The following is a 144179-nucleotide window of genomic DNA, read 5'->3' on the forward strand; positions in this document are numbered from 1 at the left end:
CCCTGCTGGTAGTAGACTACCGTTGACATAGCTCTCAGAACTATAGAGGAACGCAAGTCCCCTCACCACGACAAGGTGAGTTCCGCGAGGGGGCGAAAAGTCACACCTATCAATATTCAAAATTGTTGCTTTATCCTATTTGTGCCTCAAACATACCACACAGTCATTTATTAAGAGTGAGTTAGAAATAAGCCGCCATACTATTGTCGATTGGGCAAATTTCTGTAGGGAAGTAATTTATGATGGACTAGTTACATATAAAGTTCGGATCGGTGGTGTGGGTGTTGAAGTGGTAATTAAATGTAGATATAATTGTCGAGCTATAATAGTTGTTTCTAAAAGCTAATACAAAAAATAAAAAATACAAAAATAGCTACCTATATAATATTACCTAATTAGTGATTAGGTACTGGATTATAAATAATGTTGATAATTATATTAACAGCGCTCGGGTTTTACAGTCACAGTACTAAAAATAACTGAAATACGCTCTATAAACGCTTATATATACCTAAAAATTCTTAAGATAAGTATTATAATATGTTTATGTATTATGTATATATATTATTTTAATATATTTATGCCTAAAGCCATTATAAAAAATACCATTAATGAAAAGTTATTTCGTTCACAATTTAAAAAAAAATGTACCTATGAATAGCAAAATATTCTAGACAAAAATGTATAAATACCATCTGTATAACCGATATAGAGTCATAATTGTTTAGAGTTCAGTAATTGTCAATTTTCCGAACTACTTGAAAACAGATTCTAATATGAATAAAAATGTAGGTTTTTACTATATTTCCTATGATTCAAATAAAATATAAATAAAAAAATGACAAAGTTTTTATTTTTTATTCTACTAAAAATAAGGTAGATTCATGAAAATACAAAATATTACATTATTTTAAGAAAATTACCAAAAAATGCGACAAAATTTGAAAAATTGCACTAAAAACTTAAAATACATAACATATTCAAAAAACAGAAGTATACAATTTCATATTTGGAGTCCACAATACATACGTTAACATTCTGTGGTATCTATAATGGAACATCCTAAAAATTAAAATATTTATATCTAAAGACCGGATTTATATGCATTTTAAATTGTAAAATATACATGCAAACATGCACTAAAAAAGTCAAAATATGCAAGAAAAAAAAATGCAAAACATGCAAAAAAAAGTTTCAATTTCAGTTCGTGTTTGACTCCCGACCGAGCAACACGTGTGTGTATATAGCATTATCGGCTTATCGCTACCCGTATTTTTATCTTCCGATAGAAGTGACCCAACTCTTCACTAAATCGGTAATATGCTTTCATTTATTAATAAGATAGATAATTTTTATATCTAATACAAATAAATATGAATTATTCGGCGTTCATTCGCAATGAATAATTCTCAGCCTAACACATCGCGTTTAAATTCGCAAAACATCACCAATAAACTATCTGTGATAGTTACATCATATGTATCTTGTAAAACGTTATATACCAGCTCAAGTTTACCCGAGATCACGGGCACCTCAAATAAACTAACAGCCACAGATAACATTACTCGCATACTACTGGAAAACTCCTGGATATCAACGAGAAACCTAATGAAAGTCACACGACATGTACTAATTCATTTCTACCTGAAAATATGGACTCCCAAAAAGATGATTCAATCATACTCTCTACATATCACCCTACTTCTGAGATAACCCCTAATATCAAGGAGACGCCTAATCAAGATAATGACACTTCAAAGCTAAACTTAAATTACACAAACATACCGGAACCACAATATCACCAAGTCATTAAAAAAAGACCAGCGCCCGAATCCACATGTCCCTCATCCCCACTATCACCCTTCTTTTATCACATCCTCTTCTTTTAATATGGAAACACATGATATCCCACAAGGACAAAATAAAACTACTAAAGAAAAAAAAATAACAAAAAAAAACCAAAATCCGATCTAGATCTTCTTCATCCACACGTAGCAATACAGATAAAATAGACGAACAACTTGAATTAGCATCTGAAACTTTTCTTCAAAATGAAGTTTTATCTATCAACAAAGACTCTCTCAAATACATACTCGAAAATTTCTCAAACAAAAACATAAATATTCATGATTTATGCAACCAAGTCGGATCAAATGCAAACAATATACAGAACTTAATCGAACAAATTAGACCCATATTAACAGACCGCAGCATAAAACACTCTAAGTAAACTAATAGAAAAAATAATAAATAAACGACTAATCTGGATCTTAGAATCAACCAAACTACTTACCAAAGAACAATGTGGCTTCAGAAGAAACTACTCAACATTAGATGCATTAACTTCATTACACACTGATATTTGCTCAGCGTTTAGACGTAATCATCACCTCATCACAATAGCCTTGGACATAACAAAAGCATACGACACTGTATTGAAAAAAAGAGTATTGACAATTCTCCATTTATGGAAAATAAACGGCAACCTCCTCAAATTCATAAAAAACGTCTTAGCAGACCGAATATTTAGTGTCAAAGTCAACGACAAGACCTCATCACCACACACCATTGAAAATGGACTTCCACAAGGGTCTGTACTTAGTGTTACTCTCTTCCTGGTAGCAATAAACAACATATGCAATAACCTATCTAAACCAGCCAAATTCATTCTCTTGGCCGACGACTGCACCATATATTGCAGTGGATCACAAATTATAACTACTACTCTTTTCCTCCAACAAACACTTGATTCTCTTGCCAGGTGGTCTTCTGAAATTGGTTTCAGTTTCTCTCCCACCAAAACACAGTGTATCGTTTTCAATAAAAAGAAGAAGGACCCTCTATCAATATTACATTTTATGAACACACAACTTCCTTTTGCAAATAGTATTCGAATTTTGGGCCTCATCTTTGACCACAAATTCACCTGGAGACCTCACTTAAAAAAATTAAAAACGGAATGCCAATCAAGAACTAAGACGTTAAAAATACTTGGGAATAATAACTGGGGTGCCGACACAAACAGCCTAATCACAGTCTACAAAGCCCTCATTCTATCAAAAATAGACTAAGGAGATATAATCTACAATTCGGCAAAAAAAAAGTGCTAAGTACCCTAGAACCTATACACAATCAAGGCATACATTTAGCCATAGGAGCCTTTAGGACAAGCCCAGTTGACAGTATACTCTACTACGCAGGAGAAGCTCCCCTCCATTTCAGACGCCAAAAACATATCATAAGATATGTAACTAAAATTAAAAATCTGCTTGATCACATCACCAACCATATTCTTCACAATCCATTACCTCCTAATCTATCACCCTCTAGAAGAACATTATTTTAAATTTTAAAATTATTAGTGAAAACCTATCGTTCGAAGCACAAATACTAAATAAAATTCAACCGTCTCACCCTCCCTGGTTCTGGTCGCCAATCATCAACACCAAACTGACTGAATACTGCAAACAAAACACTAGCAATTTAATTATACGAAACAAGTTTCTGGAAATAATACACCAACAATTCCCGGAACACATCCGAATTTACACCGATGCCTCCAAAAATACAAATGGTGTGGGTTTCTCCGTCATCACAAACCAGGAAAATCATATTTTCCAACTACCGCCTTCCACTAGTATATATACAGCCGAAACTTCCGCTATTTATGAAGCATTAAAAATTGTTTTATCTTCAAACCCGGAAAATTGCAGCATTATCATCAGTGACTCTCTGAGCGCCCTCTCATCAATATCAAACCCCTATTCAAAAAACGAGATCGTCCAACATATCCAGAAACTAATATCTGAAATAAATAGACCAACAAGCTTCATGTGGGTCCCCTCTCACATTGGGATACCCGGAAATGAGAAAGCTGACTCTATAGCCTATGAAGCCACCAAATCTCCTTCCTCCACAAAGATAAACACACTAACTTCATCCGAAAAAGTCAACACTATACATCATAAATTAATGGAAGAATGGCAAAAATTCTGGTGTAACCTACCCCTCTCTAACAAACTAAGAAACGTAAAATTATCTATTAAAAAATTAAAATATCCTCCCAACACCAAACGAAGAGATGAAGTAAATATTACTCGAGCTAAAATAGGCCACTCACATTTAACTCATGCTTATCTCATAAGAAAAGAACCAGCCCCAGTATGCGATACTTGCAATGAGACACTAACACTAGAACATATTATCATAAATTGCACCAAATACACGGAAGCCCGCAAGAAACTCAAAAACCCCACCTCACTCCATCAAGCACTCAATGAAGACAATACAGACGCAATTAATGTATTCTTCAACTGTATAACATAAGTCATAAATTGTAAACTATACTAAACATGTCAATATTTGTAAAAGTTATAATGTATACTTGTCTATTTTAATTTAATGCAGGCTAAAAACCTTCGTTGTTGAAGCCTTAATAAATATATAAAAAAAAAGTTTCAATTTTTATTCAATTTTATATTAATTTTGCACTACTGTCTAATGATGCACTAATGTCAGAATATGCAAAAATATGCAGTATAAAATTTTGATATTTAATCAATCAAGTATTGATTTGTGGACACTTATTTACTGCATGTATAATGTATATCGGTGCAGCACGTTTGGGCATTTTTACCTGTTTAGTATTCAAAATGGGGCTAGGTAAATTGAGTCCGAGATAAGTTTGGTGCATTTTGAAAGCGGTAAATTGAGTCCCGGGGAAAAATAGATAGTAGGTAAGTTGAGTCCCGGAAAAAAATAAGGCAGTAGGTAATTTGAGTCCCAGGGAAAAAACGATTTATATGCATTTAAAATTTAAAAATATGCACTATACAATTTTTATTTGTGATTTGTAGACATTCATTGACTGCATGTACCTATATGATTTTGAATATAGCAACATGCATTTTAATTGAATTTTTATTAATTATATAATTATTTATTAATTTTTTTTTTTTTTTTATGCAATAAAAATGCATGTTGCTATTTTCAAAATCATATACATGCAGCAGTATCGCGCGAGAAGCCGTACCTAATACAAATGTAATATATTATATTATATTAGTAATTCTGTTATATAAGTGAATCAAGTTCGTTCGTAAATTTCCAGTGTCTTAATTACCGTACAGCCGTCGCGTTATCGTGAACGCCGCACGGCCGCCGTTATCGCATACGTCGCGTAGCGGTGAGTGACCTTTGTCTCCGTGACAAACATGCCACAATCGCCGAATCCAAAAACTAAAACTATTATTAAAAATAAAAATATTAATAATAATAATACAAATAATAAAACCATTATACAGGATGCTCGCCTAAACTTATCGACAAATAATCCCAACGTGAGCCATTCACCCACACAAAATAATTTAAATAGTCCAAATAATGATGGCTGGACACATCAAGCCGAGAAAAGAAACCGCTCAAGTTCCTCAGAACCAAGCTCTCCAACTCAAAATACCAACAGACACAAAAAGCTATTTATTTCTAGAAATCGATTTGATGTTCTATCGAAAACTGAAGCAATCGAAGTTGACACAATAACACCAAACCCAGATCCTGATGTAAGCAACCCTGAAGAGCACACCTCACAGGTAAAAAGTACAAATCTACCCCCTCCCATAATAGTAAAAGGAATTAAAGACTTTGTAAGTCTACGCTTGGAACTCATAGACCTTGTGGGTCCTGAAAACATCACATTTAAGTCAAGCATTAACAACCTCAAAATCCTAACAAAAAACCCAGAAACCTACCGAGCAATCATCCGTTTCTTACAAGGTGCAGAAGCCGAATTCCACACCTATCAAATGCAAGAAGACAAAGCCTACCGCATAGTCATAAGAAATCTTCACCCAACAACAAACACAGCAGAAATTAGAACAGCTTTAGAAGAAATCGGTTTTCAAGTACGCCAAATCACAAATGTCCTACATAAAACAACAAAATTAAATCTTCCAATATTCTTTGTTGATCTCGAACCTTCAGAGTTAAATAAAGACATCTTCCACATAAACCACATACTTCATACTAAGGTAAAAATAGAAGAACCATATAAAAAACGTGACCTAGTACAATGTCAGAATTGCCAGGAATACGGTCATACAAAAACGTACTGTGCACATACACCAAGATGCGTTCGGTGTGCTGAACATCACATCACCTCAGAATGTTTAAAGCCTCGAAATCTACCCGCCAAATGCGCGCTATGTCAGGGCGAACACCCTGCAAACTATAAAGGATGCCAAATTCACAAGGAGCTTCAAAGACGTTGCAACCCAAACTCAAGAACCATCCAATCAACTTCAATCAACAACCAGTCCAATCCAAAAACCACAGTGAAGATTTCTTCGACTAAATCCAATCCCTCGCCCTCTCAAAATAGAACTTATGCAAATGTAACCTCGAATCAGGAACCTCCGAAATCTAACAACAGTAATCAATTAGACACAGGTACCTTATTATCTAAATTTATCAGTGACTTCCAAGCTATCATAAATCCATTGCTCTCCCTTCTTACAACAGTCCTTGCCAAACTTGCAGCCCAAAATGACAAATAATACCCAAACCTCCAAATCATTGCTCATACTCCTTTGGAATGCCAATGGTATTCATAATCATGTAGCCGAACTCTCACTTGTACTTCATGAAAAACGTATAGATATAGCTCTAATATCTGAAACACACCTCAATAACAGAACAAAAATACACATACCCGACTACACAATACTGAGATCAAACCACCCAGACGGTACCGCACACGGGGGAGCGGCGATAATCATTAGATCTACAATTCTCTTTCATAATGTCTCTCAAATTAGCGAACCCCACATACAATCTTTCACCATACAAATTACTCTAGACCATTCTCCTATCTCCATCTCGGCAGCATACTGTCCCCCTAACCAAATCATTACCACAATACTATTTGAGCAATTTTTCAACTCTCTCGGAAATTACTTTATTGTTGGTGGCGACCTTAATGCCAAACACACCCAATGGGGATGTCACTCAAACTCACCAAGAGGTAACTCTCTTAGACAAGTTATTACTACCAAAAATTACTTAATCATTTCACCCCAAGACCCCACATATTGGCCAACATCACCCCGAAAGCGACCAGATATCCTTGACATATTCGTCTCTAAAATACCGAACAGATTTAACACCATCATAGATAATCTAACGAATCCTCACTCAAACCACTCGCCAGTACTTCTCACTCTTGACACCTCTCCTCAAAAAAGATTAATGAATCCATCATTAATCAATGGAATAATTAACTGGGAAAAATTCCAATCGATACTCGCAAACGACATTAACCTGAACGTTAGTTTAAAATCTCCAAATCAACTTGAGGAATCAGTACAATATCTAACATCAACAATACAAAATGCAGCATGGTCCTCTTGTAAACCAAAAATAATTGATAATTACAATCAAAGTAATCCCTCTTTGCCTACCTATTTAAGATCTCTTATTGTCCAAAAACGTCGTGCCAGAGCAATCTGGCAGAGAACAAAATATCCCACCGATAAAACTAATTATAATCACCTATGCACATTACTCAAACGACAAATGGCGAAACAACGTTCAAAAGACTTCGCCAAACAAACTAGCCTCTTAACCGAAAAAGATGGCTCTCTGTGGAAAACCACTAGAAAAATCTTAATAATCAAAACAATGTCATTTCCAATCAAAAAAATAGACGGCAGTCTCACTATAAACGATAAAGAGAAAGCAGAAGTACACAGACATCACCTCTCCCAAGTCTTTAACCCAAACGATTCCACCATTCCTTCCATAGAAAACAGAGTAGGTACGCAATTTTCTAGATAGCCCACTCCCAATGATACTTCCACCCAAACCATTCACTCCAAATGAGATAAAATTATTCATACAAAAATTTCCACTAGGTAAATCACCTGGTCATGATTTGATAACAGCCGAAATAGCCCGCAGACTTCCAAACAAAGCTATAGTACACATCACTCATATTTTTAACGCAATACTCCGACTGTCATATTTCCCGATTCAATGGAAACTTGCCACAATTATTCTCTTCCCTAAACCAAATAAACCAATAGATAACCCCTCCTCATATAGGCCAATTAGTTTGTTACCTTTCTTTGCAAAACTTTTAGAAAAACTCATACTAAACAGAATCTACCCAATCATCAAAGAAAAGAAACTAATTCCTGACACGCAATTTGGATTTAGAGAACACCATTCAACCATCCATCAAATGCACCGACTAGCCGATACTATTGCCTATTCTCTGGAAAAGAAACTGTACACTTCTGCAGTATTTCTTGATGTTGCACAGGCCTTCGACAAGGTCTGGCATCCCGGTCTTCTTTATAAACTAAAATCGTTCCTACCCCCATCATACTACCTTTTTTTTTAAATCATACCTCAACGAACGTTACTTCTTTGTCAGGTCAGGAACCGAATACTCCAGTATATCCCCAATAAAAGCTGGTGTTCCTCAAGGCGCTGTTGTATCTCCAACTCTTTTTAATTTATACTCTGCAGACCAACCCACTAATCCGAATACACAAATAGCTGAATATGCCGACGACAAAGCAATATATGCCACCCACACCGATTCTGACATGGTTTCAACTACTCTCCAAAGACACCTAAATGATCTATTACACTGGTACTCCCTCTGGCGCGTCAAAATGAATGAAAACAAATCTGTACACACCACCTTTGCTCTTCGCCACAGACAACCTCCTCCGGTATATATAAACGGCAAACCAATACCAAACTCCGACACAGCCAAATATCTAGGTCTAACCTTTGACAAACGTCTAACATGGGCTAAACACATACACACAACAAAATTAAAATTAAATCAACGACTCTTCTCCCTCAGACCTATTCTCGGTAAATTCTCAAAATTATCCCTCAAAACAAAAATTCATATATATAATCTTCTTCTTAAGCCTATCTGGCTCTATGGCATACAGCTCTGGGGCACGGCAAAAATATCAAATACAAAAAAAATACAAGTGTTTCAATCAAAAATCCTCCGACTCATAACCAATGTCCCTCCTCCTTATATTTCAAACCACACACTTCATACAGATCTTCACATTCCTAAAGTCACTGATACAGCCAAGCTATACTACTCAAAATTTAGGAATCGCCTTCAAAATCACCCTAATTCCCATATAAAAAAGTTATTATCCATCTCCATCCCAGGAAATCCCACCAGGAGACTTAAACGACAATGGCCCCGTGGCCTCATAAAGTAAACATAATATGAATACACCTAAATAATTGTAAATTCAAGTCGAAGTACCTTCACTGGACGGTTTCTTCTCTCAAGACATTCAAGCAATTGCACTTAATTAAACATACATTATGCTTATTGTACTTTTTTTGTAGTATAGTTTGTATAAATTCTAGAATAAAAAAAAAAAAAAAAAAAAAAAAAAAAATATATACATGCAGTTAATGAATGCAGTCTACAAATCACAAATAAAAATTGTATAGTGCATATTTTTAAATTTAAAATGCATATAAATCGTTTTTCCGTGGGACTCAACTTACCTACTACCTATTTTTCCCCGGGACTCAATTTACCGAGTTAGGGTCATTTGGGACTCAATTTACCAACCCCGTTCAAAATCCACACAACGTTTGGGCACTCTATATCCCTAAAAAGATACCACGTTTGGGCACTAAAATGTAAAATGTATATACCTGTGTTTAAGAAGTATATAAAATATGTACACACATGCATAATATATATATAGAGACAAATTTATATTCATATATATCAAAATAATATAAGTAACAAGTTTTATAAAGTGTTGGTTACTATTTATTTTGTAAAATAATTAAAATAAAATAAGTACAACAATTTCACGTACTTCACTTAACATAACTAAATTTGTATAACAAGTATTAATATAATATAATATTATAATATTATTAATATAATATAATATAGTATTGGTATGCTTTCATTATTTTTCATAAAACAAAATTGTTCGTTATTATTAGCAATGATATCGTTTTGATTTGAAAACAGTTGATGCTTAGCCTCGCCTATTGATTTAGGATTTAGGAATAGTTATAATATTAGTTTTCGCCTAGCTTCATACATTGATTTTCTAAATAAACGCACACCCGAATGACTTATATTAACAGTAGTTTGATCTTTAAGTACTTTTCTGATTATTTTATTGGGTTTAGTAAATACATCATCAATGGCCTTTCGTTTAAATGTAGACATTATTTTTTGTCGATTAAAAATATTTTCAGAAGTGGCCGGATGATTGTGATCATTTTTTTTTGTGAAATTATTAAATCAAGTTTCTCACCAATGATTGCTGTCACGTTACATTTACGATTTGTACATCTGAAGTGAAAAGTTCGGTCCTTCAATTGTTTATTTTCACTTAGCTTATATTCCTGTATCAGAACACATACTCGTACGCGTCCATGTGAAATGGGCCGTCGCGCTTGATTAAAGGTATATACACTATATATTTATATTTTATACATCTATATAAATACATTATACATACCTATATACTTACTATATACTATATAGAGTACCTAAAAACTACAGTGTCCAAACGTGTTGTAATATCAGAATAAAATAGTGTCCAAACGTGTTGTGATTTTGTGCCCAAACGTGTCGCAATTTGGGATAAAATGCCCAAACGTGTAGTATATGATGTTGTAGATTACAACATGCATTTTATGCAAAATCCGGTCTTTATTTATATCTCTCTAAGGGTCTAAGGCCAAACTATACACATGGCAGTATGGCACATATTATATTTATTATAATCCATATTGTAAAGCTGAAAAGTTAATATAACTTCAGTAGAACAATTATTTTTTAACACTTTTCTAAAGGCTCCATTTAGGTTAAATTTATGTGCATGTTAGATTTATCATCTATGTTGACTAAAGTGGCCGGTTGAGGAGTATTGCCACCCATACCCCTCCATTCAGTCCATTCACATACCATAATTAAACTGACTTTTAAAGTCTCTGCAAACTATGTAGATTTTTCATTAAAACGACTATCAACTAACAAAATAAGAAATTCTAATGGCTCGATTAAGAAAATGTAAAGATTTTTGAAATGTGATAAAGCAATTTACCTTGCATCGGTTAAAGAATATACTAAAAATTTTCAACAATTTATTCCCACTATCAAAATTCACTAAAATTAATCAATGCAAAATAGTCATATGTTAATGTATTTAAACATTTTAAACAACATTCATTCTTTTGATTGGATCTTTGAAATACTTACATTAATTTTGTCATGCGTGCCTATAGTTATTTCAAGCCCATAAATTGATTTTGAATATTTTGATTTCACGACTAAATTAAATATGCATTTTATGAAGTTGTGTAATATGTGATATAATGGGTCGTGGGTTATTAATGGGAAGTATGCAAACAATAGTAATAATTTATTTTACTATTTACACAAAGACGAGCAGTGACCACGCAAGAAATGAAATAATTATTCAACCATAACTCTTTAAAAATAAAATTTTTGAGGGGCCTTAGTATAAATAATTATCTTTAATACTATCTATAATATTATGATTATGAAAATGATAAGATATAAATATAATTAATAAATGTATACTAATACATATGAATATATGATCTAACATTATAAACAATAGAAATTCAATGATGCAATAAAAAATTGTATAGTATTGCGCTAAAATTGCATTTGCTCGAAATTACGATTATGCACTTTTCTGATGTAATTAGTAGGTACATACCACGAAATGTATTATTATTATTTACGTAAAGATAACAACCAGTAACCACATTATTCTCACTAATTTGATATTTTGTAATTAAATCAATAATATAAACATTATTAATTATTTAAACTTAATCGATAGGTACCTACCAAAATTGTTTTTAATAACACAGCCGTGCTCTGTAGTACGACTAAACCTTCTTATGAATCTACATAATTAAAATAATTAGGCGTTTTCGCATAATGTTAAGCTGGGTTTACACGACGCGAATCTGATGCGCGAGGCTTGATGCGCGAGTCAAGATTCGACTTGTTTCGTCCCGTCTGAACTTGCCTCGCGTAATAAGCAAGGCAAGCGAGGATGCCTCGTGGCGAGCGGAGCGCTGTCGGTAATTTGACGCGAGTCAAAGAAGATTCGTCCATTTGTTTCGCGTCGTGTGAACTAGTTGTTTTCCTCACGCGTGTGCAGCGAATGCCATGCATCAAAATCAATGTATTGAGTTAATTGAACTTTACCGAGATTATGAAGTTTTGTGGAATGCAAAATTTAAAGATTACCACAATCGAAATAAAAAAGAAGATGCTTGGAAAGACATCAGTGCACAAATGAATATTCCCGTAGATATTCTAAAGGCAAAAATGAAGAGCCTGTCGGGAACGTTTAGGAGTGAAAAGTCAAGAGAAACTAAAAAAACTACTGGATCAGGTGAGTTTAAATTTAAAAAAAACCATACAATTACAACATACGTATTAATATTAATTTAATTATATTTAATATATTTTATTTACAGGTACTGACAACGTCTACGTGTCGAAATGGTTTGCATACAAATATTTTGATTTTCTATCAGATAAAAATACTCCGAGGGAAACAATAAACTCGATGAATGAAACACTGGGCTCGATGAGTGAAGTAAGTTATATTTTTAGAAATATATTACTTTAATATATATTTTGCCATGGTAACACGTCGTTGAAAATGAAATGGGACGCAATATGTAAACGTGTATTTTTAGCATGTTCAGATGTTCTTCGAGGAACATTTCGAATTGCTAACATAGATGTCATCGGTTGTTCACTTCTCCATCTTCCATTTACAATTTCCCCGTTGTTTTCGGTATCTAATGATCCTGGGGGTGTATATACTTCGCTTGAAGTGCGTGAGCGTAAAAAATTATGCAAATATATAGTTGTCATTGTTACTTTTGCTGCCACGTCGGGTTGCAATAGCATGGGTTTTCTTAACACACGAAAAACCGCACTCAATATTCCAAAAGCATTTTCCACTACCCTGCAAGCTCTGGAATGACGATAATTAAATATACGTTCAGGTGAACCATTATCTGGATTTCCCATGAATGGTGTCAATGTGTAATCATTCAACGCAAATGCTTTGTCACCCAATATCATATATGGTACTTTAACAGCATATGGAATTTGTAAAACACATGGGTTGGGAATATTTAAAACGCGGTTCTCCAGTTTTTTGTATAGCGTTGTATTTTTGAAAACCCCACCATCCGAGATCCTGCCTTGGCAGCCTACATCAACGTACATGAAATTGTAGTTTGCATCGACAAGGGCAAAAAGAACAATACTGAAACTGTTCTTATAGTTATAGAATTCGGAACCACTTTCGTTGGGAGCTTGTATTACTACATGTTTGCCATCCATAGCAGCAATAGCATGAGGGAATGACCATTTTGTTTTGAACTCGTTTGCCTTTTGCAGCCATTGTTCTGTGGAAGTTGGTATCTAAAATAAAAGAATGACCTTTTAGGGCAATATTTTAAAATTTTTAAGTTTTATGATTCCATGTTGTGATGATGTGTGTTATTATTTTAGATTCTGAGCGGAGCGATGAATGTATTGGTTTTACAATTATGTGTGTTTTTTTATTTATTAATTTTTTTTTGGACAAAATCGATTTTGGTTTTTGAGTTGTTTACGGACATTTTCAGTTTTCAATTATTTTAGGTTTTGTTTTATAATTGCCAATAAAATCTTATTTTCTGGGCCAAAAAATTTGAAAATTGAATAAAAGGGTCCTGGTATATTGAAAGAATAGCAGTTGAAAGATATTGAAAATGCATAGGCACGATTTTTTTTTTATATAAGCATTTAAAGTTCAAATTTTGACAAAATTTATCAAAATTATCAATCATTGTAATCAAAAAATTATAAAATGTTCAGTTTTTATAACTAAGGGTTGAAAATTTATAACAAAGATTGTCACATTTTAAATTGACTTTTTTCTGATACTTAATAAATATAGTTATAAAATAGTAACTTCTTAATTAATTTGTAAATAAAATTATAAAAATAAATATAATTGGCCCACAAAAATGATTAAAAATGTAATAACAAGTAATGATTTTGAATCAAATTAGTCACTATTAAAGCTAGGATTATAATGACCCAAAAACTTAAAAAATGACCTCAAAATAATCTAAAATTGACCTAAAAAAATGATCTTTAAATATTAAAAAAATGCATTAAAAATTATTTAAAGTATAATATTATGAAAAAATAGTAAAAAAAAATATGTTAATTTAGGACTTTCTTGAAATATTGAATACGATATTATTTCTGTTACAAATTCAAAACTTTTATCAAGAAAATAGGTACTATCCAACACTATCCTAGCGCTAGTCACTATATTTAGTTTATTTTTAGTTATTTTAATTATTACATAATTACATTTCAAAAAATATACTTATCAGTACTTATCACTCCGTTCAGAATTTAATAGTTTTATTACCTATGTTATGAATTTTTTATTATATATTATCATTTGAATATCAAAAGTTGATAGTAGCTTAACAAACATATATAAGGGTAAAATAAATTAAAATATTATACACTTTAAAAAAAAACGTTTTATGTTACTTTTTTGTGATCTAGAATCAACAGGAAGAAGAAATAGGAGCAACTGCGGAACCAACACTAGGTAATACCGATACTATATCATCTGATATTGTATCTCCCAATACCAGTGGTAAACAACAGGGTACAAAACAACGACGCTCGGTCAAAAAAAAAAAGGTTGATGAAGATGAAGATTCTCAGCTTATCAAAGAGTCTTTTGAAATTTTAAAATCGTCTGTTGACGTAATGAGTGACCCATATAACAGTTATGGACAGTACATTGGTAATGAGCTACGAAAATACGATGGCCATACATTAGCATTGGTTAAAAGGGCATTTTCAAATATTTTGTTCAATGCCGATATGGGGATGTTGTCATACACCAATACGGAGCCACAGTACTTTATGCCCGAGGCACCCCCTCAACGATATGGAAGCTCAAGCTCGGCAGAATATAGTATATCACATGGGTCACCCTGGACCACAAGTACACAGCACTCCGTGTATGACTCAAACCTTGGGTCCTCCCAAACTCCGACTCCATCCTCGCAACCAACTGTTTCCCAGTTGCTTCCATCAACAACTGATGAAACACCGCAAGACCAGAACAACCCAGAAACGAGCAATTTATTATTTAAGATGTAATTATTAAAATTTGAAAACATAATTTTACATTTTTTTTTTTATTAACTATTTAGTTATTTGAAGTTTGTTTTTTTTTTTTGAACACTACCCAGAAAGAGGCAATTTATTATTTAAGATGTAATTATTAAAATTTGAAAACATAATTTTACATTTTTTTTTTATTAACTATTAAGTTACATAAAGTTAATTTATTTTTTTGAACACTTTAATTTTAAAATAAAGAAATAATTAAATATGTAAACATACATACCTTAATATATTCTTGAAGTGACTCATTTATTGCATCACATACTTCTGGGATTATTCCAGATATTGTGCTCTTTGAAATCCTGAATAGATATTGCAGACTTGTAAATGAATCACCTGTGGCAAGGAATCTCATTGTGAGAGCCAACCTTTCTCTTGCAGTTATTGCTTCTCTCATGTTAGTATCCATTCTTGTGATTTTTGGACAGACCAGTGAAGCAAGATATTCGAAATCCTCCAATGTCATACGAGTAAAATTTTTAATTATGTCATCAACAAGTTCGACTTGCATATCTTTCATAAGTCGATTACCATACTGCAACCGTTGATGAAACAAATTTCTGCACCACCAACGTCGTTTACTTTGCATTTTTTTCTTTTTTTTTAAATCTTGCATTGCAATAATAGCAAACGACGCAGCTGCAACTGGAGGTACTGGCGCCATCGTTGCCTCACATAAACTGATGGCTCACCCTGAATCACCTAGCTTCGCGAATCTGATACGCATCGTGTAAACAGTTAAAAGAATCAACTTCCTCGCGAGGCAGCCTCGTAAATCTTGCCTCACGCATCAGATTCGCGTCGTGTAAACCCGGCTTATGTACAGTGACAGAGGCGTACTCAGGAGTTTTCAATTGGGGGGGGGGGGTTTGAACATTTTGTTTTTATCACTGGGACTTAGTCACCTTCTTTTTAAAAATATTCTTACATACCTATCTAATCTTACAGTTCTTAACAGATAATGCATGCAATCGTTGTATATTGCATGTTGACATACGATTTAAAATAGATATATTTTGTTTATTTTTTTAGAAAATTGCTCCTGTGAGTTATATTATATATAGGAGAGGTGGCCACAGTGAGACACTAAAAATTACTTTTTAAATTTTGTTTTTGTTTGAAGTGATAATCCTTCAACAGCGTTATGGTTTTATTCTAAATATTATTGAGCATTAAAATACATATTAATACAATCTAAAATTTAACGAAATTTCAACCCAGAGAAATTTTTTTTTTGAATGTCATAGTGTCTCACTGTGACCCAGCCTTGTATTCAATGAGACACGTCACGGTGCACTGTGGTACATAATATAAAACCTTTTAAATTTGTAATTTATCTTTTATATTTAAAATTTTCATTTCACAACATTTATATAATATGATAAAACAATTAAAGAGAATTTTTTTAACAAATTTTAAAATTATTAATTGTGTTTTTGTACAATTGAAAAAATGTAGGTGTTCATTTTGTTTATTTCAATAGTTTTATGTTTAAGTTTTAAAAATTAAATAAAAATCATAACCTAATATCACTTTATCATGATCACAATTTATTTCAACAGTCTTGTTTTAGAGTTAACTGATGTTAGGTACAACGAGACAACAGTATATTTATTTGTCTCACTGTATAGGTACCGATCTATTATTTTGCAGATTTTTTATTATTCTCGTATGAATATTTATGATAAACAATTGTGCATATAACTAAATTGTGCACAAGAAAAATTTAATTTATACATACCTTAAAATACGTAACTTTGAATAAAATTCGATACCAAAATTGAAAAAAACGAAGCTCACATTTTTCACGTTTTGATAACAAAAAATAACAATATTATGAAAAGATGATAGTATCATTTTTGACCTGAACTTACTAATTGCACGGATATAGATACTAGTATCTATATCTGTGAGTGACTAATAGTTAACCATTATGTTTATTATGATTTTATGAATCTTCTGGATTTTCCATCTGATGGTTAAATATTAAATTAGTCGACTTATATTTAATGGATCACTGTGCCCAGTGTCTCACTGTGGCCACCTCTCCCCTAAACACAAGACTACATAGGTTAGTGATGTCATGGGGGAGGTTCAACCCCCCCCCCCCCTTGAGTACGCCCCTGTACAGTGAGAACTTTAAGCATATTAAAATTAATGCAAATATTTTTAGCAAATTGAAAAAGGTGGGTAAGTGGCCCAAGTGGGTATCGCTCTGATGCACAAAAGGTGTTTAGAGGTGTCATTAAGACATTATAGGAATACTGCAGTATCTAGGTTGGACTGATTTTTTTTTTTGTTGAAAAAATTGCATTTCAAAACGTTAAAAAAAGCTGATAAGTCGTGGATGTTGCTCTGCTGTACAGTAGGTTACAACTTTACAAGTGGGTTACTGTAATGGATGGAATTAAATTTTAATCCAATGATATTATATCATTGTATACGAAAAACGATTTTGAACGGAGACAGCTAGGTTTATCTGTCTAGGATAAACTATAGATTATTAAAAATTTTCAAATCTTAGATTTAAAAAGAAAATTTTTTATGAATTTCTAGCTTAAAATAATTTGCGAATTTTTGTGATTTTCACGTATGTCGTCAAAATTCAAACTTTGAATGCTTGTAAAAAAAAAAATTGTGGACATGTATTTCTTTTATTTTTCAACTGCTATTGTAAAAATAAGTTAGGAGCCTTGATTTAAATTTTCAAATCTTAGATATAAAAGGAAATTTTTTCATGAATTTCTAGTATAAAATAATTTTCGAATTTACGTGATTTTTACGAAATATATTATTATACCAAAGTGGTAGGTTTTATGACCGTTTAATTTCTAATGTATTTGAATACATATGAACCGTTCAAAACATTTTTGTTTCTGTAAGTAACAACTGTACTTTTTATCCACGAGTCTTGGAAATTAAATCCGCTGTATAAATATTGTACTTACCTACGTTATTTCATTTGATATGATTTTTACATTATTTTAACCGAGCTTGCCAAATTACCACTTATCTTTGGAAGATTATCATTAAGATAGATGAAAATCAGAAATTATACAAATTAAAATTTAATAAAATTCATCTAATGATTTGTCTTAATTGTTTAGGTGATATCGTAAGTGTTTTATTCCACTAAAATTACTTAAGAATTAGACTTAACTCAAACAAGGACAATAGTATTCATTATATCTATCACTGAAAAACAGTGAAACTTATTTTTTAAACTATAGTCTAACTGAATTTTAATATACAATATTATAAATTAAATTTATTAATTATAAAATATTTCGGGGGGGTTGAACCCCTAACTCTCCCCCCCCCCCATATAAGGCCTTGAGAAGTATAGAGGTTACCGTATTGATACATAGCGACGTGCGTAACTGCCTGGTGTATATACATATTATTTACATCGTGCCATTTGTGGACGCAAATAATCTTACGTCTCCTCAGGCCCGTAGACAGTAGCCAGACCAAATTTTCAAGTGGAGCAAACCAAATTATAGGAGGGCCGGGGTATTATACAAAAAAATTGTTTTATAAAAATAACGCCTACCTAAAGACCTTTCTAATATTTTTAGTATTTTTAAGGGACCAACGATTGGGAGGGCAACGTCACCTCATCTTGCGCCTACTCCTCCTTTCGTAACTACGCGTGCCTGCGTTTACTGCTGCGTTATCGTCGTCGTCGGAATTTCTTAAAATAAAAACACTATTTTCGATTTCGTAATTTCACGTACAGATGTACACCGTACAGCATTGACAATAGAGAACTGTGAATAGTGTTTTTAGCAGTGACTTGATAGTAAAAAAAGTCTAAAATAATAAAATATAATACAATAACAAATAAAATATTATTTATCTATATAATCATTAAATAATGCTACCTACCTATTGTTATGCTACTAAATAGTAAAATTAAGAAATATGCGCTTAAAATTAAAAAATAACCTAGAAAATATGCAAAAATATGCACTATAAATGAACGATACGATCATCCAAATGACTGGCAACAATCTCATTACGTAATATATATTATGACCGTGGAGGATGTTCGTAAATATGGAATTTTCTTGTGTACCACTGTACCAAATGTAGGATTAAAAAATATGATAGATTGATAGTTATAGTACCTATATTAGATAACAAATATTTGTGCAAGCATTTTATGTAGGTAATAGACCTCCGTGCTAGCTGGGGAACACCCCCAGACCCCTCTGTGTTAGCGAAAAGTGCATACCGAACGTGAAGACAAAGTCGTTCGAATTTCGAATTATTGAAGTCATGGCTGTAGTCATCGATCAAAATTCATAAGTCGTAGGAGGTGATGAGCATTTGGGATAAGGCATGGGGGTGACGATACCTAGCACGGAGAGCTAATATTCAAGACGGGAACGTTCAAAATTCGAGTCTCATGGTTTAGAAATCTCTCATAGAATCTGAACAGCACAGCATCGATAATCTATAATATATGCTCCAGTCTTGTCCCGTTATGAAAGTTGAAACGCAAAGCGTTAAGCCGAATTTGAATACTAGCAAGTCAGTCGCGTTAAGTGAAAATACAATGACGTTGTACACAGTATATTACGATGAGCGATCGTAAGTGCAACTCGCCCACTTACTGCATACCTACTATAGGTTATATTATTTTACTATGAAAATTTTAAAATTTTCAATTTTAGCCTCATTGCCTGATGGAAAATATGGAGAATAAAAAACAACCCCCAAATACGTTGGAACTGTCCAATCAATAAATATCCGGGATAAATTATGTACTTTTAGTTATATATAATTTTATAATCCTCCAGCAACTATTAGGGTAAAAGCAAAAATACACAAAAAATTATTTGTTGCATGAGGTAGGTAATTTTTTTATATTGTAACATACTTCAATTAACAACTGACATTTTTAATAAAAGTTTTTCATTGCTTTAAATATCCCATGTAATGTAAACTTAGATAACATTTTTTATACAATAATTAATTATTGGTATATTTTATAGCAAACAAAGTGAAAATAAGCATTGACTCTGTACCATTTTTACGGGTATAATTATTTACTATATTTTATACATTTTTACATAACTATTTCATTATTAAATACATACAATTATTTAGTTCCAGCTATAACCATCTGCTTAGTGCATCAAATGGATGGATTCCACCCAAATTATTGATGAGAATCAGATTGAGTATTATGTTCATACGTCATCTCTGATATAATTTGATTGGAAAGCGTATTTTATAGTATATTAATGCAATAATAAACATTTAAGTATAAGAAAATAATTAAAACGTTAAATTAACCAATTTGATTATTTATTTTTATACCGAATAACAGTCATAATATAATATCATTCCAGTGACATAGGAACTCAATGGATTTTAAAATATTTTAATAATTTATTGATGATAAAAATGGACTGGAAAATAATTTTGCTATATATTTTTTTTTCATATTTTCCTTGCAAGATGACGAAAAATTCTAACATTATTTTTAATTTGAGAAAACAAGCAGGTGACGTCACTCTAATACATACCTTGTATGTTTTGAGAGTAACAATTAAGCGTAGTGTATATAATTGGAGGTAATTTAATATATTAAACAAAACAATTTTACTTAGGTATATGATGTTTATAGGTGTTGATTGAATCTTTTTCTTCAATTTCTAAGTCACTGTGGTAGTAGGATAGATGATTATTTAATACCAATGAAATATTGGTTATAATTTTGTTTAAAGAAAACAAATTATTAATATACATAGTACATACATAATATTTAAGTATATTATTATTATATATAAATAAATAAAATTATATATTTAAAAATAAAAATCAAGTTTTTCTGAAATTGTTCAATACATCTTTCATCAAAAAGACAGATTCTTTTATGTCAGCTTTTGTTTTAAGACCTGAAACAAATATAAATTTAACAGATTAATTTTTAATTTATATCAGAGTAAAACATTATCATATTAGGCAAAACATAATAAAATAATATATTATCACACAAACAGGTTATTTCATTTTATATAAATACCTTTTTTTCCTATTAAATTAAAATACAGAATTATGAGTTTTGACGATAACTATCAAATATAAATCTTTAAAAGGCTGCTTATAATTTTAATTTCATACATTCAAGAAAAATAGTTATTTTCATTAATAATTATTAGAAGTTGTAATAAGTTAAGTAGTGCATCACTATTTTATATTTTTAAGATCTATTGTATCTTTACTCCACTTGTATATGATAAAGATGATGAAGATGATCATAAATAAAATTAATAATTTAGTACTAAATAATAATTATTTATGTACTAATGTTAAATATTTTGGTTCAAATTATGAAATTAAAAATATACGTAGGCAATTAAAATATAAAAGTCAATAGCACTCTTATTATCAAACATAAGCGTGAAAAATATGGCCAATATAAAATGGTAGTAAATTTATTAAAAATTACTAAAAAAATAAAAATGTATAAAATTACAACCCAAATTAATATTTTACAGTATTCACTATTCAATAAATTATCATACGAGATAAGAAGAAAATTTGGTGATATAACGTTTGTAATATATTATATTAAATATAATGACTTGATAAATGGGCTAAATTTAATTTAATTAAAATTAAATTAAATTAAAATATAATTAATTAAAATTAAATTAAATTCTCCTGAATTGCTGTCTATGGTAGGGTTTAATACAACAAGTCAACATTTGAGAAAAGTAAATTTATTTCATATAAAAATTAATTTTTATACACATTTTTATATTCGATTTTATCTGATATTGTATTATTTTGTGATTACTGATTATTCTAATTGTAAATTAATCTTTTCATTGATTCATTTATATTTATCTTTCAATTTATATGATAATAGTATAAATAAAATATATAAATAAAAAAATGTTCTTGTCATTTGTATGCTATTACTAAAAAATATTGCAAAAACCTTATGTAAAAATTATAAGAAGTAACAAAAATATATGTTTATGTTAACATTTATAAAGCACTTTAAAGTGCCATTTCCATGAAAGTTTTGTAAAAATTAATGAATAAATTTTTTACATGTTTGTTGGATATTAATTATTGGTTTTCAAAAAAAAAAAAAAAAAAACTTATAATTAAGACTGTAGTATTTGTTAATTATTCTACAATTCAGAAAAAGCTATTCATATGTTTTATTCATCAAAGTTTCTAAATATAAAATATTATGTTCATATTATTTTAAGCACTTTAGATCTTTATTGTTATTTTCTCAGTTTTGGAGCTAATCTTGGTAATTTTTATTCAAAGCAGATTTTTTAAATCTAAAATTTAATATTTCATTGGAGTCATAAACTAATAAATAATAATCAATATAAAAACTTTTTTATTACTGTTATAAGTAATACTTAGCTTATAAGTTTTTTCTTAAAATATATGAAGTTCCTTAACTAAAGTAACATAATATAGACAGTTATTTGAAAGTTTTTAAGAATATATTACCTGTTAAAACTACATTTCCATTTACGAACATTAAAAATACCGCTCGAGGTTTGACCATCCGATAAATTAACGCAGGAAATACTTCTGGCTCAAAGCTAAACAAACAAATATATCAATTTATTTATTGGATATTCTTAAAGTATGTCAGTATAAAATATTAAAACATATTTTTTTAAATTCAGATTTAATTACATTGTTAATAATATTTTTTAATTGTAATATGAAATATAAAAATAAATAATAATAAATACACTACCTATATTTAGGACTTAATTATTCAAAAAAATTTTAAAAAATTAATTCAACTTTAATATATAACAGATAATAAATATATTATGTTTAAGATGAAATTTTTAAATTGTATATTAAGTTAGGTTTATACAAATTAGTAGAAAAACAAAACATTTGTAATAAAAATTTAAGTACCTGGTAAACTGTGAGTGAGCAGTATTTAATTCTTCCAACATTATTGGGAAACCAACATCCCATGTACAAACAATATTGTGCACTGTATAGTCACAAAATTGTACCTAAATAATCAATTGGTTAGGTTATCAAATAACAATATAAGAAGATATATAATATAAAACCAACATTGTGTCCCAGTCTCTCTAAAATTTTTGCTATTTTTCGACATCCTAAATTTCCAGTTAGGTCATCCTTAGCGCCTTGCATGATCATTTTGCCTGATGGAAATAACAAGCTGGTGACATTAGGTGTACGAAGACGCATAATTAATCCATTAAATCGCTGTGGGTTATACTCAGAATTACTAGTCCACATGACGATTCTTACCAAGTCCAGAGGACATCCCATATTTGCACCACAAACAATATTTCTGCAATAATATAAAAGTATAACTTAATAGTTAAAATGTATTTGAGCAGTGAATAATTTACTTAATCTACTAATTATATTCATAAAATACAACTCACTGAATTTGAATAGATTGACCACCTTTGTTGCATCGAATGAATTGAGGTATATGCATAACAATAGTTTTATGAGGATTTGCATTATTACCATCTTCATTGCTTAGTTTTGGTTTTTTTTTTATTGGTTCAAAATTATCATCATCAAGTCCATAAAAAAAATGTTTATTTTCTAACTCTCCTATAACTTCTGGTGTTAAAACTACTTCTTCAGCATCTTCTAATTTTTTAACAAATTTTGATTCTGGCCCTATTAATTTTTCATTTGTATTTTCTTTCTCACTATATACTGGACCTAGAACTTCTTCTTGACTAACATCATCAATAACATTACCAAGTACTTCCTCTTGTATACTACCTAATGCTTCTTCTTCGCCAGCAATGTGTTCTCCATATTCTTCATACTCATCTTCTTTGTCATAAAGAGTTTTATAAAGCATAGCGTGTAAACTAAACATGACGTGTTGTTCGAAAACCAACGGATCAAATTGAAGAATTGAACGTGTCAAACCTGTGAACGAAACAATCCGGATCGTGAAATAATAAAAAGTTGTTCATTCGTTCAATTTCGTTCTCGTTCGGATTGCATTGCTACCAACTCAAAATTCTTAATAATGAGTGATCCGAACTTATTATTAATTACTCATTAGGTAATCGGTAATCACATTTCACTTGGGGTGATACCACGGACTAAGATTTATCAGCTTAGTCCACGGCCATAATGATATCTATATATATATATATATATATATTTATATATATATATATATTTATATATATATATATATTTATATATATATCATATGTATATATGGCCGTGGCTTAGTCCGTGGGTGATACGGTGCTATCACCAGCATAGCGCGCACGTCGCGCGTTGACCGCGGTCACAGTGTTCTACCGTACCTTTTATATTGTATTCGTTATGTTTTGAGTTTTATGTAATTTCTTTGCTTTACGTCGTATTCGCGCGTCAGGTTGTCCCCCGTGAATTATTTGGTGTACTCCGCGCCCCACCGCTCGCGCACGCTGCGACAATCGCTCTCGATACAGTCTTTTTCCCTACGGTCTACGCGCACTGCGCAGTGGCAGTACGCCAGTACGCGCACGATCGCCGATCGATACGCCGCACCTAACTTTACTCGATGCTGTGCATTTAATCACCGTTTTGTGTTTATTTTGTTATAAATATACCGGTGATTCAACGCCTTAAAGTAAACCACACGTACGTTGTTCGATCATTTTATTTGTCTTATCTTCTGAACAGAGTAATAAAAGTTGGTCGTTAGTGAGAGACGGTTTTACCTCCACTAACGCCACACACTCTATACTCTGTCTCACGAAAGAACGGGACCGTGTCTCGACCAAAATCGGTCATTCTTGCGCATCCCCACGCCGCACCGCGCCACAGCACTACAACGACGACGACGGTCGTCGCTGGTGGTTGCCGGCGGTCGTGGTGAGGAGTAAACGGTGAGCTCTTTCTACATGCGCGAAACGGTCCCGTTCTTTCGTGAGACATACTATATGATATTTTCAAACCGCGATTTAGTTTATCTCATGACAAAATAAATAGGTATGTCAGCAACTTAGTGATACGCACAAAATGGCGTACGTCGTTCGCCTATTATCAATTATTATTGTATCAATACCACGGACTAAGATATATCTTAGTCCGTGACACGGACTACTACACTGGACTGGAAACGTCATGGGAGGCGGGTGACGGGGTAACGGGACGCTTAGTGTCCGCGAGAGAGGTGTAGAGAGAGGAATAAGTACGTGAACTAATCTAGCGCTACCTGGTTTACCACAGGCTTACTATACTTTCAAACGAATATATAATATAGGATGATACGACCACAGATTAAATAAATAATGATACGACAAACGTATTAAACTATAACTTATATATAACTAATTAATAACTGCATTATTATTTATTATTTATTTTTAATATTATAAAATAATAGTTTCATACACTTCAAATTACTTCTACTGTAAAAAGTTCTCTTCTATAGGTGTGAGATGGTTCTTGGTATTGAATATTATGAGAGGGTACTTGTTTAGAGTCTATTTGATTGAATAACGAGGGTATAGCCCCCTTCTTCAATGAAAACACTTTTTTCTGTCCAAATTCCTTTAAAATTAATAAGTTTTAATACCAAATTCCTTTATTATAATATGATATACTTATTCATTTTAACTTTTACTTCAATCACGTCTGATGGTATTGGATATGTAGTACAAATATCTAAAAAATGTTCTAAACAAACATACTTCAGGTCTTTTACCTGATTACTTATTGAACTACATATTGCCGTTTCCCAAGATGATTTATTATCATTTGTGACACTGAAAAGTGTCACTTTAATATCGCGATTCTGGCTGTTACACCCAGCAACTGAACACTTACGCATTTTAAAGCTTAATTATTAATAAGGCAACATTTTTAAAAAATTAGGGTAATTTGTCAGTATAATTTGTTTATGGTGATGACTGATAAATTATCTTTATCTTTAGAATTCGAAATGTTCGGATGTAACATAATATACGATGCGTAATAATATGTTAGTCAGTGATTTTCATAATATAATATAATATATATTATGTATAAATGTAGGTCTATTTGGCGGGAATTCAATATTTGGTTAGTGGTTTATCATTGAAGTATAGATGGCGCCAGATTAGCTCATGTACTATTTCCCCTTACTACACCTCTCTTGCGGACACTATTATAGTTATATTTATATTTATATTATTATACACTATAGCCCGGCGGTAAACGTCTCGTTTCCAGTCCAGTGTAGTAGTCCGTGGTCCGTGATCAGTACTAAAGTATCGCGCTATTACGTTATCACGAGTAGTATTTAGTCCAATGAGAAGAGGCGAACGTCAGCAGCCATATTTGCGCGGAAATAGTTGCAAACTAGCATATTATTGCTGACATACCTATTTAATTTATTATGGTTTATCTATAGTCTTGTGGCGACCCCATAGACATATAAATATATTTTCAAAATTAAATTTACAATTTGTAGTAAATGGTTGCTTAATGGTGATTGATATAAAATGTGATTTGATATGGCAGTGTTCGGAACACCACGTTTGGCACGTTTATTCACTTTTACTTTTAATTATTAATGTTGATTTTATTTGTCTTAATATAATTAATTTATAGCTATTTTAATTAGTGTTATTGTTTTCATTTTTTGTACCTTATCTACTTTTTTGGGTAACCTGTAAAAAACCTGACAATTCGTCACGTTAACACTAAAGTTTTGTTCGTGATCACAAAAACAATAATGATAATTGATTTTATATAAAATAAAGTATATTTAATTTGATCTATGTCAATCATAGTATTTTTAATATTTAGTTGATAACTCAGCATCATTTTAATGATCAATATACCAACATCCAAGTTCTTACATTATACCATTGATTGTAAATATTATAAATCAATTGTATTTATAATCAATCATTATAGTTATTTTACACTTATTTTACCTTTTTTTGAATTTAAATACTAACATTAATTCAACGTATTACAACAATAATTGGAGTTGACTATATATATATTCCATTTTTGATGGATAACATACTTTTAATTTTAGATTCTGAACGAAGTGATGAATGTATTGATTTTACAATGATGTGTGTGTTTTTTTTTTGTGTCTGTGTACAGCATAACTAGTCGAAATAATGCTTCGATTTCAAACCTTGGGGGTGGTTTCTGATGTAAAAGTGAATATCCTTGGTGCATTATAGAGGTCAAAAGTAAACATTTTCCAACAGTTTTCAAAAAAATCGAGAAAAACAAAAAAAAATGACAGAAAAACGGGAATTTTTACGCAAAATCAGTTTTCGACCAAATCGATTTTTTATATGGTTGTAATTCAAAAAAATAATCACATTTAATACTTGAAATTTTCACCAAATGTTTATGTTAGTGTTCTCTATATACAGTTTAATTTTCAAAAATTTTTGACTTTTTTTGAGTTATTTATAGACCACTGAAATTTACACTTTTTTTGAGAATTTTTTTTTGAAGTGTCGGTAAAAAAATGTTGGACGACCAAAAAAACTTGAAAATTTAATACAAGGTTCCTTATGAGTTTTTATTATTGTAGCTAAAAAAAATTAAAAATCGTAAGTCACAATTTTTTTTTAATAAGCTTTTATAGTTCAAAATTTTACGAAATCTGTCGAAAACGCGAAAATTTGCAAGTAATTTTGAAGCTGAAAAATCATAAAATTTTTTGTGTTCATAACTAAAGATTAAAAATACATCACTAAGTTTTCCATAAGTTTTACTTCAAGTAGCTATAGAGAAAACTCGAAGCGTCATTATAGGAAAAATTTTAATTGCGTTTGAATTTTAAATTTTTACGAAATAGCGTAACGATAACGATTTATCCTGAAACGATTTTAAATATTTGTTATTATTCAAAAAGTATGAGTCCTAGATACTTGAAAATTTTACCAGTTATTAAGATTGGCATTTTCATTACATGATTTAATTTTCAAAATATTTTGACTTTTTTTGAGATATTTATAGACAACTGAAATTTTCAATATTTCTGAAAATTTTTTTGGAAGGGTCGATAAAATTTTTTTGGCCCTATCAAAATACTTGAAAATTGAATACAAAGTTCCTCATAAGTTATTCTTATAGTAATCAAAAAATTATAAAAATACATAGGCACAATTTTTTTTATAAGCATTTAAAATTCAAATTTTTACTAAATACATAAAAATTACGGCAATGTTCAAATTATCTTAGATAGAAATTCATAAAAGTTTTTCTTTTTAAATCTAAGATTTGTGAATTTAATACAAGGCTCCTATCATATTTTTACAATAGCAGTTGAAAAATAAAAGAAATATATTGTCACAAATTTTTTTTATAAGATTTTACAGTTCAAATTTTGACTAAATACATAAAAATTACGGCAATGTTCAAATTATCTTAGATAGAAATTCATAAAAGTTTTTCTTTTTAATTCTAAGATTTGAGAATTTAATACAAGGCTCATAATATATTTTTACAATAGCAGTTGAAAAATAAAATAAATGTATAGCCACAATTTTTTTTTTTACATGTATTCAAATTTTAATTTTGACAACATACGTAAAAATCACAAAAATTCGTAAATTATTTTATCCTAGAAATTCATAAAAAATTTTCCTTTTATACCTAAGATTTGAAAATTTATACAAGGCTCCTAAAATAGTTTTACAATAGCATTTGAAAAATAAAAGAAATATATAGTCACACATTTTTTTTATAAGCATTTATAGTTCAAATTTTGACTAAATACATAAAAATTACGGCAATGTTCAAATCATCTTAGATCGAAATTCATAAAAAATTTTCCTTTTATACCTAAGATTTGAAAATTTAATACAAGGCTCCTAAAATATTTTTACAATAGCAGTTGAAAAATACAAGAAATGTATAGTCACATTTTTTTTTACAAGCATTTAAATTTAAATTTTGACAACATATACGTAAAAATCACGTAAATTCGCAAATTATTATAAGCTAGAAATCCATAAAAAATTTTCTTTTTAAATGTAAGATTTGAAAATTTAATGAAAGATTCCTTACAAAATTTTTCAATCTTTATCACAAAAAAAATGTCCACCGGAATTTCAAATTAAATTTTTATTAGCATTTGAATTTCAAATATTGACAAAAATTCGTCAAAACCATGAATATTTGCAAATTATTTTGTAGTTCAAAATTCATATAATATTATTTGTATTTATATCTAAGGTTATAAAATTTAACACCAAGTTTTCCACAAGTTTTGCTTCAAATAGCTATAGAGAAAATTTGAAGCGTCATTATAGGAAAAATGTTTTAGCGTTCAAGTTTTAAATTTTTATGAAATCGCGTAATGATAACGATTTATCTTCAAACCAGGTATTCGTATATATAAGGTATTATGAATTATGATAACTACATTAATTGATTAACCATGTCTTATGCAAAATGCGTCTTAATTGAAAAATAAAATATTTGTTTCAAAATAGAATATATGACAATATTTAAATATAATATATCCTAGACCAGTCATGCCCAACCCGCGGCCCGCGGGCCACATGTGGCCCGCCAAGGTATTCCATGTGGCCCGTTACAAATTATTAAAATAAAACAAAATATAACAGCTTTTCTATTAATTTCAATGAAAAAGTAACTTATTGACCATTTTTCGTTAAAAATTCGGTAATCATCATTGTATTTGCGCTTTTTTCTGTCGGACATTTTAAAATAGAAATTTTATGATTTAAAATCGATATCACCCGTGCACTATAAAGAGCGTACTGATCAAGTTAATGTGTACCTACAACGTGTACCTCAATTTGTAATCTGTGCTATAGTCAATAAAAAAGATAAGAAAATCAGTCCAACATGTACCTCCATATTATATTGCAACCTACGATGTGTAACTAAATTATATTAAGATTGAGATCATGAGTACTTTTATATTTGGTGGCCCGCTCGATTACAAATGTTTACCAAAGTGGCCCGCCGAGGAAAAAAGGTTGGGCATCACTGTCCTAGACTGACAAATCATCTTCGTTCAGAATCGTTTTTCGTATACAATGATACCTATCATTGCATTCAAATTTAATCCCATCCATTACAGTAACCTACTGTACAGCAGAGCGACATCCACGACTTACCCGCTTTTTTAAACTTCAAAATTACTTGCAAATTTTCGCATTTTTGACAGATTTCGTAAAAAATTGAACTATAAACGCTTATAAAAAAAATTGTGACTAGGTAACGACTTTTTTTTACTGAGTACCTATATTTAATATTTATGCAAACATACTTAAATTAATATTCTAGTATGGATTTGTATATTATTTACTTATATTAGTATGAGTGTACTACAGTACTTATTTTCCGAGTAACACAACAATATAAAAATAATTATAGATTTATTGACATAACTTTTTACAAAATTCTTTATTCATCTAAACAATATAATCCCACAAAATAACAACACGAGAAAGCATAATTTATTATTTAATAAAAAGACTTCTGGTGAGCAGTTAAAAAACATTTGAACCTCTTTATTCTCATAACTAGATAATATTCAATTAATTCAATAACCATTTCAAAATTTGATTATGAGTTATGACTATTATCACAAAACATTTAAAATCTATAAAATATTCCAATTCGTTCAAGTTTGCTAAATGAACGCAATGGTACCTATGATATTATGACTGATATGACTAGATCTTTATTTTACACAATAGTCGTTATGTTTATAATACGTTCATCATTCAATGAACGAGAATTGTATGATAAGATTGGATCTTTGTTTAATGCGCTATGTTTGTAATATGTTCGTCAGGCGACGAGGTGGCCGAGTGGTCTACCGCGTCGGCTGTGGCTCAGCCGGATCGGGTTCGATCCTCGACCATCGGGCGGCATTTTTCTTCGGGCAAGTCACGGTGTCCGGAGATCAAGTGCCACCATCCCCCACTCCAGGGCATGACAGAAACCTACGTTTGCCGCGGGATAATTAAAAAAAAAAAATTATTATTATCTTTAGTGTAAACTTTGTTCGCCCACATCACCCTGATCAGAATCATAAAATTCTTCATCATCACTTAAATCCAGGTTTTTTATCGAAGAACACTCATTATTTAAAAAAGTATTGACTTTTTTCAAAATATTTTTTTACATAGTTTCAAGTTGTTAAAAAACAAACGTTTTATGTGAATATGCAATATGTCATATTATGATAATTATTTTTATAAATAATTTGTAACGTCACAGAATTTCAGGCCTTATTATTATTAAACCACTGGGTATACCTAATACCTAGAATATCAGTACACCTGTCGGTCAGTGACCGTCCCAATAATATAATAGCGCGCCCGCGCTTACCACTATGTTATGCAATAACTAGTGAATAACTGATCCCCGACCTCCCCGCCTGCAACAGTGTTCACCATCATCACCGCAGCATGCCGCCATCGGCTGCCGTCGGCGCCTCTGTCGCGTCCGTCGGTACGATCGCCGCAGTGCAATTATCTTAATTACCCGTATTATTATAAAGTCCAGCAATACGCCTACCCTGACCTTCCCCACTACGACATCAATTGCGACAACAACGGCCAGCGACCGGACACCGTTCGCCAGCCATCTTCACTTTTTAAACCAACGTTTTCTCGACAAGACGTAACGAACACCACCGGTCCACTCATTTTGCGGTCCGATCAACCTCGTGGTCAACAGTGTCGATTTCTAGTTTTTTGTATTTTCATCCATATTCGTAACATACGAGATGATGGGCTAAGCGACGACGTCGGGCCCGATGTCGGGCGAAGCCGCTGTTTTTCCAGTGACCGACGCCGATGGGCCATGTCGACCACGTGTCTTGGGGGTCGGCGGCCAACTGGCCAGCCTATCACAGCCGTCGGTCATCCACACTATCGTCATCCAGCCACAGCTCAAGACATCATCATCATCATCATTTGCGTAACGTACAAAAATATTCCCCCGAAACCCCCTTTTTATTCTGTTAAACTGATAATATGTTATTATTATGTACTGCACTATATATATATATATATATATATATATATATATATATATATATATATATTCTTTTTTTTTTCTTTCTCTTTGCTTTCCGTTCCCATCGTCCTACGTGATATGACAGACGGTTGGCGACCCAAACAAATATTATCTAAAAAGTGAAAATATCAACATTCCACCGAATCTCGTGGGCCGAGTGGATTCACTGTCTCCCCAGATTATCCGTACTCCGATAGTTGCCATGTGCCTCCCTTTATTACACAAAACTGTATGCCTTCAAATATATTCTAAAACCGTGTATGCCAAATTGTATATACTACTACATTGTATTGCTGTGAGCGAGAGCCACTATTATTATTATACTTAACTTATATATTATATTCCCAATATAAATATATCCCCATAATTATCCTAAAACTTTACGTTTATTATTTTATTAATATTAATTTTTTTGTTTGTTTCCCCCTTTTAAATAAATCTTTGGCGTTCATTCGCCACTGCGTGTATCAAAGCCTGTGAGTTCCACCGACTTGACCCTCGGGTCTCACGCGGTGCGGCTCGCAGGTCACGAGGAAAGTGTTCCCCTTTCCTCGTGGGTGGTTTTTTGTGACGTATAAAATCATGAAATCTCACAAATTGTCTAATAATTATTAATTAATATATTTTAAATTTCAGATTTTTTTTTTTATAAAATTAATTTGTACAAAATTGAATTTATTTTAAATCTGTGGTTTAGGAAAAAAATTAACTTACCGTGCCAATAAAATTAATTAACTCGTTAAGTTAGAAGCTACTTGAATTTATCATCGGTAACTAATATACATATATTTTTTTAGAAAATCAAAGAAAAACAGAAAGCATATGAAGAAAGTGGTGTCATAGTTCTATTTAAATAAAACCCATTTGGTATACTTATAATTACACCAATCATGAAAAGAGCTCACCAGTTAAATTTTGCAAAAGAAATTATATTTGTTGATAGCACCAGTGCATGTGATCCATTAAATCATGCCATAACTTTTATAATGTGTCCAAGTGTAGCTGGGGCTATACCTTTAGCAATAATAGTTACCAAAGGTCAAACTTATGAATCTTATTGTCAAGGATTTTCATTATTAAAAGAAGCTCTTCCTGAAAGCTTTTGTGGACAGGGATTTCCTAATATTTTTATTACAGACCAAAGTTCAGTAGAAATTAATGCAATTAACTATATTTGGCCGAATAGTTCTACATTACTTTGTGTATTTCATGTTCTTCAGGCTGTTTGGCGTTGGTTATGGGATTCGAAACATAATATATCATTGGAAAAACGTAAAATACTTATGAAAGAGTTTTGAACTATCTTGTACTCTGAATCAATTGTTGATGCAGAACATGCATATTTAAAGTCAATTGGAGAAAATCTTGACTATCCAAATTGGATAAACTATGTACAAAATTATTGGAGTTATAGACAAAAATGGTGTTTATGTTTTAGAGATCATACATCAAGAGGTCATGTTACAAATAATTATTGTGAGGTTGCTGTAAGACTGTTTAAAGATCATGTTTTATGCAGGGTAAAGGTTTATGATGTTTTAGATCTAATTGATTTAACATGTACTGCCTTAGAAAGCTATTATAAACATAGATTAAGAGAATTTTCAGATAATAGAAATGCATCGTCCAGATTATTTCTACAAAAAATGATTAAAAAAAGCGGGTAAGTCGTGGATGTCGCTCTGCTGTACAGTAGGTTACTGTAATTGATCGGATTAAATTTGAATGCAATGATGGGTATATCATTGTATACGAAAAACGATTCTGAACGGAGATGATTTGTCAGTCTAGGATTTATTATAGATTATTAAAAATTTTCAAATCTTTGATTTAAAAGAAAATTTTGTATAAATTTCTAGCTTAAAATAATTTGCGAATTTTCGTGATTTTTACGTATGTTGTCAAAATTAAAATTTGAATGCATGTGAAAAAAATTGTGCCTATATATTTCTTTTATTTTTCAACTGCTATTGTAAAAATATATTATGAGCCTTGTATTAAATTCTCAAATCTTAGAATTAAAAAGAAAAACTTTTATGAATTTCTATCTAAGATAATTTGAACATTGCCGTAATTTTTTCGCATTAAGTCAATATTTGAACTTCAAATGCTAATAAAAAAAAATTGTGCCTATGTATTTTCATAATTTTTTAATTGCTATAAGAATAACGTATGAGGAACTTTGTATTAAATTTTCGAGTATTTTGATAGGGCCAAAAAAATTTTATCGACCCTTCAAAAAAAATTTTCAGAAATATTGAAAATTTCAGTTGTCTATAAATATCTCAAAAAAAGTCAAAATATTTTGAAAATTAAATCATATAAAGAAAATGCCAATCTAAATTACTGATAAAATTTTCACGTATCTACGACTTATACTTTTTGAATAGTAACAAATATTTAAAATCGTTTCAGGATAAATCGTTATCGTTACGCTATTTCGTTAAAATTTAAAATTCAAACGCACCTCAAATTTTTCCTATAATGACGCTTCGAGATTTCTCTATAGCTACTTGAAGGAAAACTTAGTGTTGTATTTTTAACCCTTAGTTATAAACACAAAAAATTGTATGATTTTTCAACATACAAATTACTTGCAAATTTTCGCGTTTTCGACAGATTTCGTAAAAATTTGAACTATAAACGCTTATAAAAAAAAATTGTGCCTATGTATTCTTATAATTTTTTAATCACTATAAGAATAACGTATGAGGAACTTTGTATTAAATTTTCAAGTATTTTGATAGGGCCAAAAAATTTTCAGACAAATTGAAAATTTCAGTTGTCTATAAGTAACTCAATTGATAATTAAACTGTATATAGATATCACTAACATAAACATTTGGTGAAAATTCCAAGTATTTACAGTGATCAGTTTTCGAATTACAACCATATAAAAAAATCGATTTGGTCGAAAACTGATTTTGCGTAAAAATTCCTATTTTTCTGTCATTTTTTTTTTGTTTTTCTCGATTTTTTTCAAAACTGTTGGAAAATGTTTACTTTTCACCTCTATAATGCACCAAGGATCTTCACTTTTACATCCGAAACCACCCCCAAGGTTTGAAATCGAAGCATTATTTCGACTAGTTATGCTGTACACAGACACAAAAAAAAACACACACATCATTGTAAAATCAATACATTCATCACTTTGTTCAGAATCTAAAACTATTTATTTAAAAAAAGAAATGATTATTCAAGAAAGTGAAGATGAGTTTTTAGTACCGAGTGAAGAAGAAAGTGGTTTAATGTATTATGTGGACACAAGTAGTGGGATTGTTCTTGTTCAGCTGCGCTTACTGGAAAATTTTGTAAACATCAATGTGCTGTTTATAAATATTTTGGTGTTAAGTCTGAATATTGTCCGGTTATAACTCCCACATATCGTTTCATCATAGCTAAAATTGCCTATGGAGATGAAGTTGTAGATGAATCCTTTTATGAACCTTTCATAAAAGAAAATAACGGCCCAATTAATAATATTGAAATTAAAACTATTGAAAATAATGTGATATGTAATCAAAACGGTGATACTAAAGAAAATAAACATAGCACATCTAGAATTTAAAATAATGATAATGAAGATAAAAGAATGATGTTTGAATGATTATGAATAATTGTCATAAAAATTTTGGTTCATCTTAAAAAAATTAGAACTGAAGGACAATGGGAAACTTTTTTACACACTGCTAGTCAACAGGTTCCATTGAGAAAAAGAGATAGTGCTATGATCAAAGTTCAGCTAACGTCAATCGCAAGGAGGTCTGCAAAAGTTAGGTACTAAAGGAAGTAAACAATTATTAGCTGGTCGTCCTCCATTAGGAGAAAAGACTACAGTGAAAAAAAAACGAAACCTAGGATTGAACATAAACTTGAACCAAACAAATGCTAAAAGTCATGTGCCTTTTTAAAGTTTTAATATTCAATAATTCAATATTAGTACATTTTACACTTAATATATGTATATTTTTTTAAAGGTGGAAGACTAGAATTTTTAATTCATATTTTATGTTTCTTTTTTTAAGGTACTCGCAGGATAAATAACTAAACTATTATTAATGTTATTATATTTTTTTATTTTTACTGACTTGACCGTAGTACAAAATTGTAATTTAAATTATTTGTTGATATGAATAACAATTATTTATTTTAAGTAATAGGTAGAAAACTTGAATTTTTAATTCATATTTTAAAATATATTTTTTTTTTGATAGGTATGAATAACAATTACTTATTTTAAAAGTTTTATTATTCTATATTAATATATTTTACACTATTAATATTTAATATAATATGTATATTTTTTTTTACAGGTACTTATAGGATAAAGATTTAACCATTACATGTATATATTTTAGACTTTGAACGAAGTGATGAATGCATTGATTTTACAATATGTGTTTTTTTTTTATTATTTTTAGTTACCATAACCAACATATTATTTTGTTTGAAACAATGTTTTATCCTGAAATAAAAATTTGATATTAAATTTAAAATTGGTATCTTTATTATATATTAATATTATGCCTATTAAATATTTTAATAATTAATTAATAAATTTATTAATTTTTCTTTTCAAAACAGAATTTGATAACTGATAACAGATAGTTGATATCTCCGCAGAATAAATCAATGTTATCTCATTGGGATTAGAGCCAATCGTTATTCGATCCATTTTCGGACGCATATAGAATCCCGGAAAATAATCGTACATAACGTAGAATTATAGACTGTAAATACTCTGACCGTATTTTCACAGACCGTAGAAATCTAGAATTTAATAAACCGTATTATTCCAGACTGTATTTCGGCGGAAAAATAAATACTCATACCGTATAGTTACCGACCGTAGTATTACGGAATTTTTTTTTCGTGAACCGTATAATTCCCGAATTCGATAATTTTCATACCGTATTTTTCCTGACTGTAAAAATCCGGAAATTCACAAACCGTATAATCCCAGACCGTATAATTTCCAAATTCGATAATTTTCATACCATTTTTTTACTGATTGTAAAATACCGTATAATACCAGACCATTGGATTGGCAGTGGCGTATTTGAGGGGGGCATAGGGGCATTTGTCCCCCCCCCCCGAGGGTCAAGACTTCTTATATTTTTACTGGTTTAAAAAAAAAATAACTATTGTATTCAAATTTCCTTATGTTTGTATTTTGCCCCCCCCCCCTGAAAAATTATCCCATATACGCCACTGCGGATTGAATACAACGCCCATGCATTCCCGTTCAAGACCTACATGCCAAAGGGGGAGAACCCGTTTGGGCGCAGTATAAATAATTTACCTGAAAATTGTTAACACGTTTGGGCGCATATAATGAAAAGGGCGTCGCCCGTTACCGCACAAAAGCGCAAAATACGCATGGGACAAAACCGCACACAGATTTTAAAATACTGGATATCCTATTGCCGCACACGTTTATTTTGGACGATTATCGTCACTTATCGACAATTATCTGTAACGACATTATTAAGCTTTATCTGTAAAAGATTGTATTCGCAGTGTAAAAATGTGTAGTGTGTTTTTAGTCGTCTTTCAATCTTTGAATTATTCCACGTGACATTTAAAATAAAATCAATAGGTACAATATGTTTAAACTTTTTACTAATAACCGTGGTAATAGTTCTATTCATTTCAACAACCATAACTTTCGTTATTTTAGAAATAATAAAAGTTCAGGTGATATTGTTTGGTGGTGTGTGCAAAAAACATGTAATGTAACTATTATCACCAACAATGAAAAAATGGTTTTAATTCGCAGTAATATTAAAGATCACCAACACGATGAGGACAATGATGAACAAATTAATTTACTACTATTACTAATACTACTACAAATATTATGACTAAAACGTATTTTTAACTATTTAAATTTTTATATTTAATAAATTTATGCGGTATCGTACCATTTGTTGTATGCGGATTTAGGCTATACCTACCTTTTTATAAATCTGTGCGGTATCGTACTATTTTTGTGTGCGGTATTGGGTTATGCATTTTGTGCGGTATTGGGTCATGTTTGTGCGGTAATGGAAAGCGCCGAATGAAAACACCTTTGGGCACAATAGGTATTGCCATAGGCGTGCGCACGGGTGATGCAGCCTATGCCCCACCTACGGAAACTTGAAAACTATTTTTTTATTCAAGTATGTTATTGCCTTATTGGCATGGTGGCAAAAATAGTAGTGAATACTGAATAGTGATAAATTGTAAAATAGGAATGTATCACCTGCACGCCTATGGTTATTGTAACTAGTAATCGAAAGTATATTAAAAATTAATCTAATCTAATAAGTACTTAATCGGTTGATTTGTAGACCATAATACTATTGGAAAATACCACACCAAATAAAGCTATAGATATTTATCTACTAGTACAGATACCGAGGATGCCGTTTTTTTATTTTTGGAAGACACTATGAGCCAACCTCCTCGCGATGTATTCTGGGTAATGCTAATAGGCTCAGATTTAGTTAAATATGTTAATATATGAAAAGAAATAAATGCGCCCAAACGTACTTTTATAAAGGGAAATATTACGCCCAAACGTGTTATGGATTTACGCCCTAAAGTGTTCTGTTTTGGGTAAATGCGCCCAAACGTATTTCCCCCACGCCAAAGTGCCAGTAAGTCAATCAGGTCCATGGCCATAAGTCATAAGTACACCATTGAATAATTATTTATTCTAATCAATCAAAAGCATATTTGTTAGTTGTACCTAGTTAAAATTACTTACATAATTTTAGTGTATAGAATATTAAATAATTATGAAACAGTATAATACATTCATGGTGAGCCTATTTAATATCATTATTATTCAATACATAAAAAAAATAAATCGATACTATATGCGTCGAACACCTATTGTGTAATTTATACACTATAATTATTATAGTATAATATAATATTATGCATATGAGTTTTTTTCAATAAAAAAAAACATGACCGTATTTGTACCTTACAGTGTAACTCTTCTACTAACTCACCTATACAATATAACTCAACACTCATAATATATTATCATTACAAATATTTTTTCAAATACACTCCACCTAAAGCAATGGTTATTGGGGTCAAAATTAATCAAAAAGTAGTTTTTTCATTTAACTGTATATTATTGTAGGAACCTATATTTTCGATTTGATAAAATACACATACAAATTAATTGGTAATTCAACATACAACTACCTACTACAAATATATTTGGAATTGTTTTACAAAGATTATTATGATTTATTAATATTTAATAATCGTATATATTAAATCGGAAACCACCCCTGAAGTTTGAAATTGAAGCATTATTTCGACTAGTTATGCTGTACACAGACACAAAAGAAACACACACATCATTGTAAAATCAATACATTCATCACTCCGTTCAGAATCTAATAAGTATAAAATAATTAAATAAATATAATGTTTAAAATGTAAAATACATGTGCGAATGTATATACCATATACTATAATATATAATATATATAATATATATACTATAATGCAATAATATTATGATAATATAAATTGGGTCTGACTTTTATATTATAATGGACATAATATTATATATAATCATAAGCGTGCGCAAACTTCATCGGCAGAGTATGTAAACCAAAAATGGGCCCCCAACAATAAAATTGGACCTTTCCCACTAAAAAAATTAAAAAAAAGTGCAGTTATAACCTTCAATTTAACTTTTTATAAAAACATTAATATTAATTATAGTGTTAGGTATCTAAAAGTTCGAGTCTACGTTTTATCAGCATAAGGGTTTTGAACTAGTTTATAACTTGTTTGGTATATATTACTAACTTTCCAAGGCCATTTTTTGAAAATTTAAAATTTATTTATATTGAATTAGGTACCTATATATCTTCTTAAAACCGTTAAGGAGTCTATGAATGGACCCTTTCTCGGAGTCACAGGCCACAGGGTATGCAATGGTATATCCTATGAATCCCGGAAAAAAAGACCAAGGAAAATTTAGATTACGGAAAAAGGAACAATTTTTTTTTTAATTTTAAATACAGGGTATCCCACAAAAATCTGACATTCTGAAAATAATTTTTGTTCTAATCAATACATAGACATTTGTGCTATATTTTTGGTATACATTTTTTATTTTTTATAAAAAACTTAAAAATTGATAATAAAAATTTCCGAAACATCCAATATAGCCAATTTGTAAATCTTATTTTGAGAAAAATTGTTCTTTTTTCGTGTTTTTTTTTCTCACATGAAACACATGAATTGTACACTCACCTTTGCATTGTTTTATATAAAAGCTTGAAATTTCCCCCATATATTTATATAGGCGCTCTCTATACACAGTTAAATTTTCAAAGTATTTGGACTTTTTTTAGCTATACTTATAGACAATTTAAATTTTCAAATTTTCTAAGTATTTATTTTTTTGAAATTTGTCCGCTCAAAAATGTATATACAAGTTTTCTTATAAATGGTTCTATACAGAGAAAAAAAAATCAAAATCGGAAGTCACAATTTTTTTTTTATAAACGCTTAAAGTTCAAAATATTACGAAATATGTCAAAATCGCGAAAATGTGACTTATGTTGTCCATAAGTTATGCTTGGAATAATTATAAAAAATGTTGAGGGTTATTCAGTTAAAAAAATTTAGAGTGTTTAAAGTTTTAATTTTCACGAAATCAATATATTCACGCGTAAAAAAACGATTTTCTATCAAAGAAATTTTGATTTTTGTTATAAATTATGATTAAAAAGGTATCTTCAACCCGTCCTAACTAAAAATAAAAGACATGTCATAAAATAAAATATATAACAATTTTTAAATATAATATATCCTATACTGACAAATCATCTTCGCTCAGAATCGTTTTTTGGATACAATGATAGATACCTATCCATTCAAATTTAACTCACACATTATAGTAACCTACTCTAGTCCGAGGTCCACCCGTGATGTACAACAGAGCGAGTTTCCGGTTGCTTTTATAGTTTTATGTTTTTTGTGTTGTAGAAAATTTTTGATAGATGGTTTTCAGTTTTTTATCTTTTCAATAGTTGCATAAATACTTTTGGTATTTACAGGACAACGTTGATCGTGGTCAGATAGTACTATATATTAATATATCCGCAACCAGATTTTTAAATTTGGTGGGGCTAATTTTTTATTTGATATCAAACCTGGAGCCCGTGGTGGATTCAACTTAGTTCTGGTAAAATATTTGGGGGGCTTAGCCCCACCACCGTACCAACACAATATTTTTCTAACAAAATACGGTCTGGAACTATACAGTTTGTGAATTTCTGGAGTTTTGCAGTCGGTGAAAATACGGTTTTAAAATTTTAAAATTCCGGAATTGTATGTTCTGGGAATATACGGTCCGCATATTACTTTTTTATGCTAGAATACGGTCTAAGTAAATACGTTCCGGATCTCTACAGTCGGTAAAAATACAGTTTACGTATTTTATTTTCCTGAAAAATACGGTCTGTAGCATTACGGTCGGCTATTTGTTTTTTTCCGGATTTCTACGGTGTATGCAATTCCACATTAATTCCGGAATTATACAGTCGGTAATATTATTTTCTGGATTTATACGGCCTTCCGTATTTTCATTGGGTTCAATGTACACTTTGCTTATATGCCAGCCGGATCGGGTTCGATCCTCGACCATCGGGTGGCATTTTTCTCCGGGCAAGTCACGGTGTCTGGAGATCAAGTGCCACCATCCCCCACTCCGGGACATGGCAGAAACGCCAGAAACCTACGGGTGCCGCCTTAGTTGCCGCGGGATAATTAAAAAAAAAAAATACGTTCGTCGTTCAACGAACGAAATGAACGAATCATATGAACGGGTCTTTTCAATGACCCGATCCAAACGAACCGAATTGTTCAATTGACCCGTATTTCCCATCTTTAATCTTCATTAATTATTAGTATTAGGTTATAACTTATAACTATAACCATTGATTATAAATAGTATTTATAATCAATAATGATATAACTTAAAGACAATTTCAATACCCAGGTCACAAACGCGTTAGCTTTATTTTACATCATTACTGTGTAAAATATTAATTTTGGTAATAAGATGACATTTTTGACGTGCAGATGTCGCCACACGTATGAGCCAGTGTGTACTAAGCTCAAAGCTGGACTGTGGACTATGTAGACAATTTTTTTTCTCTCTCTGTGGCCTCGGTTCTTCGTCGCTCACCGTCACCAGTCACCACCGCTGCCGACGACGCGCGACGTCTCTCCGAACAGTCCGAACCACCGTGACAAGATTTTCACTTTATCTGATGGTACGATCTTGATGGGGAAATACGATCTTTTGAGTCTCTATACGATCCCCCACCAGAATCATTGATAGGGTGGGAAATATACGATCTTTATAGAATAATTCAAAAGTAAACAATGATTATATCAATGTACCTATTTATAGATATTTTAAATATTTTAATTCTTCGAATTTATAAAGTATAGTAACTAGTAAGTTATCAGCGATTAGAGTGGGTAATATACGATCTTTATAGAATAATTCAAAAGTAAACCATGATAATATCAATGTACATATAGATATTTTAAAATTTGTATTCTTCGAATTTAATATTTATAAAGTATATTTATCTGTGCTGTATTGCGTATTCGCGTGTGTAGTGTTCCAGTGTCCGATTTATACTGTCAATTTTACATTTTGTCAGTACTCACTACTCAGTATAAGTATTAGATTTAGTCGAGAATTGTTTTTATTGCTTTCATTTATTCATCAAGTTGTTCACATTTGAGTTTTTAACAATGAATAGTGAAAATGAAGACGATCCAGAGAGAGTAAGAACGCCTGAAAGCGTCAAACGTCGCAGAGGGGAAAGTAGCAAAAAGGCCAAAATGCTTGAACATAAAAAACAAAAATTTAGAAGTGAATGGTTACAAGATTCCAAATTTTCTAATTGGTTGATTCCGGTGCCAAATAATCAAAGTGCAAAGTATAATCAATAATCAAATATGTAAAGTGCAAATTGTGTTTGTCAGAAATTGCTGCTGAATTGTCAGTAATAAAAAAGCATTCTACCACAAAAATACACATTCGTAATGCGCGTTCATCGGTTGTCTTCAGCAACCTCTTATGAAAAGCTTTATAAATAATCCATCAAAATTAAATGAACTACAGAAAATTAAGAAAGCTGAATTACTACTATGTGGCGTTTTAAGTGAACACAACTTATCCTTTAATGTTATAGACCACATAACTGCAGTATGTAAGGTAGCTTTTGACGATTCAAAAATTGCAATTGGTATAAATCTTGGTCGTACCAAAGCCACATCCATTGTGAAAAATGTTATTGGCAAAAGTCATAGTGAGGAAATAGCCAACATTTTAAAATCAACCTATTTTAGTGTCATATAGATGAAAGCACAGATGTTGGGTGTGTAAAATGCGTGAAATTTTTTGATGTATCTAATGATAAGTTTCAAACCAAGTTCTTCAAACTTATACAACTATTTACTGATTCTAAAAGTGCAAATGAAGGTGCAACTGCTGAGAAGATATTTGATGAACTTCTTAAAGCTTTTAATGAATCAGAAATTCCATTGGATAACATAATTGGTAAGCTAAAAATGAAAATATTTTTATATAATTAAATACACTTATAAAACTGAAAATTACAATTTTTATTTTTTTTAAATGTACCAAAATAGATATTTTATAATTTTGTTATAAAAATTATAAAAATTATTATATATTTGTAATTTAATTAACGATTATTTGTTTTGTGTAGGATTTGCATCTGATGGTTGTAACTCTATGATGGGTGAATGGAATTCAGTTTCATCAAGGTTTAAAGAACATATGCCAGGTAAATAATGTATATGTATATAATACATACCTACATAAACATACTAACATTATGCTTATCATATGTGTTATATCATTTTATGTACCTATGCATTTATAATATTATGCACCTAAATGAATATAATATGATACATAAGCTTACATAGGTGATTTTTTGTCAAATAAATATATGTGTGTATATACAGAAATGTATATGTCATTCCTTGCACCTATGTTCGAGTGCAGCTTGCAAAACATTATCCAGGGCATGTGAAGACTTGGCTCGAGATATTTTCAACTACTTCAAGTTTAGCAGCAAAAGAATAAGTCAGTTCAGAGAATTTCAAGAGTTCTGCAATATTTCACCTCATCAAATTTTACGACCGTCTCAGACACGTTGGTTGTCATTGTCTATGGTGGTAAATAGAATTGTTGAACAGTATAATCCGTTAAAACTTTATTTTTCTGCTAACTGGCAATTAGAAAGGTTAAAATCTGCTGAAGACATTTTTAAAGCCTTACATGATCCTTCTATATTTATTTATTTGAAATTTCTACAATGGGTCTTGCCAAAATTTGTAAATCTAAATAAATTGTACCAAAGTGATCGACCAGTTTTATGTACACTTCATAATAAAATGAGTGAATTATACAAAGATTTATTGTACTGTTATATGAGACCATGTAACAACCCTACCCCAATAAATCCTTCAAATAATGCTTTTTTTCTACCTATAAAAGATGTATACTTAGGAGTTGAAGTTGCAAATTTATTAAATAAACCAGAAATATTGCAAAATGAAGTTATGGTAGAAGATATTAAAAAAAGATGCAGGGACTTTTTTATAGTTAGTTGTTGCCAAATCAAAATGAGGTTTGACTTCGATAATCCGGTACTTAAGTCTTTAGATGATTTAAACCCCAAAAAAGTTTTTAGTAATAATTGCCCGAACTCATTTATATTATTTATCCAATTATTTCCTAGATTAATTAATAAATATAATATTCAGGAAATTGATGATGGTTGGCGAAAATTTAATACTGTTGAATTAAAACCTGAATATATTATTAAACTGAAAGCACTTAATGTTGAGGAGTTTTGGGTAAATCTTAAAAATAAAGAAGTTGATAATGAATACCCATTTCGTGTTTTATCTAATTTTGTTCTTACTGTTTTATCTTTGCCACAATCAAACGTTTCTTGTGAACGTATGTTTTCCAAAATTAATTTAATAAAAACAAAACAACATAATCGTTTACAGACGCCTACATTGAATGGTCTTCTTATGGCTAGTCAATGTATGCAAGAAACTACTTGTTGTAAATTTGAACCTTCGCAAAATATGTATAATTTAATGACAAGTAGCAATTTATATAGTAATTTGAATAGTAACGATAATGACGATGATGATGAGATAATTTTTATTGACATCTGATTTTTAAAATGCTTGGTATGCAATGTTATAAATGATGTTTATGTTAGGTTTGTTTATTTTATGGATAACCGATATTTAAAAATTGTTAATACTTCATTTGTTTATTTATATTTTTAATTTGAGTTTGAAGTTACCTATGTTTATTTTGTATATATAATTAATTATAATAATATAATTTTGTATTTGATTTTTATTTGATTTGAAAATAATGTCGTCGTTCCCAGTTATGTTATTATTTTGTTTTGTATTTATAATTAATTACTTATTAATCATGATAATATAATTATGTTTTTATTAATTTTGTATTTGATTTTAAAATAATTACGTCGTTCTTGGTTTTGTTATATTGTAATAAATAATAAATTTCAAATATAGATAAGGTTTATCTGACTTGTTCTTATTATCACGGTTTGATAGCGAGGACCGTCGGTCCGTTCCAAATTTTTTATACGATCATTTTGAAGCTCCTATACGACCTTCTCCTTTTGAAATACTGGCAACACTGCTTTATCACTTTCCGATTGTGATGTGTTTGAAATACTACTAATATAACTAATACACACACACACACACTTATATATATTTATACAATATTATAATCTCGTTGCGTGTCTGCATCCTTCTCTTCTCAACTACCAAAGTCCCTAACATATTCGTACACATTCACACAAACCCCGAACTCTTACTCGCACGATCATTCGCCTCACTACCGCTATCTATCTATATATATATATATATATATATACATTATTATATATAATTTTTTACTAGGAAAATTATTTCGTTTTTTGTTATTATTATTAGTAGTGGAAGTAATATATTATCATCATCATCATAATCATCATAATAATTTATTATTATTATTATCATTATTTTAATTATTGTTGTTGTTTTACACGCCAATACACGGTTTTCGTCGAAACCAGTGCCGTTTCGAATTCACTAGTTCGAGTTTGATTGCTTCTCGTGTCTCGCCGAACCATGGTTTAAAACTCGTAGGGTCCACTCGTGAATTATAGTACGCGCGCGCCTGTTCCGTGTAGTTTATACGCGCAGATGGACCACGTCTCGTATAGAGTGGAGACGACGCAGCAGGACAATACTAACAACAACAACAAAAACGAAGACGACGGCGACGGTAAGCCCGACAATTGAGTCTTAAGCTTCAGTAAACGGAAATCAAACGATTGTGTGCGGTCATGGCTTTATCGTTGCTCTACAATGGGTTTTAAACAATATTAAAAAATTACTTTTCTACCTATGTAGTAAAATTTGTTACTATGATATTAGTTGTTTATTATTTTTGTTTCGATGAAAATAAAACCATCCATGCATTTGATTTGAGCTTTCACATACTATTCATCCAGTTCAAGCCTTATTTAGATGTATGTGTATTTTATAGCCTTAACACTAGATTTGTACACTTGGCTATTTCTCATCAATCGATATGATATATTTCTTTTGACAATACTGTGATTATACTTGACAAGTAGTGACTCAGATCTTGCCTGCTAGATCATTGGCTTATTTTTTTGGTCATTAATAAATAAAACATTATAATTAAATCTCTCATTTTAGTAGGCGTTAGTTGATTTTAATTTAACATGTAGGTAAATCAAGTATTACATCAGTTTTGTATTTTATACATTACCTAGGTTATTACCTGCTTACTTATAAATTCTTATTGTGCTCACCTAAGATTAATCAACTTTATTTAAATTAAATCTGTATTGTTGATTTTACCTACTTAATACCTATATGTATGATTACCATCATTTAAATTAAAAAGTCAATAGTAACATTTTGGGATGGATCGAGAGCATTCATATTGTCCATCTGATTTTTAAAATTATTCAAGGAACATCGAAAGACGTCAGATTACTAATCTGATTATCCATCAAATTTATTAAAGAATTCGCGAATAATAAGTAATTATCATTATTAATATAATTATAACCCTTTATTTTGAACCTTTACAATGAAAATGAATCAGCAGAGCTCTTCGAAAATAACTTCAACAATACACTGTCTAATCCACTGTTTTGATTATTTCATAAATCTAAATATTATTTAACAATATATCTATAATCTTTATCTATCTCGATATCTATATATCTATTAACTTTCTTAGTAGATTTAAAAAGTAACTCAACATTATTCCTTCTATAGAATATAAATAATACAACTTAAGAATGAAAATATATCTTGGACTTAATTGATAACTTCTCCACTGTTAAATATTATAAAAAGGAGCGTTTTAGATTTTGAATATAATATTCTAAACTAGTAATTTTATTCAAGGAAATAATTTGTAAATTGCAATTTATAGTTAAAAATCTAATTCTACACTTATATACTTACTAGGGTAGGGTTATTAGTAGGGTTCAAAAGTTGTTGCACTCCATGTTTTTTTTGGAGAGAGGTTTATTAGATTTATTATTAAGTAAGCTTTAAATAAAACATATTTTTGCATATTTAGCGATTTTGTAATTTTAAGAGCATATTTTTCAATTTAACATAGGTATTTGATGATTATATGTTTTAATTTGACATTAAAAATAAAACAATACTTTATGGGTACCAACCTAATATATATTTAATTAATTTACCCTTAGAATTTTTACCAGGTACTTATTATTGTATCATGTTTTATAAAATTCCATAAAATTTTCTGGGAATTTTCCATTTTCATCAATAAATACGTGTTTAGTAAAATACCTAATAAAATATGAAAATATTTGTATTTATAAAAATTGAGAATAAAAATGAATAGAAGTGCATAGGTATTTGTACTATTATAGGTACATCTCGAGGTACATGCATATTTAGTATTTTTTACGTGCATTAAGTTCTGAACCCTACTTATTAAGTGCCTAATAAATTATCAAATTTTCACCAGCGATTTATCAAATCTAACCTTCAAATTATTAATAAATTCTAAATTTTATATATATATATTTTTAATCAAAGTAAATGTAAATAAACCTATATCTTGCTTCATTGCCTAATTAGTTTCTTATTTATTTTGTTGTTTTTAATACCTACCTACTTATTTTATGTATGCCACCATCAAAATATGTGGAAATGAAAAGGCACTCGGTATGACATTTTGGAGCATAGCCAATATCTCATTCTGAATTCTTGTAGTCTTAAATATATCTTAGACTGATCAATGATATCTTTATATTAAACAGATTGAAAGTAGTTAGAGTGACTAAAGGTGATAATTTTCATTTAACAATTAAAATTGTGGCTCTAAGAATCTTATAATCTTAAATTATTTTTACGTTAAATATTTCTATTTACTTAAGATAATACTTTAAAAAAAAAAATAGTAATATTTGTTATTATACTTCATTATTTCATAATTGTGTTTAATAATACTATATTTTTAAATTTAAAAATGTCAATAAATTTCAGCTGATAATAAAATATTTTGAAGGTAATACTTTAAAAAATATTAATATAATAAAATATATATGTTACCAGTGCTGACGTTAATTAAGGAATAACTAGTCAAAAACAATATTTCCGATAAAATTAGACAACAAATGATATTGATTGGAAATAATGTTAATGACCATTATTTTCAGGCAATGATGCATTTAGAACTATTTACTAGGTAATGACAATAATCCCGAGCAATTTTAGACGTAATTCATAAAAATTTTGAATCAACTATTTGTTTGTTGAATTAGAAATGACCTTGTATTGTAAAATCGGTTTATAAATGTTGACAAATTGAAAAATTATCAACATTAGACATTAAGGTAATTCCCTAGTCATAGTAGTAAATAATATGTTAACAAAATATTCGATTTTTACAACATTGTCTATGTTGTCAGTAGAGCTGTATTAAGGGGGAGGGGCTAAGGGGGCATTTGCCCCTGGGCGCTACAGTTTACTAAAATCAAGGGATGTCTCAAGCTTGATAAATCGCTGTTGGTGACTTCTCAACTTATACTTATACGCCAAAAAGCTTAACACGGCCCTGGTTGTCAGTTTATACCTCTAGGCATTTATGTTATTACCTAATTTTTATCATTGGTGATACCATTTTTATTATTTTTTCTGCCGTTCCGACTATTTAATTAAATTAAATATTTATCTTATTTTTTTTTTCATATGGCACTATGTCCGGTAGTAGGCATGAAGGCCTAGTTCGGACGCCTATTTGGCAGAATTTTTATTTGGGCACCCGTAGGTTTCTGCCATGCCCCGGAGTGGGGGATGGTGGCACTTGTTCTACGGACACCGTGACTTGCCCGGAAAAAAATGTCGCCCGATGGTCAAGGATCGAATCAGGTCTGGCTGAGCCACAGCCAACGCGTTAGACCGCTCGGCCACCTCATCCCCATTTATCTTATAAGTTATAACAGTCCCTGATTTTATGACTTGTTTATTTTTTTGGTTTTGAAATTAAATACAAATTAAATTACTTGTTTATAATAATAATTTATATAATTTAATAATTTTAGGAAGAATTAAGATTTGAATCAAAGATGGTATTTATTTTATAATGGATAGTCCTAGTTCAACAACTGGTGGTCGTCGAAGGCTTCCCACTACACATTATGCTGAAGACCAAGCATTTGACCAAATAGCAAAAGAAGTAAGTAAATTGATAGTATTGTATTTTAAAACTTTTAATTTTAAACTATTTTTGCACCTTTTAGTTTTAATTTAGAATGTTTATTTTTATAATTTTATTTTTAATTATTTAAGGTAAGGATGTATATTATTATAATTATAATGCTAAAAGTCATCTCATAGTTTGATACTGTTATTAATTTTATCAACTTTATGTGCATTTAGATAATGCACCTATTCTAATGTTATAATATACGTTAAACAGAAATACAGAATATAATATAAATTGTGTATTATACATTAGATTAAAATACTATCACTACCTGCAACTGTTGGTTCTATTGTATGCATAGCAATTTTGTGTTATTTTGTGTTATTTTACAATATTTTAATTTTTTAGAGAGTTATAAGTACATATACTCTATTCAAAATAAGACCGTGACCCGGCGGCGACCAGTTTTTGTCGGGTGGCGGTCAGACTCCATTCATGAGCATCGATCACGTAACCGAGGCTCTGGTGGCTCCTATAGAACAAAAGCCACGCCCATGCGCACAACTCGGCCGCCTGGTCACGGTCTTATTTTGAATAGAGTATAGATACTGTGTAATTTATGAATGATCATAACTCGCCAAAATATCATTATTATAGTTTGAATTTATATATTTTTACATATCATTACTGAGTAGGTATATTTTGTAGTCTTATGAAAGGCTAGGTTGTGCAAGTAAAAAATATTTATAATTCATTCATAGACTAGATTTTTCTCTTACTTATTTAAGAATATTTCATGAGTAGGGCCCAGATTTATATGCAATGAAAATCTATAAAATATGCAGATTCATATCATAAATATGCAAAATTGTTTTTTTTTTTTACAAATAAATAAACTTTACAGTTTTGAGTAAAATATTACCCAATCTAAATATATGTGTAAAAAAGTTTATTTAAAAAAATGCAAATAAATTTTTTTAATGTCATACACAGGAGTTAAAGTGGGGGGGGGGACGCAGGAGGACTCGGTCCCCTTACCTCTGACGGCGGTTAAAAAGCGTCCCCTTTAACAAATTAGGATTTTATACATTAGACATTATACATAAAATTATATATGGAACGCTTAAAACTTTTTGGAAACATTAGTCCCCTCTGGAATTTTTTCCCACTTTAACCTCTGGTCATACAGTATGTGTACATATACTGTTGTCTAATTTAGTCGCGTAATTATAAATTTACCTATAAAATATCCAATATTTTTTGTTATTTGTCAATAACTTATTGATGTACATTATTATTGGTTATTTATAATCAACAGTAGGTATTTGTATAGATGTAAATGTGACTATTTTAATGAACAAAGATAGAATTATAATGATAATTATTGTAGGATATGCAAAATTGATGCAACTATTGAAAAATATACAATTAAAATGTATTTTCATTCAAATATGCAAAAATATGTAAAAAAAATTAACCATATAATCTACACATTATGAAATGTTGACATTTATAATCAAAATTATTCTTGGTGAATTGTAGAAGAATATGCATATAAATCCAAGCCCTAATCATGGGTTATGGAACTAAAGCACTAGGTGGAGACAACATTTTTGAGTGTGATTTTCTCTTAAGTTACTGTTTTCTTAATAAGGCGACTAATATTATAAGCAGAGAAAGTTTGGATACTTGTGATCTTAACCATAACATATTTTCCAATTTTTTTACAACATGTTTGGGCATCAAAAATTATATATGTATTGTAAGAGGTATACAATATGATTATGTTATAATTATGTACTCTCATTATTTCAGAAAGTATAAATGTTACTTGTTATTAAAAATCAACATTATTAAAAGTATATATATTTTTAAATATTTTTTACTCTTAACATTTTTTAATTTTGTTACTTTTTTGAATGACAAAATACAGTTTTAATTTTATATTCCAAAGCATAATATTATTTTAAGTATTTTAATACATAAAAATCAAATTTAGGACGTGTAGTTTATGTAACTAAAGTATTTAAAGTTTAGATGAGCAATGTGGAGTGGTATGTGATCACCCTGCAAAATGTTAGTCCACTTCTCCGCTCATCTAAACTTTAAATACTTTAGCTTTTCGTTTCTCAACCTTTTTAGTGTTGTAACTCCCAAAATAGTATAAAATATGGTGATAACTTTGCAACCCTCCCTATTGAATTAGATACAAATTTGAACAGTAAAAATATCCTATCATTAACCAAACAAAAAATACTATTTTGAACAACAATTTATAAATACCACGTGTAGTAATTTAAACTTGTCATAGATAAATTTTATGTTATATTTAAACTAGTGTTTTTTTATTTTAGGACCAATGTGATCCCTAGTGATCACGACCCCCTCGGTTGAGAAACACTGATTTAGCTACTTAAACTAATTTGTATATATCAGTAGGCTTAGATAGCTATTCTAGCTAGGAATGCTTTAATTAATAATAATAAAAAAAAAGCTACTTATACTACTCATCCTAAATTTGATTTTTATCAAAATACTTAAAAAAATATTCTGATTTCAAAAATGAAATTAAAACTGTATGTTAAATTAAAAAAAGTAAAAACTTAAAAAATTATAAGATGAGTGTCCTTCATTAAGTAGGACGACCAGAAAAAAAAAAATAGGGGACTTGATCTTTTTTTAATTTAACTGTCATTTATTTTGAATTAAATTACTAAATATTTAATGTCTTAATGGTAACTGTAACTTATAAAAATAATAAAATAATCTTTTTTGAATATTTGAATACAATTTAAAAATTATAAATATTTTTTGTTATTTATTAGTATTAACTACTGTCCATGAATAATATAAAGGCAAATATTCTTCAGATAAATATGCTTTAAAAGTTTTCTATCTCCCAACAAAACATTATGAATGCTGGGCGCTATATTAATTTTTATGATCTTAAAATAGTTTTTTTGTTGATCATATTTTTGAGGTAGTTAAAAAAAAATTGTTTACAAATCAACCAAGTTAGAGAAAATAATGTTTTTTAATTTCTAAGAATAATAGTTAATAGTTATGTTATCTAGGAAACACACAAATCCCATGCTTTAATCAATCTCAATTGAAACGCTGATCTTTTTGTGACAATCTGTGAATATCTTATTATTATTGGAGCTTTTAAAAAAAAAAATTTCAGAGCATTTCAACCTTGATTGTTAATTTAAAAAATAAATTATTTTATTACACACTTTTTTTATTAACTGTTCAAATTGACATCCGTTATTTGTTACTATGACTTGAAGTTTTTTAATCCAAGCATTCTTAACATTTTCTAATGTCTCAAGTAAGAAATTTTGGGACATACTGTATATATTTTGTAAATTTAATGCACATAAAAATAAAATTTGTCGTTAATTGTAGGCATCAAATTTTAATTACTTTATCTCCTAATCCTGAAGAGAATGCAGTTAATTATTATGAGCATTTTACAGCTGTAAATTTTAAAGTGGTTAAACTTCCTTCAAAATTAAAATATAAATACAATGCCTAAGAGATGCCAAGATAATAATCTTATATTTAAATTTTTTAATAGGTCAATTCTTTCTAATTTTAAAAATAACAGATTAAAATTTATTATTGTGGACTTAAAATTTGTTATGTTGTACATTTTTAAGATTTAAGCAACAAAATATCTTAATTGATTAAAAATTGTTTTCACTAATACTTATTTAGGTTTGCATCTTTACTGTATTTTATTGATTTTAGAAGTTTACAAACTGTGTAGTATACAAAATGCTATCTGGTGGTTTGTAAGGCCAAATAGTGGTTTGGTTAATACATTTATTTTTAATTTATCAATATTTGTTGTAGAAAATAGCGTATTCAGGTTGTGGCTATGGATGCATCATCCACATTAGTCGGAATCGCCAAAGCTATGAGTATGAAATTTAGACATTAGTTTTGTTTTGTGATGTAGACCCCCCCCCTTAGATAAGATATTTTAAAATTCAACTCCTACAAAGGTTAAAAAGGATGAAAACGAAAAAAATCACCTAGCCGGAACCACTGAAGCTACGAGTATGAAATTTAGTCAATAGTTTAATTTTATTATGCAAAAAAATCCCTAAGAAGAGATTTTTTTAAATTCAACCCCTACAGGAGTTAAAAGGGATGAAAATGGGTTCAGCTAGTAAGTTATATATATATATATATAAATGGATTTCTGTCTGTTTATCCTTTATGTATTCCAATTCCAATTGGTGGACCGATTACGACGAAATTTGTTATGGTTATAATTACAGTATTCATCCAAGCGTGGTTATTGGAAAAATGGATAAATTATGCACACATTGTAGAGCATTCAAATTTAAGAATGAGGCATCAGGTATGTGCTGTGTTGGAGGAGAAGTAAAATTTCCAGAATTACATACCATTCCAATTGCTGGACCGATTTCAACAAAATTAATTGGTAAAGAGATTTATTAGACCTATTAGCAGAATATATGCTAAGTTAAAAAGTGATAGGCTCAAGTACCATTCAATTGAATGTTTGAATTGTAAGACTTTTCTCGGTAATACGAATAAATTTACATCATGATAAACTAAATTGAATATTGAATATCGTTATAAGATTATTGTTTGGTATATTTTAACTGTTATGTATCTATATGTATAAAAATATACTGCTAGCATAATCACAAGAAACGAATTTAACTCACAGTTTGAGACGTAATATTATAAGAGGTAGAATTTTATAGGCATATTTGATTTCAAAATTTCTCCGATTAGAATGTTATCTTACAATTTGTCTTCGAAATATTAAAATATACTGATTATTGTTAGCCAATTTCTGGTCGTTACCCATATTGTTTATTGTTATATATAAACTGATAAAAAAAAATTAAACGTAACACAAAAAACTGCCCACTGGCGAAGCCTGGTTATTATTCAGCTAGTCATTAAGAGGAGGCGTGATACTCATATGTGTTGTCTTAGTCTTACAAGTGTGTAACATACCAATTTTTATGCTCAGCAGATCACGTTTAGCTATACGTTAGTTTGAAAATTGGAGTGGATTGACCTTTTATACAATTTAAAGACAAGAATATTATTTCGACGACCAAACTAACTTTTTGCTATATTTTAATTTTGAAGCGAGTTATAAGTATTTTAAGATGTACAAAAAATTTACTATTTTAAAATACTTATAATTCGCTTCAAAATTAAAATATAATAAAATGCCCATGGTCGTCTAAATAATATTCTTGCCTTTAAATTTTATAAAAGGTCAATCCACTCTAATTTTCAAACTAATGGAGCTAAACGTGATCTGCTGAGTGTAAAATTTGGTATGTTATGCACTTGTAAGACGGAGACAACATATATGTACCTATGTATCACGTCCTCTTAATATCATTTTTCCTGAAAATATGTACCCCTCTCCATCCTTCCCGTCGTATTAGAAAAAAACTTAGAGGTATAGTTTATAATATTTCTTTAACAGAAGTTTTAAAAAATAATAATGACCCAAGTTTTTTTGACGAGGTTGGGGGCAAAATATTTTTGCTCCTGAAATTCCAAAAAAATATGAAATAATATTTTTTTTGTAAATTATAATTATATTGTACTATTTTTTGTACATTATTACTGTTATCTTGGATCTATGAAAATACGTAGATAATTCATAATTGTCAACACATATCTTACGCATCGATACTTTTGCGCTAACTTCAAACTTTCATGTGTATTTTTTCACTGAAATTTCATAATTTTTTAATGTAAAAAAATAGGCGTATTAAAAACTTATATTATTATATTTTACCATCTTATTACTTTGTTTATTTGAAATTTAAATATTAAACACAATTTTGTACCATCTGGTACGTAATAAGCATACGTGATGAGTGGAATTTTGGGAGGCTTTGGTTTAGATTAGTTATTATTATTCGCGATTTTTGATGATACATAAATTTAGGGTGTTATATAACTAACTATATAACAATGATAAGTTATAATTGCTAAAACTTAATACCTACCTAACTACTTGTTTTACAATATTATATACGATGTATTTAAATTTATTAAATATATCTTTAAAAATATTAGGCCATAAAATATCACATTTTTCGTATAACATAATAAATTATTAACCATATTATAACGTTATCAGTTTATCACTTATCATGCATCAAATTTACTTCATCCGAGCACCTAGACCTGTAAGTGTAATATTTAGCTTCTGGTGCCCAACCGGTTTCCAGAGTTCGCTACGTACACCTAGTACGGTTATATTTTATATGCCGTATTGCTTCTTAATTTTTCATTACATACAATACTATGTTATATCAACAGGTGTGCGTCTGTGTACGTGTTTGTGTTATGTAGTTCGCATTCTTTTAGTTATATCTTTGTCGTTATTTTAGATGCGTTTTAAAATAATTTAAAATAGTTTTTATTTATTTATTTAAAAATAGACTATAGCATGATATTTAAAATACGTGGTAAACTAAGTCTCGTTTATCCGTTTATGTGTATTAAGCCAACTTTTTGAAGCATTCATATTCAAAGTAATACAAATCTATATCTGGTATTTAAACATTTATACTCCATCATCGCAAAGTTTAAAATATACTTAACTTTATAGGTTTATATCTAATATAAAATATAAATTATATTTAATAGATTTTAGTGTTGACTTTTTAATATTAATAAAATGTATTATGTTATAGTGTTAGTTTTCAATAATTACCTAAAAAGTACAACAAAATATATAAAATTGTTTTTACACTAAATTTCTGAATGTCAATTATAAAATGTTTTACTGCAGATAAACATATTAAACTGCATATCTTTTTTTTTATGTTTTAAAATAATTCACCAATATTTTAACATTTTATAAGTGGTATATTTTGGTTCCTAGTTTCTTCAAACTATATGTATATTAAACTTGTCAAGTTAAACATTAGCTTCATTATAGAATATTAAAACAATCAATACTAATCTAAATTTTTTGAAATCATTTATTCTGATCACTTTATGTATGTTTCGTATGTTTTAAGTAATTAAAAATATTGGTACTTGTGTTTGTATGCGGTGATCTAAGTATGAAAATCAGTGTTAATAGTCGACAAAAATAAATAATTTATAGATGTTATAATAAACATTTTTTATATTTAATATAAATAAATATTAAACTAGGTACCTATAATAATAATTAAATATCATATATTTTACCATTATCTTACAGATCATTGGATATTATCTTTGTATAATTTTAATTCGTATTATTATCCTAACAAGCCTCATATATTAAAATATCTCTAACTTTTACGTTTATAATATTGTCTTTGAACCTTTACACATTAATTCAAAATCACGTGATTTCTTATGAAGATTATCATACGTTATATCTTTATTTTATCTAAAATTTGTTTTAAACAAATATATTGAAATTGCAGGTAACAAAATAAAAATTAAAAAACTTAATTTTACTATTCTTAAAAAAACAACAGAATTGTACAATTTAATGTAAAAATATAAATACTTAAAATACTAAAATTGTAACAAAAAAAAATTTTTTTATGAACGTCTCACCAGCGTGTGTTCTCTGTCTCGCGAAAGACACGTTTGAGATCAACTGTTCGGTGTTCCTATTTTGTTAAATGAACTTTAATGATAGAGTAAGCTGATCTATTATCAAACTTAATGGTAAACACATATTATATTACCTATCTCATGATTTTCTACGTTGTATTAATTTTCAAGCGAGTTATAAGTAAGTACCTAAAGTATTAAAATTTAAAAATTCTCATAGGTTAATAATTTTAAAATAATTATAGTTTCGTACTCTAAAAAATTCATCCTTACTAGCTGTATATTGAACATTAGTTGAGGATATATCACAATTTTATAGTATAATATATGTGGTGACTTTTTCGAGAAATTCTCTGATCGTTCTCACAATAACTATTTTTCGTTTGTTTTTATGAAAAATTACTTTTAGTGTAGACTTGTCCATTATCAATTATTATTACTCATTACTAGTTTTTTTTTTTTTGTTCAAAAAAAAACCCCTCCTAACGATGTATATAATATATATATATGTAATAAACCGATAAGATATCAAATCAATATAAGGTATGTGACTGTGTACCTGCATGAGAACTTGAAATACTATTATTTTTTATTTCTTCGTATAAGTGTTCGTACCTATACATTTCTAACCCGATAAAAAATATTTCAAAGAAATAACTTTTGATGTTTAAAATACTGAGTTCTTATTTTTAATTTTTTAATTTTTGTCAATATACGTTATACAAACATATAGGTATAATAGGTATATACATACTTATATACAAGTCGACATACATATGTTAACATATATGTAGTTAAATATGTACGTCATACACTCATACATATCTACATATCGCTATGCATTTCTCAGAAATACATTTTATTTTATACACTTTGTTTAAAATGTATGTTTGTATTGCTTTTTATTATGTATACAGTACTTAGCTTTGTATACAGTTGTTGTTTAATAGAACTTATCGCGAACTTAAATTTATCAATCATCTTGATTCACAAGATAAACCGTTTTTATTTCAAAATATTTGCATAATTCAATTTGTTTTGTCGATTATAAGTCTATAATATTATAAAATAAAGAATGTCGTTATAACAAAAAAAAATTAATATCATTTTTATTTTATCTCGTGATAAATAAATTCAGTAAGAATTATCTGTAAGCATATGAAAGTAACTTAGGTATAGTATTTAGTATATTTTATGTTTTTTTTTCATTTTTTTTTCATTTTTAATCATTTTTAATCATGATAATTGTTTATTCATTAATTTATTTGACTACAACAATATGAACGTCAATTTAATGTACTATAATATACAATGGATTTTTTTGTTTTTTTTTTCTACATCCAATACCTTTTAAAAAACCCGTTACGTTTTTAATAATTTACTGTACCTGTATACCTATAGAGTAATTGTGCATATGTTATGAATTTTACTCGTATGTATAAGCCGTTAAAATTAATTGTTATGATGTAATACATATTGCTTAGGTATGTTTGATTACGTTTATTTTAATTCTGACTCGTTTCGACGCTAATGGTGGCCTAAGTGAAAAAATTCCAAACACATTAGTACTATAAGTAGTATATATTTTATCTTGTTAATATAACAATTAATAAGAAATATAGTTCATATAATTTGTTTTGAAAATAAGATTACTTATTTATGTAGGCATACTAAGAGTAGGTACAACTACAACTTTACTGTTCTTCAAATGCGTATTGCTACGTTGTTTATAACAACTGTGTATTTGAATTCAAATTATTTATTCAATTAAATTATTGTAAGCTACATACAGTTTAACCAAATATTTATTTTAACAAGTTACAATTATAAAAATGTCTATCTAAAGCTCAAAAAGTTTTTTATGGCAATAAATGTAGGTATATATTGCATTCTTACTTACGAATTAAAGTACTTAAACTGAAAGTTAGTAGGTATAAAATAAGTATAGACTCTCTCCCTATTATTATAGTCTTGGTAGCTACCTATAAAAATTAGATTGAAAAATATACTACGAAGATAACTTTTCAGCGAGTTGCCTTATTTTCAGAAGCAATAATTTCCAAATTTTGAACAGAAAATAGTGATGGTGGATTGGTGGTTACCTAGTTTGTGTTAAATTATACTTTAATCTTGAATAAATATGTTATAAACTTATAACCATTAAATATAAACTGTATCTCGATCAGTTATTAATTTTCATTTATTTTGAATGGCGTTGCAGTGACTTACTTGTATACGATTAATATTACTTTTACTTGTGGGCTGTGGTTTACTGCTACCTACTATTATCTATGAGTAATGTACCTGCTAAAGGTTTTTCCTTTCGTATATTTGACTATTCAATTATCGGATGTGAGACGCGTCATTATTTCGAGGCATAGGTATTATACTATTTATGTGTTTAAAGTTATAAATATTCGTTGTGCATACAATTTATCATTTAGTTACCTACGTAAAAAGTAACTCATAACTTAAGAATACTTTGAACTTTGAAATTCAAGATATGACTTATTTTTTTAGTTTGTCTAAATTAGAATTTTTAATTTTTTCTGACTCGCGAACGTATAAAATCTATTATAGTCACGTACTAACACAATTTATAAGCGATCCACTTAACCATCATACATAATAAATTTGTATTATGCAAAAATATAAAAGTACAATATTTCTTTGGTATTTATCCTAGTTACATTCATATGCACGAAATTAAGAGGACGCCACACCCATATTTTTTAGTTACAGTAAATCAATATAAATATAGACCATACAGTATGCCTTGGAGGCTTGGAATGAATTAATAATTTCAAATTTTAAAAAATATTTATTATTTAGCTGCCGTATTAAATTGTTCTTGTATATTAAACTTAAAAAACTGCACATTGTTGCATCGATAAGTAAATATAGTTTGTATTCATCCGTATATTATTTATCGGTAAATATACGGTGTACACTATGCTATTTAATTACTTATGTTCTTAATAAACTAATATAATAATGTACCAATAAAAATCTATAATAAAACTAAATGACTAATATGCTCAAGTGCTCAACGTATTAAAGGTGCACTAAGTGTGAGACCAAGACCACTGCAAACAGCTGATGTCTTGAATAAATTATTATATTTTGATGCATGTTGTATTATTTTAATATACGTGTTTAAATATTTGATATATATTAATTGTTTAAATACATAGTTGACATAGCCGAGCTTCTGATTTTTGAATTTAATGAATTGTTATTTGGTATCTATAACATAACCATATATACGTGTATAAAAATGTTACGATAGGTACTAGTACTACGATAGTGAATGTATATTTGTGAGTAAATCACATTCTGCCAGTGGTAATTAAGTTTATGACATCACCAACTGGTTTTTCTACTAATAGCTAATACCTAACCAATAAATTGTTTGAATATTTATTAGATTTTTCTGTTTTGTAGTCTGTAAACGTACATAATAGGAAACAATTGGTATACAAATATTAAGGTCACAAAAATATCTTTGAAAATTATTTATGGTAGATAAAATTATTGTTATATTAGAAGTAGTAGTAGTAGTAATAGCAGTACCTAGTAATAGTAGTAGTATTAGTATTGGTAGTAGTACTATTGTAGTAGTAATAGTATATTACCAATATTAAAGATAACATTGATCTGTTTCACTTTGAATTTTTCCCTATCGAACAAATATTAAATATTAAATATACCTATATAAAAATATATATATAAATGTAGCTTTTGATATTACCTACTTAATCTATTCGTTTAAATTGGAATAAAAAAAATGCAGTGCTTTTATTTTTAATATTATTATAATGCATAGGTATCCTTATGTATCTAACTATACTTAAAACGATTAGGTACTGAGCACTGGTAAAGGGGTAACCAACTAACATTTATTGATAAGAATAATAAATTATACTATTTTATTGACGGTCGAGAAGAACATGAACACGGATATTAAGTAGATATAATAATAGTTAAATATTATTACTTTATTAAAACTTTCAATTGCCCATAACTTATTATATTTTAGAAAACCAATATCAATATTAACTCACCTCACACCAAAATAAAGATCATACTTATGGTATGATATAGATATATCTGTTATCTATAGCTGTATAATTCAAGGTATTTCTTATATATTTTTTTAAAGTTTGAAGTGTATCATCGACTAAATATTCTTTCATTTTGTTGAAGTTCGAAATCTGGCAACCCAATTATTAGTTATAAAATGTAAAATACAATTAAAATGTACAATATTTTAATGGTCAGTTAACTATAAACACCTTTACTAAAATAAGTGAATTCTTTTCTTTTAATAGGATGTTAACTAACTATCTCCACTATACACATATATACATATTTATTTTCTCTCTGATGGACGCACGCAACATAAGTACCAAATTGCGTTTTGGCTGAACATTAGCTTTGATATAAAAGTTATTCGAATATCGATCTATTATAAAACTTAAAGTTAAAAACATTGCCTTTGTTTGTACTCTGGTATTTTTATGGTATTTTAAATTGTATGCACTATGCAAGTTTTGCGAGTAATACTCATATTTCTTATATTACATTTTTTATCATGTACAATTTTCCGTGCATAGTTACATGTATATTTTATCTTTTTAGGTCCTATAACCTTCGATCTCTTGTGATGACGAATAAAATTATACGTAATAAGTTAATTATTTGGAAGGACTAGGTACATAAATTGGGAAAATATGAAACATGAAAAAAATCTAGAATTGTTATTTTAATAAACTGTACATCAAGGAAATGATATAATAAAGGAAGGATATTTTCAAAGATTAATATTATAGTCTCAGAATGATATTTTTCTATATAGAACAGTAAAATTATAATGCGAAATCGTATTTTTCGGGAATAGTAGAATAAATTAATATATTTTTTTTAAATATTTTACCTCGTGAACATTTTCCGGTAAACAACCGTCCTGTCCTATCCAGTCCTATATGCTTTATTTTTTCTATTAATATAATGTTCGATTAATACGGATCCGCGTGGATAATGTACTCAAAAATGTTGTACAGATTTATACAGTCCTAAGCGATATTTTCCTAATTTATACTATTACTGTAAAATACGGTTCCGCGTTATTATTTTACTGTTTTGTATTTTCCTTTGTTAATTCTGCTGTTTAGAAAAATATCATTCCATTATTATACCATTCTTTTAAAGTATCTTTCACTAAAAGAAATCTAGTCCGAATAATTATCTACCTGAAAAGTACGGTTCCATATGAATATTTTCATCATTTATATGTGCTTCCAATTTTCGATGTACCATCATATATGTCGTGAAACTTTTGACTTTATTTTATTTTCAGCAAAATCGTTTTTGCGAAAAATCCAATAAAAACAAAATACGTTTCTGTTTTATAGCATCTAAAAAAAAAAAAAAAAAATGTTTATCTGGCTTTGGCTATATCTTCATTCTTCTACCTTTACTCATTTATCCTATTTTATAATATCAATTATGTGGTAAGCTATACAATATATTAAGTATACTTGTATTATGTTAGTACTTATATTTTGTTTTGATGGAGTACTTAAATGAACTTACTATGATATCACGGAATAATAATTATATTTAATATTATTATTGTTTTTTTTTTTTGCTCTTAATTAAAATTAAAATTTTAATTTATACTTAATTGTTAGTTTATTATTTATTTAGCTAAAGATACATCAAATTGAGAATTTAACATGAATATTACGCATGTATATATAAATCAAACTCAGGATAGTTTAAATGATCAACCATTAGATACTAAATTACTTGTCAATGTGCCTATTGAACTTAATACATCTAATTCTACGTTTGCATCAAATAAAGAGTCCTCATCACTCATTAACTCTGACAGTATTAATGACGATAGGGATGCGGTGGTGAATATCTTAAACAACGAGACTCCATATGAATATTCTAATGTTCTTCAATCGTCTCAATTGATACTAGATAATAATGAATCATATTCTTGTCACATATGTGTTAATAATAATGCCGCTCTAAATTCAGTATGTGACACTATTAATACTGATGCAATTCGTTCAGTATGCTGCAATGCTAATACAAATTATACTTATTCTTCGTCAAATGATGAGGAACGTTATTGTGGATATTCTATTGCTGATATCAATGATTTCGATGAGCTATCAGATAATATTTTAAATGATCGTCTAACTAGTCCACTTAGGGAAAAAATAAGGGTACAAACTAATGGCTCTAGTCATGACTATAATTCCAATGGTGATTCTGAAGCTGGAGGAATTGTAACTTTTCTGGACAAGCGTAATAATAAAGTACGTATTAGTATAATTATGATTAACTTGCTGGTTACTTGGATAGTAAATTCTAATATTGATGTTAGACTTTAAAACTAGTTATTTTATTTTACGTTTACATTTTGTTCGTTTTTTATGTTTACTAACAGTGTATAAGTACTGCACATATATTTTAGGAAGTACGTGATGTGATATTCATATAGTTAAACTGTTTATCGCAAATATTTAAAATATTAAAGATTTTTTAATTTAAATATTTTTATTTTGTTTCAGGCGGAAGCTCGTCTAGCTGCAAGACGTCAAGCTCGTGCTGAAGCTAGAGAAATTCGTATGCGAGAGATTGAACGGCAACAAAAAGAAGCCGAAGAAAATGCAGACAAAGCTTTTGACATGCATGCAGCAGGCAAGTAAAAAATAAACTTTCATATCATTCTCTGTATGTATGCTGTTCTTATTAGGCATAGGGTATTTTCTAACTCACGTTAGGTATACCAGATTTTGTAGGTATCTATGCTACTTTTAACAGTACATTTAATGTTGCTGAACGAATATTGTTACTAAATAGTAAATACTACAAATATAGGCACAATTCATTGTCTTTATTCTAAACTATACTCCTATTCTTAAATGTTTTCCAAATTTTGTTTAATGGATGTTACATAATCCAAAATCAATGAAATACGTTGTTCTACCCTTAACACACCGAAAAAAATATTCAGCCTGTTCCAAAATCTAAGAAAGATTCTTCTAAGAAAACTAGTTTAATATTTGCTTTCAGTTAAAAAATTTGACCAAGTAGTCAACAAGTATTGGATGTCATCGAAAACTTTTTTGAGCAAATATTTTGTATTTTACTCATTGCATATAGTTCAATTACAGGGAGACAATTTTCCAGAGCCATATATTGAAAAAACTTTCTCATTCATGGACAATTTTTATTTGATTTGTCAAATAGTTACCCAAATTAGAACTTATATTATACGATACAGAGAATAGCCTTTGTGCGTGTTTTTAATCGTGTACGTTAGATATGACTTAGGTTTGGATTTCGGAAAATATTAGCAACAATCTAACCTAACCAAACAAAACAGTTTGCATTTTGTCCCATCGGACAAATCGTATTGCGACGGAACAGCATGGTCATAATAGACATCGCATTCGCCGTATTCATTTAGGACACTTAAATACATCATAAAGTATCATAAATAGCATAAGTAAACATAACATTATTCATAATAAGTAACATAACATTATTCATAATAGTAACATAAAATAAAACAATTTTCATAATATCATAAAATATCAAGGCAACATAATTAATAACATAATACATAATTAAATCATAAATATCATAAAGAATGACAAATTTTTTTTTTTTAAAGATTATAATGATCCAAAACAAAGACAAAAAAATGATTTTTTAATTTAATTTAACATCTTAGTCCTTGGTTGTAAAATTACATAATTAAATACCTTCGCGCCTTTTGTCGTATTAATCAATTACTCTAAAGACAGGTTTATTCGATTCACGTGGTTCACACGCCTTTTCTATTGTCCAAAGCATTTAATTACCAATATGAATTTATTGAAGAGCGCTACGCCGTACTTTGTGTGTGTCCATAGTGTTGCCAAACGCCAAAGTGACGTTGGGGTTGAATTTGAATATGCTAGTTTTGGTAAGATGTGACTTAGCTTCGCCTACGGACTCCTTTAAGTTAATAGAAGGTTCCTCTTAAGTTTTGTTTTAGTCATTTCGTAATATTTAAGATACGTAACTATACACTTATTTTATAAGCATCTGAAGTTCAATTTTGTCAAAATGTGTCAAATTCTCTAAAAATTGCAAATTATTTTGTAGTTAAATATTTAGGAAATGTATAGCTAACCTTGAAAATTTAATGTAAAGTTCTTCATAATTAGTTCATACTTACTTAAATCAATAATTCTCAAAAATATATTTGCACAAATTTTCTTCATTAACATTTATATAATTCAAATAAATGTAATAATCAGGGTTCTTAATAAGTTCATGCCCTAAAAAATGACTAAATAAATATTCTTTTATGCACTAAAAACTGGAAAAATATGCATTAACAATCTTTAACTATTCACAAAAAAAATGTATAAACATTTTTTGATATACTAAGAATTATAAAATGTAGTAAAAATTTAACTTATAAAACTCTGCAGTTTCATACAAAAATAAAAATAAATTTATAAAATACTAAGATTTTGTAAACATGTTTGGAAAAATAAATAAGAATTAATTCAAGTGTTTATTAATTTAATTTTTTTTAAACTTTTATGAAAAATGATTTTGCTTAATTCACATGAATTTACATTATTAATATGGCTAGTAACTCCAAAAACTATATGCCTTGACACCCAAAATATGCAGTATTAAATATTAAATTTTTATTGTCATTGTTATGAAACGGATTTGTATCTCACTTAGCATGTACATGTTTTTTGATGTAGCAAAAAAACATAGAAATGCATGAACTTACGAGCCCTGGTAATAATGTGTCACTAAAGTAAATTAAAGAATATTAAAGAGGAGATAAATGAAAATAATTTTTAATTTAGATTATTATATGCAATTCTATAAGTATTTAACTAACTAATTTTTAAGGTTATTCATTTTTATTTATTTGAGTACCACTTTATACTCTATTACATATTGTTTGGTTTGTGATAAGTGACACTTCAAAGTTTTATGATTAAGTTCCTGTAATTAAATTATTATTTGATTAAGATATAAAATACTTTGTTTAAATATTTAGGTATGTTGAACAATATTTATTATATTATTTAAATTTATCTTTTAGATGGATCTATAGCAAATCGAGTATCACGAGTAGCTGCTAGTACCAGTCCTAGAGCAGCCAGTTCGGTACATAATACTAACAGTTACCAATCTAGTCGACGTAATTCAGTTGATTCTCTTGATGAATCTACTCCTAACTTTCGAGATTTTAGGGTATGACTGAGTTGTGTGATTCTAAATATTTCAAGAAATAATTAATAATCAAATTTTTAGATGGAATTAAAAGACTTAGAAGAAAAGTTTCGAAAAGCTATGGTACAAAATGCTCAACTTGACAATGAAAAGGCAGCTGTCACATATATGGTAGAATTGTATAAAGACAAGTACACCGATATTGAAGAAGAACTTATGCATATAAAAGTATTTAGAATTATTTTAAAGTTATTAAGCATTTTTTTTTTTAAATATTGTTTGTTTAACTTATTTTTAGCGAGAACATAAAGAAAGTTGTAGGGAAAACGAAAAATTAAAACGTTTATTGGCTACTCAAAAACTAGAATCTATAACACTTCAACAAGAACTAGAAGAACGTGATAAACTTATTGAGGTAAATTAACATTATAATCTAATGTTTGATTAAATTTTTTTTTTTTGCCTACATTATTAGTTTTTCCTTCATTATTTTACTAATAATATTTTAATAACCAAAATTCTTTTGGTAAATTTTTTTTATAAGATTTATATTCTTAGTTAAAAATTGGGTAATTTTTACTATACTGCAGTATTATTTCGTCACTACCAGTGAAATTTATTCAATGTTAACAAATATTAATTTAAAGTTACTTGTAATTAACTTTGAACAATGAAAAAAATTATCAAATCAGTATTACAACAAACAATTATTACTAACCACAACCAAAATAATATGATTAATTTGGTTCAAGCAATTTAAAGAATAAATAATTATAATAATTATAATTTTAGGAAAAAGGATTAGTAATCATCAGCACAGAACAAGAATGTTGGAGTGAGAGTGACCAATGCAATACTAAAATAAAACGTGCTTTAGTTTCTGTCGAAAATGCTCAATTGTTACAAGACGCAGGAGAAGGCTGTTTAGGTATGTATATAAATATTAAATTAGATATATTATTAGTTTTTTTCACTCTCTTATTTAATTGGTCAAAGTATTTAAATGTGGTTATTTGTATTGAGATGTAATACCTACAAAATATAGGTCAAATACTCTAGTCAGTTAAACTTATTTATAACAAGGTCTCGGAACTTCAGAAGTTGTAGGAGTTAGCAGATCAAGCTAGAAATCCATTCTAAATAATAACAAGTTTAAAAATCGAAAAATTGAAAATGTTTATTTTTAAGAAAAAATTCATATTTTTTAATGTTAACTAAAAAAAAAAATTGTTGTTTTTATGTTATGATTTATGTTGTATTATAATGAATTACACAACTTGAACTTAATAAATATTTAAAATATGTATTTTTATCAATACAATTTTGATACCAGTTATATTTTTTAGTCTGCTAATTAAGATCTCAACTTGCAACCAGTTTTCCACTTATAAAATCTTTATATTTCATTTATTTAATAAAACAATCTTTAATTCAGTAATATTCAATAATAAAACAATGCTAATAAATGTTAAAATGTTAATACATATTTTATAGTTTTATTTTTTCTTATTTTGTAATTATAGAAAAAAATCTACTTTTTTGGTCTATTTTAGCTCTGATATACAATACATGATACTAATAATTCTAATTTTATTTTAAAAAATATTGAGTAACTACTTAAAAAAACTATTTAGAAATTAGCAATATGGTATTACTCTGCATACGATACATATACAATGATACACTAAATTATTAATAATTTCTGCTTCAATATTTGTGGCCATTAGCATTAAATTTAATATAATACTAAAAAATACTTAAATATACATATAAAAATGAATAATTATAGTTATTAGTTTTGAAATCTTATAATAATTGGAAAAGTTGTGTTGCTTTGAAAAAATGTATGGTGCTTACTTCTTTGTCTGGATTATGACCAAGATTTGTTTCAATATCATAGCTTAAGTTCAGTTCTTCTCTTGTATATATATTCTTTTTTAAATCATTTATTGATATAATTTTTTTGTGATTATTTAGATGTACGACTCAAAAAGTTTACTGAAGAACGCAACAGCTATATAAATGAAATTAACCAGCTCAAATTAGAGTTGCAAGAGGCCAAACGTCATAGTGATAACCATTACAATGGTACAGACTCAGACGATTTAGAAGATGCCCAAAGTAAGAGTGTCAAAGTGTTAATAGTAATTTAAAAAGTAATAGTAATATATTTTAATGATTCAATTTTTTTATTTTTTTTATAGAAGAAACTAATAAAGTTCTTAGTGATTATAAATTCAAGTGGCAAAAGGCTGAACAAGATATTTCTACATTACAAGCAAATGTAAATTAATTAATTAGTACTCATTATTTTATTTACTATGTTAATTTTATCTGACATTGATTAACATAATAATATTTAATTTCAGGTTGCTAGACTTGAGAGTCAAGTTATTAGATATAAAACAGCTTCTGAAGCATCTGAAAAAGCTGAAGATGAACTAAAATTGGAAAAACGAAAACTACAGCGTGAGGTATTAAATTTTGTTTGCGAAATATTTTACATTAAAACCTTTAAATTAAACATATAATGTATAGTATGATAATATTTATTTTATTAATAAATAGTGATAAATATATTTAATTTAACATTTTACTTAACCTCAACCTTTAATAAATACATAATATAGTAGCTAAATAAATAATAATAATTTATAGTATTTTTTTTTACTTAATGGACATTTTATTTTGTTTTAGCTTCGAGAAGCTCAAGCCAAAGTTGAAGAATTGGAGACATCCAATATGCATTTGTTAAAACGCTTTGATAAATTAAAGAATGCCAAATCTAGTTTATTAAAAGATTTATAATAGACTATGTTATTCTCTACCGAACAAAATTAAAAGTAATCTGAAAGTACTAGAAAAGCAACCATTCATATAATTTATTAATTTTATTTATTTTATTAGATGCGACTTGCTGTAGAATAATTATACATTCATCATCAGTGTCACATCGCACAATTGATAATGGGAAGATGTGCAAAACAGGACAAGAAACATAAAATAATTTACAATATAATTAATTAGTATATAATTTTTAAATAATTAAATTTATATTAATAAATATTTAATAACAAAATACTAATAATTATAGAAAAATATAATTACTGTGTAAAAATTGTTTTATTTTAATTGAAATTACAATCTAACATTATCATTTTATAACTGTTTTATTTTATATTAAGTATATTTAATTATCATTTTATTTTGAAATAATAAAATTCTTTATTTTTGTTGAATTTACTATTGTTCCAAAGCTATCAACCAATCATCCAACTTTTATTGATGGTAAAATATGTTTTTATTATTAATTCTTCTATATAAGTTGAACCTTATTAAATCAATGTAAGTTGCTCACTTTATGTATAATTTATTATTGAATATTTTGTGTAGCATATGTTCTATAGATAATCAACTGTAAATTTTAAATTTACTTTTCCTAAACATGAATTTTTATAAACATCATTACTAGAGCCCGGATTTATATACATTTGCATGTTCGTACTAAGTGTGCACAGGTCTATGGGGGTTTAAAATATGGTTCATATCACACCGAATATAAATACCAAATTTTATATTGCATATTTTGCATATTTTGAGGGTTTTTGCATATTTGTTCATAAATGCATATGTCATGCATATTTAATAGGTTTTTAATAAATAAATAATTTTAATTTACAATAAATTTTGAAATTATCTCAATGTATGAGAATATGAGATCGGAGCACGAATAGATATGATCGGTATTAACCATAGACCTTATTACTAGTATATAGACCTTATACTAAACATACGTAGTACGTACACGACTCGGGTCCCGGCATGCCATGTTGTTATCATTCTATAAATAATCACATCATGTATTCGCGTATCGTTATAGTCGGAAATTCCCGGCCGATCGTACGTCAATGTATTTGTCCGCGGTAGTGAATGTTCATACCGTTTTTAAAAAAAAGACAAAATGCCAAAAACTTAAATTTTCAAAAATGTTATTTTAAATGATTTATATTTTTTTTTAAGTTTTCTATTAGTTTTTTAAGAGTAACTTCAAATGATCTAAAATATTTATTTTATATCATATGTATATATTTTATTATAATATTTATTTTATTTATAAATGATTTGAAATAAAGATCAGTGGATATAATCATTTTTTTTTTGTTTTTGATAAAATATTAGAATTTTCTTTGGTGTAAAAGTGTGGTTTTTTTTAAAAAAAAAACCACATTTTATAAGTGTAACATAATGCATATAATTGCATATTTAGCCACTTTTTCTTTGCATATTTGACACTTTTTTAATGCATATAAATCCGGGCTCTAAATTCATTACATTATAAAAACATATAATCTAATAATCAACATATAATCAATACTATGTATACTTGAACATCTTGATTAACAAAATTTGTATGTATATTGTGTTTATTTTATTAAAATTATTTTAATTACTCTATAGTAGTATGAATTTGTAAATAGGTATCACGTCATGTGTTAACAAAACTTGTCTATTTGCTTCTCTTAACAAGATAAAATTACCAATGATTTATTTATTTTATGCTAAAAAAAGAAACCATTTGACTTCTTTTTAAAATATTCTCTTTAATGTTCCTATCTAATACTGAGATAAGGTAATAAAATATTTTAAAGTTAAAGTTTGCAATTTTGTAGATTTATTTTACTATATGAGTTTTTAAACAGAAAATAAAACAAGGTAATTTTATTTTGTTTTTCATTTATTTACTTTCCAAGTAAAATTAATCAACTATCATACTCGGTTTCATGTAATACTAAACTCGGGCTAAAATGTGTTGCTTAGGTACATTTGATTTTTCAAGTGTCACTTAAAATTAGCTTAAATTAACACTTAAGCAATTTTTTGTCATGGCAAACAAAAACCGATCTATCTAGGTATTTGACGGTCTAAGTTGCTGTGTGAGTCTATTATTATATGAGACATAATATGTTCTATGTAGTTAAAGCTATGAAGTATAATATATAAAAATTATAACATAACATGTTGTATTTATTAAAAGTAATATTAACAAAAATCATTTAGCTTAGTTTATTATTTAATTTTTTATCATCATTTACAATTAAAATTAAAATTGTTATTTAAAAATATGTATTTACTACATTAAAATATAATAAAAACATTAACTTCTCCAAAATGATGGTAACGCCTTTTACTACTTATTACATTTGATTTAAAGGACTACTAACTGACAAATGTTTTTGTTAACAAACATAGATAGTTACCAAGTTTATTTGTATTAATACTTAACAATGAGCGTATGTTACCATCTCAAAGTTGTGTAGTGATAGTGATTTGTCTGAAGTGATTGCGATTGACTTTAAACAACAATTGGCACAATTTATCTGTAAATCCTAAAGTCAATGATATCACTAAGACAGTAAGACGGAATTAGTAATGCTAAAAAGAAAATACCCCCTACACATTGCCTGTTCTATAACATTTCGTGTTCAACCTTCCCACACCCTCCAATCGGGTACATGTCCAGTCCTGTATTATCTAAGTCCGTGTGTGAAAGACATAAGCGACAGAATGAAATAGGAAAAAAAGTCATATCTTTCACAAATGCCAAAACCGTATCGTATGAAAGCGCCAAAATCCTAGGCGTAGGCCTAATAGATATTAAATTTAAAACTATTTCGTCATGTACATTATTGACAATTTGTTCGATGAAATTAAACGATTTATCAAAATTGTGTATACCTTTTTGGCGCTTATGCCTTACAGTTTTTGGCGTAATTGAATTGGTAATCGTTCAAAAAGTCCGGTATGGAAATAGTTGGACAAAAAGTCCGGATTCATTTTTTGATTGCCGGACAAAAAGTCCGAAAATACAAAATTGTCTAATTTGTCATAATTGTGTAATTATAATATTTTATATATATATATTTATTTTTTATTTTTTTATTCTTATTATTTCTTATACCTACTGCCTAGTTTACACGTTGCGCAGTACTTGTCATTAGTGCTTGTCACTCGCACTATGACTAGCTACTTATTGTCATTTGTAAATAGAACGGCGTTCTATTCACTCGCACTCCCGGTTTTACTAATACTAAGCACTATTTTTTCTGTTCACACGCAATGTGTGAGTGCGAGTGACAAGTACTAATGACAAGTACTACGCAGCGTGTAAACCCGGCATACAACAGCAATCCACTGGATTATGATCTTTAGATAACATATTATAAAACATCGATAATAATTATAATGATAATGAAAATAATGATTTAAAATGAATTATATGTTTTAAAAAATTGTCAATACAAAAATTGATCCAAATATAATAACAATAATATTTAAAAAAAAAAAGTTATACGTCTTAAAAATCTAGTCTACAGTAATAATAATATAATAATAATATTTTTTTTTTAAAAGGTACCTATACGATATATTTACAGATAGGTATAAATTAACAATTTGATCTACGCATTACGTTTGCCAATACAATAATAATTTAATCTACATTATTACGTTTTCTTAAGCAATGACCTACCTTATTTAAAAATGCTGCTATTGTTAACTCGTTATTAACAATCATCGAACATAAATATTGTAATTTTACATTTTTTTCTGATCCATGTTTATTTTTTCTTACTGGTTCCATATTATGTAAAGATATTTTAGCTTTATCTACCCCCACTTCCTCCCGAAATTTATTAATCAGCTTCCAGATTGTTGGATGCCTATGCCCGATTAAATGCGCAAACCTATTGTTCCAGCTTTCACAAATATATTATTTGTACGGTGTCTGAAGTGTAATGTAGCCAATAATCAAAAATAAGAAGAAATAAGAAAATATAAAAAAAAGTAGGTACAATGATATCATAATAATGTAATAAAAGTATTACAATTACATTTTTTAAATAAATAATAATTATATATGAACTGACTATATACCTAACCTACATGGCTACATAATGATATAATATAATATAAGGTACATTATAATTATAATTATAAATGAAAATTGAATAAACAATTTTGTATTATCAGGACTTTTTGTCCGACAATCAAAAAATGAATCCGGACTTTTTGTCCAACTGCTATTTCCATGCCGGACTTTTCATCCGGGAATCAATTAAGTGATATGTAATTTTTGTATCTTTGGCGGCACTATGACATCTTTCTTAATTTGACGAACAAAAAGATCAGGTAGCTAAAAATCCGTGGGCCACACAAATATTTATATATAGGTGTTACAATTTTCATTAATAGATAACTAAATTGTTCATTAATTTAGACAAATGGATAGTGATACACGTTTGCGTACATTTAACTTTTTTGTGACTCGTTAGCGTACAAATGTAGGTATAACAATACACAAAATCTTGAATACCTACTTACAATAAATGACCCAAATGTCGTTTGCGTTCATAAACTATAAAAAAATTCATTCGAAATTTGAATATTGATGGTACTACATGAAAAAAAAATGACAAGCACTAGCAATAGTCGTGCAAGCACGTATCCAGGATCAATTTACAGAGGGGTGGGGGGGGGGGTTTAAAATATTTGAAGTCCGCCTTCCGACAAGATTGCGATAACATATTTTATAAATATATAACTACTTTAAAAATTTCTGAGGGGGGGTTGTACCCCTAAATCCCCCCCTATTAACGAGTCTGAAGTCATGGCTCGATATCATAAATATTATACGTTCAATTAAACAATAGGCCAAAAGCATATACAATATATACATAGTATGCACCAAATAAGATAATTCAAAACGTACCTAGCCGAAACATTCGGTGGTCGTTAATAAATAATAATACATTTGTCTAAAATCGCATTTTCATATCAATATTAGCCACAGCAGTCAACAATTTACAATATAAGTCAATACTATACAACGAGATTTAATAGTTGGACGCAAACGGTTCAAAATTATTCAGGTTAAAATTTGTATTACCTATATCTATTGTAGTTTTGACGTTTTTCGATGTACTCAAACGAGTTGTCAGTTTCCAGGTGAAAAATTGTGTGCTGTAGGCATATCCGTGATATAACCTTTGATTTAGAAAAAATTTAAAATAATATTATTAATCATGTTTTATTTTTAAAAAACATGTTTGATAAAAAAAAAATCACCAAACCTGAAACATTGAAGTTATGAGCAGTGTTGAATCCAGACAATTTTTCTGGTGGGGGCTCACTGTTTTTTCATTTGTGAATGGTGTTACGTCATTTTAGTATTATGAATTATTATCTATTAATAGGTAGTTATTCTTATTACAATTTATAATTTAGACATTTCAAATTTATATAAAACTACAAAACAAATTTTTAAATCAATCTAAGGTTGTCACACATTATTAGTCATATTACTTATTATTATTATCATTTATTGCAATTCAGAAATTATAAATATTTAAAAAGTTATAAAACTAATTATTAATTTTTAAGGTTAATCTAAATTCGTCACATATTATAAATTGTATTATTATAATTTATTACAATTCAGAAATTATAAATATTGAAAAAATTACAAAATAAATTAGAAACTTATGAATTATTTATTTTTAAATTAGTATTGTGCATTTAATAGGTGCATTTTGTTGATAGTCAGAAAGTTGTAATACCTGGATTCAACACTGGCTATGAGTATGAAATGAAGTCAATTAGTTCATTTCATGATCCAAAAAAACCCTTAGAATGGATTTTACAAAATCAACCTAAACAGAGGTTTAAAGTGTTATATGAGTATAATATAAATATAATAAAACAATAAATATGTCCTTGTTTTCAATAACTTATGGCAGTGTATCGGTTATCCAATTTTCGTTGGACAAATGGTTCAATTTAACCTGAACATAGTGTAAGAAAAGCATCATTAGAATTAAAAAAAAATAATGTAATAAGACACTATAGATTGAGAAAAAGCAAAATTAATCGAAAATAAAACAGAAATAACTGAATAGATTAATATTTTGAAAAATCAAAAAATAATGTTTCTTCATTCAAAATAAGATATTATGATTTTAAATTATTTACTTAATATTTAAAATATATTTATAAAATTTATTTGTGTAAGATTTAACTTTAAATTAATAATTATCAAAAAGAACAATTTTTAAGATTGTACTATGATAATATATCTAGATTTTTGTATGTTTTGCTCTATTTATATTTAACTGAAGTTCTGTTACTATATAGTTTCCTCTTGATATTTCATATTATTTACTCTTTGTAGAGTATTATAAAGTTAGTAACAAAGTTGTAACCTCAATATGTTGAACAGTTAAAAATATAATATGTTGAGCACAGCATGTTTTTATTATGTATAAAATGTCGTTATGTAGTAGTAAAATGAACTTGTAATAATTAAATTAAGAAATGTAGTTATTATTTAATATCAGCATTAAATATCAATCCTTGCTCACCTATTGTCTTTGAGACATTACACTCTTTATCTCTGTTTTCCTTGCCATTTATTGGTTTTATTCAAGTAAACAGATTGAAATATCATATTTTAATTAAATAAAGGTTACATGAATATAAATTATTACAATTAAAAAAAAGGTTCAAATATTGCAAGCAAATTGAAATATAGTAAAAAATACTAACATACAAAGAAACAAAATAGTAACTAATTAAGCTTTATTATAATTCACTAAAATAAATAATATTTCATTAAACTAAAAACAACAAGATTTGCTGTTGCAAGAAAAAAAAAATTATATTTGCACAATGGGCAGTAATTCTTTTAAATTTAATATGCTGATTTATTTCATACTGAATATAATACATTAAACATTTTATGAACTCATAAACTAGTTCTATTATGTTGTAATAACTATGCAATAATGCTCCAAATAAGTAAAATAAAATTTGATCTTTCACACAATTTCAGTCAATTAAGTGTGATATGAACACATTTCAAACCACGTGTATTTTTTTCAGCATAACAAATCCGCAAATACATATACTTTTGGTGTCTAATTAAGAGTTATAAATAAATAGTCCAGAAATTATAGTGCTAGTCACAAAAAAAAATCAAGACAAAAAATTCAAATTCAATTTATTAAAAAACAAATATTGAACAAATGCATAGATATATTTCAAACTGTTGATTAAATAAATAACAAACATTATACTTTAATGTTTTTTTTTTTTTAATCTGAAGTGAAAAAAATTACATGTAAAAACAATTTACATATTATCTTATTTCAAAAATGTATATCGATTTTAAATTTAAAACATCATTTCAAAACTAATATTATACGTGTCCTAAAAAACTGAATACATTTTCGAAGTAATCCAAAAGATTTCTGAGAGAGAACAAAATTAGAAATATTTTTTTAAATTCATTTTTAATGTTATATTAAAAAATATACAATATTATACACACATAACAACATACATCAAGCATCAAGTTGAACTAATTGTTTTCAAAATAATTTATATCAAGTCACTTTAGCTAAAAATAGTTTTCTCTTAATATTACTTACTGTAAACAATTGAAACAATAATACCTTTCATTCAAAAAATATAATATATAATATAATATATTATATTCTACTTACCACAAATGAACAATTTATATTTTTTTATTAGATGTAACAAAAATATTTACAATTTGTATCAATTCATAATAATTATATAATTAAATATACAACTACTTAAAACTATTATTATAGACTAAATCTAATCTCTAAAAAATAAATAAGGATTTATAGAAAAAAAAGCTTCAGCTAGTTCAATATTATTAATACCCTGATGAACGATTGCTTCAAAGTTTATAAGGTATTTGATAACAATAACATATCAAAATGTACTAATAGAAGAAAATCTAAATTTAAGCTTAGTCATTAAACAATAGTTATTTCATCAATGATAAGAATATTCTAATACAATTAACAGTAATTAACTTAATAATTAGGATAATTTTTTGATTAAAAATCTACTTTGGTATAATCTGATTGATTGTAAAGATTTATGATCACTCATAAATTATTAAGGTGAACAGTTATTATAGTAAAAGTTTTATGTTGGTATAATAAATCATTCAAATTTGTTAAATAAAATAATTATGCTCAAAAATTGTAGCGATGAAAGTTTATGCAGTTTTTTCAATGAGCAGTTTTGTATATATATATATATATATATATTTATATTTTAATTCAAAAAATTCAAATGAACGCTAAGTTATTATTAGCTTCATCATTGAATAGATTTTTTCCAGGATAACAATTAAATTATAATAATTTAATTACATACATTTATAATTTTACATAGATAAATATAAATTATACAACACAAAACATTAAACTAAACTTAATTATACGCGTGTCCAAATTGAATGTAAAAATATATAACTATCATTACTAAAAAAAAATATAATAAACATAGTCATCTTTATATGATATTAAGTAATAACGAAGTAAAAAAATGATTAAACATATTATAAATCTAAAATACACATGTGTATATAATATATCAATTTATAAATATACATATACATATATTTATAGATATACATATGGTAGATCAGTTTTTTCCCCCATAATACTAATACAGAAAATGGGAAAACACACACATATATACACATAGACATAAAATAATAATAATAATAATTAAAACCATTATGAGTGTAAAATAAAAAAATGAATAGAACTAAAATCTACCAGATTTTGGAAGGAAAGTGTTTAAGCATGGATTAAAATTGTTGATAGGCGGAGTCAGATTTAAATCATCAATTACGTCAGCAGTAGTACTAGACACCTATAACATAAATATTATAAATTATAAAATATAGGCTGATACTAGATTAATTAATTTATTAGAACATTGCTATGTAATAGTTGGTTATGACTAGGAAACGGATTTAAATGCTCTAAAAAACAAGAAAAATGCCTTATAAAAATATGATTTAATGCCTTAAAAAAATGCTTTAACATCAAAAAATGCACTAGAAAAATGCCCTAAAAAACTTTAAAAATTGGTTTATATTCAATAAAAATAAAATTTTGTATTTAAAACTTATAAAAACACATTATTATAAAAAATCTAATAAAAAATATTTAAATACAATACAACCTTAATTAATTAACTTTAGATAAATAGTTTATCGTATCCATCTCTTATCTTTACCTTAATGTGGGTAATAATCTGTTGTAACTTGTATGTATATATTTTGTGTCTACACGAGTCAACAATAATTTCGTAATTTCGTAACATAATACACGTGTCAACAATAATTTCGTAATATAATACATATTTAGGTATTTTAATTTTTTTTTAGAATGAATGTGGAAAAAATGTTGAAAAAATGACTTAAAAACCACCAAATGCACTAAAAATTTCAAAAATGCTCTAAAAATACATTTAAGTCTTAAAAATGGAAAATAAATGTTACATTTTTTAATTCTTTAATGTATGAAATGAACTTTTTGCTTGGAAACCTATGTTTTCGGACATTCAGAAAAAAATGCAATTTGCATTCAAATCCGTTCCCAAGTTATGACAATTTATACTTAAACTTTTATAAAAAATATTAAATCATAATGTACATTTTAAAATAATTACTATTTAAATATAATTTATATAGTACATTCTATAGCAGTATAATTTAGTCAGTGCAAAACATTTTTATTTATCCAAATTTATTTTAGCTGATACCTAGCTCAAACATTATAGTATCGAAAATAGCCAAAGATTAAGCACAGATGATGTTTTTAACCTTAATTTTGATAATAAGTAAATTCACTAAATAGTTATAACCAATACCAATTACACAGATAGTGTGATTAGAATGATAAAACTATTTAGAATTTTAACATTTTTGAAGCTGTATGACTCACAAGTAATTTAAACTATATTTATTTATTTAAATATATAATTTATGAATTGTTGGTCAAAACAATTTTTATATTGCAAGATTTGCTTCCATTATTAAAAGATTAATAACAGATATTAGTACTTGCATTTAAGATCAAACTATTTAGAATTTTAACATTTTTAAAGCTGTATGACACACAAATAATTTAAACTATATTAATTTATTTCAATTTATAATTTAAGAGTTCCTGGTCAAAACAATTTTCATATTGCAAGATTTGCTTCCATTATTAAAAGATCAATAACAGATATTAGTATTTGCATTTAAGATTAAACTATTTAGAATATTAATATATTTGAAGCTGTATGACACAAAAGTAATTTAAACTATATCCATTTATGTCAATATATAATTTATGAGTTGTTGGTCAAAACAATTTTCGTATTGCAAGATTTGCTTCCGTTATTAAAAGATTAATAACAGATATTAGTACTTGCATTTAAGTTTAAACTATTTAGAATTGTTGAAAAACTGTACAAGTTAGTTATTTACTATTTATTTTAAGTTATTTAAAATAATAGGTCAAGTTTGTTTTCCTGTAACAAAAATTAATACTGTTTCTAAAAGTTTAATATTAAATATAGTAAAAGTTAATTATAATAGACAGAAAACCTCTTATAATATAAAAAAAATCAGTCTTGTGTAACTGGAAGTCTCCTTGAAAAAAAACTCATTTATAATAGAAAATTCCATTATAAAAAGTTAATTTATCGTACTTGCTTTAATAAATATTTCAAGATTTTATGTAAAGTTTACATATCAGCTAATAAAATTTACAAAAATATAATGATTTCACGATTAACTAAAAATACTGCTTTGAAAACAGTATTAAAAATTTTGCAATTCTCATCAAATGAGATGTAATTATTATAGAATAATAAGTTATATTACGTTACTATATTTACCAATTGCTTTAGATAACATTAAGCTAATTATTTTATTTAATCAACTATAATACATAATCTGAATACTGTCTCAATGTGTATGTACCTCATCTGTTTCCACATTGTTATTAGGCTTTTCAGATTCAATATCAGATTTTATTGAATTGTTATTGGCAAATGCTGCTGCTATAATATCACTTTCCGCCTCATTGGTATTATTTTCAACGGTTGATTTTAAACCATCGGCTAAATTATTTTCGTTATTTTGCATGTCAGTATGAATCCTAAAGCAATAAAACAATAATTAACTAAAATAAATATTTTACATTTCTATGTGCAAAAAAAAAAAAAAATAGAAAATATGTAACTAACCCTCCAGCTGGTATTGGTTCACACGATTCATTAGTCCTGGGCTGGTTTTCTCGTACTCTTTGATCTCTTTTTCTTTTCTTGCTCCAAAGCTCATGACAATCTTGCCATGTCGGTAATGCTGTCACGTCCATTCTATAGAATTCATAAATAAATATTGATAAAATATGTAACTGATTGTCATTTTTTTTTAGTGAAAATATTATTTATATAACACAATACTAACTTATCGGGTTGAACATTTTTTAACCAATTGCATTTTAGGGCTTTATCAGCAGTAATTCGTTTGCTAGGGTCTAATTCTAACATATGATCCAAAAGATCCAAGGCACTATCATTCATAAATGTAAATTCTTCACGTAACCGACGCCGATGTACTTTCTTAGCTTTTAAGGAATGCCAGAAAGGCAAGTTAATCACAGTAGGCCATACAGCCGGTGTTGGACTTCCACATAAACGAGAGATAGTTTCCAACTGCATCATTTCTTCATTGGCCTGTAAAACATATTGTATACATTAACACATTAAAAACCCTATACATTTTATACTTTTTTGTCATAGATTATAGCCTGGCAGCTATAGTCATTAGCTGTTTATAAGGGGAACAGTTGGTTTAGCATTTTATACTGATTAATTTAATTTATTACATTACTAAATGTAATATAATGTTTTAATAATGATAGTGGGGATTTTGTATGTTAAAGATGTATACAGATGCATACACTAAATGTAATAACTATAATTTATATGATACTATAATATATTGTATGTGAATTTTACACGAAATATTTACCTGAAATAAAGGCTTTTTTAAGAACAATTCTCCCAAAATACATCCACAAGACCAAACATCTATTGACGTTCCATACCTCTCTTCGCCAAGTAATAATTCAGGTGGCCTATACCAGAGTGTTATCACTTTATTAGTGTATGGCCTTTGTCTATCTTGAGCGTTATACAACCTAGCTAGACCAAAATCAGCCAACTTCACTTCACCTCTGAAGTTAAAAAAACATTTAAAAAAAATTAGAAACAAAAATAAATAGTAAAAAAGGCAAAATTTTAAAATCAATTGCAAGCTGTTAATTGAATAATAAACAGTCATTAATTAATACAAAATCTGTGAAATTAACTGATGGATATAATATTACTGCTAATACATAAATAAATTATATATCATAGTTAACTATTAATATGCAATATGCAACTGTAGTAAACTTTGGATTATTTGTGGTCTTCTGCAGAATTATGTTTGTGTACATAAAAGAAACCATTATAATTTCATAAATCAGTTTTCAGCAAGTTAGAGAACATTTCAAGTCTCAAAACTTAGAAGCTGTATTACTGATCGACAATGCACTATCCCACTCAGGGGTTTTGAAATTAAAAAATATAAATTTGTTGTTTAGTTTAGGCGCCACCCGATTTTATGAATAATCAATAGTGTACTGTACAGTTTAGTTTTCTCAATAAAACAATTTTAACCATTGTAATATTTATTTTTTACTATTTAAAATTTTAACTTTACTTGTTATTCATCAAGATGTTGCTGCATTTGATATCTCTATGAAGAAAATTTCGACGATGACAATAATTTAAACCTTCCAACAGTTGTCGCATAATACTTGCATTATGTGTCTCATTAAAGTCAACCATTCCAGATTCTAATAGTCCCATAAGATCGTGATCCATATATTCAAATACTAAATAGAATGATCCTCTGTCCTAAGAAATAAAAAAAACATGAATAATATTTACTTTAAAATTGTTCAAATAGATTTTATAAAAAATATAAACTTAAGTTTACTTTTTTAAAATCAAGGGCGTCTTGTTTATCAGTTACAATTTCTCTGAGGTTAACAATATTTTTATGATTTAATTGCCGTAAAATTTTTATTTCCCGCACCGCAGTAATGGGGAACCCTTCTTTTTCATTTTCTAGGCGAACTTTTTTCAAAGCTACAAATGTACCTAAAAGTAAAATAATATTTTAAAGTAATTAACATATTGCATAATGTAAAATATTGTGTATCTGCGTTGTGATGTATTATAAGTATATTGGGTGTTGCTTAAAATTTATTCTGAATAAATTGCATAGTAAATACCTGAAGCTTTATCTTTTGCTTTGTAAACTTGACCATAGGTTCCTTCACCTATTTGGTTAATCACTTCAAACATATCAACACACTGCTCTCCCCAATCAATAGGGTTATTGGCTGCAGCAGATTTTGTATTCCGTCTTCGACAAAGCACTTTGGGCCGTTTTATCTTAACATTTGGATCCAATGGACGAGAGGGCCGTTCCATATTTGAAGTAAATGAAAAGCTTTGAGGAAACCCTGATCCTAAGCCCAACATAATTGATCTTTTAATTATACTTTGTTGATGATCAGGTAAAGGATTTGATACAATTTCTGACAAAGAAAGATTTTTATCATCATCTATCTTATTAGCATTTTGAATAACTCCTGAAAACATTAAAATAATGATTATAGGCATTAAAATTTAAAATATTACATAATAGAAAAAAAATTGAGTTAGATTAATATTATCCTATTGAAACATAATACTTAATAAGCTTATATCATTAGTACGAACAAATTTTTAAATATATGATAAAAATAATAAATAGGTACTTATATGAAACATGGTTTTATTGAATCTTATATATTAAAACGTTTAACATAGCAAATATTTTTTTAAATATATTTTAAAAATTAAGTTATTTTACTTTTAAGTATAAATTAAATTGATAGTTATATTTATAGATCTAAAAATGTTAAAATATTTAAATGTAACAATAAGTTACTTAGATGTTTTAATAAAATTACTTATCAACTCTTCAACTATACATAATCAACTAAACCACAATATCAATTACTTATAACATTCTAAAAAAACTTACCTGGTGGTAGAGGTAAATCTTTAATGCTTTTTTTTGAACTTTTAACTTCTGAATCTGGCGACATTTCATTAAATACTGAAAAAACAGGCGGCAATGGCATTTTTGACAGATCTCTATTTTCTATTACTTCAGCTGTTTTCTCAGGTGGAGTTATTATTTTAGGTATCAATGATACTTTAGGCTCTTTAGGTTCTACAGAATTTTCAATTCCATTTTCTATGATCTCTACTTTCGTAATAGATGGACTTTGACCTTTTAGAGGAATCACTGGAACTTTTGAATTCATTTCTGTGATTGGTGAAGTAACCGATTTTATAATAGATGTTTCAACATCAGGTTTAGAAGATTGACTGATATTATCAGATGTTTCTACTATTCGACAAGAATCAACATCATCATTCGCATTAATTTTGTGTAATTTTGTATTTGAATCATTTGTTTTAGCACTACATTGTTCATTATCTGAATCATCGTGTATTTCAACTACTTCATTTTCATCAACAGTTTTTGAACTAATTTGTGTTAAACACTTCATAGCTAATTCCCGCATCTGCCGATCTCTTACCAACTCAGCAAAAAGACTTGTTTCACTAAGTTTTACTTTGGAATTATATTGTTTTGCTGGACTTTTTGTAGTTTTTTTTCTCTTAGAAACTGAAGAATAGCATCCAGGGGAATCACTATCAGAATGCTTTTTAGTAGTTTTTGAATCCTTTAATGGAGAAGATGATTTACTTTGTGTGCGAATATTTTTGGATGGAGAACGTGAATATTTTGGTCGAATGTGACTTGATTTTCTCAAAGAACGAGAATTGTGAGGTGAAACTGCTCGCGGTACATGGGACGTATGCTTTGATGATTTGGAAGTAGAAGTACGAAGAGGAGATTTTTGACTACGTTTTGGTGAGTGGTGTACATGATGATGATCATGTCTCAATTGATGGGGGGAATGTGAACGAGAACGAGAATGGGAATGGGAACGAGAATGGGATTGTGAATATCCCACTTTAGAACTTTTCACATGTTCATGGTGTCGACGATCTCGAATTGGACTTCGTGATAATCTAAAATCACACATAAATATTAATATGGATTCATTTATTTCACTTTAATCCTGATAATAATAATTTAAGCTACCCAAAACAAAAAAACCCCAATTTTTTTAAGAGGACCCTACTCACATAACTAAAGTTTTCATCTTAAATAATCTCAGGGGCTAGGGTATAATGGACTGGAAACGACATGATGAGCAGGTGACGGCCCTCAAAAGGTTTATTTTTTATTATCAACACTGTTGATATAATTATATTTAACACTTCCAGGGTTTTTATTTGGGCCACTGATAAGCTACTCATTTTCAATCTATTAAGCTGATCACACACTGCGGTTTATTTGTCCATGTACGGTGTAGTAATGTAGTATATATTGTTCCTAACTGTTAGGTATCTATTTCTTTATTACAAACACCGAACACTGTTAAACTCCTCAATTTTCATTCTGTTTCTGTGTTCAGTGTTTTTCATCTGTTTTATAGCCCACACACTATCAGTATACGTTCTACGAACTACACTATAGGTAGACAAATAAAACAGTAATATGTGGCCAACTTTAATCTTAGTCCGTGGATAATCTAAATATCCTTATTGACCTAACCACTAAAAAAAACTATTTAATATTGGTATTGTCAATATTGATATCAATTATATAACAGGAAATATTAAATGATGAGTTCTTTTTAATTTTAGAACTACAAAATATATTTGTTTCCCACATATGAACAATTGTCTAAACCACACAGTATACTTCGCGCACATTAAAATCATGACCATTTATCCATCTAAAACCAGTTTTTTCCCATATATTTGGTCATCATCTTAAATTGTGCGAAGTATAGTCAATATTTTATTCAACTTATTTCGTGTACTTTTTGCAAAAACTAACAGAGAATTAAACCTTCACTGCTCTATAAAAACCATTTTATTAGGTATATTTTTTAATGTTGAGTATTAATGTAAAGTAAAAATAACGTACCTGTGACTATGTACAGGTGATCTATCTTTATCAGTTTTAGTTTTTCTCATTCTACTCCTTTCATGTTTGCTCTCATGTTTACTTTCGTATTTGCTCTCATGTTTGTCACGAGTTCTACTAGACTTGAGTTCATCAGTGTCAAATCTTTCAAACTCATCCATACGTCTTTTATGATCCCTAAATTTGTATTGTATTAAAATAGGTTGATTGGTACAAACTATTTATCATTATTTATAATACAAACCGATTATTTTGTTTTGAAACACTTCTTGATCGATAATTATATTTACCATCTACAGGTTCAGGTGTACGACTGTATTCTTTTCTTATTGCTATATTTAATAATGGTGGGCTCTTCATCCAACTTAAAAATATATTTATAAAATTAAACATTTAAATTATTTACTATCAAAATATCAAATAAGTATACTTCTGTGAACTCTACAATAACCAGACTAATAAAATATATAACAAAAATAATATTATTTTGTTAACAAAAGCCTGCCAGACAATTTATTACCTTTTATTTTCTTTTCTATGATGTTTGTTTTGTTTTTCTTCTTCTTCCTTATGAGTTACTTCAACTTTGGAAAATTTTATATGAGCTGGTTTTGTTAATGGTGGAGTATGTGACACGTCAATAGGTTTATGTTTTTTAACAGGTTCAATAAAATCACCATTTCGTTTGGAAGGTTCCGAATTAGAACATTTGGAAAACTTCATTAAACTATTATCACAGGCTGGTAATATATCAGATTTATGTTTCAAATCCTTCTTCTTTTTTTTCTTTTTTGAGGTAGGGCTTTTAGGTTTTTTATTCGATTTTTTAGATTTTTTGTACTTTAAACGTGATACTTCTGATGTCATATCTACGCAATTATTTACATTGAATGTGGTAGACATTGCAGATTTCTCTAGTACTGGATCTAGTTCCCAATTATTACTTATAGGCGAACAGGCTGGAACTAAACTTATAGGTGAAGTGACCCTAGTAATTCTAAAATTATTGCTTATTATTCTGGTAGGAGGAGGTTTTAAACTTAAGGCCCCATGTTTCTCATCGAAATCACTATGTATTTCACCTGCCTCTGGACTACTAAGTTCTTCAGAACTAACATCTGAATATTGGACTGAATGTTTATTTGAAGTACTTAGAGCAGGTTTTTTGTGTGACTTAGATTTTAATTTGTGCTTGTTCTTTTTTTCTTTTGTCCTTCGATGAGATTTGTCTCTGCTTGTTGTGCTGCATTTTCTAACCAGTGCTGGGAGCATATCTTTTATTCATTCCCATTCATAGGTGTCAATTTTAGTAACAATCACCTTATAAGATATAATATATTTTTTTTTTTGAAAAAAAAAAATAATATATAAAAGTTTAAAATAGTATATTTCACTTGAAAGTTATAGTATAAATTGTCTATGAAGATTCCTTGTAATTACTAACATCTACTGTATACCATTTCTTGTTTTTAATTAGATTTGCTTTCGGTACATTAAAACTGTTGTGATCTGAAAAATAAACAAAACCGTTCATTTGATTAGAAGTTTAAATAAATAACATAATAAATAACATAATAAAAATTATAAAATAACGTTTATATTTTATGTAAGCAAAATTTAAAACTATAAAGTAGGTATTGTTTATTAACTTATATCAATAGCTATATTTTAAGCAACAAAATTAGCTTGTATTTGAATCATGAAAGTCACCTATTTTTTGCTTAACTAATAGAAAGTATTTGTATTTACTTTTATGTAATAATGATTTAGTAAATTAATTCTAATTATTATAAGTCACTTAGAAAAAAAAGTATCTATTAAGGCCAAATAGTTTTATTCAAACAAATAGGTTAGAGATATTAGAATTATCTAAAACTAAAAATAAAAATTAGTGTTATATTTGCACTTAAAAATAAAACATGAAATAGACATTTAAGTTAAATTTTATAATTTAAATTTATTTACAAGTTTTAAGGTTTATAATATTTAAATGCACAATTTTAACAATTTAATACACGGTAATTTAAAAAACAATTTTTTGATCTCAACAAATTTTAAGCCAATAATAGATAACTATGTAAAAAAAAACTTGAACAGGTACATATTTTACTATTGATAATTATTTTCTAGAAATGCAGGTAATAGGTATTCTACAAATTTCAGAATGAATTTACTAATTTATAATTAGTGAAAACTAACCACTGAAAATATAAAACAATCTACAAAAGGTAACAGTACACCTAGAGCCGAAATAAAAAGCTACAAATAAGCAGATATAGCTAATACACAATATTACAATAATTTCATTCATTTATAGAAAAATAATACACTAACGCCCAAAAATAAAATATAGGTGAATTAATGTTTCACTTGATAAGCTTAATGGTCAATAGTACATTTTTGCAATTGAAATAATTATTTATTCAAGTTGGTACAAAATAATTATGAACAGTAAGTACCTATATATTAAAGGTTTCTTTTAAATTGTAACTGTAAGATGAAATTAAAATCAGAAAAAAGAAATAAATGAACAAAATAAAATAGGTTGAAGGTTAGTATATTCTACAATTTATGTATATAATACTAATTTAAAAATATATCTTCTTATATTTAAATTGAATAATAATCAGGTCTAATTTAATTATGTGTACCTATAAGAAGTATACAAATATAAGCAGATACATAAACAATTTCAAGTTAACAGTCTTTATTATATTTATATTTGCCCATTGTTTTCATCACACAACAAAACATAGGTACATTTACAAAGAAATAACTACTTAAATCTTTTAGAATCTAGATAATTGTTATCATTTAAGAGTCAACCATAAAAAGAAGTTAATTGTCAAAATTTTCCTGATCTTAAAAAAAATATGATTTTTATTGGTACTTTTTAAACGGCCATAGTTTTGAGGAATGGCGGACAATTTCCCCCAAACTGTTTTTGGCGTAAAAGGACATTTTCCCCCAATATATTTTCGATGCGGACGTTTTCCTCCTCAGTTTATTATTGAATAATATAATATTATTTATTATTTAATAAGAAATTATTTTTTTTTTAATAAAATATTTTTTTTTTCCATAAATATAATCAATTATATTATAATTGACGTTATAAATTTATACTATAAATTACATTTTTTTTTTTTTTCATAAATATAATAAAAATTGTATAATAAAACATAAAAAAATTATATAAGTATAATAGTCTAAAAATGTTGACATAAAAATTATATATTTTGTAAAAAAACATTTAATTTCTGATTCTTTTTTTATATTTAAGCACATATTTTGTAATCGTCTTTCATATTTATTTTTTTTTGTAAAAAAAACCGTACCTGTTTTAATTTTTAATAATATATTAATTGCCATTGAATTTGACTTTTGTAGTGCTTCAATGAACATCCAAATATTTGGATGCTGAGTTCTTACCAAAGTTTTAAATTTATTATTGAAACCTTCACTTATATTATTTGTTCTACCTGTGTTTTTCTTTGTAGAATTATGTACATTCCATAAATAAGGAGGAAATAATATTATTTAATAGGTATAAAAATTATATTTAATTAAAAATAAAATAATTTCTTATTAAATAATAAATAATATTATATTATTCAAATAATAAACTTTAAAAAATAAAATGGGGGGAAAATTTCCGCATCGAGAATATATTTGGGGGAAAATTTCCTACTACGCCAAAAACAGTCGGAGGGAAAAAGTCCGGGGGGGAAATTCTTCGGATACCAGTTTTGAGTTTAAATGATTTTTATAAAAAAAAGTATATTTTTGTAAATGATTGATTTACAATAACCTTTTTATACTTTCCATACTATACAATGCAACATACTAATTGTTAAGTAGCTTGAAGTGCTATAAAAGCTGTACTTGATGTCTGACTTACCAAATTTTAAATCAAAAAAAACTTGTATTCTCTCATTAATTTTTCTCAAAAATAACCAAGAAAAGACAGATAATGTAATGAGATAATGTTCTCATCATAAAATTTGTTAACAAAACTATTTACTTTTAACTAAATAGTTAGTAAGTATAAGCATGTTATGCTATGCTTTTGTAAAATAGAACGAATGTGGGTGTAAGTCAAATTATTTTAAGTGCCAACAAAATTTTGAATTTATTTTATTTAATACAATTATAATAATAAACTAATATTAGAAAATGTGATTATCTTCAACACATTATAGCTATCTAGGACATACACATTAATATTTTGATGAATTATCAATAAACAAAAACATATGTATTATGTAGCTACTACCTAACTATTAAATATAAAATAATTATACATAGGTACTTTTGTAATTCCTATTAATATATGTATTCAAAAATTAAATAATTTTATTTAATAACAATAATAATGATAATAAAAAAAAATATACAATTTATGCGATTTTTTTTCGTAAGCAATAAATTTATTATTTTTCCTTAACAATAATATTATCATTATTTTCACAGTAATACTATGGCTGTAATTTTTATTCACTTATTTTTTTGTTCACTTTGCAGAACCAAAATTGCACAAAATAAATGCTTGTTAAAATAGTACCCATACTATATGTAGTTAGTAATTCAGGAAATGCATACTATATATACTATATTACAACATAGGCAAATTTCTAATACAGATCGAACACAATTTTTTGTGTTGGAGAATGCAAATTTATTTTATCTTAGTAAAAACTTATAAAATATGATTCCTTTAGAATCATCTTACCTTGTTATTTCCAGTAGGCATTAATATGAAATTGAAAAACCTGTTCTGTTGACTGCATACAATATGAAAAACCGAACAAAATAAAAATAAAATAATAGGTAGGAAATTGCAATTAAAAATCACCGAACCCGCAGTTTAGAGTAATAGATAAAAAAAAATCTAAATACGTGTGAATTATCGTATTCGGGACTATATTATGTTTATTGTGATTTAATATTGCGTGCCTAGATTAGCACATGACCGACGTTCGAAAAAAAAATGTAACATAAAACGTTATGTTTGCGATTCGCGCGTGTCAACATTATAAAAATGCGATTTAGCCTTTTGATGTGTTAGCGTTGCGATTCCGGCATTACGAAAATAATAATTCCGGATGATAACCACCACCATTTGATTTTTGGTTACGGGCGTTCGGCCGTATTTCGACGATTAAATATATGAGTGTATTCGCATAATCGTACGTCTCGTGTATCAATTATGTTCCTTATTGAGGCAATGAGGAGACGTACACGACAGAAAATCGGTTATCAGTGACGACCGTTCGCCGACGAATGGGAAAATAGAATCATCGAGGCCATTTTCAGCAGTTTTGTTTTTTTTTCCTCCCTGAGTACCGTTTCATTTACCGAGTCTTTGGCAGTCTGGCGGCTCACATGAAACCGTTCTACCGATGCGCGCGCGACAAACGTTCACCGTTTCCTGTTGCCGAAATATTTCCGTGTGGAGGTAAGTGATGAAATGATGACTAGTGACTACTGCTTCAACAGTAGTCACAGACAGTCACTATACTGCTACAAACTAGTGCAAACTACAGTCGTAGTTGTTTTACCATTCGGCTGCTCTACTGTGGACTAAAATGTCATATAGACATTTTTAGTATTTCCAACTTTCTAAGTACTAACTACTAATAAGCTTACTAACTAGCTTAATTCATGCATGATGCATAGGTTGCCTAGCAGTTTACACTAACACTATAAAGCTATATTAGCTAGGTGTATAACTGACATTTTTTTTTTTACTGGAGTCTGGTGAAAATATTGCATATGCGAAAAAAAGGACGAAAACACGGTTTGTGCTGTGCATACTTTTTATTTTTTATACTATGTAATATACTTTATTAGGTATATATTATACTTACACACACACACACACACACACACACACACACACACACACATATATATACTAAAATATATTATATTATATACCTACATAAAGCAATATGCATGCGATGTTGTATTTTTTGCCCAAAAAAATATATTTGAATATGTATAAAATATTTCTGAATAATTAACAATAAAATACCTAAAATATAAACGATTTGTTTAAAAATTAATAATTTTTTCCAATTTCTTTAAAATGTCTAAAAACAGTATTTATTTATTTTTAGATTTTTTAAAATTTACAAACAATGAGACGGTCAAACATTTTTACTCAACATTAAATTTATTAGGGAAAAAACAATAAAAAAAATTGAATATGGAATATATCTATCAAACAAAAAAGAGTTGAAATGTTTTAAAAATTGTACAGAAAATGTTAATATAAATGTTACGTGAAAATTCCAAGCATCTACTAATTTGACTAATTTGAGTTATTTATACCTACCTATAAAATAAATTTGATTTTGAAAAAATTGGTTTTGGGTAAAAAATGTAGTTTTCTTTATATTTTTTTAGATTCAGAGTCGAGCGATTTGTATTGATAACAATAATTGTGTATTTTTTTGTGTATACACGATGAGTTGTCAAAATAATGCTTCGATGTTCAACTTCAGTAGCTTTACCAGTGAGGAAGTGAATCTAGTTGATGCATTGGGAAGATCGAAATTTGAAATTCCCAGTAGTTTTCGTCGGGCATTCCCTATACTTAATAAAATTTTCGAAATATTTCAAAAATTGATAAGTTATTATTTAGGTATAGAGATTTGAAGTTTGAAGTTTTTATGTTTTTTATTCTATAAATCTCAATAAAATTTTATTCGTCGGGTCAAAAAACTTAAAAATTTAATACAATGTTGTCCATACGCTTATAAAATAAAAGTTGTAAAATATTAAAAATACACAAGTTTGTTTTTTATAACTGTTTAAAGTTCAAATTTATCAAATTGAAAATTTACAGATTATTTAGATGTTAAAAATGTATAAAAAGCTCAACTTTTACAATTAAGCAAAGTTCCACGTAAGTAATTAATTCTGTAACAAAAAAAATCTTAAATAAACTATACAAGTTTTTTTAAATAGTTATTTCAAGTTCAAATTTGGACGAAATTATATATTAATTAATTAAATATAACTATTTTAGTTATACCTACCTACCTAATGTTGTAATTTAAAATATTATTCGTGGGTACTTGAAATTTCTAGAGTATACTTTATATTCTAATTGTAATTGTTTATGTCATTAATGACTTATACTTTATAATATATAGTATACACCTATTATATATTATACTATGAATGATTGAGTGAAGGGTCCCACTCCCACATACTAGCACATTGAAGCTTTAGCGGTGGAGGTGGAAGTAGCGGTTACGGCAAAATCTTCCATGTTGAGCTAAGTCTGAGACTCTGAGAGAAAAAACAAATATTGCGCTGACATCTAATGTTTTTGAAAATATGTTTTTTTTAAGGAAATAAAAAATAAAAATCTTCAAATTTGTTTTGTTATAGTGTTTTATAGTGTTTTTTGTATCAATAAAATATGAGATTCGGCGGGATAAATTGATACTTAAGAGAGCATTCGTACATTCGTTTTTTGTCTTACAAATGTACAGAAGGACCTAGACTGTCATATATTTTAATTATTGCATTTTTAAGTTCAAATCCGAAATAATCATTAAAAGTTTTATTATTTTGTTAGATTGATGATTGATTTTATTGAACACGCTCTAGTATCATAATTTAACACATAACACATAATACATAATACGATTAAAGTAATATTACACCTAATTTCCTTAATAATTCAGGATTGCGGGGATTCTGATATTTCGATAATTTAATATTTATGCCACTATCAAGTAATATCAACAAAATTAATAATTATTATCTTATCAGTCGTTGGCCGTCTGCGATTCTTCTCGTCGGCCTAGTTGTTTTAGCCGTTGTTTTAACCGTTCGTTTAGACTTATGCGCTCACAGGTAGGCCTCTAGACGAATGCGAATATTGGTTGCGTGAGCGTTGCGACGTTATCAGATCACTACGCCGGTTATCAGTTTTAATTAATTCATTTTTGTTTTTGAGTAAAAGTATAAAAATGTATAAGCAAATAACAGCTAAAAAATATATATTATATATATATATAATATATATTATATACATATGTTAAAAACGTATTAATAGTTGTGAATGTGAAACGGTTTACGGTTATCGTCAAATTAATCTTGTTATCTCTTATCATTTCACATTTGAGCGTTCGTCTTGGGAAATAGCGCTCACGCTTTCACTGCACTACCTCGATTTGTTAAGCGACCGTGAGCGTCAACTCATGACGTACCACCTATTTTCCGTGACGTCACGGTTGTAGTCTGAGCGTTTCAAAGCGCCCATGTCGAACGCACCCTATGCAACGCACCTAATATGTCTGGTTATCATTATATTAATCGGACCTCTTGACTTGTAAGTCTCGAGCGCGAAATCGGAAAATGGAAATATCATTCAAAAAATTACCAAGGTGAAATCAATAGATGTTACTTATGAGTTATGAGGTGTTCGTAAAAATATATTACATAACATTCTCGTGTTATTGAAATGTTGGTTTTCAATATTTTATTTTAATTAATTTTTTTACGATTTATTTATTGTTTAATTCATTTATTGTTAAATCGCTGATTTTCAAAATCGTTAATTAGCGTCCATCGTGATATCTACCTAGTTCCTGCCGATAAGACGTGTTATATAAACATAAAATGGCTAATACTGGATTGTTGATATGTTCGAATCCATTTCGGCTGCTTCGCATATTTCCGCAAATACAACGTGATGTTCAAAGTACGCTTTATGTCCATTTCTTTCCAATTCCCATGCCGGATAAGAAAACTGTACGACATCGATTCATGATGATAGATGCTTACAAAAATTTAAGTCCCATGAACGTGGATGTCCGCATCCTTTTGAGTGGTCTCAAGGGCACATTAGACTCTCAGATCACCACTAAAAGACCAGTAGATGTGATTTTCTATGATGACCACATAAAGTCTGAACAACTTAATCATGTGATGTCATCATTAAGTAACAAGTCTCCTAATTGCAAGACCGTATTTGTAACACCAAATGAAACTTGTAATTCAAATGATACAAAAGAAAATAAGCAATACGATGAAATGGATAATGAACTGTACGAAAGTGTGGTTTTAGGAGGAACTTTTGATAGACTACACAAAGGTCATAAAATATTATTAAGTACTGCTGCGTTAAAATGCACTAAAAAATTAACTGTGGGCGTAACCGACATTTCCATGTTAAATTGTAAGTTTATACTGTTATCTTAATAAAATTAAGTATCTTATTTAGTTAAACTTACACATGCATTATAAATAAATGTTAAACAAAAACATTGATTTGTAATTATTATTATTACTTATTACTTGTCATTTAAATATTGCAGTGAAGTATTTACGATTTTGTTAAGGGGAGGATATACGTAAGCAAATATTGAATTCCCTAAGGGGAGGGGGTAGTTCACTTACCATCGACATCACAATATTACAAATAAGAGACCAAGGAGAGATCTATCCGTCTTTACCCCCTATAAACACGCCACTGAAATACTGATAATATCAGTATATTATTATCTTTAGTCATAAAAACTAACTGAAGAAATAGTATAAATTTTATTTTTTATTTTTTTTTTTTAGTTTATTAATTATTTGTTACATAAGGATATTTTATATTGTTAGTTATTTTTGCTATATTTACTTTACTAACATTAAAACGAATATATTTAAGCCGGTTCTTACAATATTCGGTTAAGTGTTTGTTAACGGTTAACCAACGGTTAGTGGAATTTTTACTGGCAGAATTCCACTGGTTAAATGTTTGTTAACTTTATCCGGACATTGTAAGAATGGCCCTCAGTTAATTCAATGTTAATTATATACCTAGAATTATAATTTATGTAACTGCTAACAGTACCTATCTTTTATATGTAAAAGTAGGATACATTTTTTAAATATTTCATAAAATTTAAATCGCAGTTTATATAAGGATAACTTTTGTTTATTTTTTATTATGTTATCTATGTATAATTGATTATTATTTATTACCAGAGCTCGAGACTTATAGCACTTAAAATCATTAAAATAAGTGCCTAAATAAGATCTTAAAAACATCATTATAAGCATTTAAAAACTTAAATTTTTGCAAAAATATTTATCAAAAAACTAAAATTTCTAACTGAAAAATCAAGCAAATTAAAAATAAATCTTTATCTTTATATTATAAAATAAATTAAACTTCACTTTCGAGACTTTAAGGATTTTATATGGATTTTCTGAAGAATGAAATGTAAACAATATTTATAATAATTGAAAACATTATGAAAACATAGTAATACCGGTCAAATAAGCAAAAATAATCAGAAAAAACTGGAAATAAGCATTTTTTTGGAAAATCTCTGAAACAAGCGAAAAAAAGCACTTTCAAACTTCATAATTAAACATATTATAACATGACATACACTTCCAATAGCACTATGCTACATTTTAATAGTCAATCCTTAAATATAAGCAAATGTTTTAAGTCCCGAGCCCTGTTTATTACCATATCTAACCGTAGAATTGAGTGCACTTCTATTTATTTTACAGCCAAAAAATTAAAGGAACTTATCGAACCTTGTAAGACTCGAATAAGTAATGTTGAATGTTTTTTAAAAGATATTGATCCAACATTAGAATATGAAGTATTGCCTATTTATGATATTTATGGTCCAACAATTCATGATCCTTCATTTCAGGTTTTTAATTTTAATTTTATAATTGTATTTGTTTGTTTAGTATTTATAAATTTTATATTTTAGATGATTATTTTAAGCGAAGAAACTGTCAAAGGTGGAGAGTTAATTAATGAGAAAAGAGTTCAAGCTGGCTTGCGACCACTTGATATATTGCCTGTGCCATTATTAGAGGAAGATAAATCAACAAGTGATTGTTGTGAAGAAGAAGAAGAAAAAATAAGTTCAAGCAATTATCGCATGCGATTGTTAGGTACACTTTTAAAACCACCACAAGTAAATAAAATAAAAAATTCGGAGTTTCATGTTTTATTGATAGTTTAAATTCAACACTTTTATGTTTAGCCAAATACTAATATACCCCCATCTCCATATATTATTGGATTAACTGGTGGAATTGCAAGTGGAAAATCATCTATTGCTAACTATTTAAAAGATCTAGGAGCTTTTGTGATTAACGCTGATACTTTAGCACATAGACTTTATGATATAAATCAGCCTGCATACCAAGATGTCATTGATGTGTTTGGCCCTAGCATACTGACGACAAATAATGAAGTAGACAGAAAAAAATTAGGTGCCATAGTTTTTAATAATAAGGTGATGGTTATGTCAGTTTAGTTTAATAGTATTTCATAATTATTGTTGTTATTATTTTTTTTTAGGATAAACTGGAACAACTAAATACAATAATTTGGCCACTAATTTTGCAAAGAGTAAAATCAATAATCCAGTCAACTAAAGGTCATAATATAGTTGTATTAGAAGCAGCTGTTCTTTTAAGTGCAAATTGGCAATACCATTGTCATGAAATATGGGTTTCAATTATTCCACCAAACGAAGTAAAATATGATTCATTAAATAATAGCTATACAAAAAATATAATAAACTTGACCTAACTGTTCAGACTTAAGTTTAAGTTTATTACATACTTTTTTTTTTAAATATTTGAATACCTATATTTTATAGATAACAGATTCAATTAAAAAATAAAATATTTTTATTTAAATATATCTTTAAAAATATTGTAATTGCATTATGTACTGTATAGTCTATATTCTAATTTAAAAACTAAGTTACATAGTTTATATTTTATAGGCTACAAAAAGACTTCAAGAGCGCAATAATTTGAATGAAAAACAAGCGCTTGACCGAATTAATTCTCAACCATCAAATTATGAATATGTTAAAAATGCGAATGTTTTATTTTCAACATTGTGGAGCTGTAATTTTACCCGTATTCAAATTAAAAGAGCATGGAATAGTCTTATGAGTAGAATTTCTAGCACCCACTGATTTATTTCAGATTTTAAAATGTTTTATCACATTTATTGAAAAGGTTTTGGCTTATTATATTAATACAATATGTATACTGTTTAGATTAATTGGTGAAATGTTTTTTTTTTTTTTTTTGTTATCTTTTTTTAATGATTTAATTTATTAATTTATAATAAAATTATTATGTAATAAAAAAAATTAACATGGCAATATTGTATTTGGAAATTTGTACAAAAAAAAAAAAAAAAAAAAAAAACATGAATATTATGAATGTAAGAAAAGGTATAAAATAGGTAGGTATGTTAAAAAAATGTAGGTCAGTGTCAAAAAAATTAACAAATGCATTTTACGAATAACTCATTATAACATTTTGAGTAATAAAATAAAAACTATTCACAATTTGAGTAAAAAATTAAATCTTCAAAATTTGAGCCAACACTTTGGTACACTGAATAATGACAAATTTTTTAATACATAATTATTTTATTTTGATTATTAGTCTCAGAAATGTTCAATAATATTTCCAAATAAATTCATGAATATTTTAATATTTAAAAACATATGTCATATCAAAGGTTATGTATATTGTTAAAATCAAACTAACTGACAGGAAAAAATGAAATAAGTCTTAATTATATGTGTAATTAAGCTTTTGTTTTTAAAAGAAAATTAAAAGATCTTGTGTTCTATATGCCGTATGGTAAAAGACTTTCTTATTGGTTGATGGTTTCCAACTTATCATAAACTTTTAATTCCTATACATAATTTGAATTATAGTTTATTCAATTTCATAAAATATAATTAAACTACCTTTATTATACTAATTGAATAAGAAAAAGTTTGATTGAAAAAATTAAAATTTATTATAAATTGTCAAATTATTATCATCTTAAAACACATTTTAAGAATTATTTTAAATACTTGATGAGCGATAAACTGATTAACTGATGACTATTATATCATTTTAATTTGAGAAAAATATTATTAACAAACATTAGAAACAATAAAATTTCCAAATAATTATTTTGTAGTTTTATGAAATTACTGAAAGGCAATGACTTGCACAGTAGCGTATCATTAGCTTTTAATATCTTTTTCATAATTATAGTTTTGTAAAAGTAAATGACTATTTAAGTTTAATATTGTTCCAAATCAAGCTAAAAGCATCAAATGTTCCAGTTGTGTCATAACTCCTCACTCATTCTTTCTAGTCCATCAAGTTTGTTATTTAATATGAATTAGAATCATTATTTAATGACTCACCAGTTTTCCTAAGTAAATAAAATAATGAATAGATTTGTGTGTATCGCTGTTACATAATATTTTTAACATGTACCAATCTGAGTTTAAATTATCTATTATTGACTGTGGCAATAAGTTAATTGATAGTTTACCTTAGATTATGACTGAATAATTTGATTACAACTTGCAACTCACTACTAAGAGGCTTATAGACATAAAAATGTCAAAAAATCAGTTGCAAACTGAAAAATCATAAAATAAATCTGTGATTGTCCAGTTAGATACATTTAGAGGTATATGTAATATCTACTTTCAAAAACTTGAACATCGTACTAATATTTACAACTTAAAATCCAAATCGATTCGATAATTGATAAAGTGACAAGTAATATTATTTAATTCTGCTCCTATCTACAAACGACAAGACACATTAAATCAAAATTTAAATGATCGCTAACTTTTCCAATTAACACATTATTGGTTATACTAATCATTTGATAACGTAAATTATGTCATTGTGTACAGTTAAAAGACATGAGATTTTATCATAGACCTGATAATATTATAATTATATTATATTATTATTATTAATTATCAGGTCTATGGATTTTATAATGTCATAAAGCATATTCATGAACAATAAGGCCGGTGAAGTGTCTGTTAACTTTAACTGGACATTGTAAGAGCGGCTCAAAGAGTTTATTGCATTTTTCAGAGTACTCTATAGTGATTCAGAGTCAAGATAAATAGGAGCTCTCAATAAACTTACGGATGCGGCATTGTATGAAAATCTATAAGTCAATACTAGTATACCATTGTAAACCGTAATTTTTGTAAATTTGTATTTGTTTTCACGCTTGTTTAGATGCGAATTGTTAAAAGGTTCTGTGAGTGACTCTCCGTTATGCTATGGAAGGTAGGAATGCCGAATCCATACGTTTAATTATTCTGTGGTTCAATGTAATGGATTATAGTCTACTCACTTTATCTATGGTTTCACTCGCCGCCGCTTTCGTTGTTTATCACGGACGACCAACAGGCACCAACAAATAATCATACTCGATCGTCCCGATCTAGTAGCCCGCGCGCAGCTGTTTATGTTCGATGTGCATATAGCATATTGTTATTATAAATTTAAAACAAACTCTGTTTATTAATATTTAATTCCACTGAGAAATGAGGTACATAACGATAACGTTCTGTTGAGCAGAATCGTGGAAGTGGTGCTTCCTAATGGCTAATCTAGTAGCTAATTATTTATATATTATGATTAATGACTATGATAGGAAAATCACGAGCGATTAGACCAGTCGTCACTATGCTACTGTTGACATTATGATTAAATAGTTCATAGGTCTATATTATGGTCGTCACTCGTCACAACTAAAACCATGTTCTATATATGAGTCATGACAATCTATTATTGTCATGGTTCTACTGACTATCAAATGCTTCTACCTCACTGCAGGGGTTAAAGTGTGGGGGGGGGGGGGCGCAGGAGGACTCAGTCCCCTTACCTCTGACAATGGTTAAAAAGCGTCCCTTTTAACAAATTAGGATTTTATACATTAGACATTATACATAAAATTATATATGAAACGCTTAAAACTAGTTAAAACTTTATGGAGACATTAGTCCCCTCTGGAATTTTTTCCCACTTCAACCTCTGCCACACTACCCAAGTTTTAGTTTGTAATCCATAATATTGTAGGTATATATATTGTAATACAATGATTGAAGACCGACTATACCTAGCAACATAAATGCAACAATCGATATAAAATGCTCATTAAGTTAACTAAATTTTTTTTTAAATGCTTTCCTTATCATATGCCACATTCGATATAAAAGTTTATTCTAGAAATCTAGATTGTCATTAACATTTTCGGTTTTATTTCAGGAAATATTTTTCGGTGCTCGTGTATGCTACCGCCCAATAAACTGTATAGGCATACCGGAACCGGATAATTTAATAATACCTATTGACTATTTATCATATTTATTCTCATAATATAAAATAATATTAATTTTATGTTATTATTGGAAAGTATCGGAGACTTAAGTTATTAAAGGAATCGAAAGCGATGATTTTCGTCGTTGTCTAAAGCATAAACATATTACGTGAAACATATGAATTAGACGTATTTTCATTCCAACGTACAGATTGATTTAATATAACTAAATGAACTCTACAAACAGATTTGAATTAGTTGTCAAGTCTAATTAAGATCAATTTTCCCAGATTTTTAATTAAATATTCGATTTCTTTATTTAGGATTTAGTGAAATAAAATAAAAATCGTGGGAGTGGAACACAGTTACCATCATGGAGTGAATAGCTGTAATTAAATTTAGTACCTACAGGAGCCCAAATGTTGATGTGAAGGAGGGCTGATACATGCAATACATTTTTATAAATCTAGAGATAGAAATTTATATTTAAATTTCTTGTTTTTAGTGCACTGAAATTCAATTTTTTCACCCCTGGTCAGTGGTCACACCACATTCAAGTCTCTAATTTTGAGAAACACTGAATATCATAAAGTATGCAACATAAAAGTTGTTATTTAATGTATATTTTTACAAAATACTTAAAGCGTAATTAAACATAAGTAGATCATGGATGGTCAGCCTAGTGACGTAAGTCCAATTAACTGAAACCTGAACAATTTTTTTCTCAGCACATAGTTAATTAATCATATTAAACTATACACTAAGTAATTAGAACTTACAAAAGACAATACTGAATGTGCATAAACATAGAGTTATTAAATAACATTTTCCAAGCTGACTTCATAATTACTAGTAGTGAAACATATGTTTCAAAATATTATTTTTAATTTTAACATTATAAAAAAATATAACAATTAAAATATACACCACAATTTATAGGTCACCTGTTGGGAATCCCTTGTATGCAAATTCTGCTAATAATTATAATTTAATGGAATGTAATTCATTAATATTCAGATATATAAAACCAATTTCATAATTTAATATTATGTTATACAATATTAGATTTCTGAGAAAATGATTTTTTATGAGGTATTTTAACTAAAAAAAATCTACAATAATCAAATTAACACTCTTTAAGTATTTTCCATTGTTTGCTGATAATTTAGTGAGATATTTTTATAGCACCGAAATTATTAGTATGTTATTTTGATTATGAACATAAAGTTATTACATGAATGTAACCGTCTAAAATAACATTTAATAAAATGAAATTTTTCTTTTTCTGTTTTGTTGCAAACAATTTTTTAATATTAAAATGGTCGCTAGCAACCTATTGTTTATTATGTAATGATTTTATAATGTTAAACTTTATACTTGAATAGGATTTGTCTAAGATTATATATCACATATAAAATAACACGAAAACATTAGTTTACATTATTAATTCAAGTTTTAAACACATACCAATTTGATATTAAAAAGGTTTGATTTTGGTGAAGTCCATGAACAAAACTTTACTTGGAGTTTTAATATAAGTATAACCTATGTTTAATGATGGTTAATAAACAAAATTTGAAAAAAATAGGAAAATATGTTTAATAAATAAATATAAGACATAATTGCATAAACAGCCGTCTAAAAAAAATACATACCATTTTTTGCATAAAATAAATAAAATTAGATGTTAAATAATTAATTAATTAGATAAAAACAATAATATTTATCATTTTCCACTAAACTTTATGTATAAATTAAATAAGCCAGGTATAATTTGGTAGTGGAGAGTAAAATGAATTTGAAATCAAGTTATTTAAATTTTTATAAGTACAGACAATGTGAAAGCAAATGACAAACAGCACCATTATACATTTTGAAAGCCACTCTTATTCAGATTTTTAGAGGTATGTGCAAGGAGAAGGAAGATGGCTGCTGCATAGTCGATACACACCCGCATATATAAATAATATGTAAGTAAGTATATATTAATATTATAGAAGGTGCAATAATTAATTAGGTTTCTAAAATTATATAGTAAAAATTATTTCTGTAAATAATATAAATTCAATTTGTTTCAAATACTTCCACCACTTGCAGTTTGGCAAGAGTATAAATGTAAATTATTATAGAAAAACTCTTTAACTACTTTCAGCAATCTCTGAAAATTAAATAACAAATAAATAATAATTAATTTTGGAGTTACAAATTATTAGAACATACAGTTTAATAATGATTACATACCAGGTATAGCAGCAGCTTTACGTTTTTTTAGTTCATCTTCACTAATACGATTAATTGAAATAATATTATGTTGTCCGGCTCTGATTGGTTTAGCTAAAGAGATAAATAATTACATTAAATAAATATAAAAGTACAAATTCAATTCAATATTAGTATGTTGATAAAATTACCTATTTGTGGACTAGGTCCTCTGCGAGCTAAATTCTTTTGTCTAACTGCATCTTTAATACGATCTACTTCATATTGATACCTTTTCCTATCCCTCATAGCACCTTCTTTAGCATCTTTCAATGCCGATTCAAGTGCCTATAAACAATAACAAAGAAGGGTATGATTTAAATTTTAATGTTATGATCAAATGCTCAATAGTTTTGCAGTAAATAAATTAAAACTAACCTTAACACGATCCATTGTAGCACGTAATCTTTTTTCCAATTTGGGTAACTCACATCGTAGATCTGCATTATCCCTGACCAGTTGTTTGTGGACTTTGGTAAGTTGATCCAAATTATTCTCCAGGAAACTAATTTTTTGTCTTTGGGCTAATGTTCCACCACTACTGGCTTCATCTGTATCTTCTGCCGTAGCAGATTTTTTCATACGAGACTAACAGATAATAATAGTTAATTCAAACATACTAAAAAAAATAATATAATTTCTTTGACATACTTGTAGGTCTTGCACAAATATTTTACGTAAATTATGTAATGTTTGAAGTTCTTTGGTAACGGTATCTTCTAGGCCTTTGAGATCTTTACGTGCTTGTTCACGACGCTCATTGGCTAAAACATATTCTTGAAGGCGTTGACTTTTTTCTTGATCTTCTTGCAATAATTTATTGTAATCTGTTTGCAGTTGTTGTTGTGCCAAAGAATATTTTTGAACTTGATCTTTAAGTTCAGTAATTAATGCTTGTTTTTCACTAATCTCATCTCTCAATTCAGCAACCTAATAAAAAAGATAAATTTAAAATTATTATCTAACAATTTTTATCCTATTTTGAAAGTATTAAAATATTTTATTATTATTGTTGAAAACTTAATGTAACCAAAATTAGTAATAAATAAATAGTTTTTAAAAAGTATGAAAATGTAATAGGTATTTATTTTTTTTAGGTTAGAGTGATATACAATATTATATAAATATGAAATCTGATTAAAATGAATTTAATCATTATGGTCAACATTATTTTTTCTATACCATACTCTGTTTAAGAAATGTGTAATTTAAAAATTGATATATTGCATAACTATAAACTTTTTAGTTTGAAAATTAAAGCTCCAAAAGAAAATGTACATCGATAGCTAAACATTACAAATGTATTAAATTTTGTCAATTTACAAAATCATGATATAAAAACAATTACTATATTGATCGATTAATATAGATTTAATCTAAATTTGCAAATAGAGTAAAATTTTAGCGATAAGCTTAAAATTTACATCGAACAACATCAACACATTTATTAATACTTTTCATCTTGTAAGAGGTAAAAAAAAAATAATTTTAAAATTCCTAAAGATAATTTAATGCAAATTTTTACTTGTTTATGATGGACATCTCGTAATTGGTCCATTTGTGTTTCAAGAGCAGCTCGCATACTAGTGGCTTTCTCTTTTTCTTCTGCTTTTTCTTTTGATGATGATACAATGTGAACTTGTTCTAAAATCAGAAATGTATGTGGTTATCTAAGTGATTAAAAAAAAACCTTTTTTGATGGAAGAGCCAAAAGTTACATTATACAACATTTTCTTGATTTTAAAGAGCCACTAAAAATGTTAGTAATTTTTTTTTTTAATTTGAATAGCCGTAATAATACAATTTTAATTAACGAATTGCATCAAGAGTTATTTCTCTAGATGTAATCCGTTAATTGAAATAAAGGGTTACATCAGTGGAAGTATTGCATGTTTTTTGAAAGTTTAGTGAAGTCTGGCTCATAAATACTAATTAGTAATTAGTTATAGATAGTGTCACGGTTATCAGGTTTAGCGGCATATTTTTACTGTAGTAAACATTTTATTACGATAGCCTGTGCTCCAAGCGCGTACTATCAAGTTTTTGTTATGAATTATTTAATATTTTCAAAATCGACTAAAATTATATAATTTTTTTTCATATTATAAAATATTGTTTTACGAAACATTAATTTTTGAATGTGGAACTGGAGAACCGCAATTTAAAATCAAAAGAGCCACATGTGGCTCACGAACTGTAAGTTGCCGACTCCTGATAAAGATATTGCCTAAATGGTTAGCTTTCAAATGCTTTAAGACAGTTAAACAAAAATCTCAGGTATTCATTGAAAATCCCAATAAATACATTTCTATCTGCTGCATATGAAACTTAAATCTATAATACTTTAGAAGTATATTATTTGAAAGTAAACACAACTAGTCATACCGGCTGCTTTCATTTTTGCAAATTCTTCTCTTAATGCATCAATGTTTTCTTCTAAAGTGCGTTTCTTATTTTCTGCTTCTCTTAAGGATTCTTGCATAGATTTAAGACGAGCTTCATTTTGTGATATTTTCAAACGACTTTCACCTAGTTCTTTCTCATAATCACTAACCTAAATTTTGTAAAACAAAATACATATTAATATTCTAACAAAAACAATTATTGTTAAGTCTACTAAACATTACTTTTTTGTTCATATCAGTTTGACTTAATTCAAAGAAATTGCATCGTTGAACTAAATTTTTGACTTCAGATTTCATTTTACTAATATAAAGTCTAGCAACAGTAAATTCTTCATCCAGCTTGCTATTCCCATCACTTATAGCTTGTTGCTTTAATAAATAAATTTAGATTATTACATTAAACTCAGCCTTGAAAATAACTAGAGAGAATATATTACTTACATTAAGTTCAGCTTCACTTCCAATTGCTGCTCCAATTTCAGCTATATCTTTTAGAAGATTTGATAACATGTCTGTTGTGCGTTTCTTTTGGTGTATGAACATATCTTTTAACTGTTGTAGTTCAGAGGATGTTGAGTTCAAAGATGACTATAAAAAGAATATTATTAGTACATTTTCTATACTACAGTTATAAATAACTATAGGAAATGAAATGTATTTATTTGTATACTTCTTTTATTGATAATTCTTCCATAAGAGTCTCATTTTCTTTATTTTTTACATCAACTTCTTGACTTTTTTGATCATAATTAACTGCAAGTTCTTCAAGAGCTTGGAGTACTTCTTTCACTTCTTCCTTTGCACTTTCATTCTCTTGTGTAATTCTATGCATTTCTTGTTGTAATTGCTCGTAATCTCTTTGAGTTGATGTAAGAAGCTAATACATATCAAATTAAAATTTAATACTTTTTCATTACAGGTATATTGAATAAAACTTACTTCTTCCTGTTCCATTATTTGTTCTTTTAATTTTTCTATGTCTTGACTTTGTTGATTTATTTCTTCATCTTTATCGTCCAATTGCTGATATAAAGCTTCACGTTCTTCTTCAAGTTTTTGTCTTTCCTCTGTTGACATTGATTCAGTCATTACACCACCTGGTATAGCAGGAACTGGACCAACCACTAATTCTAAGTACAAAATTAAATTAATTGATATTATTTATTCTATAGTAATTTTAGAATATAAACATAATGACAAAACTTTAATGACAGATTATTATGGTTTATTAGTTATTACTGATACCTTTTTTGATATCGACTTGGACATTTGGTGTAGATGCTTCCATTGGTTCTTGTAAATTGACTTGTTCATCTTCTTTTACAGTTTCTCCACACCTCCAACTAAGTAATTTGGATTAGATTTATTATTAAAAATAGACGTACTAAAAATTGTTTACCGATTAAGCTCAGACTGTAGTTTATCACACTTGGCTTTATAACGTGTACATTTTTCTTTCTCTTTTTCATAACGTCTTTTCCATTCTTCTGCTGTTAACTCTTCATTGACAGTAATAACATTCTTAATGGTTTTTGCTCTTAAAAGTAAGTAAAATAAATTATTATATTTCATACATGTTTCTATATCAAACGATAACTAGGAAATGTTAAGACAATAGCCCAGCAATTCTCAATATCAAGTCACAGAAGTTTTTAAAGTGGGTCGCGAGGGATAGTTCACAGTTTACATATTCTTGCATGACCTATATGAATACCCAAAATTATTTTTTCCTAAAATCATTATAAAACAGTTGAGAAAGAAAATTGATATAAATATTTTAAATTATTGTGATACTCGTAATTTTTATTATTTTATACTTAATTTAAGTTTTAATATAATATGAGAATTACGTTTTCAATATACTGATTGTTTGAGGGTTGTAAAATATTGAATTTTATATTTTAGAATTTTAGGATTTTGCTTACATAAGGTAAGGAACCACTGCAGTGAATAATTTATATTATTAGAGAACTCTGCACATTTCACATACCTAGGCGTTATGCTAGACCAATCCCTTATGTATAAATACCACTGAGAAAACTAAGCTAAAAATTACTACAAGGAACAACAATACTCCGGAAACTCATAGGCTGTACGTGGGGGAGGTGGGCAACACACATACACTACGTTTATCTGAACTGTCACTGTGTTTCTCTGCTGGGGAATATGCTAGTCCTGTGTGGAGTAGGTCCGTCCACACAAAACAAATAGATACCATTCTGAATGAATCCTGTCGCTTGGTAACAGGTTGTCTTAAGACTCTTAAGAGTCTCAAGTTAAGAGTACTCCACTTCCGAAAATTTACCAACTCGCTGGTATCGTCACACCAAACATCCGCCGGGAGGTCGCAGCAAACTGGGAAAGAACCAAAGCAGAAACTGATATACGATAACCACTACATAGCCAAACTACACCTAATTTCAGACTTAAATCCAGCAAGTTTTTTAAAAACGACAAAACTTCTAAATAAACATCTTGAAGAGGCACGAAGAGAAAGGTGGAAACTCTCTCTCTCTTTAAAGAAAATAATAAACTGGAGTCCGAACCACCAGAATCTTTGCCAGCAGGATACAAATTAGACTGGCATACCTGGAGATTCCTTAATAGACTCAGAGTAGGAGTGAGTAGATCTAAAAACAACCTAAAGAAATGGGGCATCCTACAAAACACCTCAACAAAATTTGAGTGTGGTATGGAACAAAACATAGTACACCTACTGAACTCTGCCCATTTTCATGTACGAAATATAGATCTCCTGTATGCAAATCCAAATGCTATCAAAGTAGCAAGATTTTGGTCAAGGCTAATCTAAAACTAAACAAACATCAAATCCAGACAACTATGTTATCATAAACTACAATAAATTCTATTTATGTATCTAATGATATTGATTAACCAATTAATGCATTTTACTATATTTTATTATTTATATTTATATTTATATCCATATAGACTCACAATTATATATATTTATTTTTATTTTCACTGATCTAATTATGATTTATTACCATTTGTTTGTAATTATCTAATTGTGGTTATATGATACAAAGAAAAAAACTTATCCCCATAGTCATAACTAAAAACTACAATAAAAATTGATAACTAGAATCAGTCTAACGCAAAAATAAAAATATATCATGCAGATACAACCTAATATCCATTTTACCTAATCATTATAAACAGTAAACACAGTGATTTAATTTAAAAAATATTTTAATCTATTCCTTTAAAGTTTGTTTGATATGTCACATATTTAGTCATGTTAAATCACTTGTTAATTAAGATATTAACTCAGAGGTATATATAAGTTTCACTTACCTTCTACCAAAATCTAAAGTTGATTTTGTTTCAGACTCATTGAAAGATGCAGGAGAGCAGCAAATTATAATTGTAGTACGAGCATTTCCACCCAATGATTCTTGTAATATACGTGTTAGTTTTGAATCTCGATATGGTATATGTGTTTTTTTATCTTCGGCCAATGCAGATATTACATTACCCAGAGCTGATAATGATTTGTTAATATTTTTTGCTTCATCTAACACTGTACCTTCTGCACCAGTTTTGCTTACCTTGAAATTATAAATTAAGTGAAAATTTTTTTATTTTAATTTTCAAAGTTACTATTAAAATTTAAATAATTTACTTTTTCACTACCCGCTAAATCTACAAGATAAAGCTTTCCAGATAATTTTTTTTCATTTTCCAAATTTTCTTGTTTCACGTTTATCAAAAACACACTATGACTTCTAGAACTGTGCTCATTCATGTCTAAGATATAAATAAAAATATAGAACTTAAATTTATTCTTATGGTTATTAAGTTATCATAAAATTACTTGTCACAGCTATATGTCTGTTGGCTTTGCCTTCTTCAATAACAGCAAATACTTCTTCTGGACTAGAAACGAAACGTTCAGTAGCACCTTTTACGAAAGGAACTCTATTTTTATCTTCATGAACACTTAAATTCACCTTTGATACTAAAACGAGTCAATATTGAACAAATTATTTAAACCATTTAAATAATTATGAACGAAAATATCAACATACCATCTAATAAATCACGAATCTTGTCCATATAAATTTCAAAATAAGACACCTTTATATGAAACTCCAAATTTTCTTCCATTGCATAAATATGGTTAAATATGTCATTGACAATCCGAGGAATAATACCTTGTTTTGATGGATCACCAATGACCCCTTCCATAGTATGTGTTTTACCAGAAGAGGTTTGACCATATGCAAAAATTGTTCCATTATAACCAGCAAGTACATCTAGTTAAAATTCAGCAAAAATTTAAAAACTTTCCTAACTGAGTTTGTAAAAACATAATTTTAAGGAGGAAGCAAAATATTATTTTAATAATCATCATACTATGAACATTTTATGTCTAACTCACCATAAAAATAATGAGTTTAAATGTAAAAACACTGCTGTACAGTAGAAATAAAAAGTTATACCTGATACAATTGACTTTGCTGCATCACCATAAACCTTATCTTGACTGGCATTTGGCTTGAAGACTTTATCAAACAAATAAACTTTTCCCTAAACACAAAAAACAACAATAATTATTTATTGAATATTCAGTTGGTTAGTTGATTATTAGACAGAACAAATAATAAAATTATTAGAACAACTTTGTTTGTATTTTTTAACCAAATATACAAACAAATGTTAAATTAAAATCAAAAAATAATTATGAAAAATGATTTTTATTAAAAGGTATAAACTTAAAGCAATAGATTTATCTATCTTACATCAAAAAAAAAATATAAATATAAAATATAAATGTACATGTAGTACATTACTAACTTACTATGAATTTTGTTTTGTGTCAAAAACTAATAAATTCAAAATAAATTGGTAAAAAATATGATACTATTACTTTACATTTTTTAAGTAACTAATATTTATTTCAGTCACTAATTAACTTTGTAAAAATAAATGTAGACATATACTTTTTAAAGTATTTATCATAAAATTAATAATTTGAATGTTTAAAAATATTAATTCTATATACTAATATTCTATACATTTTTTTAATGTATTTAAATTGTATGCTTATTATTTAAAATAAATGTTTTAACATAATCAATGAATTACATTTTTTTTAGAAATGTTGAATGCTTGATTGAAAATCATCATTGGGTTATAAATTTATATAGATTGAAAAATTTAAGATTATAAAATGTGTCTAACTCAAAGAATACTATTTAAATTATGATGAAAGTTAATAAAATAAAATATTAACAAATAAATGTGTATAGTGAAATAAAATAACTATTGATCCTTATTATATGGTTAATTTAACCCAGTTATAATTAATATATATAACTATAGTTAATTAATAGCTAATTAATATTATTTTTTTATAATTTATGCTCATTTTAAATATACAAGCAATTTAAAAAATTTTAATGTTCCAAACTTACTTTAAAATTAAAATATAAAAAAACCTACAAGACTCATTGGCTAAATATTCTTACTTGAAATTTTTGATATGACAATTTACCTTAACATAAAACGTAACAGAGTCAAATGAACTATTTAGAACACACATTTTGCAAAGTTATGTGTTTGTAAGATGGAGAGAACACAGCAGGTGTTGCCTACTCCTAACCATTGTAATTAGGACATTAGGTAAATACTTATAGATAATTATTAATTATTATTGTAAAATGTTTGTATTTAATTTAATGTGAAAACTTTAAGCTCATTCCTTTTTTTTTTTGTGATTAATTATACATTTCTAAATATAAGAAAAGATAAACATGATAATTGAAAAAAGTATCAACATTAAGGATAGGTAGATCAATCTTGAATTTTCATGAACTCTTGCTTAATTTTTTTCTTAAACTGCCTTAACAAAAATTAATGTCTCAACTGAATTTAAAAAAATGAAACCATAACAAATTTTAAAATAAAATAGAAGCAAAAACAATTTGAACTTAAAAAAAAATTTAATTTACCCTTCGACAAGTGAATCAGTATTTATTAGTTTCCACTCAGGGAACAAATTAACAATTAAGGATTTCTCTACTAGGCTAAATAAGTTTAAGTAAAGACAAATATTTACATCTTAAATATAATATTGATATCTTTTGTCAGTCAGTAGCATACGAGTATACAACACATAAATTATCGTACAAGGTACAACCAATATTGACATGTCATTAAAGTAAAAAAAAGGTTTCTCTCAACAACATAAATATTAACTTTGATTTACTCAGCATAGGGGAAAGAATGAACACTAGAATAAAATCCTTCCACTACCTTAAGAGGAAGCAACACCCTCATTTTACACATGTACGACAGAGAAAATTTTTGTTTACCATTTGTAAAAGTGTGCTGTTAGTTTTGTATTAGAGTGAATTGATATATTATCAAAATTTTAGGTAAGAACATTATCTCTATTTTCTTGTTGGTTTTATAAGATGTTTTAATTTTCAAAAAAGTTATGAGCGTGGAATATATTAATATTTGAAAACGTCTACAAAAATTTCCACCTAAATAACTAATAACCTACTTGTACTACCTACCTAAATTGTCTATTCATGCACCAATATTAGTTTTCAGTATTAAAATTAATGTTTTTTTTTTTTTTGTTATGAACTTAAAAATAACCTATTAAGTACTAAATTTACACTGAAATGAGTGAAATGTTTACTTCTTTAACCTTGTTTCACAGTCAATTTATGATCCCATTTATCAACCATAGGTATGGAAATAACACAATAGAAATTTAAAAACTCGGTTGAATAATTTATTACTTACTTTATTTGCTTGAATTTAAAATATGTATATATTTATTTATTTATTTGAGTCTATTATCAATATTTAGAAAATATAATTAGAAAAACTACAAGATATGCCAATAAAAAAATTAATTATACATAGAAACTGTCCATCCCTGAATGTGATGAGAGGACAATGAGAAAACATTCAGTAAAATAATAAATAAGGTAACTAAAATAGATAACAGTAGTTTTGAGCCAAATCCAATAAATGTTTTCAGTATTTTTTGCAAATTCCTCACAAAAAAGAGTTAAGCATTATTATTATAATTATTTTATAAAAACAAGTAGATACCAACCTAATACATTTTTGCATATACATATATTCAAACACATATAGTTAACAGTGCCTAAACCCGTTTTTTTTTTCTAGAAATTGGTTAGGTAAATAAATAAATAACTAGAATCATGATTTTCATTTTATAATACCCCAAGCATGATCAAAATCAAGCGTTTGATGCCAGGTTCAAACTCCAATCACCAAAGTTGAGAACTATATTGACAAAAATGTAACATTGTTAAAACCAACATCAGGACCAACATTAAAAAATAGGCACCTTGAAAAAAAAAATTAAATTTTTTTTATATTTCTTAAGATGATGGTTCCTGAAAGAATCATTCTGTATATCAAATAAAAATGATTATATTAATAATTTTAAATTAGTCAAATCTGGTTAGAATTTATTTTAATAAAACAATATGGGTAATTTATTTAAACTGTTTCATCATTCAACATATACAAACAATTTTTTTAATACTATTTGAGAGTGGATATAAATAAAATATACATTTAAATATATTTAATTATTAATTTATTTCTTAAATATTTACTATTTAAATTGTTACATAATATAGCCTATATATTTTATGCTTTAAATTACTTACATAGTGTGAAAAGATAACGGTTCAAAATAAAAATTATCAATCTCATAATTTATTATTCTAAGGGCCATTCTTACAATGCTCGGTTAGTGCCTGATAACACTAACCGGAAGAATTTATCATGAGTTAACCGATAGAATTCTACCGGTTAGTCTTAACCGACACTTAACCAGAGATTGTAAGAACAGGTCTAAATAATATTAGTTACCTAATCCTAAATAGACTTTTTGTGCTACATTGTTCAACTGTTTTCTCTACTTTAATTTTACATATCATTTGCAGTTTTATCAGTACACTTTTAAGTACTAAAATATTTAAGGTGCTAACATAAAGCAATCCCAGCAATAAAAAAAAATAACAAAAAATTGATAACATCAATAAATAAACATTGAAAAACTTAGGGAACCATAGGTATCATAATGATTTTATATTTTCAACATACCTATATTGTATTTGTTTGAATACTTATTACTTGATATTTGATTAGGCACATAAAATATGTAAACATTAATTCATTACCTAATAGTGACAAAGTTATCATTTGGTGAGTAGATGAATAAGAACTTAAAGTTGTATTACATCAATAAATATGTATGGTAATGGTAAATGTTGGGGTAGGTACTATAATTAAAAATGTAAGTTCACAGAATATCTTAAAACATTTAAAATAAAAGGTTTTAGGAACAATGATTATATATTGTTGTAACTTGTTCTTAAGCTTATTCTATTTAGAATCTAATTGAATATTAGACTGAAATACCTTGGATGGAATCACCAAAAAAGGACAATTAGCCGTACTTACTTATAATATTATAACCATGAGAAGTATTGGGCAGAAAGCTCACATTAAATGGATTTACCCAAAAGCTTTATCGGTTAGGTTAAAATTAATAAATTGCATGAAAAAACATATATAATATGTAGTTGACAAAGGTAAGGCACAGGCACTTGTTGATGTAACAACATTGATTTGAGTATCGTGTACTTACGCCAATTGTTATGCAGTTTTCATCAGGTCCAGTGGGAAACTTAACAACGAACCTGGACCCTGCTTTTTCTTCTGAATCATTCAGCGGACGGAATCGACAGACGACTTTGATGCTGTCCTCAGCGGCGATTTCTCTCTCGGCTGCCATTATATCTGATAGCGAACTCAAAATACGATTGTAACGTAATAACACGTATCACTGGTTACCCACGATTTGCCGGGACAAGGAGCAGATTACGATATCGACGTGCAACGATTCGCGAGTAGGTGGCGGCCACCCACACCTTTGACGATAAGCTAACGCAGTTTATTTTTTTCTAATTTTCTATTATTGTTTGACGAAACACATCACACCAGTATACACCACAACAGGCCAAACTACGCTAACATTATGACATCTATCTAACTATCGCTATTATATTATAACAATATCACTTATATCAGGCAATCGGGAACGTACACACCGCATCCGTGTCCGTGTGTGGACGAAATCGGAAATACACGTATAGCCGTACAGGCGAATGTCGGCGGTGGCCGTCGGAGAGCGCGCGGCGGTTTGGTAGTGTGGGGGGGAGGGCGACGAACGCTCGCCGATAAGCCGATAACAAAAACGAAGAAAAACGTAGAAAACTTTCGTCGTCGGTGGTGGTGAAGGGAGAACGATCGCCGTTGGGTTAAAAAATAATAATATTAAATTAAATTATCGGATAAATATTAATGTTCACGGCAATGTCCGTGCACAAAGCATTCGAGGTTGAACCACATCGATACGGGTGATAGCTACTGATTATTCCGTGAATGCTTTTTTTTTTTTTATCATCTAGCAGCCGTTCCGTCTTGACAGTGTAGTTGGCACAAAGCAATCGCAGACACGGTTACCGGACCGGAACGATATACTCGGTATACGCTCGCGGGGGTATGGAGGTAACCGTTCTGAGCAGCTGCAATTACTGTGGTAGTCATCTAATGGTAGACGGTTAATGGTTCTGCGTTCGTCTTCATCGAAAACAGCGGTCGTCGATTGCACGGGGAACGCGGCCAGAAGCGCTAGGGCTAGACCACACGGACTACAGTCTACAAGTTTTCAAAACCTATACGTGTCGACGTGTCGTGGACACGATTTATCGATTCGTCGAAAATCGGAATGTTTATATTAATTAGGTTACGGATAATGACGTAATGCCGTAAATGTATACATTTCCCGGACATTATGGTACCGCCTGATTGTGAAGGCCGGGCCGATAGGAAATGTAAACAAAACTATGTGCAATGCCCGAGCTATTTAGAATTTCCAAGTCTAACGATTATCTTAGGCAATCGATCATATAAACCAAAATGGTTTTACTATAATATTATACTGTAAGAAATTTAAATAACTTTTATTTTGAAAAAAAAATTGATTAATACTTTATTGAATACTATTCCTTAACTAAAGGTATTTAGTTGAACTACTATTATTATAATGCCATTTGAAATTACATTCCTCCCTGTCCACCTAAATTTAAATATTTCCTAATTTCCTTGCTGCTTCTCTTATTGCAATTGTTAGATTTACAGGAGTCGGGACTAATATACAGTAGTTCATTTTTCATTGCATGTAGGAAACTGATTAGGTAGTACTATATTATATATATAAGTCTTCTAACTTTCCTTCAATGAATTGGTGTTCCAATCGTATAAATGTGTAATTATCATCTTGAACTAGCTAAAGTCTAAAATATTTAATGAAAATATTGAAATGATATGTATCGTACTTAATATTTTAATATAATGCATGCAGGGGCGTCATTTCAGATTATTTTCGGGTGTGCGAAGTTTCAAGCAGGCCATTTTGAAATTTCACCAAGCCATATAAAAATAGATATACATACGACATACGTATATGTATATTATCCTGCATTCAATTATTTCCATACATTATAGACCGGTTATTACAATTTGATTTTAATCATATAAATAATTGTGCATTTGAGGCTCCTGCATTATTTTAGTCTTCAGCAAGGCGCAGGCCAATTGCAACATTCTAAAAGTAAGGGGTGCGACCGCACACCCTGCTGCCCCCGAAATGACGCCCCTGAATGCATGTATTTTACCTGTGCATAGTACTTAACAAAGATCACTTCAAATTAATCAGGTTAACCTTTTTGTTCTTTGTCGTAGACATGAGACAATTCAATCACGGTTAAATCCAGTGGTGTGTCATACATGTGTGCGATGTGCGCAAATTCCACGGACCCTCGGCTCGAGGGGGCCCATTATTGTTCAACGTTCCACAACAATTTTTTATTTGTGTGACGTAATTTCATCTTGTTTCTTATGTAATTGAAATTTTAATAAAAATGGAAAGTACCTGTGGATTTGCATAAGATTTTATAATTTTAGAATAAAAATTCTTACTTTAAACTTGAATTTATATAGTTATACCTATATTATTTAATAAAAAAACGAAGGGGGGACTTTTTTTTAGTTTTGGACACAGGCCCATCTTCGGATAAACCGCCACTGGTTAAATCGTTGATGTTTAGACTATCAGAATAAATCTAAATTCAATTATATTATAAGGCAGTTAGCTTGAATCTCGAAAATTATTGTCTGGAAGGATTTAGTGTTATCGTATAAGCACAATGCCTCGTATATGCATCATGTGCGTGTGTGTGCGACATGATGGTTAATGCATAATGTGTGCTCTTTGCAGTCGAAGCAGATGTTGTTGCGATCAAACGATTTTTCAGTCGTATTGTTATTCTGGGTTGATAAAGTAATTTTAAAATTATTGTATAGAACCCCCACGTTCTTTTAGTGTCATACACACGTCACGTAGTAAGCCTTATGATGGCTTGTAACATTATTTATAGGTACCTATGCATTTTTTTCTCTTTTTGCTGTAGTAAGTACAATCAGTGTTAATGTTTTTAACATAAAACTTAATAATTACAAAAGTATACTAAAATAAAAAAAAATGCTCTTAAGCATGATGAATATATTTTTATTTTTATTGGAATTCATTAAGGAAAATTGAAATTTTTCACCAAACATTTGTGATGGTATTTTCTAAACATGTTTTAACTTATTTAAAACTATTCAGACTAATTTTAAAGAAATTTTAAACGTATTAGTTTTTTCAATTTATATTGAACAAACTTTTATTTTTGGTAAAAAAAAGCTGGAAAATATTGTTCTAAAAACAGTTTAAAATATTTTTTTAACAAAAGTTGGATATTCAAAGCTCAAATTTTGACGAAATCTGCTAATTATTTTACAGTTAAAAAAGCATTGAAATTTTATTTTTAATCACTTCAAGCGTGAAAATAGTTTTAAAATTATAAGGTTTATTTAAGTACAAGTTTCCTTAATAGAAGTTCATATATAAAATTAATGTAAATTAATTTTTTTAAGTGTGACTTTGAAATTCAAATTTTGTGTATGATAAATATTATAACATTGTACGTATATTATTTTGTATTCAATAATGTGTGTTTTTAATTTTTAAAATTTAATGTATTCAGATACACGATAGTCGAATAGTCGATACTATACGATAGAAAAAAAGTATAAATGTATATTGATTCTAGTTTGAGAGGTCAAATTGAAAAATTCTCAATAGTTTTAAAACGCATCTGAAAACTCCTAAAAAAAATAATGAAAAACAGAAATTCTTACACGTCATTATCAGTTTTTGTCAGATTTGATTTTTTTTTTTTAAATACCACTGTAACTTGAAAAAAATATGTGTAATACATGTAATTTTTACTAAATGTCCAAATCTTTATACCTTATATTAACATTTCTTTTACACTGCACAATACAAAATACCAGGACTATTTTAAAGGCATAAGAAATTTTCAATTTTTGCTTAAAATTATTTTTGATAATATTTTCCCAACATAAGGTTTCTAATAAGTTGTTATTTTTGTAATTTAAAAATAAATTGAGCTTAAATTCTCAATCATTTTGACAAAATCTAATAAAATTCTGAAAATAAGCTTAAAACTCTTTTGAAGTTAGAAAAAAGATTTGAAATTTTAGTATAAGATTCTTATATGTTTTTCTAGCTTAGAAGAAAAATACCGGAAATTCACATTCATTTTTGATTATTTTTATCACATCGGATTTACTCGTGATAAATTAGCGATTTCTTTTAGAATGATTTTCTTATTGTGTTGTAATTAAAAAACAAATAATAGAGTAGATAATTAACATTATCACTAAATGTGTATTTTACGATTTTCTATATCTGGTAAATTTTAAAAATATTTTGAATTTTTTTAAAATATTTATAAACATTTGATTTTTTTTCCTAAAATAATTTTGATACAATTTTTTTTCATTGATCAAATAAGTTTGAAAATTTAATACGAGGTCCTCAAATTTTTTTATAATAACAAGTAAAGAATATTAAGTTCATCAGTATAATGATTTTTTATAAGCATTTAAAAACTTTAGTTTTTGGCAAAATTTATCAAAGTAACGAATACTCCTAAATTATTTTCTAGATAAAAAATTATGAAATTAGTTAAATTTTTGTAGTTAAGGGTTGAAAATATAAAACAAGTTTTTCATAAGTAACAATTTACAGACATGCTGCAGAGCCGTGCCCAGGATTAAAATGTAGGATTGGCTCGGTTATAACTATTTTAATTAATATAGGTAGGTACACATGAATTTTAGAAATTTGTTATATCATTTTACATCAATGGACAATAGTTAATACTAATTAATACTAAAAAAAAATGTATTTTTTGTATGACTGTGGTCAAATATCCAAAACAAATAATTTTTGTAATTTAAAAAAATATAGTCCCGTAGTCTCGTACTTTAATCTGGCCACCTTACACTAAATGTTTAATACATATAATACACACCAATCCACCATTGTCCATAAAAAATTATGAATACCAAAAAATAACATTTATTAACAAAATATAGTAAATGTATAGTGTATACTGTGATTTATTTTATATATCGCGGACTTTCCCACTACACCTATAACACAGAAGTTTCTCTTTACGCTGACGACAGTGCTGTCTATTCAAGCTCCAGTGACGTACACATTGCCACTAATTATATACAGTGCCACTGAAACAAAATAAAGTGCTGGGCGAAAAAATGGAAAATTATCTTAAACCCCTCAAAAAGTACAGCAGTATTATTTACACTTCGTCGCCCCAATACCACTCCCTCTCTAGTACTTAATGGCGACTACATATCCTGGTCTAACTATAAAATATCTAGGCGTTATCTTAGATAAAAATTAACTTGGAACCCTCACATTTCTTCGAAACTCCAACAAGGCTACCAACGACTCAAAATTCTTTACCCCTTAATCAACCGTCAAACCGCCTTAAGCTGGAAGTGCTCCATGCTTCTTTATAAGCAAATTCTACGACCATTAATACTCTATGCTGCTCCCATCTGAGGTAACTGTGTCAAAACTCACATAAATAAAATTCAAGTCTTCCAGTCCAAGATTCTACGCATAATATCCAACGCGCCGTGGTTCATCAGAAACGAAGCACTTCATACAGACTTCAGACTCCCGCAGTTAAATCCTACAACAGTATCTCTCAATAATTTTTTTAACCAACTAAACAACGCCAAAAATGCAAAATATTTCAAACTCAGCGATAAGCCTACCCTCCGGCGTCTCAAGCGCGGACCTCCTCATGATGCCCTTTCTCAACGCCAATAAGATTTACAAAAACAAAAAAAAAAGCGGGTAAGTCGTGGATGTCGCTCTGCTGTACAGTAGGTTACTGTAATGGATGGGATTAAATTTGAATGCAATGATAGGTATCATTGTATACGAAAAACGATTCTGAACGGAGATGATTTGTCAGTCTAGGATATATTATATTTAAATATTGTCATATATTCTATTTTGAAACAAACATTTTATTTTTCAATTAAGACGCATTTTGCATGAGGCATGGTTAATCAATTAGTGTAGTTATCATAATTCATAATACCTTATATATACGAACGAATACCTGGTTTGAGGATAAATCGTTATCATTACGCGATTTCATAAAAATTTAAAACTTGAACGCTCAAAACATTTTTCCTATAATGACGCTTCAAATTTTCTCTATAGCTATTTGAAGCAAAACTTGTGGAAAACTTGGTGTTAAATTTTATAACCTTAGATATAAATACAAACAATATTATGAATTTTGAACTACAAAATAATTTGCAAATATTCATGGTTTTGACAAATTTTTGTCAATATTTGAAATTCAAATGCTAATAAAAATTTAATTTGAATTTCCGGTGGACATTTTTTTATGTGATAAAGATTGACAAATTTGTAAGGAATCTTGTATTAAATTTTCAAATCTTAGATTTAAAAAGAAAATTTTTTATGAATTTCTAAGATAAAATAATTTACGAATTTTTGTGATTTTTACGTATGTTGTCAAAATTTAAATTTAAATGCTTGTAAAAAAAATGTGACTATACATTTCTTGTATTTTTCAACTGCTATTGTAAAAATATTTTAGGAGCCTTGTATTAAATTTTCAAATCTTAGGTATAAAAGGAAAATTTTTTATGAATTTCTAGGATAAAATAATTTACGAATTTTTGTGATTTTTGCGTATGTTGTCAAAATTAAAATTTGAATACATGTAAAAAAAATATTGTGGCTATACATTTATTTTATTTTTCAACTGCTATTGTAAAAATATATTATGAGCCTTGTATTAAATTCTCAAATCTTAGAGTTAAAAAGAAAAACTTTTATGAATTTCGATCTAAGATAATTTGAAAATTGCTGTAATTTTTACGTATTAAGTCAATATTTGAACTTCAAATGCTAATAAAAAAAAATCGTGCCTATGTATTCTTATAATTTTTTAATCACTATAAGAATAACTTATGAGGAACTTTGTATTAAATTTTCAAGTATTTCGATATGGCCAAAAAATTTTTATCGACACTTAAAAAAAAAAATTTCAGACAAATTGAAAATTTCAGTCGTCTATAAATATCTCAAAAAAAGTCAAAATATTTTGAAAATTAAATCATGTAAAGAAAATGCCAATCTAAATAACTGATAAAATTTTCAAGTATCTGCGACTTATACTTTTTGAATAATAACAAATATTTAAATTCGTTTGAGGATAAATCGTTATCGTTACGCTATTTCGTAAAAATTTAAAATTCAAACGCACTTAAAATTTTTCCTATAATGATGCTTCAAGTTTTCTCTATAGCTACTTGAAGGAAAACTTATAGAAAACTTGTGTTGAATTTTCAATCCTTAGTTATGAACGCAAAAAATTTTATGATTTTTCAACTTCAAAATTACTTGAACATTTTCGCGTTTTCGACAGATTTCGTAAAATTTTGAACTGTAAACGCTTATTAAAAAAAATTGTGACTTACGATTTTTAATTTTTTTTTAGCTACAATAATAACAACTCATAAGGAACCTTGTATTAAATTTTCAAGTTTTTTGGGTTATCCAACATTTTTTTACCAACACTTCAAAAAAAAATTCTCAAAAAGATCAAAAATTTCAGTGGTATATAAATAACTCAAAAAAAGTCGAAAATGTTTGAAAATTAAACTGTATATAGATATTAGTAACATTAACATTTGGTGAAAATTTCAAGTATTTACAGTGATTAGTTTTTGAATAACAACCATATAAAAATATCGATGTTGTCGAAAACGGGTTTTGCGTAAAAATTCCCGTTTTTCTGTCATTTTTTTTTTTGTTTTTCTCGATTTTTTTGAAAATTGTTGGAAAATGTTTACTTTTGACCTCTATAATGCACCAAGGATTTTCACTTTTACATCGGAAACCACCACCAAAGTTTGAAATCGAAGCATTATTTCGACTAGTTAAGCTGTACACAGACTACACAAAAACAAAAAAAAAAAAAACACATCATTGTAAAATCAATACATTCATCACTTCGTTCAGAATCTAAAATACACTTAGATTAACTAATATTATTATGTCATATTTTATTATTTATTTATTCATCTTTGTAATTTACTGTATATGCCTATTGTAATTAATTTACGCTTAACAACTTAATGATGTTAAAAATTCTTTATTATATCAATAAGTTAGATGACCTTGTGTGTCAGAAACACTTTAATTTAATAAAAAAAAAATACTGTGATTTATAAGTTATAACTATAACTATATTCGTTATGTTATATCAACATCGTGAACATCGTGAAATTCTTGACGATTGTCGGCGGTAAACAACCAGTGATGAAGATATAAATAACAATCATTTTGGGGATATTATTGTCTATAATATTAGAATTTATATAATTTATTATTTTTAGTCAACGCCCGTCAAACAATAGGTAAGTACCTACTATGGTCACAATTATTATTCCCCGCGGAAGGAAGAATTGTTTTAAACACGTATAAACGCTTGATATGAGTGTAAAATAAATAATCATTGCACTGTTCCAAAATGATTTAATTTCGTATCATTTAGTAATACGAAAAATAAGTTACAAACTATTTGAAATAGAGTAGGCCCGGTCGCTCGGAGTCCGACCTACCAGGCATATCCGCTAGGCGGCCCGCTGGATCCAGATTAGGATTTATATCATATTTACAACTATGTATAAAATAGGCATTAATAATTTGATTAATACAACTTCCAAAAACTCTGATTATTAAATAGTAAATACAATAAACGGCAGAAGCCATTTGAATTTTTAGAATATTTTTTTGTTGATTTTAGATGTTTAGTCTACTTTAGAAAAATATCAATGGATGTGCACAAAATTGTAATGAAACCTGTTAATTTAGGTATATGAACTAAGCACAAAAGCAAACTTATCAAACTATTGTTTGAAACATTAAGTACAATTTACTACAATTTTTATAATATTTTCTTTTTATAACAATATGCATACAATATACAAATCAGATGTTAAAATATCTATTTTTATATAATAGGTATCTTGTATCTATCAATGTTTAAGTGAACTTCACAACCACATATGCTTACACCGTCTTACACACGTAGTACGACATAACAAAATATCTTCTTTCATCAGAATGTACACTATTAGTGCACACTAGAATCGAATCCTGCCACTACCTTAGAAGGACGCAACACCCTCATTTTACACATGTATGAAGTATGACATAACACATAACTAATTTTTGTTTACCAGTGAAAATGGTGTTACTTTGTTAGTGTGGTGTTAGTTTTTATATTATAGTGAATTGACCTATCATCAAAACTTAGTTATCTGTGTTCTCTCGTTGTATTTTTACGATATTTTAACGTTTAAGTGAATTATGAGTATTTTTAAATGATGGTATTAATATTTTACATACTCGTAAGGTCAAAACAAGCTTGCGTTGTTATGTGATTTTTTTAAAATTAATGTAACTATTTAACTTATCGTGTTTTATACAATTGTACTACAAAAGACATTTGTCTTTATGTATTCAAAAACTACTCCACTGATTTTACGGACATTAAAATTTCAGATATTTTTTTAAAGATATTCTAAAGCTTCAAAATATCCAATTTGTAAATCTAATATTTAAACAAATTTCGATAATAATAATAGCTTAACTTTTATAATTTTTAAATATCAATATTATTTTGTAGTAAATTAATTTGAAACATAATTACTTTATTTAATCCTCCGCTGGTGCGGATTAACTATTTCAGTCAAATTAGTTCACAAATCACAAATATATACACCGACACACTACCATATTATAGCATTGTATTTTATGATTGTTATTTTTTTCACGGCAAAGATAGGTTGTACTACATTAACTATAGGTACCTATAGGAAATAACTAATAACGAGTGCTAGGATATTTATGAAATCGCATATTTTTTTTTATTTATTCAATTTAATGCTATAACACTGCTAACCTATAGGTAAAAATTTAATTCATGTTCTACTGAATCAAATAATACTATTTTTACTTTGTAAATTTGATGGTTTTATATTTTAATTGTATATTTTGGGATTTTAAAAATAAAAATGCATATTTCAGTAAATTTTTTAAAAAACAATTTAAATTAACGAACTAAACAACTAATTCCACGATTTGTATACCTGGATGGCTGAATAAGTTTTATAGGTGGTAATTATACTCTACCACGCATTGACGTAATAATACATACATTTTTACTATCGTGTTTGTTCGGGACTACGGTACTTTATTAGATATATAGCAATAATATAATTTTGTATACGTAGACGACTGGACAACGTACTAGTACGACTTAAATTGTCGTGTTGTCGGTCGTAACGTGTATTATATGTAAATTTAAAAAATGCATTTTAAATTGTATGAAAAAAAATAATGTATAAAAATAAAATATTAATGTTTTATGAATTAGTATAACTTTTAGAGCATTATTGTTATTGCATTTTTCGTAATTTTTTAGTACATAAATGCATGTATATTACAGTAGTTTTAAGTGCATAAACATCCGAGCCCTACAGTAATAAACTAATAACATAATATACTATATATATACTATTATAAAACTAAACAGTTGGTATGTTCGAAATCGCTTATCTTATGAAATAGGAATTACCAGTCCGATGAAATAGTTATATTAAGCAATAGATTAATATTAATGGAATGTGCGGAATATTTTTTGCGCGTGTACCGCCGTGACTAGAATCAGTAGAATCGTTTTTCATTTGCAATTTTTTTTATTAAACTCAAATTCAACGCATCAGTTAACGATTAACTTCTCCGTTTTAGATTCTGAGCGAATATAGTGAATTGATTTTACAATTATGCGTGTTTATTTGTTTACGTGTTTAATACACGTTTTATAGCAGTCATACATTTTACACGTATATTTTCATGTTTTGTGTTGTATTCATATTCTTAATTTTGAAATAAACTCTAATGTTTCTTGGTTGTATTTACAATGTTTCTGTGTGACTTATTATTTTGAAATTGTAAATTAATTTTCGTAAATAAAGATCATTATTGTTATTATTTTTATTATTATTATTACATTGAAGGCGACTTTAGAAATGACGCTTTTAAATTTTACATCTGTCCCTAAAAATTAAAAGAAAAAACACGTAACTGAAACTGAGATGTATTCTTTTATTTCCCCAGGGTGGTTTTCAAATCATTTACATCATAAGAAAATAATAATTGATCTTTTTTGTGGTTGGTACCTTTAAAGTAGTCTAGTCTAGTACCATTGACTATAAACACATAAAATAATAAAAACTATATACTACAGTTGTAGTATCTACTACGATTAGATGAACTAAATTGTATAACAATCCCACTATAGTCTGTTGTACTGATGCACGCTGTCTATATTATTTTTTCCATCATTGAATATAATACTCATAATATATCTATATGAGGCTGATGGTAAATTATATACCTATTAGCAAGGTACTTTGAATGAGATTGTGCCTATTGCTATTCTTAAGTGTACAACATCATAAGAACTGTCGATCCGCTTATCGCTCTCGTATTAAATCACCATTGGACACGTCGAGTGGATATATGCGTTTCAGTTTGAACCACAGCTATAGATAATTTATCTATAATATCTAACTTTAATCGTGGTTTGAACATTGAACGCAGCTTACTATTTATATAAGTGTGTATACCTACAAACAGAACAAACATTAAAATGCACTGACCGACACTCTGGCTATACTTAATTTTAAATTTAAGAGGACGTTATACCCGCATGTGTTGTCTCTGTCTTACAAGTGCATAACATGGTAAATTTTACACTCGGCAGATCACGTTTAGCTCCATGAGTTTAAAATTTAGAGTGAATTGACCTCTCATAAAAATTTATGGTAACATTATTATCGAGGGCCATAGACTTTTATTATATTTTAATAAAAAAACGATTTACGATATTTAAAAACGATTTATGAGTATTTTAAGACATACAAACAATTTACAATTTTAAAACACTCATAAATCCTTATAAAATTAAAATATAATAAAAAGTCTATGAGAAGCCTTCGATAATAATATTACCTTTAATTTGAATAAGAGGTCAATTTACTGTAAATGTTAAATTCACGGAGCTAAACGTGATTTGCTGATCGTAAAATTTGGTATATTATTTGCACTTGTAAGACGGAGACAACATATATGTCGGTATAAGTGGTATAACGTCCTCTTAAGAGTACGTTATATGTAGTTATGTAGTAACGCATATAATATAACAAAACGTACGTCCATCAGCTTAAATGTTGTGTTGTTACTTGTTAGCTTAAGCCTTAAACAGGCACGCCCGCAGAGATGCAGCTCAAAGGGGGCAAACAAAATTTTTTTTTAATAAAAACAAATTTAACTTTATATAAAATTACACTATTAGTTCTAATATTTATAAGAAAGAACATACTTAATACATTTTAAACAAAAGGCAGACATTTCAATACGGTCAATTATGAAAAATGCTATCGAAAGGAAATGTGAACATATATTGGGAATTATAATTTGTAAGATATCGATATCGCAATCGCAGAAACCGCTAATTGGTTTTATTGGTTTTAATATTATATTATCTGTAATTCTGTCGTAAACGTCGTACATTATACGATATAATTTATAATCCCGTTTGCTTTATTGCTTTCCAAGTATTTTGATTTGATTATTATAATATTATGTTTTTCATACAAGATTTCGGCAATTACGCCTAACCAGCCAAAAGTATTGAAAATAATCGTAATGTCTCCTATATGACATGTTAGATACAAGGATTGTCGAATAGTCGCTCAAGATCAACTTTAAGTAAAAAAACTTCCAATTTCGTAAGTGACACGAAAAATCTCAGGGGGGGCAATGGCCCCCACTGGCCCCTCCCTCCAGGCGTCCCTGGCCTTAAATATTAGAATGAATTAGCCCATTATTGTAACATTATATGTGTTCTCTCATCAGGCACGGATCCAATTTTGGGGGGAAGATGGCGCACGCCCCGCTAAAATCCCTAGAATAGGTTTGTGTTTATATATAATATATTGGGTATTTATTTTGATTAATTTCGTGGTTCATTACAACTACTAACTACTAACGAAAAATAAAATAACATAATTTTATATTTATTGTGTAGAGACTAGTGTGTATGTATGTTACTATATTACAGCTAAATTGCGTTCCGTCATCAATCGCCGTCGGTGATAAACAATATCCTAAGTACCTAAGCACTAATAATATCCTAAGTACATAATGGCTATTTTTTATAATAATATCATGAAAATAAAATATGTTTAATAAATCAATAACAACATGTATGTAACAAGCTTACAACTGTATAGGCATACAGCTTTAGCTTTATCACTTTATCAGTATCTGCAGAGTAGATTGTCGCCGTCGATAACTATATAATATTACCCTAAACCAAATATTATTATTATTATTGTACCATTAAAATTATAAATTAATATATAATTTATTTATTTACTATTACTAGACGAAATTATTTATGATTTTGATAAAAGGTTCTTTGGTGAAATGGTGACAATATGCAAGGTTTTATGAACTTATTAGTTCCTTCTAGTCTGACTTGGATAATAAATAACAAAAATCTGTTTAATATTGCAATAAAATTATGAAAGTGTAAAATCAATACAGCAGTTTATTAAAAAGCTCCCCTTATAATAATATCAACAAAGCTTGAGGGAGAACTTATAAACTCATAAAAAGTATCGACGAATAATATTATTAAATTACAACAATATAACAAAACGTTATTCTTGGTTATTTAATATGTATTTTCGTCCAAATTTGAACTTAAAATGACTATAAAAAAAAACATTAACAACAACTTACAAGGAAGTAGGAACCTTATTGTATTACATTTCTAGTATGCTTTTTTGTACAAAACGTATTTTACAAGGAAAACTCTCGCGTCCTGTAGTAGTGTAGTCAGATTCCGCTCATTATTTTTTTTTTTTATTCAAAATAATTAGAGAACATGCAGATAGTATCAAAGCCCGATTTACAAAACTATAATGATTAATTATAGAAGTTAAATTATGCATTTGAATAATTTATAAAATTTGTTATTTTTCAAACGTATTTTTTTTCAGCACAATTTAAAGTAAAATGAAAATTCAGGCTTTGATCCTACGTAAAAAAAAATCCTTATCTTTCAATTAATACAAAATAAATTATCATAATATTACTTGGCAAAGAGTTGTGAGAGTTTTTTCAGTGAATTCGTGTTTGTTTATATAATACGCTAACCTAACCTATGTATTACACTTTAAATAGATACTATACTATACTATACCTATCGGTCAGTAGATTAGTGGAAAATTATTATAATAAAGCTAGCAACCAGTGGTTAAACTGAGGGGGGACGAAGGAGGACTGAGTACCCCTTCTTATTTATGGTTAGATTATGCGTCCCCTTTAATTTAAGTCTCCAAAGTCTGGGGGGACGCTAAAAAAATAAATTTATTGTGAATTTAATAATATGTTCCATGTTAATTTTAATAATTTATTAAATTATTTATGCAGCCACACACATTGATTAGATTTCGAATTTAAACGTATTTTATTTCGCTCGAATAATCTCCACGTTCTGAAGATGGTTAAGTTTAGTGCGATAAGCGATTTTTAAATAATAAATTATTGTGTAGTAGTGTCACAGAATAGATTAAATAGTGTAGTGTGTTATCCATAATAGTGTGCGATTCCATGTGATATAATAATTATGGTTTAAATAAAATATTAAACTGAAAGAATATGAATAGTGATATTATTTATTATAAATTGTTTTTTTAATGAAATGTTTAAAACTAAAATGTAAATGTATTTTTTTTTTAATTTCGGGCAATGATTTTCAATTCATTTTTAACTTAGCAGGCATTATATACCTATTTAAAATTATTTTTCATAGGAGAAAATTTGATATTACATACTATATTAACATAACATTTTTATGAACCATGGTGTATAAAAAAATCAAATTATATAGGTTCATACCTAGTAGGTTTCTTAAAAAAGTTTGGTTAGATATAGATTTTGGATGAAGAACTCGGGAACGCTCCTTAGTTTTTGGTAACGTTAGTCCCCCCCTCAAAATTTTTCCCACTTTAACCACTGCTAGCAACTAAAATAAAAATATAGTTTCTAAATTATCGAAACTCAATTATAGAAGCTAAAATGTATATAAATAAAAATAAAAACTATGTTCAAAACATTCTGTTCCAAAAAAGTCATCAACTTAGCTATACTGAGCAGGCACGTATCTAGGATCAATTTTCGAGGAGGGTTTTAAATATTTTAAGTCCGTCTTCCGACAAGATTGCGATAACATATTTTAAATATATAACTACTTTAAACATTTCGGGGGTGGGGGGGGGGGGGGTTGAACCCCTGAATCCCCCCCTGTATATGGGCCTAATACTGAGTAATATCTTAGTTAGTAGGTATCAATAGAAAACAAATTGCTGACCAACTATAAAATATAACGATATATTATTGACACCTTTGCTGATTTAAAAAGTAGGAATGTTAATTTATAATACATTTTTATATTGTTTTTTATTATATTTATCGACTTGTTTTATCAATGTTATTACCTGTATTTGGCTTAAGTACATGGCGAATTGTGTTATTAATTTATTTACTTATTCATATTGTTATTGGTACAAGGTAACTACTATATATTTTAAGTTTGTTAGCTCCCTTGCCCCTTTATTTTAGGACCACAAATTTTACTCTGACCAGTGCCTCGCAAATCGCCAGGACGTCCTTGGCACTTAGACCTTAGTCTTTACAACTTTAAACATATAGGTATTGTATTATGTCATTACTGACTACCTGATATGTCGCTTGAAAATTATGAAACATGAGTATGTTTCTGTTCAAGAAATATAATGACAGTTTGCATCTGGACTCGGGTAATTTATACGTACATAGGTACCTAAATACCTTAAAAAAAAAATGCGAAATAATGAATCATCGATTCTATAGATAGGTACTTACAATGTTTACAATTATTATTAATTTGTATAATACTATAATTCGTGAGACAATGGCTAATGGCTGTTACCAAAACCGCAAAGCGTAAATATACCTACATAGGTAGTAAAGAAGAACTTTCAAAAATTATTTTTTTTTCATGACAAATAATCTTGTTTGTCATGTTTTTTTTCATTTTAGTTATCAACGAATAACGCTCACTCTGAAGACTTGTATACATAAGTAGGTATACCTACTACACGTCTAGTGTCTGCACTATAATTTAAGTTGCGATTGTCGATCGATATTAATAAAGTTACATTTATATGTTACATTGGGAAATTGGTATTTCACTATCGTAATAATATGTTTATCGTTGTTCAATTAAAATTGATATTATATAAAGGCCTACAGAATAGATAGATACGGCCGGTCTTATAAATGAGTAAAATATGGGGGTACGATACAGATAATGTACATAACTCGTTACCGTGTGACGTGTGCTGTGTAATGTATAGGTACTTAAGTTTAATGTTTTTCAGTTAATACCAAACACGCCTGGAGTGTGCACGGTGCGCGTTTTAATAATATTTTATGTTCTAAATTGTACGTCTGGGATATTACGTCTCTAAACCACGTGAGTACTATACACCACTATTGAGTTATTATTTTTTTTTTTATCCGTACACATTCGCCACTTATGAAAAAATGGCTCCAAATGCATCACCATTCTTTAATTTTAACATGGACAATAACGCTGTCCATATTCAGAAAAATGTCTGCCATAATTTTAATTACAATAATAAAACTAGTACAATATCGCTGTTCAGAAGTCGTTTGAAATCAATAAGGGAAAAGTTTACTGCAGTCAATAGCCATTATTTAAGGGAAAACGTCATAGAATCAGTCAGCCATTATTCGCCTTCAGCTTTTGTTAGAAGGGAAAAAACTGAAAATACATGGTTGAATGATATGCGAACCGTTTCATGCATGCGTTTGGATTTTATGCGTAAGATGACTATTCAACAAACAATGAGAGAAAAAATGGAGTTGTGGCAAAAGAAAAAAGATGAAATGACACGTGATAGAAAATTTGACATTTCATTCAAATCGAAATTTCAACATGATGACATTTTGGTTAAAAAAGAAAATTACAAAATGATTTTTGACCAAATTAAAAAACGCGCACACATTGCAGATGAACAGGCAAACATTGATTACCAACAACGTAGTAGAGAGATTTGCTTTAAAGCTGTCTTGACAAAAGCAGTTTTAATTGGAAATATTTTGAACAGTTATTTCAACGATCAACGGTTAGTATTAAAAGTAGGCAAACAAATCGAGGAATATCGTTCAATGGAGTTAAGATTAGATGTCTTAAAGAATATTAAAGTTGTTGAAGAAACTCCATTAATTGCCGCTAAAAGCTTATTAAAGGACCTAACATTATATAAAAATAATGTAGTTATGCCAATTCAAGCAGAAATGGAAATGGAGAAAAAAAAGAATTTGTTACATTTATTTTCTGTTAATAAGCCTGTTGATCATAATATGGTAAAAAATGTCAGACGACAATATGTTGCTTTAGTGAAAAATAATAAAGTATTGATTAACAATTTAACCAGTGTAAGAGAATTACCATTTGTAAATGATCCAACTACAAAAGTATTTCGACAAAATGTAATTAAAGTAATTAATACACTAGTTAATACTATATCAACTACTAATGTCACTCATTTAACTGATAAATACAATAAGTTAAATGCATTGTTGAGTGGAAAACTTGTCTGTGTCGCAAACACACAAGTTATGGTTGGTGAGAATAAGGAAGCATTGGCATTTTGTATGGAAACTTTAGCTACAAAAATAGTAAACTATGCAGAAGAAGTAATATGTGTGAAGACTCAAGCTGCTTATGAAATTGCGACAATTATAACTAAGCTTTGGAATGTCCATCAGCAATTTGGTAAAATTTTGTTTGCAGTAATGAAACAAAAATGTCCTTTGCTAGTTCCATTTTATCATCCTATAGCAAAACATTTAATTTGTGAGCAGCTAGACCATAAATCATTTGGTTACAAGTTTGATTCCTTAGGAAATGTTGAATCTGATGCTAAGTATCTACAACGTATGACAGGCATTATACGACTTTATGCATCTCTTATAGTTACCTCATCAAAATGCGACCAACCTGTAATTGGTCTAAGTCATGCATGGATTTTTGTAGCCGGAACATTAAATCAAAACCCAGTTGCAGACATCACAGCTACTTTATTGGTTGAATTTCTAAAAATTGTTGGTTTTGTAATGCATCAAGGATATGGAAATCAGTTCATAAAATTGTTACAACATATTAATACACACTATTTAAAAAAAATCATATTGGTTACACCTGAAGGTAATAGAGGACCTATTACTCGTTTAAATAGCTTTTTGTCAAGAAGTCTATGTACTGGGTCTATTGAAGAACCTGAAGGTATACTATTTGATTTTTGATAATTTTTATTTTGTATTTAGCTTAAGTTATTTGAGAACTTTTACAATTGTTTAATATATATATAGAAAAAATAATAATGAGAAAAATACAAAAAAATTATAAAATACAAAATACAAAAAAAGTGTGGAACAACTTATTTATTATTGGTAGAAAAAAATTATTGTTGATTGATAAAAAAAAATCCTTGTTTATTGAGAGAAAAATACTTATTTATTGAGAAAAAAATGCTTATTTATTGAGAGTAAAATACTTATTTATTGAGAGAAAATGTTATTATTATGTATCTATATAAAATATTGCTTGATTGTTAACAGCACTACTTTTTAATTTAAAGTTTTAACTTAATTTATTGAATGTTGGATTTTATTTACATTTTTAAAATGGTTTATGTTTTAATATATAGTTAATGAATCGCTTTTTGATCTGATTATACATAAATATTATTTTATTTTTTTATTTTTTGGTATTAACGTGTTCATAATATTATGCAACTTATTTTGAAAATATTTGTTTTGAGTTATTTATTTATTTATCCACTATTTTTTTAAGAATTTTACAACTTTGCCGCAACTGAATTTTTAAGTGTTAATAAAATTAACAGAATGTGTACAAAATACTTGGTTTTTTTTTATTTAAGTTTCCTTTTCTATTTAAATGTATTTATAGCAAGAAGAAATATCTAATTTAAAAACATATTTGAAGACTATTGTAGCATACTATGTAAAGTACATTATTAAATACCTATTGGTTGCATAGTTTTTTTTTACAGTTGAAATTTGTAAACTGTGATTGAAAAGTAAGTCTTTAGCAGATTTATTAGGTTCCATAGGAAAAAAATTGAAGTATTTAATAAAAATATTTTGTTCAAAGTTAGTATTATAGTAGCTTAAAAATATTGATAGACAGTACGGAATGAATCATTAATTGTAAAACACCTGTATTTAAAATATTATGATAAGTATAAAATGATGAAGTTACATAAACATTTTTGTTGTAAAATTAAAATTGTTTAAAAGTATTTTAAATGGTAAATATATTTTGTTTGATTTAATATTGATACATATACATTTTTAAAAATTTATATGAATAGGAGGACCGAGGAGTTAGTCAATGTATTTGATAATTGCTCTTTATGTAGTAAAAAATACGTATATAGCCAATTAAAGTGTTAATATTTAATGAAGATCTATACTATGTAATGAAAATCATAAATAGTCTCTAGTTCTCTACATATCTAAAAATTAGTTATAGCTTTTTAACAATAGTTTACACATCAGTGATTAGTCATTAATAATTTCTCTAATTTTTTAATCATACATATCTCTAGCAAGTTTACATTTCATGGTATTTACCTATTACAATCGAATAGTATGTATATTTTTTCATAAATATTATTATGATGTGAAAATAAAAACAATTAAATATTTAAAATTTACTGAAACATAAAAATAATCAGAATACTTAAACACTCAAATAATATTCATGTTTTTAAATTCTATTGTAATGGCCTTACAAATTTACAAAGTGAATACATTATACCTAAAAATACAACTATGGTAAATTTAGTAAAAAAATTTTAATATTCTTTTAATCTCTTAAAACGTTGCAATTGTTACAAAATAATTATTATGAACAGTTTCCAACAATATTCATAAATTATTATTCAATTTTAAATCTAAAACTTAATGATTGATTTCAGCTTAACATTTGGTAATGACTTTTATTATTTTCAGCAATTATTTAATAATAATTAAATTATAATAAATTATAAATATTTATATTAATAAATTAAAAGTTATGAATGCCAAATGTTTGTCAAATTATTATGTTAATAGATCAGTCCTCCAAGCTACCATAAAAATCACAATAGGCTGGTCATTAGCATTTAACTGTAATTTTATTTTAGATTTCTTATGAGAAGTTTGAACAAACATTAAAATAAAATAAAATAATGTAGCTATAATCAAACATAAAAAATCCTATAACTCACTCAGCCAATACCTTGCTAACTGATATAATTTATGACTATACATAACTGGATGATTACAAATATAATTCAATAAAACAAAAATATCAAATTCTTAAAAACAATGTTGTTCTTCATTAAATTTTTTTAATAATATTCAGAATTGTGTTTAAATTTCAAATAATGCCAGTGTTGGGTGAATTACATTAGAAAAATATTAAAATTATGTTAGTTGTCACATAATATATTTTTATTGAAATAAAATTTTCATTACAAGCGATCATTTTTATATTTAAAAAGTAGGGCGTAATAAATAAATTTACTTTTTTTTTAATTAATTACAAAATCAGTCCATAACGACTACTAAGTGATATGTATTCTATTAATTATATATATATTGTATAAGTATAACATTGATTATATTTACATTGTTATATATGAACAAAATTTATAAGTTTTAATCCCTGGCATCTTTGATAATATTGTCAATTATTACCTAAATTTTTAAGGATTGTAGATACATTTTTTCGATTTTTAATTTTTCATAAACATCTTAGCCCTTATTTTTTGTCGTACACTCTACATCATAGAGCAAGAAATTCATAACTTATTTTAGTTATATATTAATAGAAAATTATACATTATTCCATAGAGATTACATAAAAAAAAATTCATTTCAATTGCGTAAAACTTAAATAAAATAAAATGAAATTTATACAGCGTTACTGCAAAAGCAATTTTGTTATGGTAATTTGTTATTTGCGTTACAATTTAACACTGAATACTCAATACTGCCTAATGCCCAATATGGGAAAGTCCACAATTAATCAAGTAAACACGACGTAAATATATGAGTGTATCCACTCACTAGTACTAATTTATATAATTTTGCTTATAAAAAATAAAAATATTATGTAGGACATACCGAATACCGATCGAAAAATTAAAGAAAGTGTCATCAGTTCATCACTTATAAATTTTTTTATGAAATGTCAAAAGACGGATATCTCTATCTCATATTAATCTGTAATCATAAATTCAAAATACCAGGCTTGTTTGCTTATCTAGTACCTTCACGACCATAGATAATAAAGATCTTTATTATCTATATTCACGACTGGTAACAATAGTGATAAGGCGGCAATTTGATAAAAACTCTTATCAATAAGTGATGAATAACACTACAACAGCACATGTGCATTGTGCGAAGTGCCAAGTGCTGATGTCTTATTTTTTTACGACAATCGTGTTTTTAAATACTTAAGAATTAAGGTATATTATTAAATAAAATAATATTGTCTGCTCAATATGCCCAAAGTGAAAAAGGAAAAAGGTCCCAGTGACTATGGCAAACAAGGTAATAAAAATATAGGGATAAATATTTTTTTCATTTCTGCTACTTTTTTGCTTAAAAAATGATTTTTCGTAATTCTTTTAAATCTATATTAGTAACGTTTTTTGATTTATTCATAACTTTAACTTCTATTAATAATATTACTGTTAATCTTGATGCAATTTACCCACAGAAAACTTAAGTGAATGATTAGGTAATGGTTTTGGTTTTATTGATTTTCATTGTTTTAAATTTTTTCGCCATATAAGATAACCGATAAGCAAGGCTCGGAACTTTATGCGCTAAAACTTACTGAAATATGTGCATACATATGCGTTAAAATAATCAAAATATGCGGTATAATATGCAGTAAAAAAATGGCAAATATGCAAAAATATGCAATTTATTGAACAAAATACATTTTACATGCAAAATTATAAACATAATTGTTCACAAATTACCTACGATTTACAATATATATTTCATATCATGGTACAAAATATTAATCCAGTAGTAAATGTTGATAAAAATAAATACAGGCCGGTCGGCAGTCACTATTACCTACGAGTTCTCAGTAGTATAGAGATAATATTATTGTTGAGTGCTTGGGAAAAATACAGTAATAGCCGTTGATGAATTAATTTATTTTGTCAAATTATATTAAATTTAGAATTTCGGTTGTCATATATCTAATATTTTTTTGTTGAACTATAAATTTCTAAAAAAAAAAAATTGTTTTCGTTAAATCTATGAAATATACATAAAAATGTTCTTAAACCTAAAATATGCATATTCGTACAATAAATAATGAAATATGCAAAATTATGCAAAAAAAATTTTGTATTTAAATTATACGTACAATGAATCGAATCAGAATTTCAATATGCACTTTCTAGACAAATATGCAAATGCCTAAAGTTCCGAGCCTTGCCGATAAGTATTATGTAATAAAGTGAAATAGTACTCAATCATGCTAGACTCCGAGAAATTATAATTCTTATAGATAAAATAATTCTAAAACTGTTCAGAGGTATGTTTTTAATTTTGGATTTTGTTTAAGTACTGGTTATAAGAGTAAAAAAATGCTCAGAACAACAAAACATCTAAAATTATACATCAATACATTCAAAATAGTATATAATAATGTAAAAATCTTTTTCTTAATTTTCAACATAATATGTGGGTTACAAAATTGAAAATAAAATCATCTTGGTTAGGTCACTTGATCAAACACATTTTGATAAATTTTAATAGGCATGTAGTTCATTTTTTTTTTTTTTTTTTGATAGGGGCAGATAATGAAAGAATGTTGGATATTATATGTATTAATAAAATACCCAACATTAATATTGTTTTAATTTTTAGGTATAATGTTCAAAAAAGATTTCGGACAACATATATTGAAAAATCCACTCATTATTCAAGGAATGGTAGAAAAGTCAGCTTTATTACCTACAGATACTGTACTTGAAATTGGGCCTGGAACAGGAAACTTAACTGTTAAGTTATTGGAACGTGTAAAAACAGTCGTCGCTTGTGAAATTGATATTAGGTAAATTTACTTGAAATAATATCTTTGATTCAGATATTAAACAGTTAAATTTATTATGTAATAATATTTTTTTTTATAGTATAATTCCTTTTCAATGAATATTGAACCAAAGTTGTATCAAAATAAATCAATATATTTTTAATGGAATTTGGATATTGATTATAATTCATTATATTTTTAGATTAGTGGCTGAGTTGAAAAAGCGCGTTATGAACACTCCTTATCAAAATAAATTGCAAATAAGAGTTGGAGATGTCCTTAAATCTGAACTACCATTTTTCAATGTTTGTGTAGCTAATATTCCATATCAAATATCATCTCCTTTGGTTTTCAAGCTACTTTTACACAGGTAAAAATTATGTAATTTTATTTTATTAAGTTGTTACAAAAAAAGTTAATTTAGTTAAATAGTATTTAAACAATTATTATTCAAGTTTTTTACCTTATGTAAAGAGAAGAATATAACTTCATAGTATTATTTTTGGTACCCAAGTACTTTTAAGGAAAACATTTTATAGCTTCAAATTTTTATACAGGCCTTTTTTCCGATGTGCTGTACTTATGTTCCAAAGAGAATTTGCATATCGTCTAGTAGCCAAGCCTGGTGATAAACTTTACTGTCGTCTGTCAATCAATACACAGCTATTGGCTAGAGTTGATCTTATAATGAAAGTAAGCTATTAATTTCTTTTAGTTCTTACATTTTTATTTATTACTAAAATGTAAATTTTTCAAAATTTTTTAGGTTGGAAAAAATAATTTTAGACCTCCTCCTAAAGTAGAGTCCAATGTGGTGCGCATAGAACCTCGTAATCCACCACCTCCTATCAACTTCAAAGAATGGGATGGCTTAACAAGAATTGCGTTTTCTAGGAAAAATAAAACATTAGGTGCAATTTTTAAACAAAATGCTGTTGCTGTAACATTAGAGAAAAATTATAGAGTTTATTGTTCCTTAAAAAATCAAGTTAGTTAAAAACATAAATTATATTTTTACTTTAAGGACTATTCAATGAGGAATTTTCAAAAAAAAAATATTTTTTTAAATAATTAAAATTAAAATTAATCTTTAGTATGTTTAAAAATGATATAAAATGTCTTGGGTTCTACTGCTGGCTACCCATCAATTATAATACACACAATTTTTAAGGTTATCTCCACTCATTTATTTATATATTAACTTATATTACCTCAAATGAAATCTATTTTTATATTACAAAAGCTAAGATATTTTCCCGTAATTTGGTACCAACAACTATTAAAATGATAGATAATAAATGACATGACATAACATTAGTTTCTTTTTTTTTTTAAATTTTATTCTAAGCATTGTTGTCAATATAATGAAAAACGTTCAATTAAATAAATTAAGTTAAAAAATGATAATTCAGCTATATAATGAAAAATGTTGCTGATTTTATACTTCAACAGTTTAAACAAAATTTATTTTAATAGTGTTAAACAAAAATTAGTAAATAGTAAATTAATCAAAATTATAATCACACCAGTGTCATTAACATAGATACTCATCAGATCATGCCATATAAATTAATATAAAACTAACTTTGCAATTGAAATTGTTATATTAATTTATACTCTATTTAAGTTAAAAAAACATAGTGACCTGTTTATGTCAGTCAGACAACACCCACCCCATACCACTTTCAGACAATTATATACAGTGGCGGCTCGAAGGGAGTATATTTGAATCATGCGATTCACACAAATTATAATGAGTGGGTGGGTGGGTCTTATGGTTGGAAAAGGTAGACTGGACCATTTTTGCCGGTTGGTAATTTAAATATTAAATAATATATAGTTGTAATGTGTACTCAGCAGATAATGTACCTACAATAATAAGTAATAACTAATAACTATATTTTAGGGTGGGTGGTGTAAAAATATTAAACATGATTTGAGGGAAAAAAGTTCAAGCCGCCACTGATTATATATATATAATATTTCGTCACATAGTATTGCCGTGCCCCTGCGAACACCAAGGCTGCCGGCAGTATTTCTTAACTTGAATAAAGTATAGACATACTTAGGTACTATGACTTCACAAGTACATTTTAAAATTTTCGTATCTCATTAAATAATTATAGTTAAAGTGCCAGATCCACAACATATATCTAAGATAATAATGAAGTAGATTTTATTTTATAGTAAACATGAGTTTTTTCTTCCTTTAGGAGGACGCCAACTCGCATGTTTTCTCTGTCTTACAAACATACAACATACCAAAAATTGTTTTGCGCAAGACATCTTTACTCTATCTGTATTTATAGTAGAATATTACTAAAATTCTATAATGCATTGGGAAGAACTTTATCTGTACTGTAGTGTCTTTATTATTTTGATAGACCAATAATTTTTAATAATTAAATAAAAAAAAAACAAAAACAAAATATGTTCTCAAATTGATAACTTTAATTGTATTCATGTTATCCTAAAAATAAAGACTCTATAACATAGATAATATATTTCTCTATGTGCGTTGAATTTTAGTTATTCCACCATAAATATAGAGGGATTAAAGATGTTCTGTGTAAAACAGTTTTCCTGTGTTACTCATGGTAATAAACTCAAAATTTCATACATTATACATCAGATATGTAAGTGTGTATTTGTGACATACAGGGTGATTCTTTTAAGTATTTTATAGTTAACTTTAAATACATATAACTCATAAACTACTCGTCCTAAATTCGATTTTTATGAATCAAAATACTTAGAAAAATATTCTGTAATGAAATATGAAATTAAAACTATATTGTAATTCAAAAAAGTGAAAACTTAAAAAATGATAAGGATAAAAAATATTTAAAAATATAAATTTTTAATAAGAACGTTGGTCTTTTAACTACTTGAAACCATGTAAAAAAATATTTTGAAAAAAGTAAATACTTTTCGAGATAATTAGTGTACCCACTTAAAAGAATCACTCTGTATTATGAACTAACTAAAAAAATTATAATTTATGAATTAAATAAACTTTTTCTATCATTAATATTTATTATTTTAACTGAGTGTTGGTATCAAATCGCGGGAAAATATCAAATCTTGTGTTGGTATATAAATAAAACGGTAGTCAGAAAAAAAGCCAAATTACAATAATTAAATGTATATATCAATTAAACTTAAAGTATAAAATTAGGTATTATTTAAAAATTGTTTACACATTTATTGGTCAAATGTATAAAAAATAATTATAATTAAATATACAAAAAAAATAAAACTTAAAGTATTATTTAAAATGTTTAAACATTGGTCATATTGTATACATATATATTATATATATGTATATAAAATTATTAATACACAGGTCATATGTTAATTAATTTAAAACTTTTAACACTGTTGATCATACTGTATTGTCCATATTCATATATAAAAATAAAATTGTTAAAAATATTATAATATACATTGAATAAAAATAATATTATATTTTGTGGATATTATCTTGAAATCAATTGATTTATGTCTTACACCTTAGATATGTATTAGTATAATGTATTAATGTATATACTTTGTACAAAATGATTCTTTTTAAATGTACAATTTTCAGTATGAACTACATGCTATCTTGAAATAAATAAATAAATATATATTTTTAATTTAAACTTTTTGTTTAATAAAATCAATACATTCATTGCTGCTTAGAATCTAAAATATATTTATTACTATGAATAATAAATAATAACGTATAACTTGTGTATTAATAATTATATACATAAATATGTATACAATATGACCAATAATGTGTAAACATTTTTTAAATAATACCTTATTTAATTCTTTAATTTTATTTGATATATATATATATATATATATATATATATTTAATTATTGTTATTTGGATTTTTTTTCCGTGGCTTATTTTTCCCATGGCTTTTTTTCCCTGGATTATTTTTCCCGTGGCTTTTTTTCCTACATTCAAATATTGAAAACACTTATGGAAATGCTCTTATTGTGCATATAGGTGCGAGGTGGGGGGAAGTACATAAAACCCATGGTATTATGAACCATTTTTTAATGTCTCTACTAATTGAATAATGTGACAGATAATATTTTTGACTACCTGCAAATTTTTACTTTTACCATTGATTTTATAATATACAGATAAACCTTTGCAGAGGAGTTTTTGAATACTGATATTATGCTGTTAATCATAAACCTGTTGGCAAATCTAGCAGCTGACAGCATAATTTTAGTCACCCATGGAATGGTTATCTGTATATTATAAAATCAATAAGTTTGCCAACTACTAATAATTTAGCTTTTGTAAATTTTGTTCTTGCTTTGTCCATTAATCACAATTTGGTTAAAATAAATTGCATTCTATTGCTGGTTTTTTTTTATAAATAAATAAATTATTTATTTTAAAATTAGGAAATAGGCGATGACTTTGACATTAAACAAAAACTGGATGATGTTTTGAATAAAAATGATTTTTGTGACAAAAGAGCAAGAAAAATGGACATTGATGAATTTATTGAGTAAGTTAAACTTAAAATTCATTTTAAATATCATGAATGAGAAATCATTTTTTTTTTTAATAAAATAATTTCATATTTTAAAGCTATTTATTGATTGAATATTGAAAATGTATGTTGTAAATAATGTATGCTTGATTTTTTTTTTTTAGACTACTACTCGCTTTTAATAAAGAAGGAATTCATTTTCAATAAACATGAAAAAATCAGAAAAAGTAACTTTTAATTTAAAACTGTTTTAACTTGAATTTGAAAAATAAAATAAAACATTGTTCAAGTGTACAATTAATTATTTTTCAAAGTTAATTTGTTTAAAATTTTAGTAGGATTTGGAAATAAATAAATAATACAAATTAAATTTATTTTTAATATTATAAACTCCCCTTTTGTTTTGTCAATATAAAATTATAATTATTTTATTGTTTGGACTATACAACTTGATATGTTGTTTATCAGTAATTGTTCCCAGTTTTGTTTCTTTCTTCATTAATTATATTAAATAATCCAATAACTTGTGTTAAAATAAACTATAGGCATGTATTCAGTATTGTTAACTTAAAGTTATTTAAATTTTTATTATATATATATATTAATATAAAACAGTGACGCATTTATTGTACTTAAGGACATCTTTATGACACCACTCTCATGCCAATTTGTCTGGTGGTTGTATACTGTACAGTCTGTACAGCTATATATTTTGGTAAAAAATTATAAATAAGCTTTAAATAATTATGAAGATGTCTATAGTTAAAAACATTTTTTTTTCTAATTATTTATTAAGTATAATAAAATGTATATTTTATGAAATTTAAAAAAAAATGGTATATTATATTTAGATACACTTTCGTGAAACAATGAACTTCTTATACATTTAAATGTAGATTACATTTTATTTAAATCATTTTAGTGTTTACATTTACATATTGCTTTGTAAATTAATTTTTTACATTTAAAATATTTAATTGCAAATTATGAAGTTATACTTTTTAAATACAAGAATACATTTTGAGACTTTTTTATATTGTGTATTACGTTTAATATATTGGTATACACGATATAAATTTTGATATTGGCCCTTCATTTTCTATATCTACAACTAAAATTGTTAACTTTTCATCATGATGGGCTTCTGTAACTACTAATTTAATCATACAGTTAGTGAATAAATATTTCCATTTTAATTCTGTCCTTTGATTCAAGCTCATATTTTGAAAATAATTCACCTAATAAAAATATTTCATAATCATAAATCACTAACAATAATTAAGTTTTATTTGTTATAATTTTTTAACTATTTGATTGATATCTTATGAGATATCAAGACATGTTTAAAGTTAGTGATGTATTACTGAATACAGCATTTCATTATTCTTTTGTATTTTATGAGCATCAATATCAAATTTATTTTTTCTTACCAATATTACTTACCCCGTTTAACATTTTGGTTGCAATTTCATGATGCAATATACAGTTTTCTAGAGTGCCTGTTGAATCTGTTATTGATAATCGAATATTTAATATAGTTTCTAATTCATATGATCCAATTTCCTTTTCAAAATTAGAATTACATTCTGGATTAACACACAATAAGTATGTACTGTTCACATTCATACCACATAGATTACTGCACAAAATGTTTTAAATGTTTAAAGTTTGTTTATAACAATTTAAATTTAGAGTAATTAAATACTTGCCACTTATTTAGAACCAACGGAGATAATCCATCAATATTAAATTTACTCACAATTGCATATAAGATAGCTGTAAATTGTCCATTAATTTCATTAGATTTGATTAAAACTCGTTT

General features: G+C 27.8%; 9 protein-coding genes, 1 long non-coding RNA gene and 2 pseudogenes across 12 annotated transcripts in view; 6 read left to right on the top strand and 6 right to left on the bottom strand.

Moving 5' to 3' along the window:
• Window positions 1-1652: 1652 nt before the first annotated feature.
• LOC149060859 (uncharacterized) lies at window positions 1653-4326 on the top strand (annotated as a pseudogene).
• A 16728-nt stretch (window positions 4327-21054) lies between these two features.
• On the bottom strand, window positions 21055-63181 carry LOC107162178 (TBP-related factor-like). Its single transcript, XM_089218015.1, has 6 exons — window positions 63017-63181; window positions 23722-24229; window positions 23381-23624; window positions 23213-23316; window positions 22787-22881; window positions 21055-21201 (listed from the first exon to the last, which is right to left on the bottom strand). The coding sequence occupies exons 1-6, from the start codon at window positions 63084-63086 to the stop codon at window positions 21125-21127; spliced, it is 1098 nt and encodes a 365-aa protein (XP_089074141.1). The 5' UTR covers window positions 63087-63181; the 3' UTR covers window positions 21055-21124.
• Window positions 31714-36240, top strand: LOC149060860 (uncharacterized; annotated as a pseudogene).
• On the top strand, window positions 46331-70279 carry LOC107162191 (leucine-rich repeat flightless-interacting protein 2). Of its 2 annotated transcripts, XM_089218014.1 has the most exons (12): window positions 46331-46739; window positions 50080-50213; window positions 64355-64484; window positions 66910-67061; window positions 67122-67268; window positions 67339-67455; window positions 67833-67968; window positions 69018-69161; window positions 69245-69324; window positions 69410-69514; window positions 69738-69883; window positions 69948-70279. In XM_089218014.1, the coding sequence occupies exons 2-11, from the start codon at window positions 50121-50123 to the stop codon at window positions 69846-69848; spliced, it is 1215 nt and encodes a 404-aa protein (XP_089074140.1). In that variant the 5' UTR covers window positions 46331-46739; window positions 50080-50120; the 3' UTR covers window positions 69849-69883; window positions 69948-70279. The 2 variants fall into 2 exon arrangements, with proteins under 2 accessions (XP_089074140.1, XP_015364462.1); XM_015508976.2 differs by lacking the exons at window positions 46331-46739; window positions 50080-50213 and adding an exon at window positions 63488-64099.
• A 1555-nt stretch (window positions 70280-71834) lies between these two features.
• On the bottom strand, window positions 71835-76599 carry LOC149060861 (uncharacterized). Its single transcript, XR_016189925.1, has 3 exons — window positions 75170-76599; window positions 74986-75083; window positions 71835-72427 (listed from the first exon to the last, which is right to left on the bottom strand). It is a non-coding gene; the product is annotated as an uncharacterized LOC149060861 (long non-coding RNA).
• A 478-nt stretch (window positions 76600-77077) lies between these two features.
• Window positions 77078-91340, bottom strand: LOC107162188 (uncharacterized). Of its 2 annotated transcripts, none has more exons than XR_016189926.1 (13): window positions 90836-91340; window positions 86624-87612; window positions 86348-86467; window positions 86104-86280; window positions 84073-85136; window positions 83273-83635; window positions 82975-83138; window positions 82696-82892; window positions 81961-82165; window positions 81394-81662; window positions 81171-81302; window positions 80820-81082; window positions 77078-78797 (listed from the first exon to the last, which is right to left on the bottom strand). XR_016189926.1 is itself a non-coding variant. In XM_015508974.2 (13 exons), the coding sequence occupies exons 2-13, from the start codon at window positions 87373-87375 to the stop codon at window positions 78690-78692; spliced, it is 3729 nt and encodes a 1242-aa protein (XP_015364460.1). In that variant the 5' UTR covers window positions 87376-87612; window positions 90836-91338; the 3' UTR covers window positions 77078-78689. The 2 variants fall into 2 exon arrangements, 1 of the variants encoding a protein (XP_015364460.1); XM_015508974.2 differs by having other exon boundaries at window positions 80905-81082; window positions 90836-91338.
• A 3177-nt stretch (window positions 91341-94517) lies between these two features.
• On the top strand, window positions 94518-98253 carry LOC107162179 (bifunctional coenzyme A synthase-like). The gene is made up of 6 exons (XM_015508964.2): window positions 94518-95305; window positions 96643-96791; window positions 96855-97064; window positions 97134-97388; window positions 97454-97630; window positions 97887-98253. The coding sequence occupies exons 1-6, from the start codon at window positions 94747-94749 to the stop codon at window positions 98082-98084; spliced, it is 1548 nt and encodes a 515-aa protein (XP_015364450.1). The 5' UTR covers window positions 94518-94746; the 3' UTR covers window positions 98085-98253.
• A 3608-nt stretch (window positions 98254-101861) lies between these two features.
• On the bottom strand, window positions 101862-115365 carry Khc (kinesin heavy chain). Its single transcript, XM_015508975.2, has 19 exons — window positions 114599-115365; window positions 110391-110478; window positions 109977-110204; window positions 109763-109906; window positions 109571-109695; window positions 109243-109496; window positions 107324-107461; window positions 107170-107267; window positions 106864-107054; window positions 106595-106801; window positions 106366-106512; window positions 106147-106293; window positions 105905-106073; window positions 105045-105163; window positions 104171-104449; window positions 103898-104107; window positions 103672-103807; window positions 103502-103594; window positions 101862-103418 (listed from the first exon to the last, which is right to left on the bottom strand). The coding sequence occupies exons 1-19, from the start codon at window positions 114743-114745 to the stop codon at window positions 103399-103401; spliced, it is 2940 nt and encodes a 979-aa protein (XP_015364461.2). The 5' UTR covers window positions 114746-115365; the 3' UTR covers window positions 101862-103398.
• A 15653-nt stretch (window positions 115366-131018) lies between these two features.
• LOC107162180 (uncharacterized) lies at window positions 131019-133596 on the top strand. The gene has a single exon (XM_015508965.2). The coding sequence runs from the start codon at window positions 131234-131236 to the stop codon at window positions 133019-133021; it is 1788 nt and encodes a 595-aa protein (XP_015364451.2). The 5' UTR covers window positions 131019-131233; the 3' UTR covers window positions 133022-133596.
• A 2568-nt stretch (window positions 133597-136164) lies between these two features.
• Window positions 136165-142658, top strand: LOC107162185 (putative dimethyladenosine transferase). Its single transcript, XM_089216728.1, has 7 exons — window positions 136165-136345; window positions 137687-137873; window positions 138055-138222; window positions 138410-138545; window positions 138619-138840; window positions 142266-142372; window positions 142522-142658. Exons 1-7 carry the CDS (start codon window positions 136297-136299, stop codon window positions 142562-142564), a joined length of 912 nt encoding a protein of 303 aa, XP_089072854.1. The 5' UTR covers window positions 136165-136296; the 3' UTR covers window positions 142565-142658.
• A 628-nt stretch (window positions 142659-143286) lies between these two features.
• LOC149060862 (uncharacterized) lies at window positions 143287-144087 on the bottom strand. Its single transcript, XM_089216729.1, has 2 exons — window positions 143801-144087; window positions 143287-143595 (listed from the first exon to the last, which is right to left on the bottom strand). Exons 1-2 carry the CDS (start codon window positions 143981-143983, stop codon window positions 143407-143409), a joined length of 372 nt encoding a protein of 123 aa, XP_089072855.1. The 5' UTR covers window positions 143984-144087; the 3' UTR covers window positions 143287-143406.
• Window positions 144030-144179, bottom strand: part of LOC107162177 (meiosis specific with OB domains hold'em) — a 6695-nt gene continuing 6545 nt past the window's right edge. Inside the window, exon 8 of the mRNA XM_089216730.1 lies at window positions 144030-144179. This exon is cut by the window's right edge and continues 29 nt beyond it. Coding sequence (XP_089072856.1) covers window positions 144030-144179 — 150 coding nt within the window.

This window comes from Diuraphis noxia, unplaced genomic scaffold, assembly GCF_037042655.1.
Source record: "Diuraphis noxia isolate RWA-SAM2 unplaced genomic scaffold, SU_Dnox_SAM2 contig0001, whole genome shotgun sequence".
NCBI classification, from domain to species: Eukaryota; Metazoa; Arthropoda; class Insecta; order Hemiptera; family Aphididae; genus Diuraphis; species Diuraphis noxia.

What these genes read in the sequence shown, in the direction of transcription:
- LOC107162178 (XM_089218015.1), bottom strand. Translation starts at nt 63,086, where the DNA reads ATGATGGTACATCGAAAATTGGAAGCACATATAAATGATGAAAATATT. An exon ending in TATGGAACCGTACTTTTCAG is followed by an intron (nt 24,230 to 63,016) that starts GTAGATAATTAT and finishes TTTCGTTCACAG; the next exon opens with GTTTGACACGTTCAATTCTT. An exon ending in GGTCAATCTATTCAAATTCA is followed by an intron (nt 23,625 to 23,721) that starts GTGAGTTGTATT and finishes ATATTATTGCAG; the next exon opens with AAATATTGTTTGTGGTGCAA.
- LOC107162191 (XM_015508976.2), top strand. Translation starts at nt 63,503, where the DNA reads ATGAATATTACGCATGTATATATAAATCAAACTCAGGATAGTTTAAAT. An exon ending in CGATTTAGAAGATGCCCAAA is followed by an intron (nt 69,162 to 69,244) that starts GTAAGAGTGTCA and finishes TTTTTTTTATAG; the next exon opens with AAGAAACTAATAAAGTTCTT. An exon ending in AACGAAAACTACAGCGTGAG is followed by an intron (nt 69,515 to 69,737) that starts GTATTAAATTTT and finishes ATTTTGTTTTAG; the next exon opens with CTTCGAGAAGCTCAAGCCAA.
- LOC107162188 (XM_015508974.2), bottom strand. Translation starts at nt 87,375, where the DNA reads ATGCTCCCAGCACTGGTTAGAAAATGCAGCACAACAAGCAGAGACAAA. An exon ending in GTTTCAAAACAAAATAATCG is followed by an intron (nt 86,281 to 86,347) that starts GTTTGTATTATA and finishes ATACAAATTTAG; the next exon opens with GGATCATAAAAGACGTATGG. An exon ending in TAAAAAAGCCTTTATTTCAG is followed by an intron (nt 81,663 to 81,960) that starts GTAAATATTTCG and finishes TATGTTTTACAG; the next exon opens with GCCAATGAAGAAATGATGCA.
- LOC107162179 (XM_015508964.2), top strand. Translation starts at nt 94,747, where the DNA reads ATGGCTAATACTGGATTGTTGATATGTTCGAATCCATTTCGGCTGCTT. An exon ending in TTCATGATCCTTCATTTCAG is followed by an intron (nt 96,792 to 96,854) that starts GTTTTTAATTTT and finishes TTTATATTTTAG; the next exon opens with ATGATTATTTTAAGCGAAGA. An exon ending in CACTTTTAAAACCACCACAA is followed by an intron (nt 97,065 to 97,133) that starts GTAAATAAAATA and finishes TTTTATGTTTAG; the next exon opens with CCAAATACTAATATACCCCC.
- Khc (XM_015508975.2), bottom strand. Translation starts at nt 114,745, where the DNA reads ATGGCAGCCGAGAGAGAAATCGCCGCTGAGGACAGCATCAAAGTCGTC. An exon ending in CTACAGTCTGAGCTTAATCG is followed by an intron (nt 107,268 to 107,323) that starts GTAAACAATTTT and finishes CAAATTACTTAG; the next exon opens with TTGGAGGTGTGGAGAAACTG. An exon ending in CCAAGTCGATATCAAAAAAG is followed by an intron (nt 107,055 to 107,169) that starts GTATCAGTAATA and finishes TTTTGTACTTAG; the next exon opens with AATTAGTGGTTGGTCCAGTT.
- LOC107162180 (XM_015508965.2), top strand. Translation starts at nt 131,234, where the DNA reads ATGGCTCCAAATGCATCACCATTCTTTAATTTTAACATGGACAATAAC.
- LOC107162185 (XM_089216728.1), top strand. Translation starts at nt 136,297, where the DNA reads ATGCCCAAAGTGAAAAAGGAAAAAGGTCCCAGTGACTATGGCAAACAA. An exon ending in CAGTGACTATGGCAAACAAG is followed by an intron (nt 136,346 to 137,686) that starts GTAATAAAAATA and finishes TTTAATTTTTAG; the next exon opens with GTATAATGTTCAAAAAAGAT. An exon ending in TTCAAGCTACTTTTACACAG is followed by an intron (nt 138,223 to 138,409) that starts GTAAAAATTATG and finishes ATTTTTATACAG; the next exon opens with GCCTTTTTTCCGATGTGCTG.
- LOC149060862 (XM_089216729.1), bottom strand. Translation starts at nt 143,983, where the DNA reads ATGAATGTGAACAGTACATACTTATTGTGTGTTAATCCAGAATGTAAT. An exon ending in CAACCAAAATGTTAAACGGG is followed by an intron (nt 143,596 to 143,800) that starts GTAAGTAATATT and finishes TATTTTTATTAG; the next exon opens with GTGAATTATTTTCAAAATAT.